This window comes from Pocillopora damicornis, chromosome 14 (assembly GCF_964200805.1).
Source record: "Pocillopora damicornis chromosome 14, jaPocDami1.2, whole genome shotgun sequence".
In the NCBI taxonomy this organism is placed as follows: Eukaryota; Metazoa; Cnidaria; class Anthozoa; order Scleractinia; family Pocilloporidae; genus Pocillopora; species Pocillopora damicornis.
In genome coordinates, this window is record NC_142683.1 from 6,947,513 (window position 1) to 7,050,870 (window position 103,358).

At 37.1% G+C, this 103,358-nt stretch overlaps 4 protein-coding genes, 1 long non-coding RNA gene and 2 other non-coding genes across 14 annotated transcripts; 5 read left to right on the forward strand and 2 right to left on the reverse strand.

Moving 5' to 3' along the window:
- The first annotated feature begins 21,241 nt into the window (after positions 1-21,241).
- Positions 21,242-31,062, forward strand: LOC113671100 (homeobox protein six1). Its single transcript, XM_027187320.2, has 3 exons — positions 21,242-21,280; positions 28,735-29,391; positions 30,177-31,062. Exons 2-3 carry the CDS (start codon positions 28,838-28,840, stop codon positions 30,463-30,465), a joined length of 843 nt encoding a protein of 280 aa, XP_027043121.1. The 5' UTR covers positions 21,242-21,280; positions 28,735-28,837; the 3' UTR covers positions 30,466-31,062.
- A 16,146-nt stretch (positions 31,063-47,208) lies between these two features.
- Trnar-ucg (transfer RNA arginine (anticodon UCG)) lies at positions 47,209-47,281 on the forward strand. Its single transcript has one exon. It is a non-coding gene; the product is annotated as a tRNA-Arg (tRNA).
- Positions 47,282-53,029: 5,748 nt separating this feature from the next.
- On the forward strand, positions 53,030-53,102 carry Trnar-ucg (transfer RNA arginine (anticodon UCG)). The gene has a single exon. It is a non-coding gene; the product is annotated as a tRNA-Arg (tRNA).
- Positions 53,103-63,105: 10,003 nt separating this feature from the next.
- Positions 63,106-66,898, forward strand: LOC113671078 (uncharacterized). Of its 2 annotated transcripts, none has more exons than XR_003446225.2 (3): positions 63,106-63,414; positions 64,178-64,523; positions 66,001-66,898. It is a non-coding gene; the product is annotated as an uncharacterized LOC113671078 (long non-coding RNA). The 2 variants fall into 2 exon arrangements; XR_003446224.2 differs by having other exon boundaries at positions 63,277-63,414; positions 64,000-64,523.
- Positions 66,899-68,861: 1,963 nt separating this feature from the next.
- Positions 68,862-97,923, reverse strand: LOC113671076 (homeobox protein SIX6). 6 transcript variants are annotated; one of them, XM_027187293.2, is made up of 6 exons: positions 97,824-97,923; positions 95,155-95,325; positions 94,018-94,115; positions 93,129-93,500; positions 72,648-73,296; positions 68,862-69,483 (listed from the first exon to the last, which is right to left on the reverse strand). In XM_027187293.2, the coding sequence occupies exons 5-6, from the start codon at positions 73,220-73,222 to the stop codon at positions 69,345-69,347; spliced, it is 714 nt and encodes a 237-aa protein (XP_027043094.1). In that variant the 5' UTR covers positions 73,223-73,296; positions 93,129-93,500; positions 94,018-94,115; positions 95,155-95,325; positions 97,824-97,923; the 3' UTR covers positions 68,862-69,344. The 6 variants fall into 6 exon arrangements, with proteins under 6 accessions (XP_027043094.1, XP_027043096.1, XP_027043093.1 ...); XM_027187295.2 differs by lacking the exons at positions 93,129-93,500; positions 94,018-94,115; positions 95,155-95,325; positions 97,824-97,923 and adding an exon at positions 88,319-88,463; XM_027187292.2 differs by lacking the exons at positions 93,129-93,500; positions 94,018-94,115; positions 95,155-95,325; positions 97,824-97,923 and adding an exon at positions 81,478-81,624.
- Positions 82,143-89,442, forward strand: LOC149034220 (uncharacterized). Of its 2 annotated transcripts, none has more exons than XM_089194509.1 (3): positions 82,143-82,246; positions 82,571-82,652; positions 86,425-86,537. In XM_089194509.1, exons 1-3 carry the CDS (start codon positions 82,200-82,202, stop codon positions 86,509-86,511), a joined length of 216 nt encoding a protein of 71 aa, XP_089050635.1. In that variant the 5' UTR covers positions 82,143-82,199; the 3' UTR covers positions 86,512-86,537. The 2 variants fall into 2 exon arrangements, with proteins under 2 accessions (XP_089050635.1, XP_089050634.1); XM_089194508.1 differs by lacking the exon at positions 86,425-86,537 and adding an exon at positions 88,332-89,442 and having other exon boundaries at positions 82,185-82,246.
- An 812-nt stretch (positions 97,924-98,735) lies between the features above and the next one.
- On the reverse strand, positions 98,736-102,204 carry LOC113671089 (homeobox protein SIX6). Its single transcript, XM_027187304.2, has 2 exons — positions 100,447-102,204; positions 98,736-99,914 (listed from the first exon to the last, which is right to left on the reverse strand). The coding sequence occupies exons 1-2, from the start codon at positions 101,031-101,033 to the stop codon at positions 99,656-99,658; spliced, it is 846 nt and encodes a 281-aa protein (XP_027043105.1). The 5' UTR covers positions 101,034-102,204; the 3' UTR covers positions 98,736-99,655.
- Positions 102,205-103,358: the final 1,154 nt, after the last annotated feature.

The following is a 103,358-nucleotide window of genomic DNA, read 5'->3' on the forward strand; positions in this document are numbered from 1 at the left end:
AGGTGGCTCATTGTTATGTTGTGGCGACAATAAACTGTTTTGTTAATCAGAAGTAATTATTTAAAAAAATATATACAATTATTGGACTGCTCGTACTTTGTGTGAAACTATAAGACAATGAAAAGAATTAGAATGAAGCATTCTGTATTCTACCAGCCTTTTTTGGAACATTTTAAGTAATTGTTCAGAGGAACCTATTACAAGTAAGACTTCGTTCCTTTTTTTATTAGAAAAAAATTCGCCGTCTTTGAAAGTGGTAAAAGCAGGCATTCCAATTACTTCTAGCCTGTTAACTCGATGTGAAATTAACTAATACGACGATTGCCTTTATTTTGTATGAAGGGAGAATATTCATTTTCCTTCTTTTTTAAAAGTGGATGAAACAGGCATTCTACATGCATTTCATTACGAAAAAAGGAGATCAAACTACGAGGACATGGACTAACAGAAGAATTACCGATTACTTATGAATTCCACGTTCAAAGAAAAAAGTTGAGTAATAAAATCCAAGACACAGAGAACATCACTGAAATTCTAAATGTCCCCTAAAGTGCTTCTGCATGCTATGGCTTATATTTTTCTCTAAAGAAGCAGCTAAATGTCCCCCAAAAATGCTTCTGCATGCTATGGCTAACATTGGTGATCATTATATTGGGTCAAAAAGCACATGATATCCTTACAACTAATTAAAAAGATATCTCACAGTTGCTAGCCTTGTGGCTGTTGTAATCTGGAAGTCATGGTATCATAGAAGTCCTTCAGGTAGCAGATACTGGCATGGAATTTCATTGCCTTAAAACGTATCACTTATTCATGACGGCACTCGAGAAAATTAAAATCTATGTGTAAATATTAATCAAAAATGACACAATTCGTGTTTCTCTTTTCGGTCTCGAAGCAAATTTCTGGCATGAGTTTGAAGAGCTCCTTGCAATTATTATCTCAGCAAAAGAAACCAAAAGAAGGGGAAATTGCGAAAGGAAAGTAAACTTCCCAACATGTTTTCAATGAAAACCGTTGCCTTTGGTTTGAATAGTATCCAAAAATTAGAATGAAATTTTTTAAATTTAGAACTGAAAAATGGAACGAAACATTTTTCTATTTTTTACAATCGCCTGGAAACACAACCATTCTTTTCAAGACTGATCTAAGTCATGGCTCCCCAAAGATAAAAAACCGCGTTTAATGTAAAAAAGAGTTAAATGATGAGATAATATAAAAAAATTTCAAAAATTGACCAATTAAATGCTCTATAAAAGAAAATGAAGAACTGTAAAATCATGAAAAATCCAAGTTTTTAGCGTCCACGGTAAAGTGAAAAAAACCTTCATTTTATGCAGATAGTGCTGGCCTTCCTTTTTTCTGTAGATCCTGTCCATATCTATCTATACTCATGTAAAAGTTCTATCTTCACAGAACTTTAGCCTTTCATTACCTTTCCTTTTTATCTCGTTAAATATTAATTTAAAGGGCCACGGTTTCGTTTTCAAAAAATCACTGGAAAAATACTAACGTGAAATTATTATTTTCAGGACGATAAGAAATAGCACTGATGCAAATGAACAACAACATTTAGAACATTAACAGTTTTGAAACATTACGCATATTCTAATATTGATTCAAAAAGGCCGTGAAGATCACTATTCTACACGACAGATAGGGAATACAAAATCACAACACATTCTCCGGAACTGAAGTTGTTATCTCGATATCACAAATGATATTTCACCGAGCTTGATACATTTTTTAACCTAATTTTATAGTATCATTATTTGCTGAAAACAGGACGTCACCCTGACTATAGTGTGTAAATCTGTGTTCAAAACGAGCTGCCAGTATAACGTTGCAAAAGAGAAAAGGAAATAGGAGAGGATTTATTGGATTATGGTGAAGCAGAATGGTTGCTTACGAAACGTAGTTTAGCGAAGACATGTCTCACTCCATTTTCTATGCTTTAAGCACCACAAAGAGAACAATATTTAAAAAAATCTTTCCGTGTTTATCACTTCAGTAAACTACAGTTCGAAAAAAACCAGTTTACATACATTTGTGCTTTCATTTACATAGGCCAATTCCTGTAACAAATTCGTGCTCGAGTTTAGGATCTTATACCTATTATTTTTCCACGTATCAAGCAGCAATTTCAATCTTAAACTTTCTACAATTATTATATCGTTTAGTGATGCGTTACCCCTTTCTCACGACAACTTTGATCAGAGTAAAAACTAGCAATCAAAACATGTAAATTAGAACCAGTTACTATTGTATCTACTGCGCAAAAATATTTAGTGAGAAAGTCGTTGTGAGGATCATCGATCAAACAATCGAATAGTGAATAAAATCTACTTTGTAGTCAGGGGATTGCTTTCCAACCTACCAAAAGGAAATAAATGGTGTTCTTCTTGCTATACGTATTAATTCATGGTGCGAAGTTTCTGATACCTCCCAAATGTCCGATCTATTAGTTAATCAATCATTATTCCAGTAACTCTTGCACGTCGTGAAGGTATAGGCCCTAAAAACTAAAAGTGCTTCAAAAATTTTAAGTACGTAGAGTATACCGTTGTCTAATAAAACAGAGCGACTAATATCAGTAAAGTGTTCTAAATTTTTTCCCAATACCCAACGAAAAAAGAGACTTCATGTTTTTAATTGTTTCAGTTGAGGTGTTTGCATCAATCTTCTTCGCTGTGTCTACTGTTTCTGTCGATAACCAGATGTTTTTGATCCTCATCTGCGGCTTGGTGCAATACTGAGGGAAGATGTATGAGCACTTAAAAATGAACAGAAGAGAGGTAGAAGGCACAACCATTCTTTCTTGACTATGCATTACTAATCATAAATCCAGGGCCTAAAGCTTACTAATATGAAAATGCTACATTAAAAATATCATCAAATTTGCAATGAACTTCAACAATTAATTTTGATAAAGACGACGATGAATGAATATAACATTTTAAAAGGTCTGTTCTATTGAGCACATCTAACACATGCCTTATTGTACGTACGCAATTAATCATCACTGTTTTGGAACAAATTAGTTCCAAGACAACAAAAAAAAAACATTTTCTCGGAGACTACGTGTATCTGTTAAAACATAAGCACCAAACAACCAAAGCAAGGGAACTAATTAAAGTTTTGTTTAAAATCATGAATCCACTGGGATAATCCATACGCGCTAAATAAGACACGTACAATCATACAACTAGCTTTGGCGTACAAAGACATTCGGATAACAATCGCGTTATCATCGGAAAAATTATATATTTATACTTATAGAAAGTACACACAAAAATTGTTTGAGTGAATATTGCCAGCTTTGAACAGTTCACTGAGGAGAAAAAAGGAAGATGAACAGTAAACGTTCAATTAGTATGGGAAGATACGTGCTTTTTAGAACTGCTAAGGAGCTCTCTTAATCAACAATATGACCATCGAGAAGCCAAATAAAGCAACTTTTTCCAACAATATGTCTATTATTTCCTTTCACACTTTTGTTTCTTTTTTTTTTCGGTACAATTTAATCAACAGATGTTTTCTGGTTAACACAAAAATTCTAAACAACCCAGGCTCCATGCTAATTTTAATTTTCATCGAATTCGTGTGTTCCTCTTGGTCGTTGCAATCGTAGGGATGAGTGGAAATGTTCTAGGCCCTCGGCACTTGTAGAGTTGCCTTTCTAGATCTATTCGTTCAATAAAACTTGAGAGTATTTCAGTATTCCCAAATGAAAGGCCTTGAATCTAAGAGTGCAAATGACAAGAAAGACAGCATTGAGCTGGAGCTAGGAGCTCAACATAAAATGTTATCATGATTGGAATTCGGTTGGAGATGAATAAACTGCTATTATTTGCTTTTCTTCGTAAACATAAGCCTCCTTTTTGCTTTTTAATGACTTTTTAAATGGCTGCTGTTCAAATAACTTTATTGTGATTTGGCAATTGACATGATTATAAGCTGGTAAATCACTTCACAATAGAAATTTACTTTTTTATATTAATTTTTCAGTAATTTCGAGCGCTTTTGCCTCTTGAGGTAAGTACCATTCTCAATCAGCGCCCGTGAGCGTTTTAAACTACGAAAGATAAGCATCACAGGAAACCACTTTAAACAATTTGTGAGTTCGGCAAAAAACTGTCATTCAGAAGTGGCCAAAAATTGGATAGCGGCACCCGAAAGCTAATAGTCTTCCTGGATTACTTTAAAGAGCACAATATTAAGAATGACGTTTACATCGATACATTTTTGGTTCAAACTTTCATTTTAACTTTTGGATTAAATTTTTTACAAAGAAATAAAAGGAGTAAAAAATACATGAGAAAATGCAGATTTCTTAACCAACACTATAAATTTCTTGTCTTAATCCTAATCAAACAGTTTATTTTTAAAAGAGTTCGTCAACCTAGAAACACTTTCAAACTTTCAAGCTATGTTTGAAACAGGCCATGAATTTATGTCTAAAACGTCGGCTACATTCGCTTGAAAGTGTCTTCAAAATTCATTGACAACGCGTAAACTTTGTTTTTAAATACAAAAGAGTTGAAAAAGTGTTCCGCGTGCACTTCTACATATACTTCGTTGGCCGATAACGTATGAAATCTATTGATGGCAAAATATTCCATTTGACGAACATATTTCATGCTTAATTCGCCTCCCTGACTACTTCAGGAACCTATCTCAAACTGAATTCAGTTCATTTGAATTCACTTGGCTGCGTCTCATCTCCGTCTTAGCATGGAAAGATATGGCATATGGCAGACGAAAGATCACCATTTTCAAAGATTAATTTACAGGAATAAGGAGAAAAACTACAGAAAATAACTTTTAAATAGCTTTTAGTTGGTATTTACAAAACTCGTTTTCAGTCCCGATAAGATGGCTAGATGGACATGCATTGGGGACAGAAGACAAGAACACAGAAGAGAACACATTACAGATACACAAATGAAAACCAAAAGTGAGAATTCTTATTTTGTAGCAGTTATAGACTTACTCCCAGATGAAAGCTCACTTAGTTGAAAAACAGATCTAACCTTATAGGAACCAAACGCAATTGCTCATTGACCTAAATTCTTTTTTGTGAATTTTACTTCGACCTCTTTCGTCCACACATAGTCATAATCAGCCCCCTCTGAAAATAAGTTCCTACATGAACATCAAATGGGAATTTACTTTCATAAAAAAAAGTCAAGCTCAAGTATCGTAAATTGCAAAGTATAGCCTGCTTGTTATTTACTAGCAACGAAATATCTACATCAGAAATTCGCATATGTAAGCATCGCTGATAGTGTCTAAACTAAAAGCTTGCCTTTGCATCAAACAATTTTTTTTTCATCGGAAGATAGTGTTTATACTAAAACTTTGGGTCAAATACCTTTTCAGCACAAATCTTTAATCGGTTTCTGCACGGCGAACTTTCACACAAAACGCAGACTTCATATAACTTATTTGCATAATTTGGGTGGAATTTTGATATCTTAAAAGAATTGAAACTTAGAAATTTTCAAAGCACTCCCGTTTCCATTTAGCCATTAAAACGGTACTTTATAATTCTCTTTCTTTATTTGCCTCCTTTGAAATCCTCAAGATGGGATTTCGAACGAACAAAAGGAATAGCTTGGAGCTGTATTGAAAAGAGCAGTCAAACAGTTTTAAAGTTATTACGCTGCTATGGGTGGGTCCCCAGAACAACTAATATTTCTGCCCTCATCTTTTAATTAGTGCTATTCATTGGTGCAGCTGGCAAAATACAGCTTACCCTGGCCACTTATAAGTTTTGGAAGGTTTAGAAGCTAGTCTAAGCAACCAAAAGAAGTGAAAAAATTCGTCAACTGAGCAACGCTTCGATTCAATACGGCCTGACACACAGCTGTAGAGTCGGGCGAATGGATAGAAAATAATTCTAGAATAAAGAATCGTTATGTTCGTACCGCGTCTTGCTCTATTTTAAACTTATTCCTTGTCTGCTCTTAATCCTTATAAATGTGGTAGAAGGGGGTTTTCTAATACCCTCCAGTCTACAATGTAAGGGTATTGTTCCCAGAGAGTTAACTTAGAATAACATTGCGTTAATTTCGCATGAAGGAAAATACAAATTTTCCGTCTTCTTTAATAGAGGTTTGAGCATGCATTCAACAGGTATTTTCTCCAAAAAAAAAAGGAAATATAACCATGAGGATATTGAAAACGAGATGATGCTGATAACATAAATTAAAAAAAAAATGAAAAAAAGCTGAGTAATCAAACCTATGCCATTTTTTTTTCTAGTCATGAAGAACATAACTGATAATGCTGATCGATATACTAGATTAGAAAGTGGCTAGCTTGTGGCTGTTGTGACCTGAAAACCGCGGTATCGTTCGAAATAAAAAACTTGCATTGAATTTCATCGCCCTAAAATGTTAGGAATGGTTCCCTTACTGTACTCAAGAAAAAATTTACACGCTTTGCTCAAAAATGACTTAATTCCAGTTGCTCTCTTCTAGTTCTCGGAGCAAATTTCTGGGTGCTTACCTAAATCACTAATCAGTCCTGCAATATCGATATCAACTAGTAATGAGCAATGCTTCAATTCAATACGGCCCGACACGGTCTTGACTGTTGTTATTAGCAGAGAACGGATGATAATAGGATAGTAGTCTTGAAATCAAGGAACATGGTAAAGATTTTTTTCATGCGCAAGACAAAAAAAAAATCAGTGTTCTTTAATGACCATCATCAATTTTACGATGGGAACCTCTAAGGAACGCAAAGGGAAGCTAAGAAAGCCATACTAAGAAAGCCATGGTGTATATTTTTAGCTGAAGCAATGTCGAGGTTATCCCGAGTGTATGAAAGAGTGAGAAAGTACAATGCAAATGATGTTGAAATGATCAACTGAGGTGATCATACGTTGCCACATAATTTCGGCAGAAAGTAAGTCTATGAATATCAGAAGCAACAGTGACAAACAAATCAAATATCTGACTAACTGCCTTAAAAAGTGCGCCAAATTACGTAAAAATACGAAGTCCAACGAATTTCACCGATAACATAATCATCTCCACCGTTTTGTAACAGAAACAAAAGTAATGTTATTTTGGTGTCACCAGTGAACGCGGAATCACGTGTGAAAATTATGTGGCATTAAAATTACATTACGCAGAATTGACAACCCATGGTGTCCTGAATGTCCAAAATAAAATTATGTAGCTTATTAACTGAAAAAGCGCCTCTGAGCTGAAGGCTTTTTGTAGTTCCATTATTTTCTAGATGAGATGCAATTTTAGCGTGAACTGCGAAATTTCGTACCTTTGAGGCAAGGAGGAAATTTTTAACAGACAATGTCGGCTCGTTGGATACAACTGTCGAAACGAAACTCCATCACAGAATCGCTCTGCCGAAAGGTAAAGCTTGAAACGTCACCTTTAAAATCCCTCTATGGTGGCTAATTCTCATTATTAACTAAAATGGTAAAACCGAATTATCTTGTAATACCCCTTACTGACACAGAACCACACTTTCTTTAGAAGCAACCTTCTTTATTCATTTGGAGAGCAAAAGATTTGACGCTTTTTTTCGTTGCTCCACGCTAGTTGCCATACGTTTGTGTATATATCCTTACAACTGGTGTTATCTTCGCCTTTCCGAGCTCAAATTTAACTAGTGGTAGCGTTCGAGTTAAGGAGAAAATTAAAAGCCGATTAGAATATTGATATTGACTAATAGAGAGCAATGTATAGTGGAGGGCACCACAAAAAGCAGACCAGTATTACTCTTTATGAATAATAACGAGAATTTTCCCATTGATCCCAGTCACGGTACAAATTTAATTTTAATGTTAAAACTACTGAAAAATGCCACTTCAGCTGAAAAATCAAATTTAAAATAAACTGCAAACACGCTTATACTCACTATTGAAATAGTCCTCCAATTTTGCTTAATGAAAAAGAAAAAAAGAAAAGAAAAGGTCGCAAGCAGTCTTTCTAGACACTTTCTAAACTCAGTTTCTTAAAGTTACAGGAAATAAGCTTTCCTTTAAGAGGGAAAATTGAAAGACTGAACTGAATTAGAGTTACAGATGTGCGGGATTCAATAGCAGCTGAACGCTCAGAGAAGGAAACTGGCTTTGTGTCGGGTCCTGAAACCCAATACCCGTGAATACATATTTAAATTTGGAGTAAGTCGAGGAGGATTTGGCGTCAAACCACCGCGGAAATTAAATTTTAAGAAGTAATAGCTCGGTGTTCAACATGCTTAGCCATGTGACAAACCGGGTGGCAATAAAACTAGGGAGCACTTCAGTTCAATAATCACTTATACGACGTGTTAAAACTTCACTGTAATCTTAATGATCGTGCTCTATACGAACACTTTTCCCAATTCGTGAAGTTTGTTTTGAGGACACATTTCGAAGACTTTTAATGAGATTTGGATATAAAATTGACTACTTGAGGAAAACTATTATAGTGCGTTACCTGTCAATTGAAACGAAAAGAAGTATTTAGAACTTCACCATACGCGGAAACACGAAACTGAAAGCAATGTTCTCGCTACGGTTGAAAAAATTAAAAAATAAATAAATAAAACAAAAGAACTCCAGAAGCTCTGTACAAGTTATGAAAGAGAAGAAACGCACATATCACGACGCTAAATCAAGACTTTTTTCTATTAATTTGTTTTAATCTCAAGGATCGAAAGAAATAATCGCAGATAACAAAGAACGTGACATGCAAAAGGGAATAAAAAGGACCTTTCTCGTTTGTGGTGAAGATAACAGACATAAGGAAACAGGAATGTTTTTTCAGGTGCTCGTTTGATAGGTTATTGGTTTTTGCACATACTTACCAAGAACATGTTCACCTCGTTTGTAGGGCATTAAAAATTATTCTGAGATTAAATGTCTTGAAAGTGCGCATGTTTGAAAGTTTACGAGAGAGTTTTCACTTATCTTTATTCATTTTAGGACAGTAAATAAGCTAGAGAAGGCTAAATTTGTTTTTCATTCGCAGCATAAACGCACGCTCAAGGTGTTGTTTTGTGGGCTGCGGCAAAGCCAGACATGTGTCTAATTCACTGACAGACTAAAGCGGAAAAAATGCAGCAAGCCTCGCTTTTCTAGTTAAATTTCACGAAACTGGCAAACATTTCATTCGCTATCTTGTCTAATACGATATATTTTGGCTCGATACTTAAAAGGCTAGGAAATGAGCATTGCTTTAACATGACTAGGAAACGATGAGCCCTTAATCTTCACCTAGATTAACAAACGCAAGCTCAATATACAGACAAGGTTTTTTGAAGATCAACCTTTACAAATTGTGAGCTTCAAATTGTGCCGGTAGTTGGTAAGAGATAAATTTTGCCTCCCCAATAGCTTTAAAGCCTTCAGAAAAGTTTTAGTGGAAATCCTTGGATCTAGGGGGAAATATGGTATTTGTGTTCAAAAGAAACGTTTCTGCTGCATCGAAATAAACAGCGTCTTGAGAAAGCCCAAATAGGGAGCACTGTTTTTAAAAATATTTGTTTTTTATCTGAAAACTAAAAACAAAGAAAATTACAAAATGAGAATAAGTCAAAAATCTTTTTTCGTTTCCGTTGGGAACGTGATATCTTTGTAAAACAAAATAAATGCTAAGTTGTGTCGCTGACTATTTGAACGAAGTCTCCGGTCAACTTGGATTTTCTAGAAATATATTCATCACCTTAGTGATTAAAGAAATCGAAAAGTGGCTCGTACATGCCTAACACTGTATTGAATGCTGATTTTATAATTGTTTGAACTTCAGATGATATTGGGATCATATGCATGCATGGAAATGGTACCTTGAAAGGATGACTCACCCTAGCCGAAGTTCGACTGAAGTATCATGTGACACTGGTGTGAGGAAAGGATAAAAAAGTCGAAGTTACAATGAAGAGCATTCTTTCAAAAACCAAGAAATGAGTGAAATATGACAAAGAGGGGCATTTATATTGAATGCAAGCATTTCAAAAGAGAATTCTGGAAACTTGTGGTGCTCCGGGATTAATTCTAATAATTTTGGCCGGAATAAATTCTTACTCCGAAGCCGTATAAAGATCAGTAATAGGGACATGTCCTCTTACTTGTTTTGCTCTGCGTCCAAAATACATTACTTTTCGCATTTTTCAGCTAAGATGGTGAAAACCTCGATGAACAATCAAAAATGGAGAAGAGAACATAAAAGGAACAAACAAACAAATGACCCACTGACATAACTAGAACTAGGCCGAGGGAAATGTGTTGTTCGCTTCATCAATCTAAATTCACTCCCTCAATCTCCAGTCGAACGTGCCTTACCATTTGAAAGACGTGCCTGCTTTGCCTTAGTGTATACGTCTCTGTATAGTTACTCTTCCTATATTGGACATCTTCTAGTCAGATGTAAAAGCTACGCTTGGAAAAATTTTCCTGTACTAGTTTTGCGAAGAAGAGAAAGAGCAAAAGAGGAGTAGTCCCTTACAATGCTTTGTTTTACGCAAAATCTAGACAGTGCATACATTAATCACCATTCAAAGTGAAGATTTTCTTTTTACTTTCTTTACTGAGTTTGCATTGCTTGAACTAATATCGTCTCTACTCTTCACAAAAGTTCTAATCATCCACGAGAACAAAAATCATTATCTGATTGTTTGAATATCTAGCCGGAAATACTACTTAGTTTCAATAAATGAAGTCAAGATCTTATAAATATTGTCAGTTAATTCTTTAAATTATCAAGGCAGGCAAGACAAATAAAACGAAGAACACTTAAAACGAAGGATAATACAGTGGAACCCCACCAACGCGAACCATTTTTTTGTTTCCCTTAGGAGTTCGAGTTAGCGAATTTCCACTGCCACTAAAAGTAAAAGGTGCAGACATGTTAAGAAATGTAAAATAGAAAATAGCAAAGTACTTTAACTTCAGCAAAATGATAAAGATTCTACATTGTTTATAACAAACACAAGATCGTCTCTGAAACCGGGAAAAATAGCCCTAAACAAGAAAAACTTTAATAATAGGAATTACGTAGATTGTTTAAATAGAAGCAGACTTTGGTTGCAAAAAATATAATTACAAACCGTTTAATTTAACTTAATTTCCAAACTTCAATCAATCGATCAAACTGTCAATACAAAATTAAATATTTCACCGCTTTTGAAATTCTAGAAATCTCAAATGACAAGACAGAGAATTGTTAAACAATATTTTCCCATTGGCGGTGATTTTAAAGAGGAACGACAGGCCGCTGTTAAATACAAAAAACAAAGAAGCAAGAAGTCAAGAAATCCACGTCGATCGACTCACTTTAAAGAGTATAACCAAATTTTCAAACAGCAAGTTCTCGCTAACTCAGTGGTCGTGCATCGAATTGCGATACGGGAAGGTCCGAGGTTTGGGTCCTCGCGGGGTGGCTCATTTCCCCTGCGTTCCATGCTTGCAAAAAAACTGTCAAACATCAATATTTATTTCACGTCCCAACTTTAGATTTATCACGTTTCTTACTCTATTTACCACACTATTCAACACCGGCATCGCTGATGCTTCTTCTGTAGAAACTGAAATATAACTTAATCATCTAATAAATATCAATCACCAGAAGAAAAAAAATGAAAGCATATTTTGGCTTCCCACCCTTGCTCAGCAAATGGTTGAACTAACATATATAACCCATCTTTTTCAATTAATTCTCTTGAATCGGAACACAATAAGGTTTCAAGAATTTGCCTCAAGTGAATGCATTTACCAAGGAATTGGAGCAGATCTCTCAACCACACAATATCAACGGTATAGAAAGGAGATTTTTCGACTACCATACTTTTCTCTGCTTTAAAAATTCACAATAAAGCGAATGTCGTAGCGTGGTTGTCGATTTTGAACGAGTCACCCTTAGTGATTTCTATGACAGGGCATATTTTGGTGCAATTATGAAAAATAAGTTGTTTTCAGGATACGGTCATAAGAGTCTTTCGTCTGGATAAGTTCCCTTCTATTTAAAGAAAAAATAATAATTCTTCCAATGTTCCTTTGTTCGACTTCAGGTTTATTGCATAGCTCACAAACAATGTTGAAACCCAACCCGTCTTCTTTGAAGGAGCAACTTCAAAATGTTTGAGTCAATTTGAGGGTCCACGAGAATCACTGAGAAATTAAATACAACTGAAAGATTGCAGTAGTAAGGGTAGGATAGCGAGGGGCAGGATAGCCAAAGTGGTTATCATCGATTACAAATAAAAGACACACAAAAAACATAACTTTTAAATAAGAATTTGAAGATTAACAAGGATACTTCGTGACTAAAATCGAAGGGTTGGAGCGAAATCATGTAAATGGCACATACAATTGACACCGAATGATTTGACTGAGGAAATTGTAATGAGAGCGATGATGATTACAATGAGACAAAAAAGTAAGAATTTACAACAGCTTAAAACACCTTGAACTAAATACCCAATGGTAGGAAACCATAACTAAAGTTACCCAGTGGGAACGGGAGGCATTCTTTTGCTCGATTAACATTCACTTTAGTACTTTATTTTTTCTTTATATTTCATTTTAAATCAAACGCATTTCAAAATTTTAATGTTTCAAGGAAACTTTATTTAAAACTAATCCTTAAGAGAAGACCTTAAGTATTCTGGAATATTTTTTTCTCTAGGTATTGTTCGCGAAATTGTGTACTTTCGTCATGCAGTTATTAAATTCATTCTTTCTTTTCAAGTGTGTTTGGTGTTTTAATGAAAGTTTACTTGCCGAGGAAGTACAAACAAAGACTGAAAACAAGATTAATAAAAATGCTTCGTTTGAAGTTGGGGAACAGGATATCCACCTCATTGGGTCACTAGATGCTTTGTTAAGAATTAAAATTCGAAAGAGCCTTTAAGAATAATGGCCGAATAAAACCTGTAAAATGCCCATCATGAAGTGTAAATAAGTAAGTCCTTCTCAGTTTCAACTAAAAGCAGGGAAATTCTATAGCCTTGACTGGTTGTTTAAATACAATGTTACCTCACCTGGCGAAACCACTTTAAATTGTTGGAAATTTAAGTGGGCCTTTAAGAGTATCTCCTAATTCGTCAGAGTGAAGCACTATAATATTGTGCTTAAGGAAAAAGGCGAGTGAAATGACCATTACTGACAATTTATGTCTGTTACGAAAAACAAATAAACTGCAAATTGCTGCCAGTATTTGACACCTTTTTCCTACAACAGCATGCAGAATAAGAAGTTATCAAAACTAACTCTTCTTTTTAGAGGAACAAAAGTGCCAGGACGAGCCGTGAATCTTCCATTGGCAAACTGAAGTATACCTTTGCTTCATCTCTCAAAACATTTTTGAGCGTTAAGACGACAAAGCGACAAGTAACAGAAAAAGCTTACGAACTTACAATAATCTTCTTAAGTGTCATCAGTCATTTTCAAGGTAAGAAATACAACTCATCCCATAGAAACTTGAGGGGCCCAATTTATAAAAGAGACAACGTGTCTGCTCAATTGATTTTCAAGGCTGTCTCTTTGTGGCAAGGAAACACGCGTATGTGTATAGAATTTCCACCTTGCCGAACAAGCGAAATTTGAACACGTTTTTTTTTTATTTTTACTAGGATACAGAGATATAAAATCATCTGACTTCGAAGTTTCCTGATATCGATGTTTCGGTTTAAAGCAACATTCTTCAACTGAAATAATCCGCCTCTTCAACGTAATTTCCTATGACCCTCTTAGATGTAACCCTTCAAAATAAAACTAGAACTTAAACAATTGGCAAAGACCTAGCTATTCAACAACAACAACAACAACAACAACAGCAACAACAAACTATGAGTTTATCTCCAGAAACATATTTAGGTGCTATGCTATGCTAAACATGGATCGCATCTTTTTTTCAATGTGCATTTTGAGAGTTTTAACTTCAAGACACGTTTGTTGCAACCAGCTCGGGATAGTAGATTTTTCTGGTTAGATAGTTAGACGTAGGTAGGGTTGTGAATTAGCTTCCACTTCGAATCACAGAATATTTCAACACAAACACCAACTGGTGCGGTTCAAAACAACCATCATAAACACAAATCAGAGATGATTTACCAATAACAATAATGATGATCATAATAACATGGTACAGTCGATATTAAGCGGCACCGTATTAAGCGGTCACCCTGTTTTAAGCGGTCCGCTCCCAAGGACCCGAGCTTTTACCCCCGGATTATTGTAATTTTGTAACTCTATTAAGAATAATCTTCCAAGTAAAATTTATTTCATCCACATATTCATCCCCGAAATAAATGTTCGTAGTATTTCTGTGGAATTCTTTGTAAATTAAATGGTTAACTATGCTGCAATCATTTAGATACAACACCCCTCTTCTGTGGAACTTGTGTAGAGCTATTATAACTCCATTCCCCGGGAGTGACCACTAACACAGGTTTGACTATATCAAACTCATAGACAACGATAGCTATATAAAGTTCAACATTACCTAATATTATCCAAAAAATTCTCAACAAACGCAACATAAAAATTCCCATGCTAGCAAAATAAATGCTAATAATTAAAAAATATATATTATCAACACTTGGTTGAAGTCCTAATGAAAACGGTAAATGAAATATCATAGATCCCAACTAAGCTTAATCGTGAATTAATTCGTTCCCTTTAATGTTTTCTTTTGTATATTTTTTTTTTTTCAAACCAGCATTTAAGTATTACATAACCTGTACAAAGGCTAACTCCTGCACATGATCGTGCGAGGTGCCTGCAGCAAAAAAAGAAATGTTTTGGTACAGTTTCGTCATACTACTATAGAGGACCTTAAAGCAGCGTAAGGTATTTTTCACTGACTAATGCTGGCACTATTTAGGGGAAAAAAAAGAGAAAGCTTTCAACAGACAGCTTTCTTACGGCGGATTCGGGAAAAAATTACAAACTGTAGAAAAAATTTTCAGTGTGAATACATTTCAACCAATGGTTCAACGCACGCTTCAATTATTTGTTGTATATTATGGTATATTGTAGAAAAAATCACTGAGATTAACAACACTTACTAAGTTGGTTTTCGAAAGAACGAGACCTTTTCTAAGCTTCGTTGCTCACCGATGTCTTTCCATCGTAAAGAGAGTTGATCTGCTAGTCACCGAGAAGTCAAATTATTTCGCTCGACCTCGGCAAATGATTCAGCTCTTGCAAAAAAACCTTCGTAACATTATTCGAAGTGAATCAATAAATTCTCTATTCTCTCTTCAATGAAGTCTATTCTTCTCCTAGTCTATAATAATTTTGTTCGTAAAATCTTGTTCCATTATCTTGAAAATAACTTATGATGGAAGCGAAGTTAAGTAACAATTTCTTGAGTATAAGTTTTGTGTCTCGCTTGGATGAAAAGTGAACAAAATATCGCCAAGTGAAACTTCGTACCTTCAAACATTGCGACTTAACAATTTTATCCCGCGTCCTCTTCATGTCAGATATCTCCACTGTCTATTTCTCGGAAAACGTGATCACTGCTTAAAAAAAAGAAATATTTACTAGCAAATTGGATTCTATGTCTCCCTTCTGACGTTTAGTCTGGGAGAATTCCGAGAAAATAGAGCATATGCAAAAATGCAATTGGGTATCGAGGAGAGGTCTCAGGGCTTAGTTTTCAGAAGTTTAGAAATGCTCCTCATGTCTCTATATATCTAAAGTTTAAAGACAAAAAAAGGTTTTATTTCAAAAGGAATACAAAAGTACAAAAGGAGAAAATGATAGGTTGCTAGAAGAAGAGCACTCAGTGCATATTGTATAAACGACCTCGTTCTTGATATAGTTAATTAATTTAATGACAATTTCAAAGGCAGAACTTTTAATGGCTGGTTTGAAGCAGCAGCAATAAAAAGCGGCTCCGTCGGTGGTACACTTGATCAATCAACAAAAGAATCTCAAAGGCGGAAATAGCCAACGCTGGTTTATAAATCACTGGAGCTATTCGATCTATGTACCTGTAAATGTGCACTCAAGGCACATGGTTTTAGGTTCACCTGTATCACGGTTGTATTGGATAAAATCTGCTTATCTTTGTAGTCTACCGCCTCTAATTTAAAAACCTGCACCACCGATCAAATTATGCCAATCACTTTCATTTTTTTTTTTGACTCTTTCTTTATCACACACACAATGGAAAAAAAATGATAATAAAAAAATAAAGAATCCAGGCATTTCTTTACGCGGCTGCCAGTTGTGCTGTAGAGACAAGACTGATTGACGCTTATACGAGGCAAGCATAACTATTAGAACAATACTCAGATATCAACCTGTTCATTGAAAGTGTCTCGGGTTGTAGTTTTATCATTCAAAAGGCTGTAATGATTATCATTCTATTCTATGTAGTCGTTTTGTTTGCGTTTATGCTTGTGTTGACCGTTTTGACCGTTAACCATGATCTGTAATCTCTCTTTTGATTTCGGCGAGAATCGGTTGCTTCCGACTGGTTCTACAACTTAATCAGATAAAATGAAAAGCGGAAAAAAGAGAAGCAAGAAATAATAGTAGGAAAAAAAACGTTAATTCGGTAAGCACTTCAAGTTTGCGTGAGTGTTTACTGGTGTTTTGCTTTGTTTACAGAAAACCCATTGAGCACTTTATGCGCCCCTTCACTTTATACTTTTGCGACTGAACCAGGAGCCCAGGATCTTGAATGCACCTTCGAAAACAAAACTGCTGTTGTACGATAAATTTCTACTTCATCAAGTTTCAACTTAGTTTCAGGCTTAGCAAACTTCATCGTAAAGACGATCCGCAGATGAACAAAAAAATTTTCCCTTGACAATTCCATAACTCCACCTGTCAGTTTTCGAACAAGGAAACTTGCGACAGCGGAAAACGTGTCGATATGAAAATAAGATCGTGATGATGACTCGTCAGAGACACTTGCCAAGTGATGTGTTAAAAAAGGATAAAGGATTAGAGGAAGCTCCACTCTGGTAAAATTTCCTTGTTGAAAAACTTCCCTTAGTTTACATATTTTGCGGAAAAAATGTCCATCACAAGTCCTCCACCCGAAGAAAATTCCCGAGCGGAAATATAATCCAAAAAGACTCCTCAACGATAAAAGAAAAACAAAACACATTAATAAAAGAAGAACAAACCATAAAAGTCTACGACTAAGGGCTCTTTAATTAAAGTGATAGCACGGAAAGCGGTGGATAACTGTGACGATTAGTTTTATTTTACTTACGCATCCCTAGAATCCTTTCTTCCATTCACTGTGTCTACTACAGCGTCGGTTCTCGCGTCAAATTAAATTATATCTAGCTGATACAACTCAACGGACCACAAGAAGAAAAAACCAATTCTCAGCAAGGCGCAAAAAAAGTGGTACAGTTGCGGAATTGTCCGCTGTACCATGCAGTGAAGGCCTTAGACTGGAAATCTTCTACTTGGTGATATCAAGGGTCTCTTGGCTGTTTGTCTTAATTTAACTTTTCATTTAAGTGCAACCTTAAGTTCGTAGCTATTTTCCCTTTCGAAATAGCAAATAGTCAGAATCAAGAGTGCGCACCTCGTTAATTTCTCAATTAAACGTAAACACAGCGAACTACTTAATGAATTTTTTTTAAATTGCGCTGATTGCCGTAACCGGGGTGATACTCTTCCTCAATCACCTACATTTCCTCGATACTTCATTTTTGGTAAGAAAGCACTAACTAACTTTGGTGAGCTAGGATGTTATATATGGGTATATATGGTTATATATGGATAAAGCTTGTGTGGACACCCAAATCTATTTGAACCTTTCATTGTCATTACGTAACCAGAGGCTTTGTGGATACCATACGGTTCTCTAACTGTAAAGCAAGGAAACATCGCTTCAAGAAACTACTTCCTCTTAACGGAAAAAGGCAGCATAAAAAGAAATAGAGCCTTGAGATACCTCAATAAAACACCCCACAAAATTTGTGTAAATCATCCAAAGGTATTGATTACAATATAGGTGCTAATTAAATTCGATGACTCGTTGACATCTTCCTAAAGTAAATCAAATCATGGTCGTAATTATGAATTGGTTTAAAGGTTAGAGCAAGGCCTTTTTGAAAACTTCCGTTTTAACTTATCCGTGGTGAAGATTGGTTTAAAAGGAGCGTAACTTAGTGATAAATAAGTGGGAGATTTGTATTTCTTTACTGTCGATAATTTAAAGTTATTTATAATTGTCTTCATTATTTCATTGAATGGAATTCTGAATCAATTTCAGCCAAAATATCTACACGGTGATAGAAAAGAGAACAAGAAATTCTTCGAAAGTAGGGCCAGGATCTCAAAAAAAATTTTTAAATCACCAAACAAAGGAAACTTCTCAAATTAACAACTGGTTGTTATGACCATATTAACCGTCTTAGGGGAGAGAATGGCTTAATTATAAATGAACCACTTCCCTGGCGCCAAGTATCAAATGACGCACTTAACTCTAAGCTATGCCAGATGTTCGGGAAATTTTAAAATGGAATATCTTAGTTTATGCTTTTGTTTCGAATAAAAACAATCAGTAATTGATACAAGCAGGACAAAAGTATCACTTCAATGATATTGAGGAAAAATAGGTTGGCGTGCGGAGATTTATGTAGGCGAATAACATCATTCCGCAGAAACTGTTCACACTTAAGGACGCGATCTATCTAGGGACCTAAACCACCAGCCAGGTCAGATGAGGTGAAACTTACACTATCTTCTCCAAAAGATGTCGTAATAAAGCGCGTTTTACTACCCTTTTGCAATAGCGCATCAGTGCAAGAAATTACAAATATACAACTAAGGCATATGTTGAATCATAGAAAACAAAAATATATAGCTACGGAAGAAATTGTTTGTTTCTGAGGCCTCAGTTCTAGCTAGATGCCAGTTAAGGCTGCAAAATTATATTTGTTGTCAATGGATCTGTTGACACGACGGATTAGAAAAATGTCACAACTGGAGAGGAAAAACTAGGATGAAGACATGCTATAGATCCATATCTGCACTGCAAGCTCTGCTTAGGAACAGAGCAATTTTTAAGAGATTTTAGAGTCACATGTTTTTCGATTTCTATAAAACAATTAGATCTTCATTTGCTTGGGTATGTCCTCCAAGCCAAGTTCTCCGCGCGGTACCTATTATCGCCAATCGAGCGAGTCTATTCTCCTTCGTCTCACAATGCTTAGAGTCACTAATTTTATTATTTGAAAGACTTATGTATAAACGTTGAGTACAATTTGTTGGGCAGAAAATATGACTTCATGCAAAGCTAATAATCTAGTTACAAACATATAGATTTTAGATTTTATGCTAGAGCGGATGTCATTTTTATGTTCACTACATTGCGAGCTGCTGAGTTCTTGCCAGCATGCAAATCTCTCAATTATACCCAAGTTTTACAGCTGTACATATGGTGTATCTTGGTGAAACGTTTCGAAATCTTATGTTGAAATATAATTCAGTGAAGAGTTTTCGAAATTCCGGCGTTTGACTATCTCTTACTTTCGTTCCCGATCAGGATCCAGACAGTTCAGGGTCAAAGCCTACTCGCGACCCTTTTCACAATTCGGACAACTCTTAAATACTTGTTGCTAGGTATAGCAGGCTGCTGTGTGGCTCAACGGTTTAAAACATCTCGTGTCATATGAAAAAGAGGGACGCTAAAGAGGTGTCTAAAATACCTGGGAAATTGTTTTTCACTTCAAAAAGAGGCTTTGTAATCCGTTTAGCTTGTTAAATATTCATTGCAAACACGAAATGCCTGTTTAATGTCTTAACAATGCGTGTGTTAATTTCATTTACGCTCTCTCGAGAAAACTGTTCAATTGAACCAAGGAACCACGGGAAACTGTGAACCTCTTTGTTCTTTGAGGTAGGTAATGAAAAGCCAACAACAAGAAGAGGATAAACCAAACTGTGCTAGAGCTTTCAGTAAGTTAGAGGTATTTTGCGATTCCTTTTACACTATTTTAAATAACAATTTTTCATGGAACACGTAGGAATGTACGACCACTACATTGCGATTCCCTTCGAAACTCTGGCAAAATTTGATAACTTGACTTTCGATTCTCAACAGCGCTTTTATTTGTCAGATGTGATACCGAAAACCTTACCATATTTTAGGGATACCTGAGAAAACCCTTATTTGTACTCTTTTTCGATACGTTAGGAGGACCAATGTCACTGGTCTGTGTCATAACTTTAGAAATAAACAAACATATAGGAGCGTGTGCTCCGATTACCCCCAAACTTAGAACGTGATCTACAAACTGTTCGTCACGAAGACATTCCTAGGAATTCATGTCTGCTAGAGAAGCACGTAAATTTTCGAAAGGCAGTTTAATATGTATCTGCGCCTTTTTTTCGAATCAAGATCTAAAAATATCGACCACCATAGAAACATGAGTATCGTGTCTCTAAAGGCCAGCTTATCTCGATCCTTCAAGGTATCAAATTTTGTGGTATTTCCCTTCAGGGCTTGTATGACATTTATAAGCTGACACAAACGTTTATTGCAAAGGCTTGCTGACAGACTTTCTTCTTTATTGGAGACACAATGTCCCGCTTGAAACAGTAGAAAGCTATTTGATAACCCCACATAATGTGTCTTTTCGCACTAGGTATTATGTCCTTTAAATTATGCTTAACCTCCGAACCTGCTTCTTGTTTTGAAATACAACTGAAGACACACTCTTTAACTTCCTGAAAAAAGCAACTGATTTGACAAGGAATAAAAACTCTCTTACAAAATGGAATGTTTGGTAGAATCACGCCTCTCACCTCAATTATTAAACCACCTATGCGATTCATTTCCTCTTCAGGATATTTTTGACGCTTCTTGAAAATATAGTCGTGTTGTTTTTCGAATTGTCTAAGAAACCAAAACAAATGTTGAACGGGGCAGATCGTTTTAGGTCACAGTTTTCCTATAATGTGCGAGCTACCCGATATGAAAGCAGATAGTGTTTTACGAATGACTCGAAATGCGATCTTTTCGTTGAAAATTATTTGTACTCTAAGCGAAAAAAATGACCTTTCAGAAATGTTCACTATACTTCCATTTTCTTAATTTTTTCTTCACATGGTTAGGTTCTGTAAGTTTCAAAGATGTCCTCGTATTTATATTTCTTTATACGTGGCATAATTAATTCCACGAGTTATCCCTTAAACCCAGTACGCTGATTGAAGGGTGTTTCTTTACTGTCAGGTGTCAAAGAGACTTAACGCACTCGTACAGCCGCCCCACCAGGACGAAGAGCTAGAAGCTACAGGCGATCGACCATATCAGTTGCCAAAACGGAAAAATCGCAAACGGTAAGAACTTAGTATTCTTTAAGCCTTGTTATCATCAATGTAAAATTAAGAAGAGGTTTTTTTATGGGTTTGACGCCTCTCGGTTGATTTTTCGTTAGCTGGGAGCCAGTTAATTATGATTCGATATCGCGTGGCAAATCGGTCTCACGTATCACGCAAGTTCAAAACTTATCCCGAACCGCAAGAACACAACTTTGTAAGCGAGGATTTGATTTAACAACATTTGTATTTTAATGGAGGCAAAACGAAATTGCATTGGGTAAACATGCACTTGTAAAGGTGTTCCCGACAAGGGCTACTCTTATTAAGAGATGTTCTAGTTTTCGCTTTAAACATGATTAGAAATAATGGTTTTGTTATGTAGCTTCGTTCCAATTGCTTTACTCGAATTCTTATAACACAAAGCGAGACAAGCGACTGATCGTGCCATCAAGGGAAAATGAAAGTTGGAGTAAATAACTCGCGGGAAATTGCATGAATTTTTAAACCATCTCTCACACTTTCCCATTTTCAATATCTTGTTTACAAGAGAATGATTGTGGCGATCACCAAAGGCACTTGTCGTGGTTCAGATCTACAAAGTGTGCGCGGTTGTGTCTTTGGATAATAGGAATGTATTAGAAATTTTTAATGTGGATGGGAATGAACCTTTTCTGCGAGAGGCCGGTAGCCGCCCGACCACGGTAGTCAGTTTGTACAAAGTACTTGTTTGGTTCACAACTGGTGGTAATTTTTCGCCAACCTACCAAAAGAGCCTAAATGAAATTTGCCACAAAAAAAAATTCGACACTCACATCAAAACTAGTTTTTATTATTTGATCTTAAGCAAAATAATCGAGAGAATTTAAGTTTATCTCGCGGGTCCTAAATTCAACAAAGAAAGCCAGACGAGGACCCTGTAACAATGTTGGTTCAAACACCCTTGGCTTTAATAACTCATTCAACGGCAAATATGGAAGGCAAATGGGAGAGTACATTCTCGTATTGAGTCAACAACAAAAATACATTTTGCTTCTACACACATGTCCAGCTTGTTTGCCTATTAGTTGTAATTGTTGCATATGTTGAATCGATTTAAAAGTACTGCAGCTTAATACTGTCATGGAATTGTTCGGAAAACTATAAGTGTTATATAGTGTTAAAACTAGCGGGAGTTGAATTATCTCATCACAGCTTTCCAGGGAATAAAAAGTGGTAATTTTTATCCATTCTTGAAGGGAGACTCCGAACTATCAAAATCATAACAACCAAATTCTTTCAGTAGTTTATAAATGATAGTTTATATTATGATAAACGGCTTTACCAATTACCTCTGTTATCCTTTTTTACACTTATTTCATGTGCGGGAGAACTAAGACCCTAACCATTTACCGTGTATTTTAGCCGCATGTTAATCAGGAACGACGAAAAATAAACCTAGAACTAGATTAATGAACACCAGTACGGCAAATCTCTTAAAACTACTTTTGGTTGAAAGATATGTGAGAAATTTCACACTTTTCACATAGTCCTTCGAAAGTTAAGTAGTTTACATTGTGAAGGCAACAAAACTGTTCTCTGAGATTTGTAAGATAGCATTTGGTTTGTAAATAAAAAAGAGCCCAGATGAAATCGTAATCCATGGTTAAGAGAAGGCAAAAAAGAAAAAGAAAATGAAAACGGATTAACAATGGGGTTAGCTTGTTGAGCGGGAAGCATTTTATTATAGGATAAACAACTAGCGAACAGAAAGACGACAGAAGAAGATTATGAAAACGTTAACACGCTTTTAAATTAAATCTTGGAAAAAAAAAGAAATCCAGAAAAGAATGTTATTCCCATCCTACAAAATAACCGACTACCGAAAGAGAAAATAGAGGATAAACGAGGCCTTTTTCATGTAACTTAATACCCAGCGTTAAAAGCACGTTTTCAACGCCAAGGAACACAAAGGAGAGTGAAATTATGGTTTTCAGCGAAAATGAATGCGGATAAAACCAAATGTGGACAAAAGCACTGACTGGTTTACATTTAGGCTCTAATTGTATCCTTGACATTTTCCCGGTGGAGAGATTTATCGAAAGATACCAGCGAAATTGAAGGCGGGGCCATCCAGAGGTGAAGGAAAATACGCAACAAACTCTTAGCAATAAATCTATTAGTGGTGATCTGCGAAATTCAGTAACGCAACTCTTCTACCCAGGGTAAAACCTCTAAATGTCAATATTGCCAACGCAGCCCACACGGGCGATAACATCTGAGCTGATATCAAGGTAACCCTATATCGATATATCACAACTGGGAAATTACGAAGGCTACATTGACAGACATGAGGGCGGCTTGGCAAACCATCTGGTGTAACCAAATCGTAAAATAAATATCCAAGTTTAACATGTGTGTTGTGAGAGCCATAGAGGAAATATCTCTTCCTTTCATATTTTTAGAGTTTGATATTACTCCAGGTTTATCCTCTGACTAAACGAAGAATATCTCGAACCACTTGAAACGCGTTTGATTTTTGGAAATAAGTAAATGTGTATGATTGCTGCAATAAGAATCAGTGTCAAATGGTTACAACTTACATATTGTTCTAGCCCGAAGTATATTAAGACATCCTTTGATACGTACCGCTAAAGTTGAAATAGAACGAGTACATATATGGTGGCGATATCGTTTAATTAAAAGACAATTTTGAAACTGAATTGTATGCGCTTTAGAAGAAAACCATTAACTCGATATACACTCCTTGTCGTGTCGATCGACACGACCAGGGAAGGCACTTAATAAAGTGGCGCGGTTATTCAAATATCATCGGAAGGTATCGCTCATGTTGCAACTAATTGTTGTTATTCGTTAGCGAGGAATATCATTTTTAAAGAGCGCGTCTGATGAGGGCTGCAGAGATTAACTTTCTTGTTTTGTTGTTTTGAATGAGAACAACTTAGGAGACAAAGCAAGCGGTAATTTTCCTTAAACCTAAATTTTGGACATTCGGACAGACCTGCATTTTGCCTATTTCTGACTTGAAAATCGATTCAAATGGGAGTGAGCTCTCAAATTTTCAATATCGGCTAATTTGGATATCAGATATTCTAAATCGATTGACAAAGAAAAAAGATACGAGGGTCGTTAAAGAAACTTCAAAGTCGATAAAGAGGTTGGATTTCACTTCCGAATCGACCCACAGTTTGTCCTTCATCCTTCCTCACACAAAGTTGTTTTGCCACTATTCTATTAGGACACTGGAAAAAGATGGGACTTCGTGGCGCGATTGATCAAATAACATCGCATTAAGACTATGTTCCCAGGTGTAAAAGCTGACAAACGAAGTGTTGTTTCCAAAAAAAAAAAAAAAAAAAGAGCAGGTTTTCACCTGTGATTAAAAGAGAAACTTTTCAAGCGCAGACTAAGGACATGGTATTACGAAATTCAATTATCATCATCTATAACAGAATGTCGTTTTATGTTGTATTAGCAGTAAATTGAAATATTTCTATACGTCGGGCATTCTATGATGCTGGGACAGGTGCTAGTATTGTTTTCCTTTAGCTCCATGGCTCTAACGCTATCTCTTTGGACACCGTTGGCCGAAAACTTTATAATTTAATCCTTGAAAATTTCTTGAAATAATCCATTCATTTCCTCTCATTCTTTCCAGTACCATGATTGATACACCATCTCGGTCCTTCTGAAATCATTGAAACGATTACGGTTAGAACTCGATGTAAAGAAAATCCTTCCTGCATAGCGCGCTCCTTTAACCTTGCAAATCCTCAAATTTAAAAAACGAGCGTACAACCCTGCTTCGGTTGAAAGTTGAGGTGAAGTTGTCACCACAACGACCAAAATGCACTGAGAGACTTTACAATATCAACAACCATAATTCAACTCAGAATGAGCACCCTTCTTTCAAGAGAAAAGATAAAAATTCTTCGATATAACTTTCTGAAAACAGAAACTTTTAGTTAAAGAACCAATCTCGCGACATCACTGTCTTTCAGAATTAATGCAATCTTAGCGTGAGGCCATCGAAATGAAAACGTGTCATGAAATGATTTTGACCTGTGTTGGACCGTTTCTATATCGATATTTAAATTTTTTTTCATTGTAAACCTTTTCCCTCTTAGAGTACACAGCAGTGCGTTAACCTAAAATAGTTCCGAAGGATAATATTCTGGATAGGAAGGGAAATTGGAGTTCCGATATAAGACTGTACAGCCGTGCGAAACAATAACCCTTTCCCAAAAATTATTACAGCTCCTTAGAGACTGCATAGCTCCATTTTCACAGTTAAGAGGCTGACAAAAGGACATCTAGTCGTGATATCGCATCCCATTCAGTGTCTTGAACGTTAATTAAGTTTCACCTGCAAAGAAAAATTGGCCACCCGCCATTCGGAAGAGTCGTGCTAGGCTTTCGCGTCTACTTTGTTTTATTCCACTATGAAATCAAAACATCTTCCCACTGTTTTATCATGCTCGGACTCGACACGCAGGGACCGTTTTACAGAAGTATAAATCATATAGAATCTATGTCCTCGCTAGAAAATAGGAAATGATCAAATTTTTGTGGCCTCTAAACACAAGTGTTCATGTATAATTAAGAACGGGATTTATAAACCACTATTCTGCAACTGTTGCATACTTCAATCGATTGGATCGCACTTGTCCCCGAAAGGAGTAAATATTTTGTTTTACAGTCCCAAAACTAAAACCGCGGAAGAACGACAAAACAGTAAAACTTATTCTAAAACTTAAACCTGACGCTTTTCAGATCAAACATCCGGTTTATCAGGGCAAAAAAAGAGAGATATATCTATATATATCAAACGACACAACGGGGACATTGTTTCACCTTCTTGCAGTGGGTGTAAGATGAGAATTCTCCTTTACGTTAAACGTCGGAGAAGACAATAAGCCAACGCTAAGCCTGTCTGAAACCAGGAAATAAAATAATAGTTTTATCGCAAGTAATAATTAGCGTTAAGCCATAATATCGACGAAAGCGGGTCCAAAATAAGCTGACACGTTTCCCGCACGCGACGAATGGTGTGGATTCCCACTTCGCTTCGATGGAAGGGACTTCAGTCAGAAAATCTTGGCGAAATCTTTAACCCAAAAGTATTGAAGCAAGACACTGTAGTAAAAAATATAATTCGTTTGACGTAATACCTCAGGTCCTTATCTAATATCGATACACATCCTGTAGGAAGAAAAATATTATCGACGAATTTCCTTTGGGAACTTTGAGGAGATGACCTCAAGGGTACCTTTTAGGAGCAGAGATTTCAAACAGAGATACTAGAAGTGGTAACAATTTACAACGTATGCGTGAAGTGAAGTAACATTTTTAATAAAGAAAACACCTAGATAAAAACAAGAACTTTCAAGCATTTTTAATTAGAATTGGAAGCATTCTATTTCGTTTGTGGAGAAACAGATGAGTCAATGTTGTGGGTGGGCTGGGAAAAAGCGCTGTCACCATTTAAACATTTCTGCCAGTGGTTTTAATTTTTTTCAAGCCCGATGTTTAGTCGAAAATAATCGTATTATGATAGCGATCTTGTAAACACAGAACTTAAAATCAACTGTTTGTACTTCCCATGTGGAGAACAAAGCTCCAGTATGACACCGTCCTGAATTTTGATGGAAAATGTTTAAGAATTGAAGCATAAAAATAGACACGAAGAGGAAATTTTGAAATTCCAGTACCCACGAGTTAAATATAAAATTTCAAAACATCCTATGAGTTGATACAACGGCATGAAACCAAAAAAAAATTCAAAATGAAGAGGGAAAGCCTGGTAGCACACGCTTGGACTGTCATTGCAACCTGCTCCTAATGGCCTGTCAAACATTTCATAAATTATTCATTTCGTTTTCTCTCTCTAATGGAAAGGCACACTTAGCGAGTAAGAATAAAACGTCTCAAATTACACAGTTTTATGGCTTTCTCAAGACAAGGAAAATGTGCAAGTTGAATTAAACAGATAAGTTGTGTACTTTCGCATAACTTCATTTTCGCATGTAATCCTCCTGATAAATAAAACGATTCGCCTTTGAGAACTCTCTTCACGACCGAAAAGGCATCTTTGCTAAATTGCTTTAACAAGCCTATCTGATCTTCAACAAAAAATTAAGTGATGAGATTAACACTGTAGCGGAGCGCGCCAAGTTATAAACACTACCCTGGATTGCCGATGTATTCGTCGCGATTTGCCGGTTAAATTCGAACACCACGCAAAACCTCATGCAAATTGAAGGACAAAAAATGATCTCCGGTAATTTTGAGCTTCCGACTAAAATGCGGGTGAACTTTTTCCGAGAATGTCACGTTTGTAATTAAGGAAAGTCTACGAGCTATACATGACAAAACCTTACATCTTTTAAAGCATTATTAAACATGTTGCTAATTATATTTGGAAAATGTATGTTGTGGTAAATTTTGAGAGATAGTTCACCGTTTAGAATTGAGTAGATAATTTTAGATTCTCAAGATAGAAATACAAATACGTAGCCAAGATTTTAAGAAATCAAAGTTGTAGTTTCCTTTTTCCGATTAATTCTTGTTAGTTCTGGATAAAAGGTCTTTTATTCGGCTTCTAGGGAAAAATAAGAGTAAAAGTAGCATCTAAACCTTCAATTTTCGCAAACCATTCCTTGGTCGTGATTCGCCTGTGGTCTCAGGGTGAAGGAAAAGGTAAACGGGGAACAAATAGGAAATCGCTCTAACAAAAATTGGATCGGCTCTTTATTTCTCTTTTTTTTTCAAAACGCAAAGACGAAACAACAATCTGGATAACACCTGGATTAGCAGAAGAAGACAAGCCATTGTTTAACACGTATTTCGTTGATTGGTTTGGCTGTCATTTCGACAACGACAAATTTGCAAAATCAATAAACACTACCTTTGTTCGTGCCCGTCTCTCATAACATTATTAGCCTTCTAAATTAGCATCTTTTGAGTAATAGCGCGATGTAAACAATCTAGTTCTACTCCCTTACGTCTACCTTTCTAAAAGTTGCCATAACAAATAGTCTCGGGTAAGAAATACGATCCAACTATAGGGTTACAAACATAACAATTCATGGCAGATAAGCTGTAGAGTTCAAATTTGTCAGGCTCGCCACCGTATGTAGTTTTTAAGATAAATAACAATCCAAAAAGCGAGGACGAATGTAATTGCGTTTAAAGCTTGTCGGTAAGCCTTTCTTCTCAAGGACCCATGTTCCAGCGGAAGTGGCAATTTTTGAAGACGCAAAGAAAGCGATTGACATTGTTTCTATGGTGTTTGATTAAAAATCTACTGAAAAAATATAAACCATCTGGATGGCGAGAGTTGGCCAATCACGACTCAGGGTTCAAGTTCTAATCTTAATTTAATAATGACATTGTCACGCCAGTGAATGAAAATTAGTCTGATGGTTAGTGGGTGACATTGGCTTTTTAACTGTGTGCAATTTGATTCCAACCAGCTATAAAGAGCGAGTACCGTCTTAAGTTCAGACAAATAGACAATACAAAGAAGTGAAAGGATAAACTGTAACCGGCAGAGTAACACCCTCCAAACAACAAAGTATGCTGCCAACATTTAGTTTTACACCGGAGCAGGTAGCGTGCGTGTGCGAAGTACTACAGCAGAGCGGAGACATAGAACGTCTCGGAAGATTTCTTTGGTCTCTCCCAGAATGCGAAACCATCCAGAAGAACGAGAGCGTGCTAAAAGCAAAGGCAATGGTTTCCTTCCATCAGGGAAACTTCCAAGAGCTGTATCGCATACTGGAAAACAACACGTTTTCTCCAAGTTCGCATCCCAAGTTGCAGTCGCTCTGGTTAAAGGCGCACTACATCGAAGCAGAGAAACTCCGCGGTCGGCCGTTAGGAGCCGTGGGGAAATATCGTGTTCGACGCAAATTTCCATTGCCGAGAACAATCTGGGACGGCGAGGAAACTAGTTACTGTTTCAAGGAAAAATCAAGGAACATATTGCGAGAGTGGTACTCGCACAACCCATACCCATCGCCTCGAGAGAAGCGCGAGCTTGCTGAGGCAACAGGTCTAACCACTACACAAGTAAGCAACTGGTTTAAGAACAGAAGGCAGCGGGATAGGGCAGCGGAAGCCAAAATAAGGTTTGTGTCTCGCTAGTGTGATGCCCATCTATTTATGGCTTGTACTCATGATCGTTTACCTTCACCTCAGTCACTTTGTATAGCTTATTTTGTCATACAACACTAAATTAGCCAGCCCATATGGGCATAAACTCGCCCTTGCGTGCAAGTTAAACATCATATTTTTAACTTTCAATTTCGCCTTGACCAGGGAATTTATTGAGCTACTCGAGGGTCGGAAGTTGATAAAGCGACTTAAACTGTAACTAGCTGTTCATTTCATGCAAATTTAATTTTCTTCAAGAAGGAGGATCATTTTCATCATACATCAAACATACATGTATACATAACCGCGTGTGCCGAAGGAAAGTGACCACAACACCACGCAATGAGATTTCCGCGTTCACGCTCGTTGATTTACAATCTTGCCAAAGAGAATCGGATACGAGAAAATTCTCATTTGATTTGGCCCTCCTCTTTTGATAACACATTTAAAACAACCAGCTTGCTCGCTAGTCGATTAACAACTTGCGATATGGTTGGCAGCCTCTACTTTCCACAGTGCTTAGGGTTGCATGAGAGGCTTTCGGTCGATATCATTCCCCTAAATTAGTCGCTATTTTTGATCGACAGGGAGACTCGATACTTGCAACGACTTCTTATCACTTGCGATATTAAAGAAGCTTAGAAAGACCGAGTTAAAAAAAATTAAAAAACCGGTGTACAGTATGACAGAGCGCATTTATTTAATAAGTGTTCGTGCTTGTTTGTCATCGTAATGGTTGCCTTTGCACGATTTCAAACAGGGAATCAACGGTGGACATAAGAACCAAGCAGATGTTAAACCCTGAGAAGCAGGCGATGCTGAATGACGTGAAAAAGTGTGGTATACCCGACTTCTCCCAATGCATGAATGGATCACATATACCCGGCACTCACACTCCTGTTCCTGTCAAACTAGAAGTGGATGACCCTACTCTAATGGCTGCAATGTCGCATGAGCCTATGGCGCCCGTTTCGGGGACTGAATTCACCCATGGACTTCACGACAGCCACATGCTAACTACGTTAACAAATTCTCTCGTAGGACTCTAAATGCACCACGCTTTAGGAATTGCCAATGAGACTTAAGCCTTTCTGCAGCTGGTTACGTCGTTTGAACGGAAAAGAACCCGTCTTCTTCTCTTGCACGGGAAAATCTTTCCAAATGCCACAGCTTAGAGAATTTTTTTTCAGTTTAATAAGATATTTAGCATAGCTTATAAAAGCGTAGTTATATTATAATTAGAAACTAAAGCTAAACCATTGGGAAATTCGACAATAGCTGCCTCGTACTTGGGGCACAATGAACTGTTAAATAATAGCTTCATTCATACGCGAAGTTGTGTACAAGGTAAACACCGACGCAAGCTTATAACCTTGCATGCGTATCACGCTTAAAACCAAAACGTCGGTATTGCGTACCAATAAAAAAGGTCATGTATCTTCAAAAGAATTATGTGTATAAAGCAAATGTTTTCTTGCAGTCATGTTTAAAGTACTATCACCTTGTGTTATTCCATATATTAATCTTGTACAGTATTCTTTCACGAGCGACCAGTTGGTTGAAAGCAACTGTGGCGTCCTTGTTAAATGTCAGACGACTTCGCTGTACACCTTAATTTGCAGTGGAAATAAAAATCCCCAGAATAACATGACGTGTAGTGCATTAGCTTAGCCAACGCGACCTTTCATGCGATAAGTTTTATTATTTTCCGTTAAATATATTCAGTGGTTTCTCGTTTTACATGCGGACATCTTCTCAAATAACGCCATATCACTTTGAGGAAATTGAAAACCATTTAAGAGAACCCACAATATATTCAAGTACGCTGAGTTCACTCAGCGTCGATCGTCTAAAAAGTTAAGAGATTTGTTCGTTCAAAAGGAGAGTGACTTATTTTTAGGGGCTACATGCAGACTTCTAGCCAAATGCACACCGATTAGCTTACATATTGAGAGGTTACTGTAAGTTTGACTTCGTAAATACAACTTGATTCGCTGCGTTAAGGATGTTCCATCATTGTTATTTTTACAATAAATCACAATGAGCGGTGCTTAAGAAGGAAATTTGGGCAATAAAAAGATTGGGTTTCTCGTGCTTACGCGTTATGATTTCAATCAGGGTCCAAGGTCTCAGGATCGAGCGCAGAGTTCTCGCGCTAGTGGCGCCGCTGAGAGGCAAATCGTTCAACCTTTCGCCCTTTCTTTATAGCCGAAACAAGAGCAGAAGAAATGAAAGTAGCTCGAAACAAAAAAAAGTAATTGTTTTATTGTCTGAACAAAAGGCTGACACTAGAGGAGAAGAGGGAAACTTTTCAAATGATTAGCACGCGCGTTGTAAAACTATATTACACCCGTCTGTCCCGTGCGCGGAGCTATGTTTCGTGACTTGGGCGTGGGGGCTCGTCCAAGAGCTCGCTTTATCAAGCGTCATAATCATCGGCGACGACAGAAGCTGGGCGCTAGGCCAGTAAAATGCAGTTCAGTCCCCCAGGAGGTTCAAACCACAACACTCCTTTATCTTACGCCGTTTTCCCGAAGTGTATTTATTTATCTCGTCCATTTTCACACAAAAGCACCGTAATTCACATGTATCTTGGGCTTTTGTTTGGCGCTCGCATCTCTTTAAATAAAGCAATTAAAGCACAAAAGAAGCATTGTACGCTTTGAATAGCATTTATCAAGCAAGCACATGTCAAAACACATGTTAACAGCAGCTACTATTTTAAGGTTTGAAGCACGCAAAATGGAGTGAAAAGAATTAAAAGCATCGATTCGATTGATGCTTACACAGTTGGAACCTGTGTGATCGCCTGGTGACATGTTTTTACAACGTTGAAGAAAAACACACTGAAGACCAGCTTCAAAAATAAGGCAGATAATAAAGAGAGATTGATTTAAAGAGCAAAATGAACTTTGAAGCTCAGAGGGAGTAGTTACTCTTTCCGCTTTGCCCACGCAGATAAAATTCCAAACAGAAGAAAGCTGCATTTGCGACGGGAGAGTACGAGTGGGTGTTTCACCGAGAACTGGGTCACTAGAATATTCGCTGGTTTTCTAACGACAAAATATATTAAGAGGAGACTTAAGGTCTGGATTTTAGGGCTACGGTAACACGATGCTTTTAACCAGTCAGGTTTTGTGTATTCAATTGAGTGGTAATAGCGGAAGCCTAAGAAAGCCACATGATCATATCTGTAATCCGAGTATCCTTTTTCACCATTCCCGCAAACAAACAAATGTCCCGAAGTGATAAGCGAAGAGCTAATACACACATGCGGTCCACGAACTCAACCGCGGCGGAACCGGCCTTCCATGCCAATAACAAAAATTAAACCCGAAGAAAATGAAAGAAAAACACACATTTAGCTGTCTTGGTCATTTGTTTATTCGCGTTAAACGTTTAATGCTTTTTTGTTTTTTATTAAGACAGTCGGTTAGTTTGCTCAGTGCATTCCCTTTATTGACGCAGTTAGAGCGGTTACATGGTTACATGATAGCCAGGCACATGTGCCTGAGACTTCTACAAAAATAATGATGTCATAATTTATGAAAAGAAAGGCAAGAGTTGTAAATTCTTTCAGCTTGTTTTCGAAAGTGCTTTCAAGATCTTTGTCAAAGGAGCGGAACCCACATGAGCGGCGCCTGAAACAATAATAATTTAGTGCCGGCGTACAAAATAAATAATAAGAATGCGGTAAGACTAAACACGAATTTTTCTCGTCGAATTCGATTAATTCTCTCAGGGTATTTACTTTACTGCTACACATACAAAATTCCTGCAGACAATGTGGCATTAAACTATATGAATAGTTTTCTGGCGGCGCCTGTTACAGGCTTAATAGGTCGGTAAAAAACACAGAAATAACGTAACATTGTGCGCTGATTTTACTTTCCTTTCTTTACGCACCCGTTCAGCGGTTTTTGTCCATATTTACATTTACTAAACCTTCCTTCAATAAAAGATTGTTCTTTATCGCATTTTCTTTTACCATGGCCGTCTTGGTAAACAGATTTTCAGATTGTATCCTGTTTGCCTAAATCCTCTTCAACACCAATCGGTCGCGATAAATTTACCCTACAAGATACAAAGCGGCAGATTTGAAGAAACAGTAGAAAAATTTACATAAATCCATTTTGATTGTAAGAGAGGGTACGGAAAACCTATAACTTTTACAGCGCAGACTGTGCGAAGTGCTTTAAAAAATCAGGGAATTTCCAATACGTGGTAAAATTAGATAAATGGTTTTAGTGATTGTATTTTCTAACCAAACATATACACGCATTGGAAATCAATCAGTGCAGAAAAAGGGAAAAGCCGCTTGTTTCATGTTTTTAACAGCATTCGTTAAATCAGTTCCAGCACTGCTAAGTCAGACGGTTGACTAAACTTCACTTAGTGATTTATAATTATTTATATTCAGTGTTCTTTCCTTGTGTCAGCAGTTAACCTGATAAACATAAAACACAATTTGTGAGATCAAGTAGGAAGTCATGAGAGCCTGCGTTTCTGTCTTGTACCCACCACAATACCACAATATATCCACAACATAGCTTCTCAATAAATACACCGTACGGTATCTATATTTTCTACGGTTTAAGCAGTCTTTTCTGTCATTTTCCGATAACTTTTATACAACAGCAAATTTAGCCTAGAAACCGCGAAGGTACTAAAGTTCCAATGAAAACTCCTCCAAACCATGTAAAAAAGATAACGCTTTTCATTTACTTTTCATGGGATAATCTGCAGTGTAAGATTTCTTTTTAAATTCCACGACAAAAGCTTAAAAAAAATTTAGCAATACGGTCCAAAATTCACTTACTCGAGTTTCTCGTCATACGAGGATTTGTGTGCGTTTAACCAGCGATATAATATAGAAACCCCGTATTTGTCAAGGCGACACCCACTTTTACACGAACAACGTTAATTTAAAGAAAATATTCAGAACATTGAATGAAATAATGGCTGATGGCGTAAAATATATTTGAGCTAGAGTAGTTAAAGAGGCAGACGAGTTACCGTGAGATTTATTTGCTTAAAACAAAGGACGAAGTTTAACTCGTACAATGAACATTAAATTCACATTTGTGGCGATAAGGCTTGAATAACGTAAATTATTCACATTTACAGTTTTTTGAAATAAAGAGAGAATTTTTTTCAACAAAATCGATTTACATCATGATCGAATGCAGCATTAAAACGCTATCAACCCTTTAACTCCCAAGATCTGATTGTTAATTCTCCCCTTTAGCAGCTACACATTTCCTTGTAAATTGTTTATGAGGATTTGGTGTTTAATCAAGAAAATATAATAATGTACGGATACTACAGGGAGAAGTTACATGTTTATCACTTCTGGGAGTTTAAGGGCTCAAAAAATAATAGAGCAAGTTTTTTCGAAGTAACCTCTGACAATCCACTTTTTTCTGTGAACATTCAAACAGAATATCAAAAATGCTAACATGGACAAATGTTTAAAAAGACTTGAAAGCTGTTAACCAGCATGTTTAAGAGCTTTTTGTTGCGTGGCAATTGGAAGACATTAGCGACCGCAAAATAACCTTAATCAATGACTTTTTCCTTTCACAGTTTTATTACGATGATAAAATATTTACAAAGGAAAAGGAAATGTAATCTACAACATTCCCCCTTTTTATAAATTGGTATCCAGGATGAAATTACAACATAACGCTTAACGAAAAGGTGTCAATTTTTGTGAGTAAGCTTCATGGAAAAACAAACTTTAATTTTGAAAATGCGAAAGATGTTATTTGTTCAGTGTCCCTCCTCTTTTTTATCAAGTACAAAAACACAATGCCACACTGTTTCCTTTTGTAAGGTTGTACTTTAGAGTTTCTGTTAGCTTTGCTCACCTTTTGCGAACAAGCACAGGCGCAGAAAACAATAACTGCGAAGGATTTAGCAATAGCACTTTGTCACCTCTATAGGACTATTCTCTTCTTCCTTGTCAGACTGTCCCGTGCAAAATTCTTGAAAATAAGACAGGTTACCCTAACAACAAACCATTTTCAATAACACACTACCCAGTCCTTTTCAAACAAGTTATTGGGACGTGATTTTCCACTGTGGATGACAAATGTTCAGTTTACAAGAGTCATGGCATGGAAAATTATGTCATCCTACTATTTGCCATGCACGCTTCTTTGAATATCATCGAATGACAGCACGTATCCATGGGGAGATAACTTTCTTTATCCAGGGCCCGGCAATGTCGCCAGTAGAATCTTAAACAAATGTAAATGAGTATTGTACCGGCAAATGTAAATTCAATACGACAAGATAGACGTTTTGCGTCTTAACATTCTGCCCTTTATGCCACAGCTTAGTTTTTGCGCCCAGCTGCATTCTTTCAGAAAAAAATACCCATCCCGATAAAGGCAAAATCGCAAACGAGGTCTTTCCTCGTTGATTTAATTCCCAGGGTAAGAACGGGGGAATAAAACAACACAAAACAAACCATCAAGTAAAGTAAAGGATCAAAAGACTCGACTCTGTCTCTCTGTATGTAGTTCAAACTTAAGTCGAAAAGAGGCATTAACCGTTGATTTTACAAAAATCTAGTGAGAGAACTACGAGAAATACGGATGAACTTCTAAATTTCTCTTATGCAAAGGGGATTACATGAATGTCAATTAAACTCGGATTAATAACTGAGCGTTTTAATTTATTTTTTCTTTTTCAGTACATTTAGTATATTTTTCCCATAGTTCAATACTTTAAGATTACAAAAAAAAAGGCAAGGTCGGTGGATTCCATGCATTGATGCCCCAACAGCTAATAGAATCAGGCAACAAACTTTTAGATGAGAAGAGGATTTACATAAGAAGAACAAGTAAAATAAGAATCAATGTACTAAGGTTCTACTTTGGAGAGAAAAGTAAATAGAAAAGCAAGGTGTTAACGTGTGTTTCACGCACGGGAAATAAGGGAGGTTAATCTCCAAAATAAAGCACGCATCATTAACCATAAAAACTAACAAGAAGAGAGGGACCAAAGTTCAATAGAACCAATCAAGTATAAAAGCAAGATACTTTGTGGGAAACATAACGTAAACTAGAGTTAGACTTTATCAAAATCCGAAGTTGGTCCTGTCTGTTGAAAAATAATTCAGCTAAAGATGTATTAAAGACAATCAGTTCTTCTCTGGTTTAAATCGAGGATCATGCGATATTTCCGTAGTCTTTTGTTTTATAAATCAAGAGAGATAGAATGGCATAAGTTACGCTGAGGAATTGCCACGAGTTTACTCATTTTTGTTGGCAACTCAATTGACACTTGCATTTTGGACCATGAAATCGAGACAGTACAGTTCGTATTTTCGCTTTGCTTAGATTTATATTCACTTATTTCGTGACGATTTTGCGAAAGTTGGCCCGCTTTGAATTTCATATTTTTACACACTTGACTGGTGTCTTAAAGTAACATCTATCTTTAAATGTTGACACCTTTTATATACGCTAACTACAGATTGACAGGTGATCTTATTCATAAAATCTACAGAAATTTTCTTTTGGGCTAGGAGCAATAGACAAGATATTCTTTTTCTTCTTCGATGTGGCAGTGAAACATGAAAAAGGAGTTATGCAAGGAAGTGCCATTCCCCTAAGAATAGCAAGTAGAATTGGACAATAACGCTTCCGTGCCCTGATTCAAAACGGTCGATCGATCCTAATATAATTGCTGCGGTTAACGAAAAAATAATAAAATAAATGATAATAATGGAAAACGAACGGATTACCGTCTCTCTTCTACTTGCAGACAAAAGCTTTGCAATCGGTTTATGCGTAGACGAGTCTAAATGTCCGACAGTTTGAGCGCTCGATTGATCGGTCTTAGTTAACAAAACACCAATTCTCCCTAAACGACGACGAAGCTACGAAATCGGAAACATAGAATACTGACGAGCAATATTGTTAAAAAAGACAGTTGATCAGACTGACGACCTGATATCAAATGAAATTTAATATTGATGCCACGACAAGGTAGAAAAATAAATAGTTAAACAGCTGATAGAAACTTATTTGAAGAAAAAAGTACTTTTTAACTACAAAACATTAAATGAAAAGTTTGTATTAAATAGTGTAGAGTTTCGTAAAGTATAATGTGGCAGTGATTAAATCTTCGCCTGATGATTTCTGTCGGCAAACAAATGCGTTTTAATTAATGTGCTTTTATGCTCTGATCATTTTTTGATCGGAATGATGTTAGCAACGTCTGCTTAAATTTATTAATTTCAAGTTCCTTCCCATTTGTAACGATGAACGACAAGGACTACGAATCCATGAAGTTCTGCTCACTAACCACTGCGCGCGACGTTCGTGTTAAAAGAAAATCCCTTCAGGGCTGTGAGGGCAGATAATACCAAAAGGACCCATTAATCAGCTCAAGAAGAAAAAAAAATTAAAAAAGAGCATGAAAAGAAATCGTTCAATTTAAGTTTCAGCAATAATTGCGGTAGGTTTGAAAAGGGATTAAATTTCAATATTATCTGCGATGAATTTTGTCGTGCCAGTATGACAATAAAACACTTTGAATTAAGATTCCATTCATATGGTTACTAAACTTAGTTTAAACTATTATCACGTAAATCCATTGTCTTAAAGGGAAAGTAAGCTGATGTCTGCCATATAAAATTAACTTGAAAATCGATCTAAATTTTATACTTACATCAATCACTTAGGCACGAATTGATCATGAATAAAATGGTAATAGGTCCTAGTTGACAAATGGCAGAGTTTCTGCAGCAATTAGTTAAAACCATGAATCATGGAGCTCATTTAGGTAGATCTACGAGGACAGCATGCTTCTTTTGTTTCCAAAGCTACTCTCTTTTCTAATGAAAATCACCCGCATATCTGCGTTCCTCAGACATTGAAGAGTTGAAAAAATGAATTGTATATAGATTACACAGGTACCAGTAAACTGATCATTGTTCATGTCTTCAAATTAAATTTCGCTGATCAATTTTTAAGGCTTAGCTTTTCAACACATCTCCATCTTCGAGGTGCCTTGCCCTACTTCAACAGGGCTATTCTTTTCACATACAAGTCGATCTTGAAAGACAGCCTGGAGGGCATGTTTAAAAGAGTCGGAGCCGATATGTTTGGCTTCTTCAATTTCCTGACGAGCATAAATCTGTTCAATTCCAGAATAAACTCTTTCACTCTTATTATATGAACGGATCCTGACTACTAACTCTCCTTCTGACTTTTGTTTCCATGGAGGTTCTCGTTGCAATGATGGGGATTTATCAAAGAAATTTTCATATTCTTCCTTCTGAAGAAATTTATCTGAATACATTGGGAGCCTACTTTAAACATCATTATAAATGGAAGAGGAATATGCCTCAAATTTTAATCTGTTCTTTGAGTCAAATCACTAATAAATCTCATACAAATGGAGTCATTTATCTTGAAGATCATTAAGAATTGGCAGCGTTCAGATAATTCTTTGGAAAGGAAAAAAAGCTATTTCTCTGCACATATTCATTGGATATTCAACAGAATTTTGACCAACTTTGAAAGCTAATAAGAAAAAAAGGGACCAAATGTACAAGCAAATCTGTAATTAAAAATAGCTCAACTCGACGGATGTGGATAATAGACGCTCCATGTCTTCTGCCCGTGTTAATCCGGTTTATCCCAGCTATTTGGGTTGAAAGATTTGCCAACTTGCTTTGAGCCATTGAAAAAAAGATATGCGTGATTATTGCCTCCAAAGTGCACACATACTGTTTTAATACCTTTAATACGTGAAGATAAGTTGAAGCCAAAAATAGACTCTCGATACCCAATTAACGCTTAGCTTGTATACCAACAGTGAGTTCTAATGGAGATATTTTAACACTTGAAAATAAAGTGCGCCGTTCAATTTCCCTTTTCCCAGTCAGAATTAACCAACAAAAACAAAATAAACTTGGACTCGAGTTCCCCTTTACGGATCTATTTTGTGCTTGGATCTCACAATAAAATCTGATCCAAAAATTAGACAGTTCAGGCAAAACCCTTTAACATCAAAGATATCGAAACTGTTTCGTTCATGTGAAATCTTGCTGGAGATTTATAGTCAGATAGGATATCATTGCTTCGCGTGAGACACGTATACCAAATGACGGTACGCTCAATTTCATAAACGTTTAAAGGAACCGTTTTCTCTTAGCAAAACACTGATAAATCACTAATAGGCTGCTAGAATCTTCGGGTACCAGACCCCTACAGATACGTTTAATAAGAACACTCTCTAGCCCCAACAAGGTAGCCACCAAATAGATATTGTAAGCAATGGCGAAAAACCAGTGTACTTCAAACGAATTAAAAAGGAGAAAATAGACGTCACATCAAAGACGTTAGGGACCTTTTATACGACAGATCCGGATTTGGATTGTATTTTTTATAATTGAATTAACTGCAAGACAATACAGTAATCAAAAACATAAACCAAACCAACACCACCGCTTTGCACGGAACACCTCTATGCATCGAGTATTGAACGAATCAAAAGAAGAAATTTACCTCGTGGTAAATTATCTTAACTCATTTTCGTTAAGTCTACGCAAAAAAATCTACGTCGAATGATAAATTTAATTGCAGATATTCTTAGAATTCAATAACGATAGCAGAGCACTTATAAAAGTAAATAAAATTCATAAAGCCTTCCGAATCGGTTTTTCATTTTGAAGTATTGCCAACATGTCTTTCTCGTAAAATTCTATTCCCAACTGGGACAAAGCGTATAAAAAAGCTCCATGCGTTGCCGCACAAGTTTTGGAGCAATGCGCATTCGCGTTAAACCGATAACTATTATCAAGTGGTCACGGTGTACTTATCATCTGTGATAGTGAACTAAGTTTGTCACACGTGTATAAAACGTTTCCCAAGCCTTAATCACGCTCATTTTACCCAATGCACCTTATTTTATCGCATGCATGAGCTCTGATTTTCATCCAGAATAAGCTCTTAATGCGCCAGTGCCATGATCTGCGAAACTGAAGGAATACCGTGAACGAAGTAACTCTCAAAATAACGGGCAAATTACACAGACACAGAGGATTGGGGGATTAAGAGATCCTTTCAAAGTCTGGTAATAGTGGAGGGTTTGGGGTGTCAACTTAAAGCACTTAAGTCATTACACCTCTCCTACAAAGAAATACCCTTTTATAGCCCAAACGTGCTTTGCGTGAGCACTAACAAGGGACACATCACTTTTCACCTTTTCATCAGGCTCGCGGTCTTATGCCAGTATAAACAGTTAATTAACACACTATCGTGTATGTGGCCTGTTTTCCGACATATAATCCTTTAAGATAAATTCTTACACTCTAGACAAACAACCGAGGGTCAGAGAGCTTAACTTCGTGCCGACTTTCTCAGTAATCCGCTTTTTGGGAGTTTTGTCTTCTACTGAACAAGTTATTTCGATTAACAAGCAGGTATCATATGTTATTAATAGAGCTTGTAAGAGAAGTTGTTTTATTTTCCTCTAATACTTTTGTTCCATAACTTTAGCAGCGCATATGGCAAAACTTCCACCTCAACCCTGAACCCTTATTTTGCTCAAAACAAATAATGAACCTCTTGGCGTTAAAATAATCAACTTCCATTAGGATTTTTTTCAAAGGACCTTTTCAGCGATTTCTTCTGACATTGTAGCCTGTAAAATGTAATAGCTCTAGCAACAATCAAGATTACATATATTCACCAACTTGCAAGGAATATTGGGTTCCTCAGCACTGACAAATAGTATTACAGTTTCATAAAATATTAAATATTTCAGGAATTGCACTACCAGAGACATCGTAGTAACGAGAAGAAAACAAACATCGAAAAAACACTAAAAAGCATGCATTGTCATTAGTCAAAATGGAGCCTCCTTTGATGCAGTCATTTTGTCTAGTCTACGGCGGATTGGACAAAATGACTGCATCATAGTAAAATTTTTTAGCTTATAAGGATCTCTAAATTCTAAAATCTTCTCCTCTGTTTTGAACGTACAGTTGGAGAGCAATCGCAGTTACTTAAAATAGCATGACCTAATCCCTAAGCTGTTCCTCGATTTTAAGTCTTACACAACCAAATTAGGGGTTAAAGACGGTACTCCGAAAAATTACTTAGGGCTCAACTTTGACGGTTTTCAAACCCTGACCCTAAATAGTTTACAAAGTATCCGCTTTTCAAGCTACGTCTTTGGAATCACCACTTGATTTCAGACCAGGCTTTAAGTGGTTGCCTTGTTAAAGCGTGGTGAAACGCGTGTTCGTATTTTGCTCCCTCGATCGTTAAGATAAAAATTGATGATTTGGTTATGAACTCTCGTGGTTGCCTTGTATAGCATACCCAAAATGGTTATGGCCTCCCAATTCAGCACTAAAAGGCATGATACGTAGCTTCAAGAGCTGGTAATTGCATAACGCATCTTGTACGTACAGGTGCTTGACAACCCCCTTTCTTAATTAAGTTAACCGAGTGTCGCCCAAAAGTGGATTTATGAGAAAAAAGCAAAACAAAACAAAAAAAGAAAAGTATGTTTGGTGGATTTTAGGGTTAGGGTTAGGGTTTTTGTTCAAGGCATGACGCTAATACCGTGTTTTTTCTGAAGCCCACAAACTTGAGCATGGAATATGAAGGCTTCCTGTAAGTTCGGGTTAGGTTGGTGCTACTACAGCTATCAGAGTATTCCGTACAATCACATTGTCGCTGTAAGCCTGGGCTTAAAGGAATTTGAAACAATCTTTGGGTGGGCTTCTGTCTGGCATGGATTATTTAAAATCAAGATCACGGTTCAATCTCAGCTCCAGTTCGTAAGGTTAATCAAGGATTTCCATTTTCCTCGCGATTTGACTAGACAGTAAATAACAAAGTCATGGTATGTTCTCTTCTTCACCCGATTTTTTTTCTGTTAAATGTAAATGGAAAATGAGCGGCAATGCTAGTGGAGCTAAGAATACCTTCTGGAAGGTGTTAACACAGATTTCAACAAAAACCGGAGGGCTTATAATTTGGATCATACATTTCGGGTTCCAAGGTAGAGCCCAAAAATATCAACTTGGTGACAGACTTGAAACACCTATGTAACGAACCACAGCCAATATATAATCTATCCATCATGCATATCGACGTCGGACTCAAAATTCATGACAATATCCTATGTCCTAACTTCGCGGAAGCATACTAACCTTGACCCAAGGTTTATAGGCGAACTACTTTATCGCTTACATTAATCTCCAGCTCGGCTGAAACATGGGCTCATTCCGATGCATTATCACGCACGCGAAAGCCACACGACACCAATAAACTCTCTTAATCCATTTAAAAATCACAACAACGGTTAAAAAATACAAGCTTAAAGCTTAAAAAAATAGTCATGGCGCCAAATGAATTGATCCATTTAAGACGTTGAACTCATATGCGAAGCATCTTAGATTCTAGAAGCCTTATACTCAGGTCAAACAAATGTAATAGTGAATAAACAGACAGAAAATTACTATATCTTATACCGACTTGTCTAGGGGCTGATGGGTGCTAAGAGGATCTGGTCGAGAAAAGGAAACTGCTAAATAGTACCAGCCAACAATGGCGAGAATCAATGAGGATTATGTGATACAGCGATGGTGATTTATGATCATCTCCCTCAATTAAAAGCGATATGCATCACAGTCACCTTAAAATTTCTAATCGACATAATGGCTACAATCACTGTCAATTCCTTTTTTAGACTTTGAAAGTCGATGGGTATTTCCTTTTCTTTCATAACTCGATACAGCAATTAACAACTTACATCCAGTGGAAAAACCTCAACATCAACAAAGCGAAATGGGATAAATCCCTTTCTCCCCCCCCCCCCCCAACTTCGCAAATCAAACCTCCACTAACTTCTTTCGCTACGAATAGCTGCTACCCGCCCCGCGCTGTTTTTCTCGTGTGATTTTGATTTCCATGAAGTTGAACCCTTTAACCCCTAAGAGTAACCAGCGTCTAATTTCTCCTCATAATATCAGCCTTGAATGACACGGTAAGGTCATAAGAATTAAGGGAATGATCACCAACTAAAGAGGCTCTTGATTATTAAACAAATTCTCCTTGTTAGCACCTTGGGAAATGTATAGAAAACAGTGTAGAGAAAATGCATAATGGTGATAAGGTGCAAAGGTTTAAGCATACCATAGGCGGGATTTAACGGATAGAAAAAACTGATACAGTCTCAATAAGTATACTAATGAAAATTTCTCCTCTGGGTAATCCATCTTAAGGTTATCTTTCCTATTTTTAATCACCCAGTGTCTTTATGATTTACGATTACCACCGTGCAAAATCATGTTATTTCAAGGAAACGTCTATTTTGACTTTCTATTATTCAAATGCATAAATGAATTCGTCACAATGATAGTTTATAATGTGAAGTTACATAACCTGTTTTGCTTTTGACGTATTGACCTTGATTTACCATACCTCTTGAGCAAAAACATTTGAATGTATTATCCAATCAAAAATACCTTAAGCGATATTTATTAAGAAACGATCTAAGATCAACAGTTTTTATTTCAAAGTCCTTTTTAACAGGTTACGGCTGCGACTAGTGGTCTCATGTGCACAAAGCATGAGCCATACGTATCTCAAACAGGCACTGAACGACAAGAAGGTTTTTCCGGAGAAGCATAAGCTACCTACCAACTACATATTATTCTTAAGCAGCCAAGACCACCATTACAGACCGTTTATCATACAAATTAACTTAAAATATTAAAACAGCTGTTCCGACGACTTGAATAGTGCGTTAACACCATGTCTGATCGACTATGATTTTAAGTTAGAAAAGTGGGTCGAACTGATGGGATTAAAAATGAGAAAGATCTAGATATCTTTGCAATATTGTTACCACCTGCAGGAAAGATTGTCGTTAAAATTAAAATTAAATCTAAGATCCAATTAAAGGTAAGAATAATAACCGACCAGTTATTTACCTTAAACCATCGGAACACCGACAACATCACCATTAAACTGTAGCGAGGGTATGTTCCTAAAGTTTCGACTTGGAGCGACTGCGCAAATTCAGCACAAATCCACTACAGCATTTTCCCCCATTAGGAGAAAGTTAAATTTCAACCACCTGTGAGACCCGAAATATCAGCTTTGAATCAACATCGCTCTAATTGGATTTGGGATTTTTTGGTGCAAAATTAATATTTTATGACAAACCCCTTTTTAATTCTAATTCAGTAATTCAAATCCTCAGAACAGGGACGAAAATTGGATCAGGGGAGTCACGGCAGCGATTAAAAACTAATTAGAACATGCGAAAGGTGACAATATTTGTGCATTTTCACAAAACCGTAAGTTGAGCACCAGAATGAGACGATTTATTCATTTTATGCAATTCAGTGAACCAGGATCGATTTTGATAAGCGACTATGCGGAGAAGTGACGAGTTATTTAGAAAAGAAAAGCTCTCTAAACCAAGTGAGATAAAATTCATTCCACTTCGAATAAAAAATGTTACATGAGATATCTTTCTGTCGCTGTAGATTACTCCAAATTGGAGAAACATCAGGGCGTGGGATTAACGCTTGAATCACGTACCATTGAAAAATTGAATTTCCGCCAATTCATGACTTTGCAAATTAGAACGTACAAATAGATGAAATAAGAAGCTTACCAGAATCCACCCTCAACCTGACTGGTTTGTTTAGCATATAATAATGTCTAATATTTTGCGATCGGAAGCCGCCGACTTGTCGCTCTCAAATCTTGGCGGGCATGAGTGGGTACCACCCACATCACTAAAAACCTGGAGACTTTTTTCTCAGATTTACAAAATCCCGGATTCTGAGTTTCAAGAATTACTAAGTGGGAAAAGCGGTTCCCTAACGGGTGGGATAGAGTCTGGTCAGCACCACTGGGGTATTATCTTGGGAAAAGACACTTTACGGTAACGGCGCTTCTCCGAGCAAAATAACACACGTATACGAACGAAGTGAGGAAACCACCATCCAATCCAGGAGTTAAAAAAAAAAATCCAATTCAATGGATGGTACATAGATCGACAAAAAAGATGCAAATCAATCTCGTACGAATGTAGAATTAAGCCTAACAAAAAGAAGGAATTTAACAGCACTTTACAACAGTTTAGGTCACATAGGACAAAAAACCTGAACATTGAAACACTTCAATATTCAGTATGATGAAAACAGTAAATTACAAATCCCATCCAAATTCTCAAGTAAAGAGAAGAACCATCCAAATTTTCCATCTCACTTCCGTACATGTTGCTTCAGCGAGGAACAAATAACCACTGGCAGTGGTTCCAAGAGTGAGTGTTTTGCTCGGCGCTTTTGAGCCCGAGATGATAATGATGACACCTATGACGATGATGATTATTATCGTCATCATTACAATTAGTAACATTTCTATTATTATTATTATTACTATTATTATTATTATTATCGTTATCGTTATCGTTATCATTATCATTTCTATTATCATTATTATTTATGTTAGTATTCTTACTATCATTTCATTCATCATCTGATGCAATGCCTACTACAACAGCATAACTCTGCACTTTCCAAAATAAATATATTCACGAAAAATTCGCCAACACAATTCATCTACCTTTGACAACTGCTAGTTGATAAGAAACTAACTGTAATGGATTATCTTTCAAAAATCATACACCGAGTATACTAGTGATAAATTCTAAAAATACCCAACGAAGCATTCAAAAGTTTGCAAAAAAATACGATACCTGACCTTTCCTTTTCTTCCCATCCTTGCTGCTTGTTTCCCCGTTGTTCTCACGTACATTTTTCACTTTACTCCTTTTTTCTCGTCATTTCCTTCCTTATTTATTGATTAGCCTTTGCCTTTGCTTTCATTTCTTTCATTCACTTTTGATATCAACCCCTCTGTACCTTTTTAACTCTCACTTTCTCTTGACGTCACCTTTTTCTTCTTTGCGATGCTTCTTTGCTTCTTTGCTTCATCTTTTAAGTCTCCTCCATGGCATCTTAAATATTCTGCCAGGAGGCCTCCTTTACCTTTTTCCATTTTCATTCCTCTTCCTTCCTTTGTTCTTATAGTTTATTTTGTTTCTGGGGAATAAAAGCAAACAATTATTTGTGACTGATAAAATTGATTGAAAAGAGCAATAATAATAACAACTCTTACAAAGATACACTGTAGAAAATGTCTTCCGAAATTGTCGAGGTATTTCATGCCTCAAAGAGCTGCAATGCTCTATTTCTAAATAATGAAAATAACTGTCAATCAATTTTGCATCATTTCATCCATTTCCGGACTTCTTTGAACATTTGCCATGTTACACCACGCCGACGAGCTAAACGGTAGAGAAACTATTGTAAATACTGGACGGAACCCTTGTGAATCCATAACTGGTGCACCGCCCAACTTGTCGCAACGTTTCGCAGTGTTAGATACCAAATCTAAAACTTAGTTTTTATTTCAGCTTTTGATGACCCTGGATCCAACCGAAAAGCAATAAAACAAAAGCCAACACAGATCCTTCTAATTAAATACCAACTCTGTATCAGAACGCGGTGCTTTCTTCTTCCAGAAAAAGGACATGATAGAAAGAAGTAAAGACATTGGAGGGCAATATGAGCGGACACCTGCATTTCCCTGTAAAATTTCCAAACAATTAAACTTTTCATATAGAATGTTTTGACAGAAAACAATATAAACTTGAATTATTTAAATTTTTCGATCAAACTTTCTTTTATATTTAAATATTCTACGCTTATTTGTACTAATATCCTCGTGTTTGGCCGCGTGGCCTAATGGATAAGGCGTCCGACTTCGGATCGGAAGATTGGGGGTTCGAGTCCCTTCGTGGTCGTATGTTTTGTTTCAATAACATTTTGTTTTCTATCATCTTGCCTTTCCTTGAGATAAAGTGTAGGAATAACAAAGAAAAAGACAAAAAAACTAGGACCGATCACAAAGAAAAGAAAAAAAGACTTTGCCTTCCCAAGTAATGGACGACGGATCTTGCCTGCTTGTTTGTTTTTCGATCCATGCTTTTTTTATTATTATTATTATTCAATTATTTTCCTAATCTTGAGTCCGCAAAGGAAAGATCGACGGCAACTTCTAAGGTGTAGGACAATACAAAAACGCCGTTGGGGGTAAGTAAAGGGTGACCGCCACCGCGAATTAGGGGCCAAAACACAATTTCGAGACTTGGAAAATCTACCCCTTAATATAGGGTGACCGCTTAAAATGGTGCTGCTTAGCACTGGTTTGACTGTATTTATCTACCTTGTTTAGTTGATCTGGAGGTTTGCCGCAGCTAACGAAATAAGATTCAATAAAGCTGGTTAGAATCAAGCCTGCAAGAACTCTACTTTAAGGAAGTGGCCAAATAATAATGGTCATTAGAGCATGAAAGGTGTTGTTTGTGCGGCATGTCAGTTTCCATACTCAGAGTATAGAGCGTCCTAGCTGCCATTGTTGTCTGAAGCGGAGTTTTGCACATCAGTATACTGGGAGAATTTTAGAAATCAATTAACCCTCAACTACAAAGTTCAGTATAGGAAACATTAATCGAAGAATGACAAGTTCTTTAAAACTCGCCTCTTGATTTCGGTAGAGTTTGTGCGCTCTGAAGACCGTGAAGATAACAATGCTAAACTTTTTGAAATAGCCGATTTTAGGGGAAAAAAATCGATTGTTCTAGAAAATCCGAAGTATAATTTTTTTTAGTGGAAATCAGTCAACCCTCCTCTTCCAACCCCAGGAGGTGAGAGCAAGAGAGACCTTTGGAACGAGGTTGAGGTTTCTCGCGACTACGTGTTATCAATTTGTAATCAAAAGAGATAGTGCTTAAATTGTGAACTACCACGCATGAACTGTAATAAAATGCGCACATATACCACGAAGACGCTGATTTCAAGGCGAAAGAAACCTCTCTCTATTTGCTTTCCTATCAGCATCTCTCACAACCACGCTCCGTATCGAAAGAGTTAAATTTATCATTTACTGGAAAACACCGAAATTTTGAGGGCAAAACTGCCATTCTTCCAAAACAAAACATTGTGTGCCGTGCTGTGCTTACATTACTTACAAAAAGTAGGCTCGTTTCCACGAAAAACTCGTCGAAGTTATGGCTTTTTCTATTACGACTCGCAAGGTATTGACGAGCGCCATCGTACAAGCGGCAAATTATTTTACTGTAGGTATCCAAAATATCGAGTAACACCACAAGCGGCCCAAGCTCCAACTGTGAGATGATCATCTTGCGAACATACGAAGGGGTTTTCTTTAGTACGTAATAAACCTAGAAATGGATAACTCAACAAAATGGGTTCTTTTCAAAATAGTAAGCGGTCAGATAGCAAGCGACGCACCGTGGAAGTAAGGTGAGGTATTTTTATTGAGAATTTGATGCTATTTATATTCCTTAGAGCGGTCGTCAATATTTCCATACAAACTCTTATAATTTCGCCATTACTCTTATTTCCCAAGATGATCATCTCACAGCTGGAGCTTAGGCCGCCTGTGGTAACACAAATTGTTATACTATCATGAGAATGCGGTATGAGAGGTATCAATCGCCTTACCTTCAAAGCGCTGCGCAGGTTAAGGTCGATACAAGTTTTCGAAAGAGCCTGATCCTGTTAACAATGGATTGCCCATTGAAGCAAGTGATTAATTCAAGAATTCCTGCCGCTGTGAATATAACTCGTTCTACCGTACACACTAGCCTGAGTGTCATCTGAGGGCATGCTGAAATGTGATGCAGCAAGATCCTGGGTATGAGGTCATTTCCAGGAACACCAGAAAGTAAGCCGATACCACAGTGCAAAGGTCTGCAAAATGTGATGAGTACCACATGTTCTTTGTTGATTTCTTCTCTTATCTTCCCTGAAATAAGAAGGATAATTAGCTTATAATAAATAATCTATTTATTTAAACCACTTTAAGAACTACTGAAGCATACGAATACCCAAGGAACAATTTGTCTAAACAGTTTTGATAGATCGGTGACTCGTAATTCGAAGAAGAGTATTCGTTAGGAACAGATGGGACGTGCCAGTTTGCTATTTTGTCAAACACCCTTTCGTAAGGATTGGGAATGGCACCAACGCAAAGCTCAACCAAATTGTACATTTTTAAGCAAGAAACAATTTTCTCTCTGTCATGTGTTGGGAGCGCCTTGGCACCTTTTACAAGAACAACATATTCTTTGTCATGTTTTGACAGTGTCAAAATTTTACAATTTTAAATTGGCTTCAGCACCTAACCTTTTTACTTTATAAATTGATATCTCAAGTACCCAAATGTCACCTACGAAAGTGTATTGGCTTAGAGTGGGTAGAATAGAATGTGAGAATGTGCACCTCACAACTGTCCCTAGAAGCATGTTGTGTCGCTACCGCGAGGTTGCCGAAAGGCATGCAAACCGGTCTTCTAAGTTTGTCTCTGGATTCATATGTACTTTGACTGTCGCTTAACGTTCGTCACAGAAAGTTCAGTCGCAAAATTGCGTCGAAAATGAAGTGCTTTTTAATTCTTCTAATCAACACTTTTTTACAACACCAATATGGGGAAAATCGCTCAATATGCTGTGTGCTTCGGGCCTAGCATCACACATTCTAATAGCTTTTGAAGTTGAAATTCGAACTTGCAGATAAAGAGTAAGAGTATGGTTAAAGGGTGGCAGTTCCTGGTTTGAACACCGCAATCCAGTCATCTTAAAGCCTAGTACTCTTAAAGTTGTCTTATTTCCCTTTAAGATCCTTGACGCATATGCAAAACTGTATCAGCGGGAAAATTACAACCATTATTATTATTATTTTTCATCGTCCTCTTGAAAATTTTGGTTACTGCAGTTTGTAACTCTCAGAAAAACATGGTGAAAGTATCACATCGATGAAATGAAATCGTGAAATCCTCCTTCGAATTGAAACCGAAATACATACACAGCAGATATTTTTAGAGTTGTAAAATCTGATATTCAATGTTCCGTAGGGATCAAGAGAATGATTCGGGACACAAGTAGAAAGCTTGGAGCTACAGGTCCCCGAAAAAGAGAAAAATTCATTGGTTTAAATCAGAGGTTTTCCTCAAGATAGGGAAATTTGGTGCTCCTACGTATACGGTAACGTTTTTTAACCCAAATCTGTCCCCTTTTCGTAGTATTGGCTGTCCTTTCGCTGGTATTTGGCACGTGGACTTGTTCATATCAAGAGAGAGAGTATAGGAAAAATGTTTCTTTTCTTTTTTACCACTATTAAGTAAATTAACCGTTGATTGTCTGTTGTTACTGTTTTTTTGTTTGTTTGTTTGTTTTTTCATTTTTCTTTCCCTTTTTTTCTTTTGACTTTTTCATTCACATTTCATTGTCCCAGACGAATAAAATTGGAAGCCGTAACCATATTAAAAAGGTCGTCCACGAAGGGACTCGAACTCCCAATCTTCCGATCCGAAGTCGGACGTCTTATCCATTAGGCCACGCGGCCGTCTGAACTGTGTAAATATCCACCGCTAGCCTCTTCCACTTCGGTGAATAGTTGTTAATCAACACATCAAGTCATTAGAGCGTAAATTGTGCACCTTTAAGGACATAAGCATGTAGGGGAGATAGGGGGGTCACAGCCTCCCGCTTCCCTACCACGTTCTCACGCCTACCGTACTTTTGTGCCCACCCTTTATTGTATTACTCCCGTCTTTTGATTAATAAATAGGATCAGAAACCTGGGTTATTGGCAAGCTATGTCAAGCGTATCATTCTTGACCATTCTCTGGCGTTTAATTTTTTTTGGGGGGGAGGAGAGGTAATTTTCTCAAGATGAACATTATTACCGGCCAGTTCTCACTGACATGGTGATCACAGATGGACAATCGATTCTAACATCTTATTATAGTAAAGAAAGTCTCTGTCCGCTATGCAACCTAATAGCCATTGCAGTTTCAAATGTGTGTTTACTTGCCCTTCCATACTGGGATCATGCCATTTAGAAATGAAACCAAAAAGCCAAACTTAACGTTAAGAGTTCGTCACTTCTTTCTAATTTCCTCCTTCTATTTTCAGTAATTGCATATCCACTATTATGATATTCATAACTCTCTTTGTCATTGTGAGATATAGTGGCTTCATTATAGTCGCTAGTATTTTTGAGCGTTTAGTTTAAGAGCTGGTGAGGCATTATTGTTCGGTTAGTTATAACATTGTTTAATGATTCAGATCTTTTCGAGAACTTGAAAATATCGAGCGTCGAAGGCGGTCCAAAACTAGGGGGTCTTTTAATGTAGAGTCTCGGAAATTCAATATGCTGAGCCAGTTTTCGCAGGGTATTTGTTAGGTACTGGCTTTTGACCGGATGATAAGCAGTAATAAATAACAACAGAGGGCCATTTTTAATTTCTGCTTCCGCTTACCACCCCTAGATAGATCTCGCTTCCCGCTCTTTCCCGCCCGCTGTTCTCCCGGGCTCCCGCCCCCCTGTCCCCTTCCAAACATATCTTACTCTTGATGAGGATTCATTGTCCTTTTAAAACTATTTTTCAATCCGTTCGCTATCTTGGTTGTGTCCTTAATGGTCAAAGCAAACGTTCATCGTTAGATGTATCAAAGGCAAAAGAAAACAGCTCAGGGAACTTTCGTATCGGGTGAGGGGAACTTTTGTAACTTAAGGAACATTTCGGAAATTTTTGGGTATGGGGGATATATGTAAAGCAATAGCCACCGCTTACCAAAAATTGAACCAAAATAACTTTAAATTTGAAGCTTTCCGCGTGCACTTTGGTGCTCCCTCAGTTACTTCTTTTAAACCTAACTCTGACTAATTTTCGTAGTACAGTAGCTGTCCAGGATTTTGCACCGGTATTTGGTACTTAAACTTAATCATAATGTATAAAAAAGAAACCTGGCTCTGAAGATATATCGAAAAGAGGATAATTTTCCACGAGTGTCCGATCATTCCTATTAGAGGAGAAAGAGACTAAGCAAAGAACCATTTCCCTAGATAAATTTGAGCCAAAAATCAGTTTGACATTACCTGAGATTTCCTTTTTACCACCATTACGTCAATAAACCATTGATTCTCTGTTTATTTTTTCTATCGTGCTCTCCTTTTTTTTTTGTCTTTTTCGATATAAGTCCATTGCATCATAGTGAAAATCAGTATGGAAATCCAAGGCAAGTCGTACCAAAATTGTTAGCTGGCATACAAATGTAAATGACCCCAATGGGACTCGAACCCTCAAAAAGTCGGTTGCCTTATTCATTTGGCCACGCGGCCGTCTGGATAAGTCAAGAGTTCCTTAACCATAGAAACCTTGCCCTGTCTGCTCCTTAGACAGCGATAGAATATTGTCATAATACTGTATAGATATAACGGTAAGATATATGCACATCAGGTCATTAGAGCTGAAAATTCGGAAACTAAAACAAATAAGATTGACATTTCAGACATTGGAGACCTTTCAGAGTGGCCACCTGCATTTCCCTGCAAGAATTCGAAACAATGTTACCTGTATTACCTCAAAATATTGGGCGAAAACGATAACAAACTAGGATGAGTTTTTTTATTTTTATTTATATTTCTTTAATTATCTATATTTGCACACACACTTTGCGGTTGGCCGCGTGGCCTAATGGATAAGGCGTCCGACTTCGGATCGGAAGATTGGGGGTTCGAGTCCCTTCGTGGTCGTCATATTTTGTTTCAATAATCCAATTTTTCCTCCTGAAACGAAGTGTTAATCATAAAAGAGAAAAGAGAAAAATAATGCTACTGGTCAGAAAAAAAAGGAACCATATTTGGCCCCTCCAAGTGATTTAAGATGGATTTCGTTTGTTTTTTTGTTTGTTTGTTTGTTTGTTTTCTCGTCAATGTATTTTTTTTTTTTTCATTTTTACACCAATAATTTTTCTCATCTAGAATGCATAGGGTAAAGATCAACACCAACTTCTCGGTGATGAATTGGCTTGATTCCTTTACTGATGTTTTGAGGAGAATCCAAATGGTAAAAATTTCAGAGTCGGAGGGAGTAAGAGGGTCTAACTCAGCTTGCAGCGTCCGAAAGAATAAATGAAATAGTCCATGTGGATTTAACTGCGGAGAGAGTTGTCTGGATACAAAAAATATCCATACAGCTCTGGATAACGAACGAGAGAAGTAACTCGTCAGAAGACGATTGCCATGTAATTCCCTCTAAGCAAACTGAACTATTTCAGAGCCAGGTCGTAGTTTGTGCAGATTTAAAAAAATGGCATTGCACTAAATTTGCATGTTCACAAGTAAGTCATTCGATATCTTCAATCGTCATCGTTTCTTTGGAATTTGATGAATGAATGAATTAATAATGAATGATAAACGATTATTTCATACTCGTATTTCTTTCCCCTGTGATGCTTAAAAAGGACTCATGCGTCGCATCTTTTGGCCCCTTTAAAGTTATGATCCCCTACGTTCTCTTAATGTTAAAAACAGCTAACGCGATACTAAATGATTATAACAGAGAAAAAAGGCAAGCCGGCTTAGCATACTGTGCAAGCCGTTTTCCGGAAATAAAAAGCTGGTAACCTGAAAGCATTTCAATGGTTATAGTATGAAACCAGCTAACTGACAGAACAGAGGAAGAATATAATTGCAAAATTGTATAATTAATAACGACATTTTTGAAATTCAAAATCGTCCATGAGAACTTCCACTGTCAGAGCTCAATCCGTCTTTCCGAAAGACGTTCCCGGCAACCACGGGACCTCACTTTGCTTTAGCTCAAGTGGAAGCGGACTCCTGGGTACGAGGTTCTTGAACAGTTCTACTCCCTTCCAGTTCACTAAAACAAAATTATTATTCAAGATCTCCGTTCACAGTTTTCAACTGATTTTCAGTTGCTGAAAAATATCAATTGATTCCTGCTCAATAAATACTTCAAAGTTGGTGGAGTATTCAGATAAAAACCGAGATGCCTGAACATAAAATCCAAACAAATCTTTATTTTTCTTACGGTTTAGAATAGTCCTGAGGTGTCCAAAAACATAAATTGTATTTACAAGCGAAAGAGTCGAAATAGGTCGAAGGAATATATGGTGTCGTCCTGAATTAAAATTTAGGCGTACAGAGAAACACAGACCCAACCAACTTCTTTCAGCAACTTCTCTCTGAATTAGACCATTTAATATAAATTCCCAAAATGTAAAAGGGTAGATATTTATTGAGATACCCGGTAAATAGTAAGTTTACAAGGAACTCACTATCAAAAATTCAGCAATACAGTTGACAAACCGAATGTTTGCACGTTTTCAAGAACCATATTGTAAAAAAAAATCATTGCTTAACAAATTTGACCACCTGACGTAAAAAAAGAATCGTTGTACGAAAATTATCCGTATGCAACATTTTGAGGTATTTGGAAAAAATCTAAATGTAGGGGCGCTAAGTTTAATGTTTGAAGCAAAGTGGTAGAATAGCTTGCTGGTACGAAATTATTTCGATGCGGTTGCCCCTTCATACAGCTGCCGACTGGTATCGTGGTCCAACATGCTTTTTAACAGAGTATTCTATTTGTTCTTATCAATGAGTTAGCTTGGGCACGTGGAGAGAGCCATTCTGGTCTGCTATCCACAGTTGACTACACTGCATAGTATTTTTTATCTTTGCCTTTCAACTGACAATTTGTCGAATGGATTGAGGCGATAACTAATATGCAAAAACTGAATTGCCTCTACGTTTTCCTAACAGCCAACTTTTGAAAGTAAATGAAGCCACCAACCGGCCAAACCAATAAAACAAACAAAACAGAAGAAATTTTTTTTTTGCAGGTGGTAACTAAACAAAGAAGTGACAATCGGCCTGTAACGATTAACATGTGTTTGACCAGCAAAATCAAATTACCCTTGAGAAAAGGTCCCTGTGAACAATGAGAGATGTACAGGTGTTTAAAATTACATTTTTCTCAATAATTTTCCAGACAAGAATGAAAAAACAATTTGAATGAGCGGTAAATCTACGGTTTAATCACTCATTCTGAACGCAAAACTTGTGTCGATACCCTGAATGGGTAATCTCAACAAGTTTCCATCGAACAGGATTCACTTAAGTATTAGTTTCACGAAATCCATTACTTTCCAGTCATGACCATTGGTAGGACCTGCTTTTAATTTCAATGACGGTGACCAGAGGTCGAGTGGTTGTTTAAAAACAGTGAACTTGATAAATAAGTTTTCCATCGGGTATTTCTTCCATTGTTGTTATCAGAAAAGATATGTTCAGTTATTCACTTTAAACGACCTAAACTAAAGTTTAAGACTTTTCAAGCTTGGAGAAAGACACTGTACAATTCCATCTTGTCAGTTTTGGCTTAACTGGTACCAACTACGTCGAATACTGCGCAACAATAGCATTGGCGAAAGACAAATAGACAGTAGGGGTAAAAAAAGGATGAAGTTACTTAACAAAAAGCTGTATTTCTAAAAATGATCCTTTATTGGACACCAGATCCCTGTTCAAGCACTTCAACCAAAAAAATGAACTAAATAGTGTACTCTAAAATGGTTCATTTATTCTATTCTTTCATCCCGATGCTTCAGCCATTTTTCCTATCTTCAGATGAGAAGCTCAAGTTTTTAAATTTTCTGTTTGGCCCTCGCCAATCTACAGTTGCATTTTTACTAAGGCCTTTTCAGTAAACTTCACATGGCACTCACAATTTGACGGCCTACCTCGATTAAGGCATTATGAAATTAAATGTTTTCCTGGTCAGAGTGACTTAGGTGCTTAAACAAAAAAAACAAATTAAACAAAGTTACTTCTTGCATTGAACAAGCAACAACACCTGTTTTCCAACCCGTCGGTACTCCGCAATCTTTTGGAGACTAAAAAAACTTCAAACGCCAGTAAACCTTGAAAGCCGGCTGGGTTTTGAAACAGTTCATACTTTCTTAAGTTCTGAAAGAGTAACAATATCGTATACCAATGATTGAGAATTTCAAAAAACGCCGAATAAATTATAAATGATTCATAAACAAAACTAAGAAAAATAATGGAAAACCATGGCATCATAAACAATGAATGATTTGTTTTGAGTGACCTACTCACATACGGGTACTTGGTAGAGTTAATATTAGCTATTATGGAGAGTTTTCTCATAATCAAAGAACGTGGAATATACAACTTAGACAAAATAATAACAATACACAAAGGATGACAATAATCCAAAAGGGAACTCTTTTGGTTCAAGAAGACACACGGCAGACTAAGGGAATGCAATAACAGACCACACGGAAATGTTTTTAATCCTTACGCTTTCCAACTTACATCATAGCGTACTTCTCTAAGTGAAATAAAATGTACTTTATTATGTTACCAACACGAGTTAACAAATTGAACAGGTTTGACTGAAAACGTCTCTCGCTCGAGATGTAGGAGAAGTCGTGCGACTTGATTATTTTCGTCAGTGCAAACAGCGGGTGAAAGAAGGCTTTATTCACAGACTAATCTAGGATGCGAAATGTCTCTAAAGTGATTAACCTACAGACCCTTCGCCAGATCGACGCCCGGCCACTTATTTTTAAAACGCAAGGTCAACACGCCAATAATATCACATTCACAATAAAACTCTATAACCTTTAAATTTCTGGTTTGAAAATTCGATATTGCCGAGACCCTTAGTAAAGCTGAAACAAAAAACTCGTACACCAAATGGCGCAAAACATTTTGCGCCTTATCAGTGTAGCCGCCAAACAAACGTTGTTAAGCACGTGTCTCCTTTGGTGTCTAATACGGATAATACCGCGAGAATAGAATTAAATAGTTAGCTCGGAATTCAATATCGCTATTTATTGTGATCTATTTCAGATGCTCAGTTCCGGACTTAAAAGGTGGTGCTGTATATCATTGGTAAAATAACTTTACCTTCTTAAATTAAACCGGTTATATTGGCCCGAGGTATTATCGTAAAGAGATACTAAAGCAGATATCGAGCCCCCGAGATAAGCTGCATTTCTGAGGACATTTACAATCCGTAATTAGCACAAAGAAAAGATCATTGTAGGAAGAAGACAAAAGAAAAAGCGATGCAATCGTCTTGAGCTTATATGGACTTCCGTGGGTGGGAAATTTTGTTGATTAAACCGCACTTTGATATTTCTTTTGAAATCCTACCGTACAATTCCTAATTTAGATCGCTATTGTGGTGGAAGATATAATTTTTTTTTCAGTCTTGAAAGGATAAGCTACCATAGCCTCACGATTAAAGTGAATTAGCCATCTATACGTGCGTGTATAGGTTTACATTCTCTCGCCAAAGCAAATGACACATCAACAGGCATATTAAATAAACACTGTTGAAAGTAATCTTCTTGAAATTCTCTTCTATGTTTACCTGCGCCACGCTCTTAACATAGTTGAAATCCCTCAAGAGATTTGATGTGTAAGGGTTCAACTAATAGACCTCAGCTTATACCTAGCTGCTAATTAACGTATTACATGTCTTTGTCGAGGGCGTTTGGGCGGAGAAAGGTGGGGCTGTGGAATGGAAGTCAAAAATCAACTCAAGTGTACCTTGCAGTAAAGAAAAATTCCCAGGAAACCTTTAAACTTTAGAAAAAAAGAAAAAGGCCTAAATAAAGCTGACAATATTCTACCTTTTCCTATAACTAAAGACCACGAGTTGGAGTTATGGTTATTAATCAACAGTAGGTTTGGATATGAATGGGTTAAAAAGGTATGAGCGTAGAAGCTTTTAATCCTTTGAGTAGGAAAATGAAAAGATATGACGCCATTGAGTCGCGAAAAAAAATAAGAATGATCCTAGAAATACGTAAAAAATATGTTCATTAAACTTAACAGTTAACCATTTTAGCATAAGTAGCTTCTTCCACTAAGACTATAGGACTTCATTTTTGTATTTAGTTTTGCCTGGAACCAAATTAACCGGCAACAAGCATTAGTATTCGAGGTCTAAATTAAGCAAGTAATTAGCGTTTTGAGTTAAGTGACTCTTAATTCAGATGTTAATTTCAACTGGTTGTTATATTTTTTTTCGCAAAATTTGCTTAAAAGAGATGTTTACACCCAAGTGCAAAGCTTTGAAAGTTGTTTACGACACCAGCTTTACTGTTGCTATAAAAAACACCGCAGTTTATAGTAAGTCTGTCAACATATTTGCAACATCTCACCTCAAAATTGCGAATAAAAACATCTAGTTAGCGCGTGGCGCAATTATTTATTAGTTTTACGTTGGAAGAAACCATAAAAATTCATCCTGCATCCTAAATTAAAACGTTCATTACCAAAATACACTTGCATGATTACTAGTAAACACAAGCGTTATAAAAAAAAAAGTGTTAAATGAAGCCACCAGGAGAAAACAAGGGAATCTACGCCAATTAAATAATCTTAAAATGTTATTTTCCCACTGGTTTTGAAGAACTTTCTTTGGCTTCTGGAAATACAATAATTGGGTTGCGTTAACAATAAACTTATAGGTACGTACGTTTCCTTATTATCTCACGGCATTTTACTTTGGCCAGGCGACGTATGCCAGTTAAACTACTTTGCAAATCAGTGGGAAAACGCAAACGTTTTGTTGCAGTAATATTAAAGAACGCTCAGTAGATTAACTGTTAGCTATTGATAGAAGGCGGAGAGCGCCTCTTCATACAAGCAATTTCACCGCCGCTTACATAATGTTTCAAGGCTACCTTGTTTTCAAAGGTGATTTTAAAAGAAAAGAAAACACTTGTAAAATATAAAAAAAGGTAAAGGAGCGGCAAACACGGAGATTAGGATTGTATCAGGCAAAGAGTAGCTCAGCTGTCTCAGGCTTGAAAAGACAAGAGCTATTCATCTTTAAGAATATTGTTTATGATTACCTGCTGGTTCAAAAATATAAGCATAGTCTCAGCTCCTATCAACACTTTAACGAAAAACACCTGTAAAAACACTTTTCTTTAAACCTCGTACTTTAATAATTTAAAGAACCGTCACCAGAATTAATAATGTGTCCACTGCTAAGTCGATAATTCAACCTGTTCTCCTCTGCCTACGAGATAGAGTTACCAAGGGACCATAACTCAACTGCATGTGTAACCGGTGAAGTTCATTTACGCGCAATAGCCTAATTCGTTGTGTTCTTAAGAAATCTGTCGGACAATCACTTCCATAAGTTTTCTCATAAAATAACTTACGCAAGGATTTTTTTTTCTTTCGGAATTTTAAAATTAGAACCACAGGCTTTAATTAAAAGTGCAATGAATGCCCAAACGTTCATCGACTGCAGTTTCTTTCATTTTCTTTTCGGTGGTTCAAAAACTGACGAAAACTGATGCGTTGGTGAACTAATTTTCATTTCGTGTGCCTTCGTAAGTACAAAAGCGTACCATAAAGCAATATTCTCGATATCCTACACATACACCTTTGTGTTTATTTCCACGCCTCATAAGTAATTCAACTGCATGTGATAACCCGAAAATCTGATAACTCCATCAAAAGTCCAATTCCGGCTCTTCTCAAGAAGGTTTGAAACATCAAGATTCCACTGAATTAGTATACAGACGAAGTTAGCACTTTACCATAGAGATTCAACCTGCCAGCTGACCGTCTATGAACATATAAATCACATTGCCGACTAACAGTCAAAATTTCCCAATCAGGCATAACATTAAAAGCCTAAAATCTCACAAGTCACTTATGGAAACGGTGGAACTGATTTCTACGTTCCAACGGGAGGCATAGAGCTACTAAAACTATTCATTTGAATGATCGAACTCTTTCAAGAGTCTCTCAAAGACTATTTAATGCGTACACTGAAAGCGTCACTCAGATCAGTTCAATGAATTCCTCCTGCATCTGGATTTAACGTCAGATCGATACCCTTAACACAATCACGCTCAAGCGACTTACAACCAGGCCCGAGGTGTTCAAAGAGTGGATAACGCTATCCAACGGATAAATCACTATGCAGTGGATAACTGTTCAGAAAACGTACTGCGCTATCCACCGGATAGCAATTTATCCAGTGGATAGCGTCATCCAACCTTTGAACAACCGAGCCCAGGACATTAAACGCTGCAAAAGAGTGATACAATGAAAAAGAAAAAAAATGTTAAAGTGTAGCTGAGTACCATCATGGTAGAGATTATTTGTTCTTTTTATGAAAGAACCTGTACATCACAGTAACCAAACTTTCACATCAAGTCAATGACTCAATGCAAACTCCCCAAGTAATAAAATTCATGAAGAGAAATAAGAAAACATTCTTTTAAGTTCAGAAATATTAAAACTCTTCAAGAAACTTAATTCATCGTCACATTTGACGCTCACTAGGCACTAAACTACACGGGAAAGAAGTCATACGTCTTTTCCGATGGTGGCATTAAAAGGTTCTACCGAAACGCCACCTTATCTCCAACATCAGTCGTTTAAGTATATAAGCTCGATATCTTATATTCCTATCAATCCTCAAAGCTTAAGAAAAATTTCGTATACTTAGGTACGACACGTCATAGGATACACAGGACAAGAGAACAAAAGAGATCTATTGCGTGGACTGATCACGAGTACACCTTGAAAAAGAATCGAAGTGATGACACGTATCGAAATAACGCAAGTACAGGCAACTTGGGGTCGGTTACAGTTATAAGTTTACTCGACTCTCAGGTTGCTCGAGAAAAATGTCACCGAGATAAATACCATAGCACTTCATTCTCGATCCAAGCTATTTGTCCTATTGAAGGGCAATCAACATTCACTCCCGCCGAGAAATTTCAACCCAAAAATCAAATTCGTAGAGCATAAATTTAACGTATGTGTATGCCATCCAATAGAAAGATGATGAATACAAGGCATGCTACAGCAAATTTGCTTTTTAAAGCAGATGTTTAACAAGTTTTCGCCGCGTTTCATGGTCTATCACCTAATTCTGGGAAAGCTCTCCAGCAAACTTTGACCATAAGTACCATTTGAATTCACCTCAACAATAAACGGTGAAAATTTTTATTCAAATTCGAACGATCAAAATACACACGAAACGAGAGAGGTCAATTTCCGCTTTACAAAAGCACATCAAACCTTCCCTGAAAACCCCCGTCGGCAAACAAATAACTATTTTTCGTGGGGTTTCAAAGGAACAGGTGCAGATGCTAAGCATTACAGTGGAAATCTCAATCAGACAACAATTAAGACTAGATAGCCCAAATATAGGGTTTTCTATTGCTTTCAAACAAATACGCAAGCGGTGAAGTTTTAGCTTTTATTTATTTGACCAAATCCTACGGCACCAATAAGTAAGTTTTAAAGCAATCAAATAAAAGGAAAAAACTTCACTAACCAAGTTACCTTAAGTCTCAGTTTTACTCTTTTAATTAACATCCACTATTAATTTTCTCGTCGATAATTCTGGATTTCCATTAAAATAATCAATATAAGTGCATTTAACATTTCCAAGGCTCTAAATGAAATAGAACAAAGTTAATAATCTCTTTTTATCAGCGTGTAAGAAATTGCCCCCGGTTTTTCAAACGGTTTTTTTCGTAATCTAGTAATTTATCTTATCTACTAAGAGAACTCTGACGCCGCTAACGTTTCTTGTCCATTAATTTTTCCCTGCAGAAAATTTACAATTCAACACTTAATAGGACCGAATGTTCTAGCTTTGAGTGGAAACACAGCTGGTTACAGCAAGGACGACTTCTAGAGACAAAAGTTTTTTTCTTATTTTCCCATTTAAACTAGATTCAATAGTAAGTACCTCTCCGTAAATTTAAAGCCCAAATACATTCAAGTCATACTGGAAATCTTTTGTTCGTCGCAAACTGTGAATGAAATTAGAAAAAAAAAACCTCTTCACTATTTACTTCAAACACCAAGGTTCGCGCTATTATTCAAGGCAAATATACCGTGAAAAGATGTCACTTTCCAAAACAAAAAATAAAGATGTGTGCCCTGTCCATTCGCTCTCTAAAGTAAATTCAAATAAAACAATTTTGCACTCCGATGCAACAGCGACCCAATATATTGAGTCGAACGTTTACCATATTTACTGCGACAAAATCTCCGATTTTCCTTGATTCGTTTGATTATCATTACTCTGGCGACGTTTTGGTTCTATAAAGGCGGTAAAAAATCAAATAAAAATTTCGCACTCGTAATTGCTTTCCACAAATGTATAGCTATAGAACTTTGAAATGATCGAAATCGAAAGCACTTGTCTATATAGCTATGATTTCGAAAAACGCTTAATTGGTATGCTTCAGGCATTACGACTTCTAATCATAAGTGAAAATCAAAGCAATCTTAGTTTGACTTATTGCCTCTTCTTTGAGACGGTGTTTCAAACGTTTCTTTGGATCGTACTTGTGCACGATTTTTCAAGTAAGGGAAATATTGTTGCTTATACATGAAGGTCTCTATTTAGCGACAGCCTTTTTCGAAATTGATACCGATTGCATGTTAGTTTTTTTCAGAATGAAACGTATCCTTGACTGATCAATAAATGACATCCTTAACAATCGACCACTGACAGTTGTGTAACTGCACTATGTTTGAGACAGATAACTATACTTATCGACCGATACAGATCCCATACCTCGTATATGATAACAAAGTGTCATTTTAAGTTTCCACAAATGAATGAAACACTAAAGACGATGTCTTGAGAAATGTCAAACATATTTTGTCAACACACAGACGTGACGGCAAAGGAAAACCCACAGAACACGACCATATGTTTTCCCACAAAAACGGTACTCTTTAACAAGGTTGACAAGAATAAAGTACCCTTCATTAGAGATTCTTTCTTTCAGAGTGGTAGGCAAGTGGTATATCAAAGCAACATTCAGAACTGCATGCTTCAGGCATAACCTACCATCCTTTAGAAGGTCAAGTAGTGGCAAATACCATCGAGTTTCGCTGCCAAGTGAAATCGAGCCCGAGTTTTTATTACACAGTTCATGCTTTGTTTCTCGATAGGCGTCTTCATGAAGATCTTAAACCCTTACTGAAACAGCAACATAACGCGGTAGGCAAAATATCTCCTTCATTTAACGCTTTTTTTATTTAACTATTCTGATCTAATTCCTATTCAAGCCTAGTACATGTGGGGCGTTTTATCTGCTACTCTGTGATTATTACGATGAGATAGGGAAAAGCAAAGATATTAAGTTTTGACTGATTCTTATCATCGATTGCAAGTGATGGAATTAATGGTATTACTCAAATGAAAAATAATAGAGAACACAACGAAGACTGTCGGCAAAAAATTCGCAGTTTCAAGATTTGATTTTAGTAACTCCCTTTTTTCGGAGTGGCATCATCACACTTGAAAACCCAGTTTTATTTATCATTCACCTTTGGGCTAGGTCTATGAGGATAGAAAATCGATGCTGAGACAGTTTTAAGTTTACGTTCTAAAGTGGGCCACCAGCGCTAATTGATTCCAAAAAAGTACATCGTTTTATGGAGCCGTCAGCTTGTTTTCCTTTCACTGGGAAAAATTAAAAGGTTCGACGTTTAGTTTGCCCTGCTATGCATTAATTCATCGTGCCAGTTATATACTGTCTTTAATGCATGAATGGGTAGTTTTTATAGGAAGAAAATCTTCCAGGTTTATAGGAAGAATATAAAAGGAGTTCCCGAAAAAAAATTAAAGGAAACGATGTGACGGCATATAATGTCTTCCACTGATTGCCGGTGACCACATGAGACAAACAAAAGGCAGAAGTGAAAGATCTATTACAGCTCACAACATTTCCACTTTCATCTGCTGGCTTTGAAATTCCCAGACCGAGATCTATAAGGAACATATATCCACTAAGAAGCTCAAGGATTAAACTGAAATCTGTCGAGGGCCTTGTATCCATGGTTTAGTCCTAGACAAGAACCGCTTTCTACTCAGTGAACTCAGCGCTACTACCGAGCTCATTGGTGCTCATGCAGTTACTTGGTATGAACTGATCGTACAGCCATCAATAGATTATCACGGATACCTTTACTGTCAGCCAGGATTATCAAGGTCTGGATCCCTCGGTTAACTACTTTATTTTCACTAATATGATCTCGCCCAACCAAGACAATAGCGTACTGTTCAAGGAATTTCGAGGCCCTAGACATTCCTTTCGTACAAAGGGGGTAAGTTTCTAGAGAAACTGTGGTGCTGCATCAGTGGAATAGTATAACAAAAGCTCTGACAAAGGGCGGACTCTCGAAACGTCAGCCTAAACTCTTTATGGAGGCCAATTTACGTTTTCAACCCACTTGAAAACACTAAATTACCCCGTTATTCCTTTCGTACAGTTTAGACAATGAAAACAACTAGATTATTCCTCGAATATCCTTGTATCTCCAGTGGATTAATATTGTGTTAGTGTTGTAGAAAATGGTATTGGCGCATTTACAATCCGAGAGACGCTTAGCTATTAAGAAAGTAGTCTAAACTGATGAAATCAGCTGATGTTCAGGAAAAGGAGAACTCTAACTATTCAATCTCAATCCTCTTTCAATAAGCACATACTAACCGATCCTAAATCGAGATTGTTCTAGTCTGTGTGCCTTTGATACTTAGCGGAAACTTCGAGTGAGGGAAATAACTTGGAATTGAGGCAACATTGAAAGTGAGAACCTCCTAAAGTGAAAAAGCCGGTATAGGGTAATAACGCTGATCAACATTCAAGCAAGATGTAGCCATAATTTTATTTTCAGATTTCATTGCTAACAATACGGCTTTCAGAATCACTAGGTGTGTTTGTGTTTCTCAGTGGAAAGATTCAGTCGTCGTCATTAGTTTTTATCTCGGAGTTGCAATTGTAATTTTGAACAAATGTCGAGCAGAATCATTTTACCTCCAACAACACATCCCTTCATATCCACGAACAGAACACTGTCTGCGAGTCGCAAATGAAAATTGGAACGTAATTTACACCATCTCATGAAGATGTAATTAAGGGTATCACTTTGTTTCCTGTCTCGAATGGGAAATTAAAGAGGAGGACACTGTTTGAACAATGAACTTAAACCGCAAAACCATCCTTCTTTAATCAAATTGCCCCATACCTCACCTCAACTAAGGCACAGGTTCATTCTATTTCAGACATTACTGAAGTTTTTTGTCCTTTTCTAAGGCACTTTATTTTAAAACAATAAGCGTCCCAATTCATCATTCCAAGACTCTTTCATACGCTGTTTACTTTACTGGTACTGATGAGTAATGCCAGCTGGTATCCTTCTCGCCATTCCAGGAACGTTAAACACCAAAACACGCACTCGAAAAATAGGTATCGTAAATACTTTCTTGTACTGTATCACCAGAAATAAGTTAGACAAAAAGATTTGCTATCAGAATCTGTTCCCAAGTAGGTCATTACAAAGAATGATCCCTCTAGTGTACAGCCAAGGCTATTATTTGTTATTTGCTGGCCATGTGCTACAAATACTAATTTAAAACGTGTTCAAGCAAACCGAAAATGTTTTACTCTGTACCTGTTGTTCTTAGCAGAGCACGTGCATGTGTTTCTTTTTTTTTTGGGAGGGGGGGATCGGAGCATTCGAATTTAAATTGAAAATTTGCTCGTAATTTTTAATTCTGGCTGTTGTTTTTCTTCTTTTGCAGGTGCAAAGACTTCTGGTGATGAATTTTCCTTGATAACATTCGTGGATCTATGCTTTTCGAGAACTATACTAATATAATAGCGACTTTATAACTAGGGACTGTATATTTCAGAGCATCTGCACGTCTAACATTAGTTGCAAAGTACTTCAAAGAAAAAGTGGATTACACAACCACAATAATCTGAAATTATCTATTTGCGTCTTAGAGACTAAGCTGTTAACGCATTGTGCTATAGAAGCATGATAAGGTTCCTCACCGCGCAACAAAGGTTTCAGGTAGTCACTACTTCATCAGTTTCCTCAACGCCAGTTAAGCGTAGTAAAAGTATTATTATCAATTCTACAAGTTCTAGAAATATCGTGAAGTCTTTATAGTTCTCATCGACATTCCACAGTAAGTGCAGGTATTTACTATTTATCAGAACAAATATTTCGTCCCCGTCGTGGTTTCTGCTTTTCAGGACGGGGTTTGAGGGCCCGTACGATCGTCGCATGCAGAAGCGATGTTCATGTGACGCAGTTATAAATCTATGTAGAACAAATTAATGGTTTTATGTTTTAAAATAACAAATCCATTTTATTTCTTTCAACAAGTTCGCAGGTTCAAATGGGATTCAAACAACTGAAAAGAGAGATTACTATCAGTTTTTCAAACAGTGTTTACTCATTCCTCATGGAAGGAATTGAACCTTTGTTAATATTCCATTTATTACTTCAAGTAATTACAATCAACCTTACCTTAGAACATATTTAACTATTACCGATTTTAAGTGCGTGTCAAACTGTGTCAGTTGTGACCCGACATACGCACTTAAATTTGTTTTACATTTCACAACCCTATTGGATATTAAAAGGGCTTTAAATTTCCGCCGGACAAATAAATCTGTAAATCACTTCCATTTCTGTTCAGATTATTAGTGTTGCTCACTTAAAAAGACAGATTGATTTCTCAAGATAGGATACAGATAGGCCAGACCTTCATCAACGCCAGACAATTTCAAAAATTTTCTCTGGCTGATTTCTGATGCTTTTATCACTTCTTATTTTTTTTCTTTTCAATTCACCATTTACAGAACGCACGCAAGCTTGAATACTAACGCCGCATTAAAGAACTGCTAATTGCAATGAAAAAAATCGACAATATAAAGAACCGAAACAATATCTGAAGCAAAAGCTAACTGAAAATTTCACCTATTAAGTAACAGCTTTTCTTGTTTGCTTTCGGTATCTTACTTCGCGATAACATCGATATAAGACCTGGTCTTGCCCTGAATTGAATACGATATGTGACGGACGGTAATTACTGAGATTTCAGCCAAATGCGTCGCATCTGTTGTGCGACGGTGAAATAGAACTCAGTATGCAAATGTTGCGTGAGGATGGCTATAAAACACCTCTACAATGAAGGCTGAAGGCAATTTTTAAAATTCATTATAGCCACTGCCCAAATCTGAAATGGTGCGAATTTCCGAAAATAAAATTGTTTATTTCTAATATTTAAAGCGCTTTATGTACATACCGGTTTTATTTGGTTTCGGATGTATTACTGTAAATTCCTCTTTTCCGGCGCTTTTAGGTGTCATAAAAGCTTTCAGAAAGCGATAATCTAATGATACGACAGACCATCAAATCACGAGGCGAGACATTTTCATACCCTTGACTTGAGACGATTAAAAAAGGAAAACATCGTGCAAAGTTTGTCATAGTTCACTGGGTTTATTTGTACGATTTATTTAGCAGAAGAAGAGAGGGAATTTGTAGGATTTGAACATCGATAACCTACAGATAGCTTCTTGCGTTATCAGGGGCTGTTTGGCAAATATTTGCACGTGACTGACAGATCGCCGATAAGCTTACTTAAAGTGCTTTTTTAATAAAGCCTATGTCGAGAATGTGTCAGCATTCTTTGGAGTTATTGAGCTCAACCGCACCTGACCAAATCTAACCCGATATTTTTCCCAGCGTTGATAGCATATCTTTGTCAATGAAACCTTCACTTGGTTGTTATCTCTTAAATGAACCTTTGAAGCGAGATTTAAAACATCTGCTAAGTGCTCTTATCCGTAAACTACGTTTCCAAGTATATAATCGAGAAAATAGCTTTCTTTCGATCTGAAGAGACAGACTAAACGCACACTATGCTAAAAGAAACTTCACTAAACTTGTCCTACGATGCGTGAAACCTTTCGCCATCAATAGGTATAATTATGACCACTGGGTCTAGTTTGGACCCCCACAACTGAACGTTTTCGAGATGGCCACTATGTTTACAGTTGAGGTGTATTACACAGAGACATTATGGTAATTAACTATTGTTGGGTGGCACTCATTAAGAGTGTATTTGACCTGAGTTTGACATCTTTCATCGATAAGAACCCTCACCTCTGTGTAACGCAAAACGGTATTCTCATCCTTTGAAAGCAGTGTTTGGACGCAATTTGTAGCGAAGAAGAATAGAAATAGTAAGCAATTAACGCGCCTTTCATAAACCCTAGGGCAAAGTGCTAATCGTTATGACACGCTGTCACTTTCAGGCTGTTTTTACAAAAAGGATCTATTAGCGAGTTTCTTTTTCTTCAACTTCTTTTTTTCAAATGCTAATCGTGCAGTCGAAAAGAGTTCGAAAAGACAACGAGTAAGTAAGGAAGACTGTCAATGGATATGAACAAAGGATTTTCCATTTAAGTAAAGCTGCAACAGCTGAATAAGGCATGACACTAACGCTAAACAGCTCACTTAGCGCCAGTTGAAATAAGAAGAAAAAAAAAAGCTAACAACCACAGGCAAAAACCCCTAAAGTAATATCCAGTAAACTGATGCGTATTATTGTTGGGTATATTACAAGAGGACAGTAAATGCTCATTGTATCAGAACAACTTTACTATATTCATTTTTCACTCCTTCTATTTAAACTAATAATAGCGACTTAAGAAGATCGCACAATCAAAACATAGAGATGTCAGCCGTAACGTGTTGAATTTTTTTCATTCTCCACATGAAGACAAACAGGGCAGCCCTGTATGAAGATATCTTATGTTACAAGTTCTGCGCCCTTTGCAGATTATATTTATACATTTAAACATTTACAACGTTATATCTCTGTACAACAATTCAAAATTTGACAATAAACTTAGAGTAGCTTTTTTTTCGAAGGGCCCTTCTAGTTTTCCTTGCTTTTGTCCATTTTCTGAGAGAGAACAAGGCTCTGCGCTTTAGTCTCCTGACTTCAAATAGTCGATATTAAATAATCGTCATCCATAGCATCAATTTTATTTTCTAAATAATCTCTCTCTGCTTCTTTCTTTAATTGTTCGAAAGCGTTGATTTCTACATTTTTCCTGAGGATCACTCGCCTTTGCGTAGATCGTCTGTTGATTTTGAAATCGGTGAATTTTTTAGCCCGCGAAAGTCTTCCATCGCTTTTCCCTCAGGGGAAAAACTGCCTTTGCATTGTGAGATGTGTTGACCCTGTTGTTGGTTCATTCTGCGGAGGAAAATAATAAAATAAATCGTTAACGATTATCGGAAAACCAAAAGGATTAGATTGCTTTCACTGAGAAGAAAATTGAAAGAAATCAAAGGATAATTCGAATTATTATAGGATCGCTGCAGGCAGTATACATCTGTGATTTGGCTGTTGCCCGTTTGAATAGGCTCTGAAATCCAAAAGAAACAAACGCATCTTGCTCAGTTGCTCGATTAGCGGACTTTTCCAGGCGTTCCAGTTGTTTAGAAAGCAAAACGAGACATGTGGTAAGCAATAAAAATAATTCATCACAGTTTGATTGCACTTCACTGGTGGCTTGCAGGTTTTCACAACGCGGATGGGGTAAAACAAAAGAAATTTTTCTCACGCCAAGCTAAATAAAAGTTACTTTTCTTATGAACGAGAGAAAAAGTTGGCGAAAAGTAACTCCGTATACGGCCTCATAATCTTGAATATTGAATTTCTACAATCAGGAGAAGAAACCAAAGAGCGGACCAGATGAAATTTTAGTTAGATCGAAAGTAGACGGTGTCAAAAAAGAAAGACACCGACACACTTTCAGAAAAGCTATCCTTTGCGGAACTTTAATCAAGCGATAGAGCAACCTGATTGAAACGGTATTCTTTTTTTTTCAAAGAATCACTTCGTTAATAAATAACCACAACCGATTTCATAAAGCCACTAATGAACAAAGGAACTCGCGTCGAGAAAACAGTGTTCGCAAGAAGTGAAGGTTTCCAAAACAACGCAAAATTATTCTTATTGTTACAATAAATAAAATTCCGTTCGGATAGTAGAATGAAATTGTGAAAGGAGAGTCCACTAACATTACAGATATTTCATGTTATACTAGCAATCACACTATCGGGTGGAACAGAAATCGGCTTTTTGTTTACCATAATCAGTCATTTTCGATAAAGTGAATTTAGGAAAAGCAAGATTGTTGAATCTCCGCCTCAGAGAAAAAAGCAGATTGATATCTTTCTTTTTGGTATTGGGGAACAGTTTCACAACAAATCTGCAAACATGAGAAAACGCTAGGAAAAAAAATATTTTAAAAAGTCTAGGTGGTATAATTCTAACTCTAAGATCGAAGTACTCTGAAGCTATACTGTAGAGTTGCACCCTGCACTGGAACATCCATCTTAGCTTAGCAAGTAGTAATTATGGCCAAGTTTTGTCAATCAACTGAACTGAGGCCATTATCTCGGCACACTTTTCACTTGTTAAGTTTTCAAACTTGGGCCTCAAAGGCCTAATGGCTTTAATGATACTTATCACTGTTCAGGCACTCAATTTGCCAATTCGGAACTCCTAAACTAGGTGTGAATGATTTTAATTTGCGTTCAACAAAGATTTCGCGATTTTCATAACACAAGACAAGAACAGCACGCTTCCGTGGAAAATAACCAGATGATCTATTTGTTAAAAACCAACTGCCAACATGGCTTCCCACCGGATTTACATTGTGCTTATGAAAGTGTTAAGACGCTGGTTTGCCACCAAACTAGCAAGTTGTAAATAAAAGAGAAAACAGCGACCAGTTTGTAAACATGAGTGCTGCTGTAATACACCTTGATAGACACTGATCTGCAGGGAGGGGAAGAATTTTCGATTCTTGTATCAATAAAACGTTCAAATGAATACTTCATTAATTCTCAAAGTAGTTCTACTATACGATTTGGAGATTACTGTAACATTAAATTCATTTAAATTTATTCGCATGGTGAACCCACAAAGGCAAACCGGTAAAAAACGAAACGTTTCCATTCGGAGCCAAATCTTACAAAAAGAACAGAAAAAAAAACATTATCCTTCAAAATGTTAAGGAATGTCTAGAAATAGGAAGTAATGTTTTTCTATTCTCGCTTTCTGTTTACAGATAATATTAGGATTTAGAAGGCAACGTTTTAAATACCGCACAATCCGCCCCGTCTACTTCGGGCAAATGAGTTTAATTAATATTTTAAGCTTTCACGTCATTTAGCTTTAAGTTTGCTTGCTAAATGCGAAACCTTGTTATCGCCTTTTCACGTTGTAAAAGTTGATCAAAGTGTGAGAGCCTCCCACTTCACACATAATATCACTGTTTGAACGCTAAATAGATTACTTTCTCCCTTTCACCTTTCTCTTATTTCTAGACTCTTCTCATTTTCTTTCCTTATTCTTCTTGATTCCCTTTTAAGAACTTTCTTGCATCTTTCGTCGTGGACGATTAAAAACAATTTCAGAAAGATAGAATTACAATTTTTGACGAGCCACGAGCAATGTGCCCGCGCGTGAATGGAAGAGAAAATCCAATCCATTTGCTGTCCTAATGCCCCAAAATAGTTATTAGATGAAAATACGGTAAACAAATAACTAAATACAGCTCATAATCCTTGCTAAGTACCTAAGAAAATTATCAAATATTCCTTGCGAAAACAAATGACAGTAGAGTGGAATTTAAGAGATGCTACACAATTCCGGAAGATCTCAGGGGAAACGGTATCTCAATCAATTTCCTTCAATAGACGAGTGTATATAGCACGGTGATGATATGGATGAAAACCATGTGTACAATTTATGACTGATATACTCGCGTTATTGTACACACATTTTTCTGGCGCCAAGTCTACTGAGAACAAAGCGATGGATACTAACTCCCGTTTAAAGAAGTAGGCTTTGGAATAAAAGAAAACAAATGCGATTCTTTGAAACAAATAGCGATAGCTGTTCCGATCTTCTGACCACATGCCTCAATAAGATATACACACTGACACCGAGACTGACTATCAATGGTCTTATCCATGTGGTGTAAGTTTCAGGATTAAACGTCGTTCTAGCCCATCTGTTTCGCTGCAAACCGCCTAAACCAATTTAAATAAAGTGTGGAGCTTTCTGTGTCACAGAACTAGCCGGGAATCCCTAATAAATATTAGCAACGGATGCATTTTACACCATTTAATTTTATCCCTATTGCCCGCTTCCGTATCAAACGAGCTGAGCTGAGCCGCGATTTGAGCTTTTGGTGGCGAAAAGAGAATTCTCGTTGAGAGGATTTTCGAGTTTATGTTTGCGTACTACGGAAAAATCAACAAACGACACAGGTCGCAGACACCGCACACAAGAAAATCTGTTAAGCGACATCTTCGCAAAGTTTAAGAATAAAATTTCAATACCTGTTTTTAGCTGCTGCGGCTCGATCTCTTTGCCTTCTGTTTTTAAACCAGTTGCCAACTTGTGTCGGTGTGAGACCGGTTGCTTGCGCTAGTTCGCGCTTCTTCGTTGGATTCGGGTAAGGATCCTGAAGATACCACTCACGAAGCAAGCTTCTTGTCCTTTCTTTGAAACAATGCGTTTTCTGCTCTCCGTCCCAAATTGTCCTAGGAAGAGGAAACTTCTTGCGAACGCGGTACTTGTCGACAGGTCCTAACGGTCTCCCTCGAAGCCTCTCAGCCTCTTGATAATGAGCTTCTAGCCACATCGCTTGCAATTTGGCATGCGAATCCTTGCCGAAGCGATGAGTTTCCAATATGTGGTATAAGTCACGGAAATTACCCATGTGAAATGCCACTATGGACCGCGCTCGGAGCACGCTTTCGTGTTTACTCAAGGCTTCTAACGTTCCGGGGGCCACTGGCAAGGACCACAAAAATCTGGCCAACCGCTCGATGTCACCGCTTTCTTCCAGAGTTTCGCATACTTGTGCGATCTGTTGAGGCGTGAAGCTCAGGGCTGGAAGCGGGGCAAACATCACGCTGACTGCTTACGGATTCTCCTACTTGGTCTCCGACTATTAAGGCTAAATGCAGGGGTGTGGTAACGTCTCTGCAAAGTGTCAGTATTTATCAAGAGGGTTAGAAACATGGGGTATATTATCGCTAAGATCGAGTATTACGTTTGTTAAACTCTTGCGACCTGATTGGCGTGCAAAGCTCTAATTACAAGGCTGTTATGGCAACGGTGTCAATCACCTCTGCAAGGTGTTATTAACTCAGTCTAAACAAATGTTCAGGGCAGATGGGACAGAAAATAAAGATATCGCGTAACGGCACTTCAGGTTTTACAGCTCAAAGTGTGAAAACAACCACGAAGAAATCTTCCCTCGAAGCCAAACTTATGAATATGCACCGCCAAAAATTATTTGAAGTGGGCGCTAAGAACGCAGCTCTCGATCGATCTTTCTTTGAATGCTCCCGTTATCGTTTTCACTGACAGATGCAAGGCAGAAAATCACATATCGCCGTATAAAAGCTTTACCGGGGGATGTCTTCAATGCGATTTATCCCACACTGTTAGACGAACAGAGATTCCCGAGCAGATAACACCAGAATATTTCCTCAGCGCGACAAAAAATAACAATACTCATCACCTTCAATAGTTGATATAATCAAAAGTTAAACAATGTAAGAGGCATGCAAGGTTGTCTCCGATTGAAATTTAAACGCCATGAGCCCTGAGTGACATGATCGTTTATCTAGCGTATTGAGTTCGATGGATTATAGCCCAAGATCGTGCGAACAATACGTAAAATGGCACGCCTCCACATATGAATTTCCCATTATTCCTTGTCTTTCCGGACAAGTCGATTTAGCTTTAATTCGTGATCTGCACGCTGTGCCTGGACGGTATTTCGGCTCTAAATGTCTTTCTGTTTTCCCGCGAGCCATGTTCTTACTAATTGAGTGAGTCCTAATTGCTTTTTCCCCAGCACACACACATCGAGAAAATAAGGTTATGTATAAAACGTGAGACCCTGGCGCGACAATGAACGATTGTTATGAAAACTCATTTTTTTTCTTTATTTCGGTGACTTTGTACAGCTTCAAAAACATGGCATTTCTCAATCAGCAAAGACATAATGACTAAATCTGGCGTCTAGTTGGATCCAGTAATTATTTTCGTGTGAAAAAATATATAGTATTGATATCGAAGCTTATCTTTAAGTCATGTTTATACACCGTTATGAATATAATCTTTGAATGAGATGGTATCCTCATGATTGAGAACAGCAGGTTAAGATGCCCACGTTTAATGATAGTTCCGATAGATGAATGCTTAAAAAAAAAAAAGAAGAAGAAGAGAAATGTGTCATTTGCCCGATTAACATAAAATTAAGCTGCGCCCTAAAATCGAGTTCGTGATTTAGTCAATTGGCAACGTGCTGGGCTCGTTGAGAGAAATCAAAAGCCTGGCATTCGTCGGGATTCGCCGTGGGCAAGAGAGCAGCTGCGAAGGGCTAGACATTAAAAATACATCACAGCAAATAAGGAATTAAAAGTAAATTGCCTAAAGAAACTGAAAAATACACAAAGTAAATATATGAGACTTACATCACTTCGCAGTTGGCGAGACAAGTTCCGTTTCTATTTATCAGACGTGGCTGAACATGTTATCATCACTGTGTTTATTTTCGAAGTTTAACTTTCTGATATATTTACGCAAAGAAATAAAACAAGAAAGCGAAAGCTCATTAGCGAACTAGCGCTCTTTACATCGACATTGATTAGTTCTGTTGGTGCGGTACCACAGTTTCACTTGTAGCGTCAAAAATTCCTTTGTCTCTATCACTCTTATCACTCTATAAAATCGTGTAGTAGCTACGTCAGAGAAAAAACGCTTTCGCTTTACCCGATATAGGTAGAAAATAGCAAATATAAGCAGTTTATTGTTTGCACGATGAGAAAGAAATATTGGCCCTTGTTCAGCTGTTTAGCAACCCGCAGTGCTTTTTACTACTCGCTACGTAACCTCCCTAGATTGTCAAAACAACCATTTTATGTCAATGTAAACAATCTGAAATGAAACTAGCCGCGGAAAGTACGCTTGGCTCAACAACAGATAATCACTTGGCTATTCAGGGTCGCAGTAATGTCACTTAAATAGCGGAGAGTCTTAGGTTTACCGGACAGCAGATTCAGAAGTATAAACACCTTATTATTGTCCCTAATGATTTGCCAAATGTGTCATCTGCAAATGAAAAGTAATTAATTACGACAGCGAACCCACACTAGCGCCATACTAGCATGCCAACTCAATCTAGTCCATTAAAAGGCGACTCTGTTTTTTGAAGATACTTCTTGGCTTTTGATGATATTCGATTGGATGTTTGACTTCCCGGTACAACCATACTGACAATTTTTTTCTACTGAATTGAATTTATCGATCTTAAGGACTGCAAATACAACTACGGACCTTTTTCCTTTAGAAGGAGTATTAAGATTGGCTGGGCTGACTCACGGATGAAACTTACGCAGTACATTTGTTATCGAAGTTGAAATTAGAAATACCAAGTGAAGAAGCGTGTTCTGAGCGGGCACAATACTGCTTTAGATACTGAAACCATGTAGAAAATATTGACTCAAAACTCCAGATAAAAGCACTCAGGCATCTCAAACGAAAGGAAAAAAATGACACACTATCAATCGCAGCAAGAATAAGCAAGGCTTTGTATCCAAAATCGAACTGTTGAGGGAAATTAACCAGAATTCGCTTGAAATTGATTTTAAGCTGGTGGCAAGAAATGATCACAACAGGTAAAAAAAAACCAATTTAACCTCGTAGTAGTAGCTATTGTATTGGCGTTAAAATAAAATACGTTCTCCTTCTCATTAAAATCTGTATTTTTTTTCCTAGAACACCAAATGTGAAACTTAAATGATTTAAATAAATCACAACCTTACTTTCTTTCAATTGTAATCCCATATAAACTGAGGGTACATTCGGTGAGCTCATCAAAATTCCTAGGATTTAGTTGATAAACCATTGCGTCTTCATCTGGCAACTCGCCTTCACTTAGCAGCGCAAAGTAATTAAAGAACACAGAGAGACGACAAAACTCAAACAGTCAATCGACGGAAAAAACTAAACTCAGAGCAAATTGAATGAACAAACGGTGTACAGAAAAAAGCACTTAGTACAACGTCAACTAATAAGCAAATTTTCAAAATGCATGCTATTGTGTTTGTGTCCTCTGTCATAAATCATTCATGGTAATGTTTTTGAATTACAGTTTGGCCTCGGAAGGAGAAAATTTGAGGCCAAAAGTCAATTAGTTAATGTTCAAATTAAAAGATGATGTAGCACATGAAAAAGATCTTGTTTCGCGCCAACGAAGGATATTCAGTCGAAGTAAGTTGAGCGGAAAACGTGAAAATCTCAAATAATGTTTTAACGCGAAGGACAAATCTCGACAAGCATGCCACAACGATATTTCTTGAAACTAAGGAGACGAGGCGATAAAAACCGAAATACAGTAATTGCTAGTTTTAAGGATGAGATCACAAGTAACATAATTTTTGAAAATCCTCTCCAAAATAAATCGGAAATAACAAACGTAATTTATGAACAATCCAGTGAGAAAAGTGCATTATATTGAACAAGGTGAACCTAGCGATATGACTACATTTGAATCAAGACCCTCGACCAGGCGCTTAACCGCCAATAGTCTGTTTTCGTAACTACACTCGACCGGCGTAAAAAACGCGGCAAGAAATCACAAATACGCTGTAACGTCCCTAACAAAAATTATCGATTGTAGAATAAAGCAAGAATCAGCCGGGGGCGGAGAACCTTTGTCCAAAAGTGTTCGCAAAAATCTTAAATTCATCAGCTCAACTTTGAGCGTTTCCCGACGCAAAACTTTGTGTCATCTGTTAAAATATCTATCGAGCATGTGATTCCTTCGCCATCTTGTAAGGAAATGTGGTTCGGTTGTTTGTTCATGGACTCTAAATCTCCCCTGTTTACATACTTTTCAGTTAATCGACTTCCGATTTCACTTAGCACTGTAATTTCATTCTATCATGCTTCAAAAAAACCAAAGGTGTGAAGTTTTCTCTGTAATCCACCGTGTGTTTTGATTGGAAGCAAGACCGTTTACGCTACACTACGACCCGTGCGCATCGAAAAAGTACGTCCAGTTACTTGACCTAATCGCCTTATGTTTGGCCAACTGGTTCATCAAAGTCTTTGTTTGTACTCAAAACGGATCAAGCAACCACGCGGTTCAGTTTTCTTTCGGCGCGTACGTGCCATAGTAGAATCAAATATACAAAAACCCATCGGCACCTAACGCGATCACGATTTCTTACCTTGCGTTATGAGATCTATTTCACTCTCAAGAGCTCTGAACGGCAGCCGTAAGAGTAATCGTTTCAGATAACGTTTGTGATTAGCTTGTGAGCCGTTCACTTCACTCAGTTGCTGACAATGGGCGAATGTTTTTTGGGCGTGCTATGCTACCAGGAGATAAAAGCCCCAGCTCGGGGGGTTTGCTTCTAAACAATGACTATACAAACAGACTGAGAATTAGACAAAATATCGGACACAATATCAAGCCGTTCTATTACAACTAACTACCACTTGTTACGCTCCTAATTGCTTTTACTGTCATATGTAAATGATAGGACATAATAGAGCTCCGCTTGCTATTCATCGAGCGGATTATGCAATTCAATCAGCCCTTCAGCTTATCAAGCCCTTTGTGCGCGGACAATGGCCCGTAATGTTAAACAACAAAAGGTTTAATGTTGTTAAGCATCCAACGTATCTAGAAGCTTTCCTATTTGCACGCCGTATCCCACTGGGAGCAGTAATATACTCCAATAAAGAACAATAAGGAACCCTTCTAAATCAAATGTCAATGCTGGTACTAATGGCTCGCGCTGGCGTACTAAAAGAGTTGTTTGAATTAACATTTAAGAAGTGATACGCCCACCGTATTATCAACCAAATTTCGTCTTCTTTCAAGCCGTTACGAGCATTTCAACGGGATTAACTAAATTGCCATGAAGACCTCACTACGATAAGAGTGCACATGCAAGATTGCGACGCTTTGACCAAATCGCGGCAGAATTAACCCATTGCGTGCGATTCGCTGTTTAAACTCTTTGCGGCGTGCGGGTTCAATTTGGCAGTCGTGAAAACGTCTCGTGAAAATTTTTGGATTATTATAGGAGGATAAATATTCTCATTAACCTTAGTCTATTTTTAAATCTGGCGAATAGTTCCCCAGCTTGGTCTAAGATTGATCGAATAACGAGCGTGTTTTGACAAAAATATATATATTCCTCTTCCATTTGACAAGATGGCGACTTATCTAGAGCTATCATAACCGTGATGATAGTGAGTGTATAAACGGTTGCTTTACGCGAGGACATCCTTAGAAAGATAAATAGCCTTATCGATGACTCCACTCTATTAATGATCCTAATAGAAACAGTTCTCTCTCTACAAATAGAAAGTTTTTTTCATATTTTTTCACGCATCAACACCGTTGCCCAAGATCACGCAAAAATATTCCTTTCCCGAAAGATCCTTTCGAGGGAACCATTAAGAATCAAAGGCTATTTGCAGAAGTATAAATCAGACTGAAATGAAAAATATCTTTAATAGCAGCGGAAAACATGTGTTTTACATTCTTTGGTTGACCTGCATCCACTATACATCAAAAGTTCATCAAAAGCAAACTATGTAGTGGGTATAATGGCGTGATGTTATGGCACGCGAGCACAAATACGGCTTCGGCGACTCGTTGAAAGTATTCGACCGGGCATAGAAAGTAGCCTTTGCGTCGGTTAGGTATAGCGAGTTTTGAGAAAATTATGATTACAAGGCGGGAGAAGACGATGGGAAAGCAAGGTGGCCGTAACCAGGTGGCTTAGCCTCAAAGCATAACGTTTGATCAAATGATTGAGTGACCTTCGGTTCAGTAATTAACTCAGCCGAAAATAAATCTCGTTATTGCCTTTAACTTTAATCATCATCCTAACACGCTGTCGTAACTGCTATTCTCAAGATGTGTGACCATCACACCCTACAGAAACATATCTAACAGAAACACAAGTTTCGTGAAATGTCGAAGTTTTTCTGTTAAACATTAATTAAACTAATATCAAAGATTCCATGCTCCAGTGGTGTCTCCGCGGGAGGCGTACAGAACACCATAATAACATTAAATTCATGACGATATATTTAACTATATGATTAGAACATCATAAAATGAAGAAGAGTATCGCTTCAGATTGAAATCAAGACCAAGTCCTAAATCGAAGATCCATGTTCTAAATTCAGCTACATCAATTAATTCGGTCAAGAATCGTTAATAACGAGAAAAACACGGATAATTGTTCCCCGTTAGTGATCGCCGCATGAAGTCTCCACTAATTACATTATGAAGAAAGTGATTTCCTTCTTCCCTATTTATATTTAGACGTCTTATTATGATACAAGAAATAATACTATGAATGTGATACTTTTTGTATCCGTGATTTTACAAAATTGACTTCCCGCAGACTTCACTTTAATGAAAGAAAGATTAGACAAAACCCCGCAGCCGCTTCGCACGGGCCTTCCAATTACAGTTTCCCTTCGCTATTTTTAACGACACGTGCGATTTTGTCTCCTCGCCCTGGGCAACTTTAAAAATGTCCCTAACAACGTAAAATCAAAATAAAATTGAGACATCAATTTCGCACTAAACAATCCTGGAAAAATTCGGGTTTAACAATCAGAATTATTTCTCAGTTAGACCACATGGGTGGTTAATTGCTTAGAGAAGCCAAGCCATTTCTTTGCCCCATGTCATTGAAAGTAATCTTGTACAATTTGTTTCATTACTTGACAATAAATTTCCATCTTCCTATTTGGGTTCACTGCAAAATAAGTAATTATCAAAGTGGCCCTGGCAGCCGATTATTAAAGAGTCTAAAGTGTAATGAAAAAAATAAGTAATATAATTGCATTAATGCATAATGAAAGCGAAGAGAAATTGAAAACCAGCCATATATACCGGGCCGTTATGTACATATAACGGAATCTCAGCGCGACATTGAACAAAAACCAAAATTAATAAACCAGAACAAAACTAAGGCAACTCAAGTTGAGAGGTTAAAAAAAATTATTACAACACTGCGGGTGTAAGACTCGGAGGAGGAAAACACTTCAAACGCGGTTTTTGTTGTTCGTCATAGAGAGCCATTTGCATAATTGCGGTTTAGAGTTTAATATACTTGTTCCCAAGACTTGATTTCTTAAAGAACCACCAAGGTCGGCACTATCGTAAAAGCTAATACTTATTGTACTAAAAGCTCCGCTATTAAATATATATGATCTCCACTTCGTTTGCAGTGAGTCATAAATCGTGAGAACAAAACATTGGAACAAGGAAGTATGGCACGCCTTTGACTTTTGGCTTGATTTTCTTTGCGCTAAGAAAAGAAATTATTATTTTAGAAAAACCAGATTGACTTCTTTGAACCTTGGAAACAAGATAACACACGTGTGCTTTAAAAGTAAAATGATCCTGTATAATTAAGTCAAAAACACAGGTGATTATGATTTTGTAGAAGAAAATTAAAGTCCTTAAGGTCTGATCCACTGACGTTGATCGCTGTTTCATTTTAATTGAAGTCAGTTCCCTTTATTTTGTTTCCCCTGCTACGATGGGTTATTCTTTGATATTCATCGAAGTAAAACAGTGATAAATAGAAATAGTTAACAATAGTGGAAATGATTCCCGGCACAAAGACGTCTACACTGCACTTAATCAATAAAAGAAGTGATTTTCCTTCTCATAAATCAATACTGCGCATTAAAAAAAAGAAAGGCATATTGCAATCGTACAAACTCCCTAACTTCAGGGAAGCGCTCATCGAACGATCTTAGCTGTAGTGTTCGACAAAAGCAAACAGTACAGCTAATCACGATTAGAAAAACGAACAGCAAATAAGATAGGCATAGAAATCTAAGATGAAGAAGCGAATATTTGAACTATATCTGCCGGGATATATTGTTGCCATGTCGGGCAGAGGTAGTAATTTTCCACACGGCACGCGCTGCGCGAACATTCTGGAACGATAAACTTGAGATTACACAACAGTGACCTCAGTTTGAAGATATTTCCGCAACATTTTTTTTCCATTCCTTGTATCATGTGAAAGCATTGTAGGTCGATGGAGTAGATAAACAATCATAACAAAATTTCAATGAATTAATGTTTATACTTACACAGAATTGACGAACTCAGTTTGATTGCCAGAGATAAAAAGAGTTAAATAAAGGAACTCCACAGTGTTTCTTTGAAATGGTTATGTTCGGGCTGCAGCACTAGTGAACCCGCAGTCGATTTAAACACATATGATTATGATAAATAAAGAGAGGCTTTTATATTAACGGAAATAGTCGTTGAAGGGTCGTTTTCAATAGGGTTAATATTGATTCGACATGGACTTCCCTTTAAACCAGCCATGCAAACCACTGAAAACGCTCAAGAGGAAAAGCTACACTTGTTGTTTAAGAACTGATTGTTTGGAGATTACGATGATGGTTATGATGATCTATTGCTTCAAGTTCTTAAGATAATATCGCATGCCCGATACTATCACTTAGTCAGTCTCGGCAGTATCTCGACGCGATGATGTTGTACAAGTAAATGACTGGCGTGGGAAGGTGCGCACAGTCGGTCAATATCACACATATCGCACGCTATCATAGACGTCACAAACCCGGTTGTTTTTCTCTCAAAGTTGAGAGCTTTACTGTTATAATGCTAAGTAAAAAGGGAATAAAATGGGTGCTGTATCGCTGCTGAGACTATCAGAGTGTTTCAGAATGGACCATCCCGTATTAGCAAAGCTTGCGTTACATAAGAATTGTAAGCAGGGAGGAGATATGTTTTGTCTTTTCGTGAAAACCTATTCTGAGAATACTGTAACAAAACAAATAAGAAAATGGAAGATAGAGACCAACACCTATCTACAACCATAGGATTAAAAAGGTGAAGTTGAGTGCGGTAAAAATTATCTTTCTTTTTTAAACCATAAAAATTCAAGGTTGCACCACTTATTTTTTCTAAATATGACAAAGATGCCTTAATGAGATCAGTAGTCAATCCAAGCATATACAGAACTAGTAGAACCTTATTTATAGTCAAGAGAGGAAGCAATATTTCAAAAAATATTATAACCAGAAATTAAAGCTTGACGTGAACAACAAATTGCTTAGTAATAGTTCGTAAACTGCTCATGATATTATTTGTTTCTATGACACTAAATATCACCAACTTTGGCGTATGATTTCTGGTCTCACCCTTCGCCTACAGAAATTGTTGTAAGGAATACGCTAGAACATTGAGGAAACATCAACTTTTAAATCAGCACAAAAAGGTTCTATTTCTGCCATGGGTAAGTCGATTAAAGATAGAAAAATAAGTCCTTTAGTTCTTTTCTTCTAATCAAAAAGATTTTCAGCCCAATGAGGAGAAGAATCTACGTCATCTCTAAAAGTACTCGCGAGAAAATTTCCTGGATTCGTTTCAAAATTAAATTCTACAAATGACAAAATAATTGAGCGGGTGGAATTTTCCCACGGTCGGGTGTATCTCTAATGCCTATTATTCCAATCAATAGGGTTACAGATCTGGCTTTGAAAATTGTGATTTTTGGAAGGAAGGGCTCTTCTTGCTTGACAAAACTTCAAGGGATAAAAATCACAACACCATTACTCTGACAATATGTAGATCTCTTCCCTCTTCTCGCGAGGTTATGCTTGCGCTTGGGCTATGCCTAGGCTGGGATCACGAACTCATTAACAGTCAAGTGATGTTAAGCCCACCGCGGTACTTAATAAAGCGCCACAGTTCCTGTAAGAGGTCGAGGAAGCGGGCTGGTTCTCACGCGCTGGGTATCTATGACGTACAGGCGATAAAAGTCTACTTGAGGACACTCGATCGCCCAAAGCCGATATTTATCCCCTGACGAAATCTACTATTTAAAAACAAAACCAGTAAACAAAAATGAGTAAGCAAAACTGGCAACATATATGTATATTTAGATTTTGATATCAATATAACTTCGATGGCAAAAATAATCAGTGCAAGTGGAAAATATGTTGGGTGGATATTACCCACTTTGCAAGCTTATTCAGAGCGGTGCGCTTAAGAACTCTAGGAAACCAATTGCAAGAAAGAAGCTAGAGAACCTATTTGTCATAGTCACTGTAAGACGCCACGACCGTCATGAAATAATCAACAAGAATCGCGGAATCTCATTTTCGATTTTTTTTTCTCCCTTTCTAAATGATATTACGCCTCAGCTAGATGACTACAACACCATCACATGACACTCAAAGTCAGAACATGAAACGCTAGAGGCATGCAATTAACCAGGTGGTATTGCTTATTGCTGACCATGATCACGAATCCAGGACTGTGATAATTCAGGTGTTTTGAGAATGAATTGACCTTCAATAATTGCGATTATTTTCGCGTAGAATAATTCAACTGATAGCTCCCTCGTTGTTAAAGTTCAAAAGAGTCCACTTGATATATTTGTCGCGGGTGCAAAGAAAAGCAAAAAAAAAAAATGAAACGCTTAGGACTTGTTTTGATCACAACTACATCAAGTACAATACTTGAAAATCCTTTTAGCGGTTGCATTTCGGTATTTAACAAGTGTATTTTGTATTTGATGCTATGAACTCACGTGATAAAAAAATAACGAAAACGTCCAAACTGCAAGTTTGAAAACCCGTGTAGAATCTAGCGTTCCTAAAATACCTCAGAATTGCATTCAAGATAATAAATCAAACGAGAAGTTGTAGTAGCTGTGCATGATGATTCTAGATTGAAGAAAAAAGATAGTTAGAATGCCTGTGATCGACGAAGCTCAAAAGAGTGACAATTTGAAGCTGCCCAATTCCAATCACAAAAGACTCAGTCTTATCATTGGAGCACTCAGAGTTCTGATCTACGGAATACCATCTATTTCTTTCAGGTCGACAATTTCCTTAGTTTTCAATACTTTAAAAATGAGTGAGACTGAACGATAAGCTTGAGAAAAGATGTGAACTGAAAATTGACGTTTTTTTAAGGCATTACCTCACAAATATAGACGTTTTCAGACATAAAACCGAATATTAAGTACACTTCATATTGGTTGGCACTTAAGAACGTTACATGAAATAAATTAGATTATCACAACGATAATAAAAGGAAACGATGACAAAACTACATAACCGATGAACATATTTACAACCAAGATTGAAGGATAAATTGTACTTTAGAAAACTTCCTAGGAAAATAATTCATATCGACTTGGATAAATGTTACAACGATATCGTAACGTCCTCCATGGTTTCAAAGTAGTTTCTAGTCGGAACTCGAATATTTTTGTTTGAAAGTAGTTACAACCAGAAACAACCATTTTATGTGACGACTCAGCTAACTATCAGAAAAACGGTCGGCTTGGAATAGAAATCACGCAGTTGGATGAACACTTTGATTAGATACAGAATGTCGCAATTATGCCCATTCTTAAATCATTCTATTTTTTAATGAAATAAGAACAAATATTTCAACTTAAAGAAGGGCCGAAGTTCGCTTAAACGTTTTCAAAACTCGCTGAAAATTAATGAAATCCCTTCTGGTGTAACATGACTTAAACAAAAAGTTCCCTAAAGTTGCTAATGATAAAGGAAAATGGCAGTAAATCGTAAAGTATATCTCCCAGGGAAAACACAAATAGTCAGTGCCATATGAAAAATATGCAAATGATATCTAATTTTGAAGTTCCTAATATCTCTGCGATAGCCCATAATTTGTTCAATGTGCTATCACAGAGAGGAATACATAACCCTCCATAGCAATTATCAGCGATGCATGTGTACAATTTTACAAACACAGCACGTGTTACAGCTAACAACTCCAGTATCTGTGAGACAATTCGTAAATTCTAATTTGGTTTAACTTCAGGCTTAACGCCTTAAAAAAGTTTTCTAATTTTCAGATTCAAAGCCAACCAAGAAAAAAAACAGAGTTCTGCCGACAGATTCTAAAGAGTATCACCAAATTGAAATTATATAACGTTGTTTTTTTATCTTTTAACTGGCGCCAAAAGCGGTCATCTCAATGAAACTTCGGAACTTTTAAAAGAAAAATCACTTTTACCGCTAGACACGTTTAATTTCTTTACAGACAGAAGTAGGGGAGAGATAACAAAAGTTACTATGAAAATAACGTTTTTAATAAACCCTTATTAAAAGTTTACAAGTCTCACGGAGAATTAGCCACATTAGAACCTCTAAGAGAAAACTTTCCATCATGTCAAACTTCTTATAGCACACAAAGCAATAGGGCAAAGAATAGCGCAGTGTTTTTTTTTTCCAAACTGCACCTGTGGGGCGCGTAAATTGCGCAAATTTTTCCCAACTGCACCTGTAGGGCGCGTGTGCTAAAGAAAGACATAACAAATAGAAGGCATTTCTGATAATGACCTAAGTGGTTAATACATGCTGTGATAAAAATCTTGTCATTCGTTTAACTGTTGAAAGAGACAAATTCAAAGAAAATTAACCTGTTACCTTCGATACAGATTTAAATCTGACAAATTTGCCAGAAACTCGAGGCCGCCACCTTAAAACTCGGATAAAAGTAGTAACTTTCTAATCACCACCGTTTCACAATTTTGAAGGATCACTACATACTCACAATTAAACTGATTGGCAAAGCCGATGACTTCACTTTGCTTATTCACACTAAGACACTTTTGGGACTCTCCTTTAGATCTTCAATCTAATGTCAATCAAAAAAAGACTACATGGTAAGAAAGTGTAATTAATTTTAAAGTTGTATGGGTCTTGACCATTATCTCATTTATAACAAAGAAACGTTTTCAGAAATAGTGCATACGCCGTTTAAATCCCAACGCATCTAATCAGTAAGCCAGCAGATTTGTTGCGATATTTCGGGGCACGTATTTAGGACATGTTCGGCGCTTTCTGTATCCACCAAGACAAAAATCGGTTCTTTGTTGTGCGGGAAGACAATAAGAAGCTAGATATTGAAGACTCCTAGACCCTTCACAAACAGTATATGAAACAACCTTAAACCTGAAGGACTTTTCACAATAAACTTTCCTCACACAGACACACTAATAGATTTCTAATACGTTATTTCAGCAATCCACCACACAGTTTACAACGAGATTGATACTAGCTTGGCCTCAGCTCTTTTCTTGCGTTCTGACAAGCGACGACAGAGGATGAACAATGATTCCCCACATAATGCCAGCAAGTGAAAATAAACTTATATTTCACTATTTTTTGGCGATGAGTTGGCTTCCAGCATGATTTCCATGTACCTATTCAGCCCATCTAGTGTTTTTTTGTTTTTCATTTGTTTTTTTCTTTCTTTTTTAAGAATGAAATACCCTTGCATCAGTTTTTAAAAGCGTGCAGAACAAATGAAACACTTTCAGTCCCCAGGAGAAAGCGAGTCCTCAGCTCCCTATGGTTGGAGTGATCTGTAATGCACTCTTCATCAAAGAAAATCCACATACATAGTTATAATACTGTGAGATCAAAAAAATGATCGCCAAACAGTCTGAAGGGAGTAATGATTTGTTTAGCCGTTTAAGAGGGCAATCTAAAGTTTTCTGCTCCATGTAATTAAACTTAATTTGCCATCCTCCGAATAATGAAACATGCATTTTCATTTTGAACTGGTGAATCACAGACATAGTAAATGTTTCTGGAATTTCCAGTTGATTATAATATGATCATAATGATTTTTTACCTTGTGTTTTGTGAAATTAATTGGCATTTCTATCCAACTGTTTTTATCAGTGATGTTTCATTAATGAATACAAAAAACCCTTTAGAAAATCTCATTACGATTGGACAATCTTGCTATTGAGTTTTATGCTTTATTTCCCAGTGATAATGTAAACCCAATTGATTTGACATATTAAACGACTGGAATCAAACGCATTGCTGAATAGCTGCCTAACGGTCCTGCGCGAGGGTGTTCCCTGACTCATACAAAAGCTAATAGCTTTCACCCTCCTAGACCCGATGACTTATTTTTGAGACCATGCAAGAAATTAAAACGTTTCAAGGTGGCGGACAAAGAACGTTCACATTCAATAGCTAGATGTGACTCTCGTAGGGTGTATTTAAGACTGTCATATTTCCATTGTGTCACCATAGACCAACAATACTGTACAATACAACAGTTACTTGATCAAAGGCAGTGTCCTAAAGCTAGTTTTCAGCTTAAAGACCTGAGTACTAATAAAAAGATTCCTGTGAAATACCGTACCAACAACGAATACCCATTGCTGACGCACAGTACTCTTACTTATATTACAGATGCTCTATTTCTATCAGACAGCTTATGGCCGGGCAGGCTAACACTAACAGAAAGCAATTCTAGCTTAGTTAGCAGATTGGCAAACGGATTACATTACATCTAAGAGAATTCAGTAATAGAGGGTAGAGAGTGTACAAGTACTTCACCTCAACCACCCAGAGGCTTGAAAAACAACCGAAATTATTATTTTGTATCCATATTTAAAGCCAGTGTTCAAAAATAGCAAAACAAATTTTCATTTGCCTTACTTTTAAAACCATCCGGTAAATAGTGTAGCTTAGAGCAAATGAAATTGGAATTAGCCAATATCACTTCCCGTACGTAAGTTGTAAGAGTAATCTCTAAAATGTACTGACTGTATGGGCGGAGATTTGGTAAAGTGAAGTAATACCTGCGCGCCTGTGCTGCGAGCGTTCTTAGAGGGAAATACCCAGTAAGAGTTAAAATGATAGCTAAAACATACCTGCACAAAGGCATAGGGAGTGAACTGAGAACAAATTGATTAACGCTCATTACAAACAAAAAGAAAAAGAAAAGAAAGGAAAAGTAAACTGGGGAATAAATATATTATCTAGTATTTCGGGCTAAAGTGGGAGCTGTTTTTAAGTATTTGCTCATTATAGCCACCGGAAAAGTTCGTATGGGAGAAATGATGTAACAGGATGTGGACTTATACCCTCTATTAAATAGTGCTTATCTCACCTTGGCAATACAGATTAGCGAGAGAGCAGATCTCTCTGCGTCAGCTCAACAGAAAGCAAACACAACGACAGCACAAAGTGTAGCCTCGCGAAGCACAAAAGAATGGACCGCCAACTGGCATAAAATCAAGTTACAACACGCAGTCTCCGAAGCGCGACATAAACATTTCGTGAGAGAACAGAAGTGCTTTTACGTTAGTTGTGTAGTGGCACTAGGGCAACTGTAGAAATTAAGTATCCGGAATAGACGAAAACACTTCAGTGTACAACGAAGTGTGAAGGGAACAAAGAAACTAATGGGAGGACAAAGGAAAAGCTGAAGTAAGAGAAACCAAAACAGTTTATCATCGCGTGTTGAGTCAATCATCTGTGTCATTCACTTATGGGTGTCTACGCAATGCCTGAGGAATACAGGGCTATTTGTACAGTTGATCAACATTAAAGTGGAGAGATGACTCTGCTACATTCATCAAGACACCTTAGAAGTTCTAGAATGGCAACAAAATGATGCATAACCAGTTCTAACTTCCAATGTTTACATAACTTTGCCGTATCCATTTCGTGACTAGCTGATTGCTAATCGTTAGTTACAGACGAGAGACTTAGTTAAAGACCAGGAGGGGGTAATTATACTTCCCGAAATAGACAGCTTTAATGGCCGTAAAATCGAAGAAACCATTTAAGGCGTAATCAGCGGTCAAAAAGGGGTAGCCCGCATTGAGATAATGAGGCTAAGTCACGCGATGGCGTGAGAATATTCCAGTCTTACAGGTGTCTAAATGTTTCGAGTCTGTTTAAGTGAAAATGCGATACACGCAAGCCGATTCGTCTTTAAACTGGACAATATAAAGCTTCAGCCACATTGAAGCCAAGAAAATTCCAAAAATGTTTCATAGTAACCCATGTTAACAGGTTGTAAGTGATAAATGCTACAGGAAGCACCAAGGAAATACTTGCGTGATTTAAGATCTCATATGAACCTTTTCCAGAACATTCAATAAGTTGAGCAAAAACCCACACATAACAAAGAGTTCTCACACACGGAGCCTATTATGTATATAAAATTGATTTCCTCACAAAACTATAAGAAACATGGTCCTTGTCCAGTACAAACCAAGATGATAACAAGATTATGATACATATGGTATAAAGATTATATTTTAAATGGGAACATTACACACAGCAGCTTTAATTTGTTTGACAACTGAACGGTTTCACTATGCCATCTGCCAATTAAAAACCGCAGTAAAAAAAAACTCAGTGCAATGGTCAAAACTGTACTTCATCAATAACTGGGTTAGATTTTTCATATTGTTAAGTTTCGATCGGGAGAGCAAAGAAAGGTAAGAGCCATCAGTTTCCAAAAAGTAACAACATAACATTAACTTTAACTGAAAATCACCAACTCAGAAGTTCCTAATCATGCGAAAAGGGCGAAAACGTGAAATAAGAAAATAGATTTACGAAAATAACTTGTTCGTAAGAGAGTACAAAAAGCACTTTTTATTGTTAAAACAATGATGTGAATAAAAGTACTTGAAAAAATGTAATAGGTTTTAAGTCCACCGCAGGACCAGGTGTGAAAAGTTGAAGGCAAAAATAGAGAAAGAAATGTTGTATAAGAAAACCTTACTCATGACATCATCAACAATTATGGACTCATCAACTCAAATCTTCCGTTAGTAAGAAGATCACGGAAGCATTATTCATCACAATTAACTTAATGCACTCAAGATGACACTTCACTCCATAATTAAAAAATCAAACTTGTAAAATTAACATAACAATGCTAAGATTTACAAGTTTCGAATGCCTTCGTCGAAAAATAAAATGACTAGTTGTAGAGACTGCATTTGACTGATTTCTCAACTTTTGTTAAATTGAGGGTTGTACCGAAGAATTCGTAAAAACTGAAGATCTAGTGTCTCAGTTCTAACCCCTGGTTTATCCGGTTTAAGGTAAAAACCTTATTCGAGACATCATAAATAAAACGTGTTTGATCCTGATCAGAATACGTCTTATCAATAAATATAAGGATTTTCTCCGAAAGAGGAATCGAACAAACGACTGAGCAACGTGGAAGATACATACACTGATCGCCTGTCACAAGCATCTTGCAAAATGCTAATAATAGCTGAAGATAAATGAAAGATGGTACACTGTATAGAACATTATGACTTGTGTACCAAATTCATGCAATGTCTTGATTACAATAGGAAAGGATGGCAGCTGTAATCGGATCAAAGTAAACAAGATAAGGTTATTATGTTTGTTTTAGCGGCCAATGACGTTCTGAGCATTGGCTGCGCCGTTATTATTATTCCCCGTGGTCTGTAAGATCAAAGACCAGGTGGGAATGGAGATGGATAAACTTGGCGAACAAAGGAAGAGTAGATAGAAATAAGAGAGTTGGTAAGTTTTTGAGTTCGGTAAAGAAATAAAGAAAGATGTCTTTTCGTCTTGTCACGAGCGTGGGACAAAGAAAAAATTCCGAGTCCCCATAAGGAATCGAACCTCAGACCTTCTGATTCCGCGCTCCGATGCTCTACCACTGAGACTCCACGGTGAGCGGGGTCTATTACGAAGTTCATATGACACGCGTCCTGCATACTGCTAAGATCAGCAATGTCAGACATGGTTTGATGCTACTCTGGTTTACAGATTTAACCGAAGAAGTTACAATTCATAGACCCAACGTTTCAACACTCCTGCCTAGTGCCTTCATCAGCAATGTCGATAGCGTAATGTTTTTAGATAGAGGAAGAGTAGTTAGAAATTCTAATAATATGAAAAATTTGGGACTTTTCGTTTTTCCGGAAATAAATTATTCAAATTGGGTTTATCATTTGATTTACGTCTACACTCTCTCCAGCAATTAATAAGGATCACCTATTCTTAAAAAAATTGCATTTTGGAGGAGTATTTTCAGAGATGTGGAAGCTGGTTCGCCTATCTAATGTCAACATATCACCTTGTTAGCTTGTGCTTTGAATTTGTTGTTTAATCCAAATAATCTCCTCCAATTGATCACCTTCTTCATTCACACTGCATTCGGCATTCCCTTTCTATTTTTCTTATTCCTTCTATTGGCATTTAAGCCCGATCATGTTTGAGATAAGACAGAAGATAAATAACCAAACAATAACTGTTTAAGTTCTACCATTGATTTTCACAATTCTCAAATTAATAAAGATATTAACGACCGTTGAATAGCATGCTTTGCACGCGTTGTTTGTAGTTTCAAATTCCGTGAGACCTCTAGGTTGTGCGATTAACACTCGACGCTTTCAAAATCTGCATCCAGCATGCTACCCTTTCATTGAACTGAAAACGATGGGATTTTTCTCTAACTTTGCCATTGAAATGCTCTCTTTCTACTCAACGAAAGATTTCCTATTTGGTGAAGTAAAAAAAAAAGGGAAAAATCTGGAGCTACTGTTTCTCTGAAAATCATCGAGCGGTCATGAAGACAGACACTTTTGGATTTACAGAGCAACACGCTCAGTGCGGAATACAATGAATGCCTTCCTTGGCCTACTGGAGGTCTTAAAAAGTGGTCTTCACTTTGCCTGTTCTAGTATTTTCAAAACGAGAAAATTGACTGATGCACATATGTGATAACTTTATCGCTGAAACCGGTCTATGTCTTATCCGCATTTGAAGCCTCTGAATCAGTGACTGGTGAATTCGCCTCATTGCAAGGTCGCCCCTGCTGCTACCTTTGCTTGTTCGCCCCCTATAGTAAAAGTTCATCCTCTAATCATTCGGCTCGTCATTATTATCATTATTATTATTATTATCCTTGGTATTAATATTATTATGAGTATTTTAATTATTACTATCATTATCACCATCATCATCATCGTCATCATCGTTATCATCATTATTATTATTACTATTATTATTATTATTATCATTATCATTATTGTTAGTAGTAGTAGTAGTAGTAGTAGTATATTTATCACAATTATTATAAGTAGTATAATTGTTATCATCATTATTATTAGTATTATTATTATCATTTACTATTATCATTATTATTATTATTTGTTACCAATCAATTATCAGTTGAAAGTCAATTGGACAATATATTCTTGAATCATCTTTTTCTTGTGGAAGGGTACTCTTAGATATGTGAGATGCGGCAGGTTCTCTGTTTGGCATGTGAGACAAATCTTCTACAACACCACCTTCTAGCATCATTACACAACCTCTTGTTCTTTTCAATGCTATAAAAGTTGTGCTATATCAGTAGCAACAAGCAGTCTTTGACTGTCTATTTTTATGAAATGGTGTTGAGATCAAAGAGTAAGGCGTCTGTAGTTAAGTGTAGCGCTCAGAGACAGGATAAGGTTATTTGAAGAAATATTATCTCCGTAAAGACAGTAAAGATAACGAAAGCAATTAATTTGTTGATTTTGCTGATAACTCTCTCTCTTTCGACGTAAAACGTCACTCAACACTATACATTTCAACGATGCATAACATTGCAGTCCGTGAGATATTTGGAAAACCTAAATTTCACCAACACTACTTTCATGTTGGAGACATTGGGCTTAAAGGTTTGCACGCTTGACTCACGAGATCGTGAGGCAAAAGTACGAGCCCTGGATAGGGCGCTTGCGTTGTGTCGCAATGCCTCACCAATCCAGAAATATAAACTGGAACATTTGTTCCTTTGTAACGAATCTAAACTGTTCTATCATATGATTACACATAATATATTTCAAGGGTAAGAACGTGAGGAATATCGCATGTGAGGTAACATAAGTGATACCGTTAAATACTGAAAAGTATAAGTAATACTTTACCTTTCTGTCCAACTCTTGTTTTCTGACAAATGCCTCCGACCTTGAGTTTAGTGACAGGCATCTCGTGCAGGAGTGTTAGTCAATATTCCTGGTTGCAATATGCTTTTGAAACCGGGATATCCATAAACTTCTTCAGTTACGGGCCAGTATGATCTTGAGACTTACCATTTGCCATTCTTGCACATAAGAGACACAGCAAGCTTACACTGGAGATTATGTCTTGATTTGGCTCGAAGATTCCTCTGATGAGCATCAATGTCCCTCCTCAGATTTGAGAAATTTCTGCTACCTTCCATCCTTTGCTCAACATAAGCCTTAGTGAGACTTCTTCATTACTATTTAAAATGCTGTTGCAGGGCAACATTTACAAACCTGGTAGAAAACGAGGTTACTTTTAGGTTACTGTGTTGAGGACTCATATGGACTTTGTTGTATCTAGCTGAAGAACTAGAAATTCCTTTAAAGGTCAACTGAGTTTAAAATTGGAAATTAAAATAGCAAAATTAAAATCAATATCATTTTATTCAAGTTATAGATTAACTTTGATAGTTCATAACAAAAAAAATGATGAAAGATTACACCACTGAACTGATGGGGCAATGCTCATTCAAAGGAATTGCTATATACAGTGTAAGTATCCACTGGTCACAAAATGTGTGCATAATTGACATTGTATTATTACTATCATTGTTATCGTTTTCTATTTGTTGTTATTCTCAATATCAATGTTACTGGTACTACTATATACCCTTTTTTATTGCTATTATCATTGATAAGTTATCTGGTAATCTGAAGGAATATCCCTCCTTCAAAGGCAAATACAGTATATTTCTTTCCTGTACTTATGACAAATTTTAAGTACCAGATAATACATAAAGAGATGACTTACCATAGGCCCTTCCAAAAAGCAGAAGTCCAGCATCTCCTCAGATTATACTGATAACACAAATAGAGCTCTTGACCAGAAGATGAGTTGGATCCACCAACCTAAACATGACTTGTATATAAGTGTGTAATCATGTACAATCAAACCTAGAATATCTGGACTCTTGGGCTGAATTGTCTGGATAATTGATGGATGATCAAAAAGTTAATGAGCAAACAATATAATTTAATCAATAATGGAAATTCTTAAATCATTGTGCTTCATTGTTGACATCTGCCAAAACTATAACAAAAGTTATTAAAGCTTACCAAATACATGCATGTTGCCAACTCTACCATTCTTTGAAGTTGCATTAGTGAAATAGCATCAAAATTGTTTAAGTACATCTGCTCTGTTTGATCCCACATCGACCAATTAACATTCAAAAAAAAGAGGGAGCAGAGAAGGGAGTCGATCAAAGATCAACTATACTCACAAACAAATACTTCTTTTCAGTCTATTTTAAAATGAGTGGTTAGCCAAGAATGTTGTAACTTAAATACCAGCAGATTTATTCCAGTCTCATTTTTAATTCTGGATATCATCACCATATGTCTTCTTTTTCTTAAGTGTTTTTGGAGGCAACAATGCTGCACCTACTTTTAGGTTACTGTATTGACTACTCATATGGACCTTGTTGTATCTAGCTGAAGAACTAGAAACTCCTTTAGAGGTCAACTGAGCTTAAAATTGGAAATAAACATGGCAAAATTAAAATCAACATCAATTTATTCAAGTAATAGATTACCTTTGATAATTCACAACAAAAAAATTATGAAAGATTATACCATTGAACTAATGGGGCAATGCTTATCAAAAGGAATTGCTGTATACAGTGTAAGTATCCACTCAGGTTACAAAATGTGTGCTTTATTGACTTTGTGTTATTACTATGATTAATATTTTTTTCATAATTGTTATCATTCTCATTATGAATGTTACTGGTACTATTACATATCCTTTTTTTTAATGCTGTTATCATTGATAAGTGATCTGGTAATCTGAAGGAATATCCCTCCCTCAAAGGCAAATATAGTGTATTTCTTTCCTATCCTTATGACAAATTTTAAGTACCAGATAATACATAAAGAAATGACTTACCATAGGTCCTTCCAAAAAGCAGAAGTCCAGCATCTTCTCGGATTATACTGATAACACAAAGAGAGCTCTTGACCTGAAGATGAGCTGGATCCACAAACCCAATACATGACTTGTTTATCAAGTACAATCAAACCTAGACTATCTGGACTCTTGGGGACTGGGCTGAATTGTCTGGATAATTGATGGATGATCAAAAAGTTAATGAGCAAACAATATCATTTAATCAATAATGGAGATTCTCGAATCATTGTGCTTTATTGTTGACATCTGCCTAAACTATAACAAGTTATTAATGCATGCACATTGCCAATTCTATCATTCTTTGAAGCTGCATTAGTGAAATAGAATCAACATTGTTTAAGTACATCTGCATTGACAAATTAATATTCATAAAAAAAGAGGGACAGAGAAGGGAGTCCAGATAACTGTGAAAAAAAAAAAAAAAAGTGATCAAAGTTCAGTTGTATTCACAAAACAAATAGTTCTTATTAGTATGAGAGGTTAGCCAAGAATGTTGTAACTTAAATTCTTGGCAGTTATTTGTCACCTGCAGACCTATTCCAGTCTCAGTTTTTAATTGAGGATATCATCACCATATGTCTTCCTTTTTTAAGTGTTTTTGGAGCCAACAATGTTGCAATAAAAATTATTGATTGATGAGAAAAATATCAGGGTTGCAGCAATACTTGGGAAGTCAGGTAAAATGTTTGTTGGAGCCACCTGAATCACAAGTGGAGGGGATTGCAAGGAAGCTGACATGAAATTGCACAATTCATGTGACTAAGATCAGTTCAAAAGAAGACACTAAAAATTAATGATTGATGAGGAAAATATTAGGGTTTCAGCAACACTTAAGAGGTCATGAAATGTCTGTTGGAACCACCTGATTCACAAAGGGAGGGCATCCAAGGAAGCTGACAAGAAATTTGCATAATTCTTGTGACCAACATCAGTTCAAAGATGATTGATGAGAAAAATATCAGGTTTGCAGCAATACTTAGGAAGTCCAATGAAATGTTTGTTGGAACCACCTGAAACACAGTTGGAGGGGGTTGCAAGGAAGCTCACAAGAAATTTTCATAATTTTATGACTAAGATCAGTTCAGAAGAGAAACTGAACTTTAACTTGCATATTTACAATAACATCTATAAAAGTATTTTTTATATTGCAGATAACGTATAAATTAATCGGTTTCAATTTTAACTGAAAGGGACTATGCACAAGCTCCAACTGAAAACTCACTTCCAGCTTCTTCCAGTCTTTAATTCAAGTAGAAATAATAGGCTCATAGGCATAATCAAGGTATTTGACCTGTTAAACCTTTTTGAGGTACAAGAAATTGACTTCCATAGCGAAATGACAGAGATTTAAACAAATTGCCTCACATTTTTAGCAATAACTAAGCTTTCGTAAGGGATTCTCTGACTTACAGTAATTTCAGCTACAAGTAAAATTTTGCAATTTTGAGTGGATGGTCCTTTTCAGAAAACAGTACCTCGAGAGGAGTTTAACCAAGGAGGATTGAGCAAACATTAAGGTAGTCAAGACCCTTACTATGGGTGAATACTCAATATATGTAAGTATATGACTAGGATAACAGGACTTGATAAAGCTGTTTGCCTAATGGGAAGGCAGACTGTGCAGCAAACTTATTCAAACCCCACATCACACCATAAAATCTTAAAAGTAGTGGGTTAAATGTAGAAAAAAATTCTTATAACTGTAGAATTGCTGACAGGTTGTACCTGTACATCATTTCTTGTACGTGGAATAAGCTGCCTTCAGTTGCAAAAAAATGCCCCTAACATGTCATCTTTTCAAAAACATTTAAATTATTTGAATTGTATTGGTAGCCAATACAACAAATTGCCTACAATAAATCATTTTATCTTATCTTGTATTATCCTTCATCAACCAAATTTCTTCTGGAAGAACCTGAGTGATGGGGACAGCCTACATTTGTTATGCTTATATGCAACCCAAAAAACTACATTCAGCATATGACATTATTTCAGCCAGCACAGAAACTTAAATATTTCCACTGGAACAACATACAAAAAGAGAAATGCAACAAAATTCAAGTCAAACTACAAACATCTTTCAATTTAGTAATTTGTTTTTGCTAAGAAGCATTGACCTAGCTCAGTACTCAACGAAATTGTCCAGAGTTGCTTCTAAACATGACAGACTAGTTAGTCGAGGGAGTATTTTAATAGAATAAATACGACGTTACACTAGGTTTGGGCTAGACAGTCCTCAAAATTATGCCCTACTTTTGAATTAAGACAAAATTTTCCTTCAAATTCACTTGGATAGCGACCATTCCTTTCAGTGCCCGACGGCTGCCTAAAGAGCGGGTTGTATCGAGGCTGTAGATGAGAAACTCTTTCACTTTTCACTTGTTTTTAAAGAATTTACCGATTTTTCGTTCGTTTTCCAGGAGTAAAACGATTACTTTGCATACTTCCAATAATTTTTTTGGAGCAATTCTCCTCTTGACGATAATTCATAGCAGTTAGCATCGAACTATGGAGAGGCGCTTTTGTAACACGAGAAAAACTCAAAGTAAAGGCTTGAATCTATTCTCGTTATAGCGTCAATTGGAAGTAAACTAATACAATTTCTGACTCACAATGAACTGAATATTAAAAAAAGAACCAAAATTTACCATAAAATAGCGCTGCAGCCGGAAAATTTCGAGTCACAAAGCCTCATTTTCGCAAGCCAACATTGCACACTCTTTCTGTAGTTTCCCGCTATAAATTTTTAAAATTCCCGGATATTCAACCCAGGCTTCCTCACTCAGACCGGATTCACTGGAAGGAGCGCTGAGGGAACGTGTTGATAGGGCGTTTCGTAGTGACAAGACAAAAATAACAAACTTGGCAATGAGGCGGCAGTATTAGCTTCCCCAAGGATTGAATACAACACATTTTACAAATCATATGAGTAAGATGGCCGAGACGTCTTTAACATAAACGGCAACATTACCATTCGAGTGGAGAGCCGGGTTTGGCTGATGGGCATCCAGATGGTTTGAGACGAGTGTAGGTGGTGACCCAGGTATCCATAAGCTCCGATAAAGTCAATAGATAAAAAACACTCTCGTTTGATAAAAAGTCTTCTGCTAGCCCCTGATCAAAATTTTTAAGGTTCAACTTCTCATGTTTCAAGAACACAGATTTTTTCATTTACCCAAGTTCGGACATTTCAAAACCTAAAAAAACCAACATATGTTCGCTTTAATCGACACTTGTGGAAGAAACACCTATTACTCTCAGATAATTTAAGAGACCAGTTGGATGGATATTCGGTTAATTTTGAGAAATTCGTCGCATTAAATCCATTTAAAAGACGTGACCTGCTGCGAGACATATGACCACTGTGTGAAAAGGGCGCCGAGTTAGAGACTGAAATGGGGATGATATCAAAAGAATAGCTTTTTAGAGGATTGCTTTATCTCAGTCGCGCGAAAGAAATTTATTTGGACATGACTGACCACTTACACGCGCGAGTTCGGATTTCCCTATCACCCCGCGTGGATTCCGTGCTCTGAGAAATAAACGTGCGAGAAGACAGCTTTGTTTGTTTGTTGCTTTTTTTTTACGCTTTTTACCAAAGGATTACAACATTTCTCAATTGCTCCTTCGCACTCCGTATGGGATCATTTGCTAGTTCCGTAGTTCTATTAAAACTGGAGCGAACATTTCATTGTGAACATTATTTTCTCATCAAAAGATTATTACATTAAAATTTCATCAATGTTTTGTAGACGTCGTTTGTGGACGCTGCAATGCCGATGGAATGTAACTGTCACTGGCAACGGAAATCGATTAATAAAACCAAGGATAACCGATCACGTTTCACACTACCTCGCAAAAGGTCTTTACCACTAATCACCTTCAGTGCCGTATAGTGTTTCGAACAAAGATAAACATATGACTGATATGCACTTAGAATCTGATGAAAAGCGTTCTGTTATGATATGTCTCTATGTCGCCCGCCACCCATCTAACACAGACATGAGCAGTCCTTCTTTACAGCTTCTCAGTCAACGAGGGGAATCCAAAGTTAGCGAGCGAAAATGAAAATCATGCGAGCCTCTCTCGTCGCCAAGCTGGCTCCACGCATACAGCCGAGATAGAGGACTGCTCATTTCTTCTTTCGATCTTTCCCACCTGAAGATCGAATAACAACACGATCGACATATCTCTGTCTCCTGTCATTCGAGTCACTATAAAATAACACCACGCATCTTGTACAATAATAACACGATAGAAAACTCGTTTTTGGCGCAATTTGAGTTATTGACCTTGGGTTGCTTCTAACACAACTTTTGAGTCTGAAATTCCTTCATAACAAATTAATTATACAAAACTTGGTCTGTGTTCAATCCAAATTCCATTGTCCCCCGAAATCACCGACAAATCTTAGCGCATGTTCTTTGCCATTTCATAGTTTGAAGTTTACATCATGCATAAGTTTCTCAATTTTCTAACATTAAAATTGCTCCTTCTTCACAACAATTACTTCTTCGCTCGGCATTTCTACGCACACAAGTTGAACCGCCTCTCCTGGTCCGTTGAGATTCGCGGACGGATACAGACAGTTGTTCAATAATTCTTGTTCGGTTTTCGTCAATGGCGGGGCAATATCATCATCCTCAGACTCGACATTCCCACTCAATAGCGTTTCATCCACACCTCCATTCGGAGAATCAGGCGCCAAAGTATCTATGCTCTTCCTTAGTGAGTCGTCACTATGAAATAAACACCAAGGAAGTCATGTTTAGTTTACCTTTATGCAACATGAGAACGTGTATTGAACTTTAAAAAGGTAAATAAATCGCATTGTTGTGACAAGGGTCATTTTAAACCCAGCTGTTCAGATTTGATAGACGAAGGAACTTCCTAAATATCAAGTCTAGTGTTTTGTCAAGGGACACTTTCTAATACGCAACTTAAAATGTATCAATTACTGCTCCGTTTGAAGCGAATTAAGCCTGAAATTAAACCCGGGCCATTAGAAGGCTGAGGAAAGCAGTCAACATTACAGCTATCGTGCTTTAAATCGCAGCTGATTGAAAAGTTCTCGACAAACTATATTTTGCTACTCAACGGAGGGATTGATGCCAATTTAAAAAGTATTCATTTCACACAAAGAAATGAAACTAGGCAATCCACTGAACAATTACTACCAAGCGTCTTATCTTAAGTAAAAAACACATAAGTAAACAACCATGTAGTGCGAGTTTCCTTTTACACAAAGAGCTAATTCTCGTGTGATCGTACCTTTTGTTCGAGGGAATTCTGTCGCGCTGTCTTCTATTTTTGAACCAATTACTCACTTGCTTCAAAGTTAATCCGGTCTGTTTGGCGATGAGGCGCTTCTCGTGCGGGGTAGGATAGCGATTTTGCTCGTAACATTGCTTCAGTAGCTGCCTTGATTTTTCCTTAAAACAGTACACTGTTTCCTCGCCGTCCCAAATAGTCCGAGGAAGTGGATACTTTCGTCTTATCCTATATTTGTCCACAGCTCCTAACTCTCGTCCTCGCAACTTCTCGGCCTCGCAGTAATGAGCTTTATACCACATGTTCTGCAGCATTTCATGCGAAGACGGATCAAATTCATGGCCTTCGAGTATCGTGTACACTTCGCGGAACCTTCCACGGTGAAACGCGACGAAAGCTCTCGCTTTTAGCACACTCTCCGTTCCGCTTAGAAGCTCATTCGGTGGGAGTGACCAAAGAAATCGAGCTAACCTCTCGATATCTCCTGATTGCCTCAGCGCATCGCAGACACAGGCTACCTGATCGGTAGAAAACGTCAAAGTTGCAGGCTCCGCTTTCGCTGGCGTGACGTTGTCAAACGCATCCATATCTTCCCGTTAAAGACCATTAAATTTCTCTGAGCTCAAAGGGTTGAGTATAACGCATTGTCCTTTCACTTTTTCAAGTGAGTGTGGCTGAATAGCTAAATGTGCGATTATGCCACATCAGTTTGTTACAAATCAAAACCGCGTCCCTTGATTGGCTCGCACGTTCGCTAATCGATGACATCGGAAATTCTTTGGTCACAAGTCCGTTTGTCGCAATTAGAGGGCGGGACTTACCAAGTTAGGTGTCAACTTAGTATGCTTTGTTCTTGATAGGTATCAATCTATTTCGATCTGGATCTCGACCGTTCGACAAATCAGAGTAAAGAATTATAATTAGCAAAAGGATTTCTATTTTTTCACACCTATCATAACAAATCCCAACTTAGCTAACGCTGCTCAACTGAGAAAATTCGCACGGACTATAAAAACTTATTCATATCTACCGTTTAGCCACTTATAAAAAAAGGTATAATACACGAAAAGGTTAAACCACGTGCTACACTTCCTTAAACAGTCCTCTACTTGACAAGCACACCATTGTGCGAGAAAACGCGTGAATTTCCTGTTCGCGCATGGATAAAATATGTTAATTACCCATGTAAATGTTTGGTTCTTAAGAAAACTTAAAATCGAGTGCCGCGTCGGCTTAAATAATGCATCAAGAGTGTATTTCTTTCTTTTCATGAAGAACACTGAAGAACGCGTGCTATTTTATGACAGCTGTGTTGGTAAGCTTTCATTCGGTGTCTAGGTGTCAAGTCTGCCGCATTGTATCTATTCACAAATCCCTTTTATGGAAACTGTCTCATGTAAACACACAATCAGAAACCATTTCTCTACAGCTAAACACGGAAACTATGAACATTTTTCTTGCTCGTTGGCATATGACTTCACATTTGTAAACAGCTTTCGAGAATCACTATTTTGGTCTTCTTCGTTCGCGTGGATCGGAGTCATTTGATGCTGCTGACACGTCGCGCGCGAGAAGTTTGTAAATCACGTGCCGTGGTTGATACGTTTCCCCCAAGAATCCCAGAAGAATTGAAATCATCTTGGAAACCCGAAAGGAAACGAGCTTTCATTTTTCATTTTTCTTAACTAATCAGTGTAATAAACAATATATTTTTGACTGGTTAATGCGCGCCTAGTGTCCAAGTTATTCGGTAATGGTGGTAGTGGGCTTTGCCACGCAAGGTCATATAAAGAACTACGTAGTTCGCTAAAAAAAAAAGAAAAAAAAGGTGAAGAAAACCAACCCTTTCTGTGGCAAATTGCGTAATATTCCACGTATAGTAGGCTAAAACTAATCTTATCGTTTCCCCCACGCTCATATTCGTCTTTCTTGGAAAGCATTTCGTATCTTTTAGCTGCAAGGCTGACTGACAACACATTGCGTTACAAATTCTTTCTCGAGTGCGTGACCAATTCAAACAGAGCGCATCTTGCACTATGTAAGTCTTCTCAAGCATCTAAAATAATTACCAAATTGTCTTTCTGACCGACCTGGCTCACGTATTGGGCATTCATCGAAGTTAGGCGCAACTACGACGTCAAAGCTCGCGAGTCGAGCATGGTTACGCGTGAATCGCGCGTGAATCACTTGATATAAACAAGAAGTTCGTTCTGGAATCTGAAAGCCTGTTGAAAACTGTATAATGTTTTCGAAATGCCCAAAATTTCTCATTCATAAATGAAAGATCACATAATAGGCCGCAAATTCAAAATTTACGTTAACACAAGAAAGGAAACTACCAAACATTTCCAAGCTGTTGGTTTGATTAGAGACGGAATCGGATCTTTCCGTGCAGATCTCGTCTGCCATGTCGAAATGGTGCCTATTCCGATTGCGTGACCGCTAACCCCAATTGATCTGTTACCGCAGGCACACATGTCAAAGACCGCGACTAGGTAATTTTTTTTAAGTCTGTACAGCGAATTTTTTTTATTTTGCGCAAGAGAAACAAGAGGAACACAAACGCACACCCTTACTGTGAAGTTGACAGAGCATCGTCAAAAAGTGTGTCCTATTTACGCGAAAGACGACTGCCGACAAGAAATGAGTCTTGTTGAGCGCCATATAGTTTCAGCCGTTTGTACAGGAATGGAAATATGTTTGCAAAGAGGTGAATTGGCTTCGTTGATAGTATTAATACTACAAAATGAAGTTTATCGCGACTTCCTATCTTATCTACGTTAGATTAAAAATAAGACGAAATGTACAAAGTGTAAAAAAACTACTAATTGCTTGTGCCAGATATCATGGTGAAAGAAGTGGGAGAAATTCTCAAGCAAACTTTGTCAGAGACTCGAAAAACAAAGAGAGTC

What these genes read in the sequence shown, in the direction of transcription:
- LOC149034220 (XM_089194508.1), top strand. Translation starts at nt 82,200, where the DNA reads ATGGAAGATAGAGACCAACACCTATCTACAACCATAGGATTAAAAAG. An exon ending in ACAACCATAGGATTAAAAAG is followed by an intron (nt 82,247 to 82,570) that starts GTGAAGTTGAGT and finishes CTTCGCCTACAG; the next exon opens with AAATTGTTGTAAGGAATACG. An exon ending in AGGTTCTATTTCTGCCATGG is followed by an intron (nt 82,653 to 88,331) that starts GTAAGTCGATTA and finishes TTGGCAATACAG; the next exon opens with ATTAGCGAGAGAGCAGATCT.
- LOC113671076 (XM_027187293.2), bottom strand. Translation starts at nt 73,222, where the DNA reads ATGTTTGCCCCGCTTCCAGCCCTGAGCTTCACGCCTCAACAGATCGCA. An exon ending in GCCGCAGCAGCTAAAAACAG is followed by an intron (nt 69,484 to 72,647) that starts GTATTGAAATTT and finishes TTTCCTCCGCAG; the next exon opens with AATGAACCAACAACAGGGTC.
- LOC113671089 (XM_027187304.2), bottom strand. Translation starts at nt 101,033, where the DNA reads ATGGATGCGTTTGACAACGTCACGCCAGCGAAAGCGGAGCCTGCAACT. An exon ending in AGAATTCCCTCGAACAAAAG is followed by an intron (nt 99,915 to 100,446) that starts GTACGATCACAC and finishes TTTATTTCATAG; the next exon opens with TGACGACTCACTAAGGAAGA.
- LOC113671100 (XM_027187320.2), top strand. Translation starts at nt 28,838, where the DNA reads ATGCTGCCAACATTTAGTTTTACACCGGAGCAGGTAGCGTGCGTGTGC. An exon ending in GCAGCGGAAGCCAAAATAAG is followed by an intron (nt 29,392 to 30,176) that starts GTTTGTGTCTCG and finishes GATTTCAAACAG; the next exon opens with GGAATCAACGGTGGACATAA.